General features: G+C 38.2%; 2 protein-coding genes across 2 annotated transcripts; both read left to right on the top strand.

Annotated features, from left to right (window-relative positions):
- The first annotated feature begins 5,740 nt into the window (after nt 1–5,740).
- Nucleotides 5,741–57,250, top strand: CNIH3 (cornichon family AMPA receptor auxiliary protein 3). The gene is made up of 6 exons (XM_074864862.1): nt 5,741–6,188; nt 32,150–32,218; nt 35,125–35,172; nt 51,382–51,494; nt 54,002–54,145; nt 56,172–57,250. Exons 1-6 carry the CDS (start codon nt 6,108–6,110, stop codon nt 56,197–56,199), a joined length of 483 nt encoding a protein of 160 aa, XP_074720963.1. The 5' UTR covers nt 5,741–6,107; the 3' UTR covers nt 56,200–57,250.
- A 26,630-nt stretch (nt 57,251–83,880) lies between these two features.
- DNAH14 (dynein axonemal heavy chain 14) lies at nt 83,881–100,447 on the top strand. The gene is made up of 9 exons (XM_074864863.1): nt 83,881–83,981; nt 84,913–85,080; nt 86,753–86,865; nt 91,029–91,279; nt 92,770–92,910; nt 94,122–94,255; nt 95,474–95,638; nt 97,865–97,977; nt 100,012–100,447. Exons 2-9 carry the CDS (start codon nt 84,934–84,936, stop codon nt 100,082–100,084), a joined length of 1,137 nt encoding a protein of 378 aa, XP_074720964.1. The 5' UTR covers nt 83,881–83,981; nt 84,913–84,933; the 3' UTR covers nt 100,085–100,447.
- Nucleotides 100,448–103,106: the final 2,659 nt, after the last annotated feature.

Genomic DNA, 103,106 nt, shown 5'->3' on the forward strand with positions numbered 1-103,106 from the left:
AAAATGTTCATAGAAAAAAAAGTAGACATGTTGCCAATGCTGAAAATCTTATTACTAATTTATGGAGGGCTCCTGCCTTCTCCATGTATTGGAAGGACTTCACATCTAGAAGGAGGTAACTTTCGGAAGATGGTAATGACTTCTGTTGTTGCCATGAGTAATTATGGGGTTTGGCTAATTCTAATCCTTCTGAAAATTTCACACATAGTTATTAGAAATCTGTTGAAATTAAGCAAATTCTTTCCCCATTCCATTTTACTGGTTGTGCTTTAAAGCAGGACCTCCCCTGCAACTGCTATTTCCACTTGCTTTTGCTACTCTGTCCTAGAACCAAGAGCAGAGATCCTGTCTTTCTGGAGAGCTTAGTATCCTGTCAGATAGCTCATCACTGGCGAGGAAGCAGTCTTAACGAAATCCCAGGAAACAAAAGCTGAATTTGGAGAAGGTGAAGAAGTGTGAGGCAGTGGATGGACCAGGCTGGAACTATGAACTAGCAAGAAGGTAAGGGAAAGAAAGACAGGCTAATGGGAAAGAACTGAGCTGGTAGAGGGGAGAGGAGGCTGGAGAAATAGGGCAGAAAAGAATAGCTTAGGCCTTAAGAGATGCAGTGAGATCCATGCTCACAGAATCACTCTGCTAACCCTGCAGATAATGGAAAAAGTCCCAGATTCCCTGTTGTCAAACACTCTTCTATTTGCTAGAAAATCATCAGTGATATCGAGTCAAAATGTGTATCATACCTCTGTGGTGCTGGTTATCAAAGCATGGGACAGAACAGTTACTGAGATCAGTTAGTTCAGGTGAGTATCTAAGTTGCAAATCTGAAGGCCCAATTTTGCCAGTGGCCATTGTGAGCGTGTTGGAATAGTATACAATTCTGATATTGGCTGGCAAGTGAATAAATAGTGGAAGCAAAGCAGTATAGTGTCATGCTCTGAACAGTCTTATTTTGCTATTTAGGAGCTTTTAAAAATGGGTTTTGGTATTTAAAGATGGAGATCATTGACTGAGAGGAACCTTGTGAAATTCAACAAGGACAAATATAAAGTGTGTACTAGGGAAGGAATGGGCCCTGGCAATGATACAGGCTGGGAACTGACAAGTCTTCTGAAGATGATCTGAGACAGACAGTGGAACAGGTTGCCCAGAAGAGGTTGGGCCATCTTTGTCCTTGGAGGTTGTCAAGACTTGACCAGATGAAGCCCTGAGCAACTAGTCAGACCTTGCATTTGGCCCTGCTTTGAGCAGGAGGCTGGACTAGAGACCTCTGGGGCTCCAATGTAAACTTCCCAATGATCTTATGATAATGTAGTTAAAATTTATCAGCCGGTACCTACAGAAGAAGGTGGGAACAGTATTCTTGCTAACAGCTGGTGGAATAGCATATTTATTCACCTGACAGTAAAATGAGATTGTTGTCAGTGGGTTTGTGAACTACCATATTCCTGGTGTCTGAAAATAAGGCTTCATTAACGAAATGTCACTTGCCTTTATTATTGCAAAGGTAACCTTTTGAAAATGAACTGACCATGAAGTAATACAGTCGTTTCATCTGGAATATGCAGATAATCTGAAATAATAATGCATAAGAGTATGAAATGCTTCTATTAATCTCTATGGGATATTAGCTGTAAAGCCCAATGATGGCAATTTTTATATAAGCATTGTTAATAATTTAGTATTACTTAAGGTTCACAAAAGAGAGAGTCAGATGTATTATTAAAATATACTGTCTAATGAATGACAGTTCTCTACTATAATTAATATAATGGCTTTCACTCTAACAGGCACCCAGTAGTATGTTAAAACTATACATTGTAACAATAATATATGAATCTTAAAACTATGAACAACCTTGGCTGAGGGTATATCACCTTGTTGGTGGATTTATGGTGATTTTAGCCTCTCACTTCAGTGTCTACTGGTCTTATAAAGACTTGTCCTTTAGGTTTATACAGCTGTGGTACTTATTGGGGAGTTGAAAGGACTCGTTAGCAGTCCCTTCTCATCTCTGATGCTGCTCTATAAATTAGCCACTGGAAATTTCTTTCAGTACCTTCAAATTCTTTCATTATCTAGCATGAAGTGTCATTTCATATAAAATCAAGTACTCCAAGACCTGCTAGTGTAAGGACATCCTGAACTCATAAATCTATTAAATCTGTTTTCACAACGTATATAGGAACATTGGATGTCATTTGGTTTTGAGGGTCGTCTGTTGCTCACCAGATGTACTTCTTTGTTATTATTTATCTAGTGACTGAATTTTTATGGTTCCTTCATAGAGGTCCTCACAAAGTAAAAAGCCATCGTTAAGTTAAAAATCCCAAATCCTCTCTGTTTGTGCTTTGACCTACGATAATATTTGCAGAGTGATAGCCTTGAAAATCAGCATCTCAGTACTGGTTGTACAAAAGCAGCACCACCATCTATTGTGATGACTCGGTATGAAATTGGGATCAGTCTGTTCTGCAAAAAAAGGTCTGCTTGATTCTCGAATTCCTTTGGGAACCTGCAATCATATTTTCCAATAAATACACACGGTAAAAAATACTTTCTGTTTACAAACACCAAACACGAACCACAGAACATGCTTCAGTGATAGCCATAGCATTCCAAAATTTAATCTGCTTAAGCAAAGCAAGGACCCTTATTGTCTTTTGTAAGAACCCTTTCTCTGAAGGTTTTACAAACACACAGTCATGACCAGTTTGTGTGTATTGTGGGGATACAGCCTACAAAAGCAGTTCATGTAAAAACCTGTGCTAGGAAGCATTGTTAAGCTTGAAGTACTTGTGTGACCCATCAGCAAATACATTTAAAAGAAACAGCCTCTGGTTAAAGATGAGAGAAGAGAATACAAACCATTTTTTTATCAATCTGAACATGAATATACTTTCCATTTCTTATTGACTTTCTACTTGGTATGAAATTAATCTCCATGCTTCAGCTTTCTGCTGCATGCCCAGGTTACAGGTGTGTGCCGCAGGGTGAGAGCAGCAGTCCTTTCTGGGGACAGCCGGGAGTACATGACCTGGAGCACAACCTGGACACAACCATTTGTGAAATTTTGAAGACAGCAAAATGAAAGATGAGGTGCTAAATCCGAGGCTGTGGCTGCTAAAACCAGCCACTGAACACCAGAGAGCAAGGATTACTGCATTTCCTAATGGACTGCTGCAGAACCTCTGGGCCTTTTATTTCTAATAATGGAAAAGAAACCCAGGTGTGTCTCAACGTATGGATGTCATTTTGTTTATTTTGGGAAAAGAAGTGTTAAAATAGCAGTTTTGAAAGCCACAGGGTTTTTTTCTAGAGGTGGTTATACTCTGTATTTGTCTGGTGTGCCTATTCCAGACCCCTTCAGCATTATCAACTCAGCTCCCATACCCTCCGTTCTGGCCTCCATGATAGGCATTATTTCAAAGGAGCTCAGCTGGGTGCTGGACTGTAATTTCTCATGCAGCTAGGATCAGATCCATCAGTTTATTTGAAGGTTAGGACCAAGACCTTAGAAGTGGATGGGGAGCTAATGGACAGACTGATGTTCCTGCTGTGTTCACAGAGGCTTAAACCAGTAAGAAAGGGGTCAGGCACATCCATATTATTTTCACCTTTTGCCTCAGATGCCGTGGTCTGCAGTAGTCTCATTCAGAAATTACAAAGGCTCCCTGCTGTGAGGTCCTCATGCCACAGAGAGCTGTAACTAGTCTGTAACGAGGTGAGATAAGGAAGACTTTTGAGTGATTACCCAGACAAATCTCAGAGATTACGGAGTGAAGGGTAAATCTTTCCACCACTCTCCATCACTTAAATATCTCAGAGTTCTTAAGGTATCCTCATGGTATAATGTAAGAAGTCAGTAGGACAAAAATGTCCTAAACGCATCTTGGTAGATTTTCCTTTCACTGTATATCAGAAACTTTTGTAATTAGTCAGCCACTAGCAATGATTAACGACTAGAAATATGGCTGATGGGCAATATATGTTTCAAAATCAACATGAGGAAAGACTGTGTGATCTTGGAAGTGTTGAGCTGTGGAACCGTCTCCTTGCAAAATGAGAAACAAATATTTTGCCTGAGTATTCATTGAAAAGTTCCAAATACATAGCTGGAATGTAAATGAAGATGAGAGACAGTGAAAAACAGGAGAATATTTACCTTGGGGTGTAGTCCTAAACTGAGATTTAATGGTTGTTTCCACTTCTGTCTTTATGATACCTAGAGTATATTTATATTTTTATAGATACGCATATATATGTGTGTGTGTGTATACTCATAAGTGCTCCAGAAATAAACGTTTTGGTTTTCTTGGAAGCATCAGTTTTTCTGTGTTGAATCTTAACATAGGTAATATATATCCAGATATGAAAGTAACTGTGGCAAAATAAAAGAAAATAAATCAATCCAAGGATGACTTCTGTACCTCATTTACAGCTCTTTTCAAAATGTGTGGTTATGAATAAATCATTTACTTTCGCAAGCATATGCTCTGCAGGATTTCAGATACAAAAGAATTAAAAGGTCAGAGAATTACAACGCGTTTACTGCATCCCTGTATGACAGAAAAGCTCATTACTATTTGCCGTCTTCTGTCCTTCTTAATTAAAGCATCAAATCACAGGTACAGTCTGGAGCGGCTCAATTATAAAAAGTTACATCCATCAGTTTATTCCTGATTGGTTTATTAATTACTGGCCTTGACTCTTTTTTCAAATCAGCACTCTTTCCTCAGGGTAAAAGTGAATTATATTAAAAATAATACACCATAGCTTTAAACAAAAATATATTGTAAACTTTAAAAAAGAAAGCTTGTACTGAACTTGGCTTTGATGGAATTACTATCTCTTGTACCATGAATTCTGACTTTTCACAGGTGACCACTGGCAAATTTCTAAATAGTTTTGTTACCGAACCCCCTTCCATCCATAAAAGGATAGAAAAAATGCTGCGAACTGGAATTATTTTTAAGTTTTGTAAGGATATTTCAAATATATAACTTTCATCCATCGTTTTTAGAGTATTTCTAAATGGGACTCCCGCTGGTTTTGTGGTATTTCCTCCTGAAAACTTTTTGCTTACCAACCTGCTATATTGTGTCAGCTGACGGGCTCCGAAGAGGTGGAAGAACTTTTGATGGTAAATCTAAAACAGATCTACAGAAATGTCCAAGTCATGTCTGGAGACATGGTTAAAGACAAGGTAAGACGGCACAGGGGCTTCCTCTTCCTTCTTCTAAATATGTGCTTCAGCAATTCGGATATTGCGTATACCTGAAAGTCATCGAGGGCACTCTCCCAATTTCTGGCATTTAAGAGAGGTTTGTCTGTCTTTAACGGTAAATACCTTCATCTAGTAGGAAAGGTCGAGCTGATCCCACTTTGCCGAGCTACTCCGTTCGGGTTCATCAGCTCCTGGGCTCGGTTTCTTGCCCTCTCCCGCCCTCCGCCTGAGGTGGCCCCGCCGCCGCCGGCCTCCCCCCGCCGCCCGGGTGACGCCCGGGCCGCCGCCCCGGCCTCCGCCGGCCGCGCTTCCCTCCTCGGCCGGGCCCAGGCGCCCGGGCACGCCTCACCCCATTCACCTGATCCTAAAGGGAAAAATAATTAAAAAAGAAAAAAAAATCCCAAACAACCCAAACCACTTCAAGTTTAGGCATATAACTATCTTCTCAGGATTCGGCCTAAACTGATGCCAGCCTCCGCTCGTTCGCGGCACCGAGCCCCCGCCGAGGGGGCCCCCGCCGAGCGGACCCGCCCCTTGGGGGCGCCCTGGCGGCGGGGCCGCCCACCGCCGCGCCCCACCGGGGAGGGGAGGGGAGAGCAGAGCGGCGGCGGCGGCGGGGCCGGGCCGGGCCGGGGCGGGCAGCCCAGAGGCTGCCGGCGCTGCGGGGGTCGGGGCGGGCTCGGCTGTGAGGGGCGCGGCGCGGCGGCCGCCCGTCCCCGCTCCCTGCCCGTCCCGGCTCTGCCTGTGACAGTCCCCTTCGCCCTGAGGGCGCCCGCTCACCCCGCCGCTCTCCGCGCTGGGATTTCGGGGGTCGCTGTTCTCCCGGTCGTCCGCCGGGACCCCCCGCGGGCGGCGGCGGGCGGCGCGGAGGGCTCTCCCCGCTATGGCCTTCACCTTCGCCGCCTTCTGCTACATGCTGTCGCTGGTCCTCTGCGCCGCCCTCATCTTCTTCGCCATCTGGCATGTGAGTACCCCGGCCCCTCCGCCGCCCGCGGAGACCATTAAAAACGGCTCCAGCCCCGGGGGGAACACACGGGCCGTTGAGGGGGGTCGTGCCGTGCGGGGAGAGGGTCGGCGGGGCCGGGGCCGGGGCCGGGGCTGGGGCGGGCAGCCCGCCCGGCGCCCGGGGAGGCGAGGCGAAGCCCCCCGCGGCCGAACGGACCGCGCCGTGAAACCTCCGCGTGCGTTATTGTATTTATGAAGTTTTTACCAGCGTAAAGACCAGCGGCAGTGCTTCGGCCAAAGCTTCTAAAACCGTAGCCGGCCGCCCGCGGCTCTGGGAAGCGCTTGCAGCCCGGTGGCTGCCCCGGCGCTGTCCGTGTGGGGCCGGGACCCCCTGCGCGGCTGGTTCGGGCACGAGTTCGTGCTCGCGCCTGTGGCAGGGGCTGTGCGAAAGCGCGAGCTCTGCGAGGCGAGAACAGCCGCCTTCCTTGCCTGAGGAGAGAGCGGTGTGAGGGAGAAACCTCCCCACAGCCGATGAAGCAGTTAGGTTGTTTCCCCTTCAGTAATTACTACGTTAAGAACTTTTAAAAAAGTCGAATTGGAATCTGACGCTTCCCCGTCCTTCCAGCGCATGAACTGGGTGTTGGAGTCCACCGTCACTAATTTCACTCCCAAGTGGTGGTGGCTCGTTCCTCCCTGCACGCTGGGTGACTGGGGTACATGTAAGCATGTAGCTTGGAAGGTGTTCATTTCCGCAGGAGTGAAATTATTCTGATGCATAACTTGCAATCCTTTTAAACGGTTACACATTTTGGAATTATTTACACTACGTGTGTGCTACACAAATAACTTCATGCCATAAACATTCAGGATGGAATAGGTTAAGTTGAAAAATAGAGCAAGTCTCATGAATGCCTCTACAGATAAGATTAAAAAAAACCCTCTTTTGACTAACATACAAGGGAGGTACAGAATTTATTTTTACTGAAATGAGAGTAAAGCTGCTAGCTCAGTTGTATGCAAGCATATTAAAAGTAAGAAACAGATCACTCTGTTGTGAGAATTCTTTGAAAACCAATTATTTTGAACTCTTAATCGTGCAGTTACAAGTTTTTTCTTATTCATGAATCCATGAAAGTGTGATGGTAGTGCCAAGTACTGTAGTGATGTCAAGTACTGCAAGGCTGAAAAACGTCTCTAGCAGTCAACCGCTGCACTCTTGTTTTCTGAAAAAAAGTAGTAAAATTTAGATCATTCCTCATGTTTTCTCCCCTCCTCTTCCCCAAACCTTTAGGTCCCCGAAAGTGAGAATTCTACAGCTTCTTCAAAGGATTTAGAGTTAAAAGTATTCTACTCTGAATCTCTTGCTACAAATTAAAAAGTTATTTTCTTCATTACTATCCCATTTTTAATAATTTTTTTATATCTTTGAAGTCTGTTATTGTGTTGTCTTTTTCCTGGACTGTAGTTGTTGTTGTCTGAAGACATATAGTACTTCTAGCAAATATGGCAAATTATTCATCCATAAATCAGTGTAGTTACTGCAAATTTATTCTTAGTGAAACATTTTTTAACTTTCAGTCTGTAAACTCATGGAGAGCAATCCATTAGTTCTAGAGTTCTGTAAGAGGCAACTAGGAAAGGAAAGCTTTTGTCAATAGGCTTCTGTTTATGGTGCATGTTTCTTACATCTGTTGAAAAATTGTTGAGGGATTGAAATTTAAAATGGCTGGAAATGCTGTTCTGTTGTAATAGAGCAAGAATTGGTACTGTCTTTTCTTATAAATAAATAATAGTTCTATTAAAATACGTGGTTTGTGAAGGCCATAGAATAACAGATTTAACACCCTGCCAGAATAAACTTTTAAGCATATGTTACCCACATGTACAAAACACAAGGATTTTTATTATCCTTTCTATAAGAATGGTTATACTTTGGTTTCTTATTTCTTCTGAAATGTAGTCTAACATGTAGCTTCTGTATTGAGTCATAGGAGTTTCTTTTACCTTAAACATCTTGTGAAAATCTTCACAAGAAACAAAACTCCCACTCCTTCCCTGTGACCTGATTTTTTTTCACTGTAATATACTGTAAGGGACAGTAGGTACATTTTAAATAGGGTCTCATAAGGGCAGTGGAGTATTTTAATAATGATATTTTCCTGTTAAAAGGCATTTTAAAGTGTTTTTTTTTAAAAAAAACCACATTTGGTTACTAAGAATAAATTGTTGATTAATCTGAGAGTCCCATCACTTTGAAAGATTTCTGAGGTTCTAAGACTGAATGAAAATTATATTTTGTAAATTATTTTAAAGGGCAAGAAAAAACTGTAGCATTTGGACTTGATATTGTTCTAACCTGAAGCTGGCTGAGGGCAGTTATCTGGAATGAATTAACAGTGGATCAAATAAATTCTCATTTTCTTCCTGCTGGGAAGTCAGATGAATTATATTTTTCATTAATATTGATGTAATAGGTTCAATAAAAACTGTGAAACCAAAATGAAGAGGGTAATATGAGGATTTTTATTTTTGGAAACTGCTTTTCTGATGCCTTTCCTCTAAGAAGTTAAAGGGTCTCTATACATTCCTGTGCTCTGTACTCTATGGGGCAGACAGAAGCTGGTCAGAATATTTTAAAGGAATTGTGAATAAAATACAGAAACTCCTTCAAACATCTGGAACATGTAATTTTTTTTTTTCCTACCTCTGAGTGAACTTCTTATATAGGTTACCAGTGGTGTCAGTCATGATAAAAAACTCCAAAAATCCATATTAGATACTGTCAGAAACATTTGCTTAAACTATGCACAATATTTACCTTAATGTGTTATTGCTGGAATTTCACTCATATGTATTAAATGAAAGAAAACAGATGAAAAATTGAATTCTCCATGTACTACATAGTACCAATACCACTCTCTGTGGTATGGGAATTTTTTGAGCATTTAGGTTCAATGACCACATTACCTCTACCTGTAATAACACAGTATTAGAAACATCATGTAGAAGTGGACGTTTTCATGCCACTGTTGTGGAAAAGTACTAGAGAATTTAGTAGAGGATGGTGACCTTTATTCTTAGTTTCTTCTAACTAGCCTCTAGAATTTAATAAAACCTATTATAGAATTATATAGACTGTTTTAAACAACTCTTTTGTTGTTCAGAGTAAACTTTATCTAACACTATGAATTAGTCCTTTCAAAATTCAGGAAAACTTTTCCATGTGTGGCCTAAAACTTTTCCTTGAGTTTGAATTCTCGTAAGTATACAGTTTGGTAAAGTTGGCTATATTTGCAGCCATGTTAGCTGAATGTGTATCAGCTAAAAGAGACTGTCTTCAGATGAAGCTAGCGAGCATCAAAATCTGAGCGAACTTTAGTGAGTGAATATCTTGTGGGGGGAAAAAGGAATACACAGAGATACCTCAGTACAGTTGATTTGAGTATATACTGCATGTGACTCTTGTTGCAGAAATGCAGTTACAATAGTGCTCTGCTTGCTTTACTAGCTGAGGTATCATTTAAATGTGTTTTGGCCAAGGTGTCCTCTCATTTGGACTAATGCAGCTGAGCATATTTTGGTGCGCTTGCATGATACAACTAACAGTAGAATTTGGTCTACTAATTTTATATCCTCACCTGATCATGTTGTAAACTCAAGAACAGAGTGCACGGTCTTCTTACTAACGATCACAGACACTTTGTTTTGCTGTCCTCAGCTCTTGTTCTTCTTTATAAACAGCTTTTTACTAATCAATTTTACATTTCTAAATTATCTTAATAATAAAATCATCATTTCTAAACTATCTTAAACTAAGATTCAGCTTCCTGTTAACATTTAACTGAGCTAAGTCTGTCTGAACTCCCAACAAGATTTGGCATGCCACATTCATTTCTAGTGTAGCTCCACTGAGTTGGGTCTGAAGTGAAGTTGACTGAAGTTGACCAAATTGTGGTTTATTTTTCATCACTTAAAATGTGACATGCTTGTGTGAAGTCCCATTCTCTTCAAATACACTGGTTTTGGGTAATCTGGGTCCTTCCCTCTTTTAAGATGAAATGATCTGCTTTGAGATTTGTTATTTTAAGGAAAGCTTTAAGAAAGACCTTTTCAAAGTGTTCCATTTTATAATACAGCAAAACGGTTCATAAATACCATGAACATCACTGTTTAAAAGAAAGCATTTCTGGGGTGGGCCATCTCTTTTTGAACTCGTACCAGCATATCTTTGAATGTGTGCAACTGCTTCATAACCAGTAGTACTTCTGGATTGCCGGAAAGTATTAGGAGTATCATGCCAGTGAAAAAATTGATGGTGCCAGCCTGAGAAGTTGTACCAAACTGAATGCTTTTTGGAGTAGTCTGATATGATTGTGGATGCAAATGAATCTGGGAACAGCTCTCTGGCATGACAAGAATTGTGTGCATGGAAATTGGTGACAGTTACTTGAACCAAGCATAATAAGAATGAAGCAGCAGAACATGGAATTTTTTTGCTTTTTCATTTTGGGCTTTTTTCCCCCTCCTTATTTTTCTTTTGAAGTGTAAGGATAGTATTAATCCTGATAAACTACCTTAGTATGACTTTGGCTTGACTTAACAGTTAGAGGTTTACAGGTATACTTAAAAACAGTGGGAGGCAGGGATTGAACAGAGTAATACAGGCTAAGATTGACTTTCAGTTTTAAATTAAAGCATCCTTTTTTTTTTTTTTTTGCAAACACCAGGGAAAGAAACCCTTAGAATCTGTATTCACTGCTGTTTCTGCTGTTGGTTTTGTGTGTTATGTTTAGCAGACAGCTTGAATTATCTGTGCCTTGTTTTCTCATTTACTAAGTGTGGGTAATAAAACTAAACTCCAAGTACTGCATGTCATTTTATTTAACATCTATTCCTAAAATGCCTTTGCTTTCTGACAGAAGGTGCTATGGACATATAAGATGTTGCCACTTCCATTATTTGTCACTGTACTGTCCTGGTCATGTGGACAGTATTTTATTAGTACTTAAGGTGCAGTAGCTTAGGTAAAAAATTCAAAAGCTCTCCAAGAGTTAGGTATGTGGAATTTGGTGAATATTCAGTATCTGCTCACTTACGCTTCCTCATAAAATTCCTAGCCTAATTTCTGATAAGTTGTACAACCTTAATTTTAAAGATACATAAAAAGTACACAAGAGAATCATTTAAAGCTTGGGCTGATAGCAAATTCTGTTGAGCAAGGCACTTCAGCTGCAAACTAGGTGCTAGTCTATCTATGGTCTCTGTGTATCAGTGTCTTATTGTTTCTGTAACTTTGGTTTGGAGGATAGCTATCTGTCTTACCTGAAACCAGTAAAGAGATCCGTAAGCAAGCTTGAACCTTTGCTTCTCTTTAGCAAAGGCTGCCCGTCGTCTCAATTTAACCACTTTACAATGCTTTAGAGCCTGTCTTGAAAAGAAAGTAATTTCCTTACAGACTTGTGGTCAAGCTTGAATTTTCTTCCAGATATTGAAGTTCAGTGCTGTCCTTTAATGAGTCATTAATTCAGTTCTCTGAGAATATTGGATAATTATGTGATTTAAAAAAAATCAGATTAAGGTTTGAACAGGAGCACAAATGCTGTTGCTGTATGTTATACATATTTCTTGAAAACATTTTTTCTTTTCTAAGCGGCTAAGCGCTTTGTATTTGAAGGTTTCATAATCATGACAGTTTAAGGAATGGGTCTAATATTTCCACTCTTTTTAAAGACAAGAGCACAACCAGACTGGTCTGGCTATAACAGAGCTTTGTCAGTTCCCTTAAAACTTTTCTTTCAGAAGTTTGTCACATTAATGCTGACACACAGTTATTAGGCCAGGCAGCACAGGCTGTGGAGCAAACTATATTTTATATTTTGGAAAATATGTGTATTTCTGTTTAGTTACCTTGTCGTGATTAAATAATTTAAAAAATCATAGAAGTCTTTGGGCTCTGCCACAGACTTAAATGCTGTGGAAAGATTAAATTGGATCTCTGTGTATTCTTGAACTGTCATGATGAGATTTATTTGGAGAAAGGTTTTAAATTGTGAGTGGTTGCCACTGGCTGTTATTCCAGATGCTTCACAAGTCACAGTGACTCCATTATCTGTGTAAAATAAATTATTCTGTGGAGTTTTGTGCCTCCACAAAAATGTGCAGAGAACTATTTAAATGTTATTTGGTTGTCATATATCCAATATTTTTTTCATTTTAAGATTAGTTGGAAAGTCTGTTTCCTGAAGGGATTTTATATCCAAATTGGTAAATAATGTATTTCTAGTGCTTTTTTAAAACTGCTATGCTTGTTAATAAGCGAGGCAATGTAGCTGTCATATTTTATTAGACCATGAGTACAACTCTCGGACTGAGTCTGAGGCATGAGATTATAGCTCTTGCTACATATATTTGTTTATTCAGCCACCACATCCTACATTAAATCACACTTAAAACATTGAATTCAACGCCTGGACCTCTGGCTTAGTAGATTCCCCCACCCCAATATAAATATCCTTTTTATCAAAATATTTTTCAGAAAGAGGAAGAAGCTCAGCAGAGAATAAGAATCTTCTCCTTGCAGATACTAGACCTTTCTTTGACCTGTTTCTCTTCCTCAGTGCCTCGGACATGCAGTTCACTTAGAGAATCACAGAATCATCTAAGTCAGAAAAGACCTTGAAGATCATCCAGTCCAACCATTAACCTAACACTGCCAGTTCCCAACTATACCATATCCCTAAGCGCTATGTGAACTCGACTCTTAAACACCTCCAGGGATGGGGACTCCACCACCTCCCTGGGCAGCCCATTCCAACGCCTAACCACCCGTTCTGTAAAGAAATGCTTCCTAATATCCAGTCTAAACCTTCCCTGGCACAACTTGAGGCCATTCCCTCTTGTTCTATCGCTTGTTACTTCATTAAAGAAACTCATCCCCAGCTCTCTGCAACCTCCTTTCAGGTAGTTGTAGAGGGCGATGAGGTCTCCCCTCAGCCTCCTCTTCTCCAGACTAAACACCCCCAGTTCCCTCAGCCGCTCCTCGTACGACATGTGCTCCAGACCCTGCAGCAGCTTCATTGCCCTTCTCTGGACATGCTCGAGTAATTCAATGTCCTTTTTGTAGTGAGGGGCCCAAAACTGAACACAGTCATCGAGGTGCGGCCTCACCAGTGCCGAGTACAGGGGTAAGATCACTTCCCTGTGCCAAAAATCAGTGTTGCTGCTGACAGTCGGAGATGACTCTACCAGTCAATGAAACTAAGTCTCACTTAAGTCATAAGATGGGGTTACTGAGAGACTTACTCTCTGGAGGTTGGTGGTGTGTTGGGGTTTTTGGTAGTGGGGGAGGGGGCTACAGTGATGGCCCCTGTGAGAAGCTTCTTGGAGCTCCCCCAGCTCCAAGTTGGACCCATCTCTGGCCAAGGCTGAGCCTGTTAGCAGTGGTGGCTGTGCCTCTGTGATAAGATATTTAAGAAGGGGAACCTGGGAGGAAGAGTTGGAGTTGTGTGGTGGCAGTTGTGAGAGAAATACCTATGCGAACACTGAGGTCAGTGGAAGAAAGGAGGAGGAGGCAGGGAGGTGTGCTGGAGCAGAGACCCCACTGCAGCCCATGGTGAGATGGCAGGGCCACCCCCCTGCCACCCATGGAGGTCACTGGAGGAGCAGAGGACCACCTGCAGCCCGTGGAGGACCCCACGCCAGAGCAGGTGACTGCACCTGAAGAAGGTCAGGACTCTGTGGAAAGCCCCCGCTGTTGTAGTTCATCACTGGGAGGACTGCAACACACGGCGGGGACCCACATCAGAGCAACACAGGAAGAGCTGCAGCCTGTGAGAGGGGCCCACACTGGAGCAGTTCAGGAAGAGCTGCAGCCTGTGGGAAGGACTCATGTTGGAGAAAGTTTGTGGAGGACTGTCTCCTGTGAGAGGGACCCCACGCTGGAGCAGGGGAAGAATGCGAGGAGTCCTCCCCTTGAGGCGGAAGGAGCAGTGAGACTGACTGCAACCCCCATCCCCTGCCCCCTGTGCCACTGGTGGGGAGGAGGTAGAGAAATTGGGAGCAAAGCTGAGCCTGGGAAGAAGGGAGGGGTGGGGAGAAGGTGTTTTTAAGATATGGTTATACTTCTCACTGTCCTACTTTAAGTGTTGTTGGTGGTGTTTGAATTAGTGATGTTCTTTTTCTTCCCTAACGAGTCTGTCTTTTGCCGGTGAGTGTAATGAGCGAGTCATCCTTCACTGTCGTTGTCTTGATTCCTGAGCCTTTTGCTTTATTTTATCTTTCCCATTCCTGGGAGGGGGAAGGAGTGAGCAAGCGACTTCTTGGTGCTCAGTTTCCCTCTGGGCTCAAACCATGACCGGTGGTTTGGAAAAGACTTCCACTTTCTGTGGAGACAAAGTATCTCTCCCACATGAAAGATATAAGAATTATTATTAATTCCACTCTGCAAAGAGATAGCCACTTGAAGTGGACAGAGTCAGCTAATGAGGTAAAGGTGAAAGAATGTCAAATACTACTTGGTTTACTGGATCAACTTCCAGTGTTTCACAGTTGGCAACTCCCATGAAAAAGATTCAATATGTGACCATGATGCTGTGCAGAGAGCAAGATGCAATTTTATTGATAGAATAGTTCCTATGTTCCTTAATAATGATTACAACTTCAGAAAGATCCAGTTCTTGTTAAAAGAAATAAAAAAAAATTCATAGAATAATTTTGATTGGAAGGGACTTAGGAAATCATCTAGTCAAATCTCTTCTTCAAGGTGGACCTAATTTCAAAGTTAGACCAGTCTGCCCAGGGCCTGTCCGGATGACTTAAGAACTCTCCATGGGTGGAGAGTTCACAGCCTCTCTGGGAACCTGTTCCAGTACCTCACTCCTCTCACTGTGCACATTCATTTCTTATGCACAGCTGCAATTTCTGTGGGTGCAACTTCCAGCTTTTGTTTCTTGTTCTCTTGGTGCATGCCCCTAAGAAAAGCTTTGTGCTGACTGCTGTCTAACCTGCCCCAGGAAACTGAATGCAGTAATAAGATCCTGCCAGAGCCAAACCCACTTCCCTCAGTCTCTCCTTGTATGTCATGTGCTCTAAACTTCTTTTGTCCACCAGAATGACCAGGTCCTTTTCTGCTGGGTTGCTCCCAGTCTGTGGTGTTGCATGTGGATAGTCTATCCCAGATGCAGGACTTTGCCCTTTGTCTTGGTTGACCATCATGAGGCTCTCAGTGGCCGATTCCTCCAGCTTGTCAAGGCTGCTCTGAATGGCAGCCATGCCCTCCAGTATGTCAGCTGATCTCCCCAATCTGGTGTCATCTGCAAACTTGCCTCATGTGTCTCATCTTCCAAGTCATTGATGAAGATGTCAGACAAGACTTGCTCCAGTGTTGATACCCACGGAACACCACTCCGAACTGGGCATCAGTCAGACTTCAAAACAGTGACTGTTACCTGTACCACCATTCTGATAGTACAGCCAACTTTTCACCTTGTAGTCTGTCCATTCTGTCTCCCCAGTTTGAGTACAAAACTTTTCTGCTGGGACACAGCATCTTCCTCTTGCTTAGTGTTTCGTTGTGTGCCCAGGAAAATTCAGAGGAGTGTCAATGCACTTTGTGAAGGCAGGACAGAAGTCTTTATGTTTTTCTCCAGTTCTCAGTGAAAAAGTATTACTTATATAAAGCAAGGATTTATTTTAGGAATGTCATTGTGAAAAGTTACGTTAGAAGGCACTGAAAAAAATCACAAAACGTTTACAATGGAAGTAGGTTTTCTCAGCACGATACTGCAGGAGTGCTGAACATACAGCTCCAGTTTTGATAGTATGAGCACATGAAGCAGAACATAAGGGAGATGAAAAAATAGTGCCTTCATTGAGTTGTCCCATAGTACACTGCTTGCAACTCCTCACCAATGCAACAGGTCATGAAAAACCTTTGGGTTGGTTTTGGGTCCTTTTGTATTTCTATGCATTTGTGGGTCATGTCATATTCTAGCTATAAGAGATAGATTTTTTTTTTTTTTTAAATGCGGCTGGAAGTCTAAGCTAAGCACATTGCTGGAGGAACCAAAGTTTAAAAAATTGAGATCTACCCTGAAATGGTGAGAATTAGTAAGTTATAGTCCTTACATCCTCTGATAACAGATATTGTGCAAGTGTCAGGCATTGCTGATACAAGCGCCATTTTTTTAATAGAACGACATTTGATTTTTGAATGCATTTAAATGCCAGCCATCTTCATGCTGTGAGTCACTGTTTCAAGTGTTTGATTGTTTAGTCAATCTTCTGTTGCATTATTATTTTATTGCGTTATGAGTTCTGGCTAAATAGTTCACATTGTATCACCATCTAAGTATAAACTGCCTTGTACATTCACAGAATGGGCATTTATAAGCAAGTATAATGAAGGCTCCCCTGAGATCAATTTGATTGAGTGTGCTTCAGACTTGTTCTTCCCTCAGTATTATATAAACACTATTAGCAGATCCTTTAGAAAATTGACTTGCTGATCATTTAAGTGGCAGGCCTGTTTGGAGCTATGCTGAAATGTATCCTTAGCCTTAATCATGCTGCTGTAATTAAACTAATGAGTTTCATAAGAACATAGGGGGACAGATGAGGATACTTTTTGGGCTGCTGTTATTTTATTCTCAACATTTGATCATTTTTACCGGTTGCTGTATCCCTTCCCCTTGCCCTATTTCTGCAACCACAGCTGCATTGCTGCTGTATTGCTTCACCTTGCCTTTTCCCTGCAAACACAGCTGTGTGACTGATGGCTGTTTTGTGTACCTGTGTGTGTCTTGGCCTTGGATTTATTTCCTCCAAGATCTGGCTGGCCTCTTTCTGGGAAAGAAAGAAAACTTGGGAAGATCTTGAACATGGTCATCCCTGCCTGATGCCGCCTGCATTAGAAGAGCCCCTGTTCTCTTGCCCTGTCTCTTGCTGGTCTGGCTGGACTCCTGCTGTGATGCTGGGAGGCAGGAAGCACAGATCTGGCAGCATTTCTGCCTGCTGCCCCACAGCAGGCTCCTTTCTGAGACAGCATTGGTAGGCCCCCATTGATGAGTGAATAATGGGGAATAAAAACTGTGTGGGAAGGGGGGAAATGGGACTGGGGGAGGGAGGAGTTCAGGGAGAAAGATGTGAAGAAAAGACCAAATGAGAGGATATGTATGAGTAAGGGACTAACAAGAGGGAGGGTTGAGAACACAGAATTCTTGTTTGGGAGACAATTATTTGAGAAGAGGCGGCTGCCTGAATCCAGAAGGTATGGTTCAATTCAGGTGGTGGACATTTTTGGACAGCCAGTGTAACGAGTCTTCTGTGTGGGTATGGTGTAATATGTGACATGCCCGAACAGATTTTTTTTAGCAACAGAACCCAGATGCCCTTGTGTGTTTCCTGGATTTTGGTAGTAGAAATGGAGAACACGAGAGAGGGGAAAAGAAGTAACAGCAGCAGTGTGAAACCGGTGAGGAAATGGAAGAGAACTCAACGTAAGGAGCGTGTGGAGGAAAAGAAGGTAATAATTCTCCCAAGCATATATCAGTGTAGCAGAAATTAAGAATGTCAAAATAATAACTTGTGGGAATATGTGGGAATCTTTGAAAGCTCAGGAATAGAATAAATTGTGGTGTGATGATAAGATTGGAAACTTGCTTAGAGACAGCACTAGCCAACTGGTCAATCTCTCATCCATGACTTATCTTACTGATACTAAAAAAAATCTTCTCTTTTGATCTCATTCTCTTACCTCCTTCTTTGGAACAAATATTTTTTCGGTTATATCTATTTTGGTACATTTTCCCATCTGTTTACTACCCTTTCCCTGAATTTATTCTGCAGAAATATCCTATTTATTCCTAGCTTTGGGATTATCAGCTTTGTGCTGTTAACTAATAGAAGTGCTTCAATTCATTTTGAGAATAATTTATGAAGATGGAGCTTTGTGGCTTTAATGTGTCTGTGTCTTTCTCCTCATATCCCCCATACTGTGGGTTTGATGAGAAGAAAAAGACAAGTAGAAACAAGGTGGGATAAATTAGAAATGATTTGTAAGTTTGAGGAAAAATAAGGACAGAAGAATACACCCTCTCACATCTATAGGTAGCCACTTATATTGCCTCCAGCCAGAATTAACCTGCTATTGGTCCAGTGTGACCAGACTATCACCTTCCACATATGGCTAGCCTTTTGTATTAGATGTTATACCAACTCACATCTAGCCTGTCCCCAGTTTGGTGTGGAAAAAGATGGGTTGTGAAGAGTTTCGCCTGTGCCAGCAGAAGATGTACAAATCTGTAGCAATGAATCTGTGATATAGAGGTAGTGAGAAATACATCTTAGCTGTTTCATTTCTTACTGTGCTTTCTTGGTTGGTATGGAGTTTAGTATAAAGAGAAGCAAGGGCAAAGCAGCACTCTCTGCTGAAATCAAAGTTCCTCAGCCTCTCCTGGGCGAAGATAGAATATAATACTGTTTTCTTCTCACCCTGGTTGGTTGAGAGGTCTGCAAACCAGTTCATCTGCACTAGCCATTACCTGAATCAGAGCCACAGATCTGTAGAGCTTGAATCCAAACTCCCATAATTTGCTCTTGGTCCATTGAAGAGATCAAGTCTAGGCGTGAAGCTTTGGTTGAACTTTATACATCTGCTTGTTCAGTTTATCTGCAGATACAGTCTTTCTTTGCATCCTTTCCAGGACAGAAGCAAAAGCTGGTGCAAGGGTCTGTATGACCTTTGCTAGGATGTCCTTTCTTAGCTTGATGATTGTGTGACTGTGGTCTGGGAATCCACACTGTAACAGATTGTTTGTTTGCTTTTCAAGACAGTCCTGACTATCAGATCAAGTTAATACATAACTAACAAGCGACAGCTTTCCTGATACGACATGTCAATTTGTTGGCACTGGTGCTCTGTGGGTAACTGATCTTGGGGTTTTGGTGCTGAACTGAAGAAATCAGAAGCAGTTAGATACTGAAATGTTGAAAAGGTTTTAATCTTGTTATCTAAATGGAAAAAACTGTTTGTTTTAGAAAGAATCCACATAACATACTCCATTGCATGTAGGAGGAGGAGACCATATGCAGGACAGAATATTGGCGGCATGCTTGTGTCAAAAGTACAGGGAGTGTGGGAGATTCCCTATTGCTGCAGAGATTCAACCTGTATTTCCCATAGCCTACAAAGGTGCATAGATTTTGGGCCTTTTGGGCTGGTGGGAAACATTGTCAAATCCTCTACAAGATTTTATTCGTAGAAGAAGAGCATGCATACAACCGTTTGGGAGTGCCAACTTCATATCTGCTGCCTTTGATTCAGACCCTGACATCAGCTTCACCACTGATCTATTGAGTCTCCAGACACAGGTATCCTGCTAAGTGGAATGGTCTCACATTGTATTATATTCTTATACAGAAAAATGAGAGTAGGTCTCTTGTCTCTGTAATCCCTTCAGTGAAATGTATATTTATGCACGGTAGCACGATACCAGCAGTGGAACTGACACTGTTATCCATGTTTCAAAAAAATGAGTAGCCTGATGGCTCTCTTGTGAGAGATAGAAGACATGATTTTTTGAGTCAGCTGAGGCAGAAGAATTGTTTCTGCTACACTGAATGTAATTAAACTTAAGTAATGCATCTCCATGTATATGCAAGCTATTTTCTGTTCAGAACAATGTGATGTCTTCATCAGTTTTGGTAACAACTGTTTGTGTCCCTTTAAAAAAAAGTTGAGGGGTAGCAGAATACTGCTACTTTCTGAACTGTTTCCCTGTACTTAATGCAGTAATGCAAGGGTTGTTTTTTTTAATAAAAAAGAATTATGACAAAAAAATTATGAAATCCTTTGGGGTGGGAAGGAATCATGGCAGTCTGAACTTACCTTAAAAAATCCTCCCCCGCTTGAGGTCTGTTTTGAAATGTGTTCTAGCTGCAGGGAGCAAACTATTAGCCTATTTAGAAGCAGGGTCTGTACAGCTGTATTAGCAGCATCCCTCCTGCACAGCTTGCTTGCTTGTCTTCCTTCTCTTAATGAACTGCAGTTTATATGTGCACAGCTGATTTTCACCTGGCTGGGTTTCAGCTGGTCTAGACTGGAAGACAGTGAGTGGGTATAAAGTTGTGGTACAAGCACAGGTAATCTCTGAACTCTGTGTTTGGGGAACATTTGTCTCTCTCCCAAAGGGGAGGGTTGACATCTCTCAGTTTCAGGATAACTGGAGAACATATTTCATGTCTGTGGTGAGCAAGTGAAATCTGTGTCCAGAATCCTGTTGTTAGCCAGTAAAACTGTTTCTCCTTGCAGTTGAATGAAATTATTTTAAAATGCCTGTTTCATAGCAGTTGTAGAAATCTGTCAATAGATGCTTGTTAAATCATCCTTCTGGGAACATTGTGTTTGCAACAGAATTTTGCAGCTGCTGAGGTTTTTTTTAGTGGTTTTGTCAAAAGTAATAACAAGTGAATTCTTTACATTCAGAAATCAGGTTGCTTTTTCAAATTATTGTCTGCAGTAATAACCAGTAGCTCATGGAGATGGTAACTTTCCATTCAAATCACTCAAAGCTCTGTAAGTATGGTTGTAATCCTGAAGATAAATTTCTGTCTTTTTCACAATGTGGATGGAGTTTTTCATTCTTGTGCTAATACTGTGGACTGTTTCAGGTGACTGCCAAATAATTATTCTTAGTGGTTTCTCTTGCACCTCTCTGCAGACTTGAAAATCTGATTTGGTGTAGCTGAAGCAATAATACTACTTTTGTCTAGCTGTAGAGTTTCTGTTTTTTCTTTTTTTTTTTTCTGTTTGTATAGTTTTTATTTATGCAGGGGAATACAGTGGTGTAACTATACCAATGCAGACTGGTATGTTTGTGCACGTGTGCTCTCAGCAAGAGATTCCTCCTCTATGGATTTTCATCAATATATAATTAGAGTAGTATAATTACACCTCTATATTTCCATAGGTAGATAGGAAATCCTTTTGAATCATGTTTGCAGTATGGAGATTATGCATTCTTAATTTTGCATATTGGTGTTTCTATTGAAAAAGACTTAGGATCTGGCTTAAATACTTCAGAAATTGCAGTAAGATTTTCATGACTGTTAAGTTAGCTCAAGCTTCCAGTTAGAGCCTAAAAAGTTTAAATGATGTTGGCCTAAATGTAACATCCTTGTACAGACAAAAGAACTTCAATAAAAAGATAAAGATGCTCAGGTGTATGTTTGGGCATCCCTGGATGGAGCCACAGGAGCTCGCTTTGCATTAGCAATGTGTTCGGATTTCTGTGAGGAGATTTCTGTGCTGTTTAATAGTGGCAGCATATGAAATTCAAGTTAAGTAGAGCAAGGAAATGCCATACAATTGTTAGTGTGAAATCTGACAAATAGAACAATTTTCTACCCTTGAGTGATTTAAAACCATTTGCAATCTTAATCCAAAGGCACTGCTTAAAGCAATGCTCTGCTCTAGAGATGAACAACAGTACAATAATGAGACAGAAATGCATAGTTTCACTTCTCATATGTTATTAGTCTTCTGACAGTATTCTTTGTTTCCCCTACATTTTACATGGTGCAGCAATCCGGAGGCTTTGGTTCTGCCACTGATTCTGTAAATCATTTAATTTCTCTGAGCTTCATTTTTCCCCTTGTATAAAAAATGGAAATGATATTTTCCTTGAATTTAAGACCTTAATTGCCTTGAAGGGAGATTTATAACTGCAAAGCATTGCTCGTTATTATTGTTTACTTTTATTAATATGTGGTGAATTAATAAGTGCAATATTTAGAGAAGTAAATACATTGGAGAGTGATAAGAGAAGAAAGGAATACCTTTCTTCCCAATTTCTTCTGTGCTTTATTTGGCTGTAGTGTTAAGGTTCTCATCAAAACCAGCATTTCAGATGCACTGGTCTGGGAAGCTACCGAGTTACATGGGCGGGTATGATGAAAACCAAGATTTGAGCCTTTTTTTCTTTTTTAATAGGAGATGTTTAACAAAAAGATACAGACAAGGAATAAAATACTATAAAAAGGCTAACATTTTCTGGCTTTTGGGGCAGGTTGCTCATCCATTCGTGCCATTCTGAATAATCTTTCTAAGCAACTGCTGTCTATCACTCTCTAATAGAGGAGAGAAGACCTCTTCATACTAACAGAAAGTCAGGAGGGGTGATTTCCACTAGAATTATACTTGACAGTGCAAAGATCACTCCAAATTATTTTGCTTTATGTCCCGTCCTTTCTTCATTGATCATGTAACTGCAACTTCCAGAGGGATTTAAGCCTCACTTTAAATATAATCAAGATGCAAATGTGCCCCAATATGGCAACTTGAAATACCAGGCAGGTTTGTAGCTGAGATCATATGGAGAAAGGCATGGAACTAAATATGAGATAACATTGAGACGCTGACTGATACACCCATCTGGCTAATGGGGAAGTGCTGTTACAAATATCAGAGCACTTGCTGGGTTTCAGAGATAAGCAGTTGCAAACAGTCTAATAAAGGGGTGAGGGAAGGAACATTGTCGAGGATAGGCAAGGATTAAAGGTTTATTCTTTGATACTAACATGCAACATGGAGTTGCATATTTCACCTGTTAGTATAGTATATCCATGTAAAATTACATTAGGCTGAATGATGGTTTTTCTTTTTTGACTTTATCTAATGCTTTTTCAGGGCATGTATGTTTAAACTAGCACATGTTTTGCAGTACTCTGCCTGCTACAAAGAAACAGAGGTAATGCGTCGTTTGTGCATGTCATTGGGAGCTAAGACTGTATTCTGAAAGCTTGTGATGTGAACCAGGCAGGCAATATTTATTAATTCTGTTAATAGTTTCCTTATCTGAAGTACAAACCCACACAAATATTGTAGGTGTTTGGCCTGCAGGGCTTTCTAACTCCATTCTCCTGAATCTGAGTCTAAAGAAGCAGATTTTAGGGCATCTTTGGGTTATCTTTTCAAATAAGGTATATTGAAGTCCATAAATAGCAGTGGTGATATTTACCACTATAAAACTCTTAAATTTCTAGATGATGTACTGAATTCCATTACTAATTTGGAAGGTCCTGACTATTGAGACAGTTCCTACACCTGCCATATATAAATTCCTGCAGTGTGGCTTTGATGCAGGGGTGGGGAGTAGAGCTGTGTCAGGCCTCTCTGCTCAAACAGCCCCTAATCAAACTGAAGCTGTTAAGATGCACTCATGTGGGTAGCGTGCAAGCAGCTTATCTTTGGCCACAGCTTGGCTGGATAGATTTCCCTGCCTTCTGAGTTGTCTTCATAGGAAATTCCTGCTGCACTTCCTTGTCAGGGACACCTCGTCCCTTGGGATGCAGGAGCAGGCACAGAGTTCTCTTTGGACTTGGTCCCTGTTTAGGTCGGCAAGGGGAGAGTGTGGTGTCCCCTCAGCCACAGAGAGCTGAGCCTGCTGGATAGCCAAGTAAAGCCCAAAACAGGAACCTTATTTCACCATTTTTTATTTCTCTGCCACTCATTATTGTGCTATCACATTATCTGTGGCCCTTTTCTCATGTTCATAAGGATCTTCCTTCTCCCTGCTGTTAGAAGTGAGGAGTTAATAATGCAGGGATAATTTGATATGTGTAACTTATGTATAAAGGCTTGCAAAGAAATTTGGCAAGAAAAAGGTTTTGATTTTTTTCAAAAAAGGGATTGGTTAGATCTAGTTTCTGTTGGCAGGTGTCAGTATAAAAAAGCTCCAGACACCCAAGAGTTAATCCACTGTTTTAGGAAAAAAAATTAAGTAGAGAATTAGTGCCAGCATCATTTAGCTCTGTTATTAATTCACATCAAGGGCTGTAATGCATAAGATTTGTGTGTGTATATGTGGGTTTGTATGAATGTCAGTTAGTATGAGCTGGGATGGAATTTCTGCTGAATTGAAGACAAATGGATTTGGAGTTGTGCCAATTTTGATGCAAGTTCCCACAAAATAAAACTTTCTCATTTTACTAAGTAGCTGTTGTAATGAAGCAGTCTTGGTAGTGTAATACATGGTTTGTGTTATCTCTGAACAAATTTAAAAGTTAGGAGAAGGCTCCCGAACGAAACTCCCAGGTTTGTGCTGTGTTCCAAATGGAGTAGTGAAAAGGGAAATCATATGCCTCCTCCCTGTTTTAAAAATAAGCTTGGTGTATTTACCACTGATGTGGTGTCTGCAGAAATTGGGGGCAGAAGCTGACAGCCCAGGAAGTCCCCTCCAGTTCTCTTTCCTGGATTCTGTTTTGACAAAAGTGACAATAAATTAATAACATTTACTGGCATTACTGTTTAATTATAGGACAAACGAGATACTTTGATCTAGAAAGTAAGAGGAAATGTTTCAATCTCTACTAAGAAGTCTGTTTTCTTTAAAATAAATACAATGAAATATTGAACTATGTCATATAATCTGATTTGCCTAAAACCAAAATAAATTCCAAAGCAAAATGTAGTGTTGGAACAAAATTTTGCTTTTTGTCTTAAATCTGGAAATTGTTTCGGAATCAGTTATTGGAAATGTTGGAAATACTTGTTCTTCTGACTTAAAGAAAATACATTACTTCGAAAACTCTGATATGTGCACCTAATCCTCCTCTTAACTGCAAATGAGGATCTGATTGCTTGTGGTAGTTACAAAATGCTAGTGTGCAGGGTCATTGGGAGGGAGGCTAAAATAGACTTAAAACGCTTCCTTGAAAGTTTGTATGTTTTCTGACTTCCATGTGGTGTTCAAACTGTACCTTTTTAACTTTCTGCTTCCTTAAATCCTCCAGTACTGCAGTTTCAATATGTATTTCTTCATTTCCCTCTCTGAACTGTTTACATAGTACTGATACTAATGATTACAGAGCAGTTGTACGCCCCCCAGGCCCCCGAGCAAGTAAATGTTAGTGAATCTGTACTATAACACATTTTGGATCCCCAGTAAATTGAAGTAGTTTGTTTTATGAAGAACTATTATTTTATTGGAGATCTTTTTACACCCAAATAGATAGTCATTGGGGCATGAGTGAGAACAGCTTTGTAAACTTGTAATATTGCACAGCTCCAGCATTTTAAAGTCAACACACCTTAGTGTCTAGCTCGTTGAAACACTGAATTTACTATAGTTACAATTGGAACCTTAATGAATAATTTTGTGCTCTTTCAGTGGGTCATAAATTGAATGTGTGAACCTGAACATGAAGCAGCTCTGGGGCTTGCCAGAAAACCTCATGAGCTGTGTTAAGTATAGATCTAAAACTGGGTACAGACTGCTAGTGTTAAGAGCATGAGTGAGTAGCGCCATAAATACTCATTAAGTACAAAGTAAAAATATAAAAATTCCCTCTTTACGAAGTGAAAAGCAGAGAGTTATACTGATCTGGAGATTTTCTGAAGGGTTTGAAAGTTAACCCCAAGACCTAGAGCAGAGATTGTATTTCAGCTTTCTGTCAGCATATACATGATGCATACAGCATGATGCTGTGTAGCATTGGCCTCTGTGTTTAGCTTATTTAATTCCTCCCAAATTGACTCAAGCAGTAACAGTCAACTTTGTCCCCTGTTCTGAAGGCAGAAAGTGACTTGTGAAGGGATTCTGGGAACTATTCTTTTACTGCATGTCTACCCAGTTCCAGGTGTTTTAAGAATCAGCTGATAACTCCTCTGTTACAAAGAAATGCAGGTATAGTCTAAAGGCTTTGTGCATATTCTTAACTGTGAGCCTGTATCCTTTCCCTGAAGTTAATTTTCTATTTAAGTAATAATTATAGAAAGTTTGTAAACATTCTGGATGTTTTCCTATCACTGTACCTTCATGTTTGATGCCCTTTTTTGAGGGGCTGCAGGTAGATGATTGAGTGCAACAGCAGGCTGGGTTTTTTGCAGTAGAAGTTAGGTTCTGTCTTTTCTGCCTTCAGACGCTGTGCAAGTTGTGCTGTGCAGCTCAGTGGCAATCAAGATGTTGTAGGAAGACATTGATTTATTACAACACGATATGAAATGAGAGCTGAACACAGTTTCCTCTGAGCAGGCAGCTCTTGGTTTCAGGGGCTTAAAAACCCCAGCCCATCAGACATTTAGTAACATTTAGTAAAAACAAGTAATGAACAATACACTCAAGCACTGGTAAGTTAAAAAATATATGTATATGTATTTTTTTTTTCCTGTCATAGCACAACCTGCATTCCATCCTTTTCCTGTGCTGATGAACCAAAGTAGGCCAAATTGCTCTTATGTAGTTTAGTATCGTATAACAGGATTTGTTAGTATCACAGGCAGAATTTTTTCCCAGTAATTTGATCTAATTTTCTTCTTCTAGCCTAATGTCAGCACTTTATGGTGTTCTTAAAAGAAGATTGTCGGGTTGATTCACACCTGGTTTCAGTCATCTGTGATGCTGTGAGTGCTGAATTTAACAAAAAGTGGTCCTGGTGAGGGGGAGGAAGACAGTACTTAAAAAGCAGTTTAAATCTCACTGCTACATTACTTGATGTGTCATGTATGGTCTCTGGGCCATATCAGAGACTATAACAGTAATAAAATTATTTTATATTTAACACTTCTTATTAATTATAGGGTATTACAAGAATATTGAAGGTATTATGACCAACAGTCACTTAAGCTGAAATGACTGCTCTCATTGGAGATCGCAGTGGAGGTGTCAACTCAGAGGAAGCGTTACAGAGGGGGAAGGGTTTTCCTTGCTGTGTTTATGTTGTTTGGTAGCATGAACCAGGTCAGGTCAACCAGAAGAGAAAGAGGGAAGAGAAACAACCACCTTGAATAAATGTTCATCCACCACATAGCTAAATTTCTTGTTCAGATTCATTTCATATCATGATAAAAATTGGGTAACAAAATTGTTCTCTCAGTCTGTCAATTTGTCGATGTCACCATTCTCTGCATCTCTCTATGGGCTTCCCTTAGTCCATCGTGTCAAGGCAGTGACTTATCTTCCATTTCAGGTCCTTTTGCGTTCTTACCTGACTGTGTCTCATCCGTTTTGTCAGCTGCTGTTTCTGCTCAACAAAATCCAACAAAGTAACTCATCCAGCTTGCATCAACATGGTTCAAACATAATAACTGTTCAGCACTATTTCCCAAACATAGTAAATATGTCTATACAGCTGTTAATGGCCAGGCATGAAGTTTAGGAGCATACTGTGCTCCTAAACCTGTCCACCTTCTGTCCATGTGCTGACTGGCAGACAGCCTATGAACTACAGGTATGGGTGCTGTGAAAATTGTGTATGAGAGTGGAGGGCCAGAAAAAAATGTTTAAATGAACGGTTAAATAAAGTTTCTTCAAGATGGGATTGTGGTACATTGACAGGGTGGTGGCAAGGAAACATATGTTAAGTGTTACTGTTCTGTGGTTAGTGTGGTTGTCATCAAGTTCTGTTTTATCTTAACTTTCCTGAGATGCCAATAAGCAATAATATCCAACTTCTTTGCTGTCACTGAATTCACACCCACTCCAACTCCACTGCCACCCTGAAACATCACATTCTCAATTAAAATATATTTCTGTAAGAGCTCAGAGATTAAAAAAAAATAGTATCTTCCCTAAAAATGATAAATCATAATTCATTCCTACAATTAATAGGTGAAATTTTCAGTTTGGGTGCATAAGCATAGGAAGAAAACAAAATTCAGGTTTGATCTTCTGTGAATATTTCATTATTCAAAGCTGTTCTTGTCTGGAGAGATGAGCACAGAGAGTGCGGTAATAAAAACAAATTTTATAAATATAATTGCAGTTGTAGCTGTACTGAAACATACGTTGTCATCACAATCTCATCTGTTCAATATGTGTTTAAACTGGGGCAAACTCCTTGCTGACTTACACTTGGAGTTTTGAGATTTGCAGATGGTGTGAATCACCAGAGAATGCAACCAGTATTTTTATAAACCTTTAGTTTTATTAGGTGGATAACACCCACAAGTACATTTCTATCAACAGAAAAAAGCACGGCTAGGGCAGTGGCAGAACAAACTTCCTGCAGTGTTTTGCAATGTGGAATCACAGGGAAAATTCCCCAAGTCAGAACATAGTTCAGTATCCATTTTCCATTCAATCCCTGGCCATTTTCTGCGGTAATGATAAAAATTATTGCTAAACATGATGCTCTTATTTTCCAGATACAGCTTTGCAAATAAACAGATAACTTGGTTTTTTTCTTGAAGTTCCTAAATAAATATCAAATGGTCTTTATTCTCTTTATGTGAAGCTGTATACGACATTAATATTTACTAATAGAAGTAAATTTCTTCTCTGTGTAAGATCAGTCCCTGGCACACATTTCCAAAATACTATCTGCTCAGCTACCTTTCTAGCTTTGTGACTAGAGGCTAGTCATTTTTCTTTGGAACAGTCTGTTTATTGTGTGGCCTTTGGAGAGATGGGGTTGCTGATGTCCACATGCATGTATGTCTTGTCATCTTAACTTCCACCCTGGATCAAATTAGATTGGTTAACTAAAAGATATTGTATGGTTTATAAAATACATTCATTCATAAAGGTGAAATTATGGCAATTCATATGGTGAAGTGCCCTGACCAGGATCTATTACATTGTTTGCCTCCAAACGAACTACTGCCAAGATGCTGGTAAGTGTGGCAATTACGGAGGTGAAACAGACCTTGAGCATACCCAGATGCTGTCCCAGAGCATTCAGCAACTCTGATCTGCTGATGTATGAGAAGCAGGTAGCTGTACTGCATCCAGCTGAAATGTAAATGGGTAGAAGATTGTTTCTCTAGAGTATGGCCAGAACACTGCACCTCCTGTGAAAGCATTGTGAAATCCTTAATGGAGGCAAGTAGTTATTTGGTTTTTGTAGGGAAAGAGGGCAACTCTGGCCACACAATGCCCCAGGTTATTAAACTGCTACAGAAGGCTAATTATAATTGAAAGAGGAAGACATTTCCTAATTAATTATGTAAACCATGCTGCAGCATAACCCAGCCTTATTTTCAATAATACAATATAATTTGTTGCACAGTTACATAGTGTTTTGTGAGCAACTGCCAATCTTCAGAAGCTAGAGCTTTGTTTCCATCATTTCTCAATTGCCGTTTTAGAATTAGGGCACACAATATTGTGAGATTAAAAAAAAAAAACCACAAAAAACCATGCCCCCAAAAGACTTTGGGAGTTTCTTTATATTCCATCTAATTGTGAGCCTGCTTAATGTTATGCTTGCAAGCTTTTCACTGTGACTGAGAAATAGGAATGTTATTTTTCATAAATTAAAATAGGTATCTTCATGTCATCACTGGATTTCTATTCCTGGAGATTTAACAAAATAAACTATTATGGAACTTTTTTGAAATAAAATAATAAGAATTGAGGAGGATTTATTTCTGTCAGCCTCCTTCCAGAGACACACTGAAACTTATAATGAAGAAACTTTCCTCCAATCCTGTGTGCTTGATACAAGACCTCAGTCTTAACATTGTCATAATTTGCATCCCAAAAGGTTTGTCTGTGAGGCTATTGTGTTTACACTCACTGGTTCCATGAAAATGATGTGCTTAATACTGTCAGATTTGTTTCAGTGCACTTAGATATAATGCATAAAACATAACATAAATGATGTGCCAGCAAATAAAGAGTAGGTTCTTGATATGCTGACAACAGAGTTGGGAATGCTGGTAAAAAAAAAAAAAAAAAGGCAAAAAATGAGGAAATCTCAATGTGTAGTATACATTGAGGCTAATCTCTTTTCCAAACTGTCATTTAGGATTTCTTCAAGACTTAGCTCCATTAGTTAAGGCTAGCTCAACAGAGCCCTGCCTTAATGGTTCTGTCTTTCAGATCAACCTGGTTCTTCATCTAAACATGCTGCAGGGTTGTCATCCTATCTCTGTGTTCAGTGAACATTTAGAGGTTTTCCTGGACTTCCTTGAAGGTGCTCCATGTTATGATTCCAGTATTCAGGTTCCCCATGTTGTTGTCTCAGACCAGTCTTTCCTCACAGCATGAGCTGGATCTTGTACTGGCTGTCATTTCATGATGATCTCAAACTCCTGGTTGCTGTTACTGACTACCAAAAGGAAAAGCACAGCACATTCACCTTTTTTTTTTCCCCCCCCAAGGAAATTTCAGCTCATTTACAACAGAAAAAAAGCTGTTACCACTGTACATTATTAAAAATAGTTGTCACTCAAAGCTCATAACAGTTTTCTATCTTAAAGCTATGTCTGTAAGTACCAGTGCAGTGAAGCAAAGGGAGATGCACAGGATCCCAAGGTAAATCAGTGGCGCAGCTATGAACAGAGACAGCTCTCTTACCTGTTACAGGGCTATCCTTCCCCGCTTCTGTCAATGCTGTCAGTGCCGATCTCAATACCCAATTACAAACAGAAATGTGTGCATCTCACTCACATGCTTGTTACCCTCTTATCAGTTGGCCCAGCTTGAGACCTGTTCAAGAAGTATTAAATACAGAGGTGTCATGAGCCTTATTCTTCACAATTGTACTCCGACCCAAATAACAGTTTCTGTTATTTGCTCTTTTACCTTAGTCTAAACATCGTTGCAGATCTAATTTCTAACTTGTAGAGGTAGTGCATCCATGGGGAGAAATGCTTCACTTATAATCATGTTTTATAGTTCCCTTTGTGGTTTATTCTGGCACTTTGACTTGTCATAGTTGAATAAATTGAATTCTGTAGAGTGCTCTTGTAAAATGCCACACTTTTGATTTTAAATGTGCTTCAGTGTGATGAATGCAGCATTAGAGTGGGATGAGGAGTAGTGCTTAGATTTGTGGATTGTAGCTCTAGGTTTTATTCTCAAGCCTCTTCACCAGATTATTATATGAATCACAGATAGACCATTTTCAGGATTTCTGCTCCTGCATTCCATATATGTAAAATGAATGCGTTTTACCTCTACAACAGGTCTGTGCTGACACCCAGTTGGTTATTTTTTGAACAGCTAGGCAACAGGCATGCTGTAACATGTCATAAAATGGTTGTTGCACTCATATACTAATTACCCAACTGCTATCTTGTACTTCCATCCCCTTTTTATTGAGAACAAATACTTTCCTGGGTTGTAAGTTGTCTAAAAAGGAATAATTGTTTTAACATCTATTTATGTGGTGCCTGTCATAGTGAGCTTTCATTCCTTGGGTGAAGCAAGCAGAATTACTAGAATACAAACATAAAATAAAGTTAAGAACATGCTTTGAGATCTTTGAATGAAATATGCTGAGAGTTATTACAGCTATTTTCTTTCCAAGTAAACATTATCAAGCATTATTATTTTTATGGGCACTTCTATCTGCAGTATTTAAAAGCAGGCAGTAATTATCAGTGTGTCTCAATCCATTGGTTAATGGAGGAAACTGAAAGCCATGAGCAAAAGACATCCCTCCATTAATGAGCTCTGAACTAAGGTTCTAAAACCTGCTGGAATTCAGGAAGGGCTCTAGAGTGGTTTACCTTTTGAGGAGTTTGCTTGGTAATGAATAGTGGCTTAATAATAATTAAGCTGATACTAATTCAGAATTAATATCTGAAGTAGGTTTAACAACTACTAAAAAGGGGTGGTTGTGAATGTATTAAACCTGGAATAGCGTACCTGATGCATCTGTGTGTTTTAGGCAGCTAATGACTTTTTCCATCAAGCCTGGAGATGTATTTGTGAAATAGTTTTATGTCATCTGGAAGTTTGAGAAAAGAATTCTAGCTCATATGAGGGTAAAAAATCTGGAAAGCAACAGTGCTGAAAAGGCTGTAGATATGATTTTACAGAGTGACAGATGAATGGCTTCTAGGTATCATATGTAGGAGTATCCCATGTTTTGTTTAAACTAGTTAGTTCTGAAAGGAGCATGTCAGGGAAACTAGTTTCCCATCTTTTTTCTGGAAAGGGAGGAAGGGAGGTGATGCATCTAACTAGTCCCTAAAGGAAAAGTAAGTGTTCGAATGAGTATTCATTACAATATTTGAAAAAAATTGTTTTTCAGATAATCGCCTTTGATGAACTTCGGACAGACTTCAAAAGCCCAATAGATCAGTGCAACCCAGTCCACGCAGTAAGTACGAGTGGCTCACTAAGCGGCAGCTCCTAAAGAAAGGGAGATTCACAGAGCTGTCTGTGAAAATATGGGTGTGGAAATGAATGTAGAGTCTGTTGTGAAGTCAACTGTAGTTTAGAAAATTGATTTATTGGGCCAGTCTTAGGAAGCCAGATGTTGACTATTTATGCTAATAGCTTTCCTTTCTGCTGAAGGAGACAGGAAAATATTTTGGAAGTTCAAAACTGAAGGATATACATAATGTGATGATAATGCTCTCTTTTTATCTTTTCATTCTGTGGCACAAGTTTTCCTTTTTGAAATCATTTGCTTTCTCTGTGTTCAAGTATGGGATGACCACCTTCTCTCTTACTGTCTGTATCAATGAGTCAAAAGCTTGAAGGGATTTGATAAGACGTGCATTCCTAGACCTCTCTGTCCTATGGCAGGGCTCCAATTTCTGTTGTACTTTAAGAGTAAATAACACATTCTGCTGCATCTGCTATGGAAAAGGTTAAATATCGCCCTGGGACTGTAAACTCAGTTTTACCTAATGAACCAAAATGCAACCCAGATTTAAGCATGTGAATATTCCTCTGTTAATTAAAGCTGTAATCTAGGGTGATTTAGCTGACTACAGCTAAACATGCCTCAGATTTATACCACCAGAACTGAGAGCAGAACTTGGCTCCCTGTCATCTCACTGGGAATTACGATTATGATGGGTGCTGAATTTGATCTCTACAGAGTATCAAGTTATTGAATTGCTTACAAATGATAACTCAATTCAGTAGCTAGTACTTTGCCATTTAACCTTGTTTCATAACTCAGCAGAGGATTTGCGGTACTGCTTGGACCACTGACATTTTTAAGCATGATCTTGTTGACTTGTTTACTGTTCACTAACACATAAGCAAAGAATGAGAACAAAAGAAATAAACTATATGATGAAATCCTATAGAGGACTTCAGTGGAAGTAATCGGGTTTTGAATTCACTTTATCTGTTTTTACTTCCCATCTTGAGAACTACGCACAAGAAATGTGTATTTATATGTACCAAATTCCACTAATTTTTTCTCTTCCTAAAACTTGTAAGATGCTCCATGGAGATAATTTCCTCTTACTTTAAAATGGTAATGGAATTGGTCTCCAGGATAAAAATGTTAATAGGTCCCTGTTTCAGTCATATTAGTGGTGGAATCAAAAAGTTAATCGTAGAGTTTCCAGTAAAACACAGCAAAGTATTCTGTGATCAATTGACATATCTGACTCTCTTCTATGAAACTTTCTGTGATAACTCAAGCAATAATCTCAGATTGCTTTTTTCTGCATGGTATACATGTTGATGCCTTTTGTATTGACATAAAAGGAAGATTTTTAGCAGGTATTCCTTATTTCTAGTATCTTTGATCAAGCGTATTTTCCTTTTTCCATATGCATAGTTGTTCATCGTGCTCATCTTCCATTTATTTGCTGGAATAGTTTTCTTTATTGCAGTATAAGAATGTCTGACTTTTACTCGTGTATCTTCCACAACGTTTTCATGATATAGAGCCTTTTTGACAAGAGAAGGCTGAATTAAGGAGGCATCGGAGGCAAAAACAGTGGCAGTACTGAGAATTTAATTCAAATTTCCTGGTTTACACTCTGTTACCTACAGTTCAAAGGTAGACTTCCTACTTCTCCAAGGCCAGCTGTAGGCATCTGTCTTCTAAACAGACTTGAGAGGATTATCTTTCCCTCTCCACTTACCTCCTACTAAAGGCAAGAAAGCTTTCTGCAGCTTCACAGGCACATCCACACACATCCTTTCTCATGTTTTCAACTGTGAGTCTAAAATTTCTGAATCCCTTTTAGGTCATGGATACCAGATAGATGCACAATATTTGTCTGGTGCCTATCAAGCTGCCACTGTCTCATTGTCTTTCCAAAAGGATACTTTTTTAAAAAATGGCTTAAACTTGGGGACAGGAAAGGAAAAGAGACATTACTTTGGAAAATAGAAATAAAACTCAAACTTGGAGCAAATTTAAGACATTTGAAAAGAAAAAAGCTTAGGGAGAGTTAGCTTCTCACATTGGTATATTATATTACCTGTTTAAAAGGTCATTATTCAGAATATTTTTTCCCGTGTCTAAATGAAAATATTACCAGATAAGTCTTCTGAGGACAACAAAACCACTGGGCCTTGTGCAGTGTAGCCAACAGTAGAATCTTTCTCAGTAACTCCAGTGATGGGGTTATACAGAGTGAAATCTAATTTTACTAGTGAATTTCTCATTATGAGCCATTTAAAAGAAGACCTGTCTTTGACTTGTCGTCTTTCTGTGAATTGAACTTAAAGCATCTTTTTAGTCACAGTGCTTAATTACAGAGACTTTCAGTATTTATGAATGCATCTGTTGTTTAAAGTGGCATTTCTAGGACGTTTCAGATATTCTTAACTAATGGGTTAAATTCTAATATGTTGCTCAGACACCCTCTTAATGATCAATGGAGGGCTGCCATACCAACTTTGTAGTTGTTTTTTCCATTCAGAATTATCTTGAAGCCAGAGGTTGGGAACCTGCAAATGCAAGACTGAGTATCTGTGGTATAGATTAGCACCATTGGATAGAGGTCACAAATGCTGATTTAAAAGAAGTTGCAGCCTCTAGCTCAAGGCTAACACAGATTTGAATTCCCAGTTTCTATTGTGGCACCCAGTAACAGGTGAAAAAATAACTTATTGGGACTTTGAAATGGGTAAATAATTTGGCTTGCAAGCATTAGGTAAGAAGTGAATACTCATGTTTCAGATTAATAATGTGTGGCTTCCCTGCTGCCATTAATTATGATCTTGACCCATTGTAATTGTAGTACACTGTCTTTAATTCATAGCACCAGCTAATCTCCTACCTTTTTTATTACTTTTTCTTGACAGAGAGAGCGGCTGAGAAATATTGAGCGTATTTGCTTCCTCCTGCGAAAGGTGAGCATAAACTAGCCTAGGATTTGTGAAGTTTATGAGAATTAAAGCCATCCAGTGGCGATGTGCATTCATTTTCTCTTTGAATGATCCTCGCACTCCATTCGTGCAAGGCTGGTTTCTACTGCAGAAGTGGAAGTCATGATGACCTTGAAAGGACAGAGTAAGACAAATTATAAAAGTTTAACATAATAGAGGACTTATGGATAGGAATTGAAACTTCAGAACATCAGCCATCATTTTAGAACTTGGTTTTCAAAGGTGGTGACTCATTTTGCAGTTGCAGCTTGAGGTGCTTTTATAGCCCTATCAGCAGATGATATTGTTGTAGTACGGGTTTTAGAAATACTCTTTTTTTGAACAGTGGCTTACTATTTGATAAACTAAACATTTTATTAGCTACATATTTAATGTTTAAGTTTTTTAATTGGCTGAATAGAAAAGTTAATACAGTTGTTATAACTTGAAACAAGAGAGATGCTGAATGCCTGAGTTCCTGAGGGATTTGAAGGAACATTTAAGTTGTAGGATTGATACATTCATGGGGTTTACTCATCTGTAGCTTGAAGAGGGTTTTCATAAACACTCATGTTCTCCTGACTCTGTCTCATTGAAGTCAAAATAATCATAGTTCCAAACTATTTCATTATATGTGTGTAAGTCTGTATAAATTGCCTTCCACAGCATAGTAATGGAGCCATCCAAATGGCTCTGCATTTTTGCTTAAAAAGGTCACTACTGAAGTGTGGACTGCTGACTGCATCCTAAGAACTAAATTGAGATATGGTTTTAAGAAACTGGTGGCCTCATCCTTAGAGGTTTTGGGAAAGCCTAGGGGATTATTGGTTTGGGGTGATGCAAAGACGTAACTGTGACTCCGTGCAGAATCTATGAAGTGTCATTCTCTGATCAGTCAGAACCTGAGCCATATCTGTTTGGCACCATTATGAGCATGTGACTCTTTGGAGCCACATTTAAGTACTTACTTAGCCTGTTTGTGACACTAGGGGTATGAAAATAAGAGAAAATACTTGTCACCAGTAGATTTCCATTTTATCAAATAGGCAGCCAGCCAATTTCAAGCTGTGTCCCAGTTTCTTTGACATAAAGCAACTGGTGAGTAGTAATGTATTAATATATGTGAGCCCCATGGGAATGCCTTGCCTGCATCAGTGTTTAATTTTTATTGAGCCTCAGCCTCACTGTGAACAGAAAATGGAGCATTTTAGCTAATTACAGACTCTGTATTCTTAAGGGATTGGCTTGCTTCTGGTTCACTTAAACAGTTTGTTAATTCAGCCTCTTCTTCAAAGTTCTCTGGGGACACATTATTTTTAATTGAGAGATTGTATGCAAGAAGAGGAAGATGCAATAACTACAGAGATTTGTAGTTTTCAAATCTGACAATCACTAAAAATAGCTTTAGTTTATGTAGTGTAAAGGATTCGGGGTTGGGGAAGATTCTGGAAAAACAGTAAAAAATTGAGTGCCAGCTATATAGATACGGGAAAATAGCAGTTAAGATGCTTTCAGCAAGCACTAAATATGTCCCTCATTATAACATTGTGTGGCTTTAGGTCTGTTTCTATGAAACAGCTACATACCTGTTTTCCTATGTCTTGAAGTCAGATAATTACTTTAAAGGGCTTTGAAAACAGTGATATCTTGCTATTTATGACATTAGAACTTAATGCTTAAGATATGCTGGAAATCTGTTTTTTAAAGAGGTTATAGGTGGGCTATGAAAATACGTTCAGTTTCATTGTATCCTGGTTTTAGAAGGGGTTCTTGAGAATTATTAAATGGGCATACAATATGTCATATAAATCTGATCCTAGTGGGCAAAGAGTTTCTTAAGGATGGATTTTTGGTTTTATCTCCGAAATACTTGGAGAAGACTATTAACAAACTGTGACCAGGTACGTGATACGTCACGAGATATTATAGAACTTATTTACATTTTCCAAAACAGAATGGAGGATGTAATTGTTCCACAGCCAGGCATTTTCTGACATTTGGTTTGGGGAAAATGTTTCTATATCATTAAAACAAGTAGGGATCATGTGAAGTACATATATATGGTGTTGACGTGTGTACATGCATGTACACATGGGTCCATGTTTTTATGGTGCTATAGAATGAGAATTAGATCAGCCTAAGTTTTCTGCTTACTGAGAGATGATTGATTGTGTATAAAGAAGCTATGAACTTTATATAGCCGTGGTCAAATCTGTTCTGTCCTGAAGTAAATGAGAGGAAGGACTTATTTTCTGAAGCTGGCACAAAGCGAGGTTCTCTCAGGATACAGGTATCTCATTTCATTCAGTGGTGTGTTTTGGGGCCTTATAGTATATATATGGGTTCATGTGTGTGCTCATTAAACTGTTGAATGTTCACCAGTGTCCATTGTGTGGACATTGGTGTGTCATACAAGTGTTACATGATTCACATAGGACATACACTAGTTTTGGTGAATGCTGTGGAGTCTGTGCTCTTTTGCTAAACTGCCTTTGTTTCTCTAAGGATACGTTTACATGACACACTACAATGCTCTACAGAGAAACACAAGCTAGTTGTGAATGAGCTGCTTTGAGCTAGTGGAAACAGTACAGGATACAGCAGTACAGGCTTCTTGGGCTCATTAGCCCTGCTGAGGAGTGAGATAGGTGAGGTGTGCCATATAAGTCTACCATGATTTTTATGATTAAATATTTTGGTGGGGTTATTAAAATATATTCAGTTAATGGTGACCACAATATTATATAATTGCAGTCGTATTTCAAGAAATCTACCTACCTGATTGATTCCTGTTGGATATACTTATTTTAGTACTAAGGACAATTAGGAATTTCCTAGATTAAAACATGGCCTATTTCATTAATCAACCACTGTAATATTATTACTTTACCTTTGAGGAAATTTAAATTAAGTTGTGATTAGGTTATGCATTGTAATTTCTGAATTAGCCTGATAAATCCTTACTAAGGAGGAGAGTTGATTGAACTTGCTTCCTGCTCAGTGAGCGTATTTAAGACTTCAGTCTGCTCATGCCAAGCACTGCTGAACAATATAAGTGACCTTTCTCAAATTATCAGCAAATATTTGTTTTTAAACCCCGTTAAGCTAAAGTAAGAGTGATTTACAAACAGCAGAACTGGAACTTACCTGGGAGGGAATTGAGTAGACAAAAGATAGACTTTTACTCATTTTCCTACTGTAATGGTGCATTTTAGTTAAGTTAGGCATAAAATTTGTGAAACTGCGAGTGTAAGAAAATATTGTACCAGAGTTCGATCCCTTTTCTTGATTTTATTTGGGGTTTTTTGGGGCTTTTTTTACAAGTCCTGAAGGGATGATTGGAAGAGAGCGAATTCAGCAAGAAATTTAACCACAGGCAAGGTGACATTAATCTCAAAGATATTCCCGATGAACTTGAACTGTCTTGAAAAATACAAACAAATACCAGACAAAAAACCCTACAGGGACAACTTTTGAATAACCAAACTTAGCTGGTTCAGCACTCCAGTACTAGCAGTACCAACAACAACAAAATCAGGAGTGGGGATGTTTTAAAAATGAAAAAAAAACAAGCCACAAAACATCTTCAGATAATCTTTTTTGAAGCAAGTTTTAACATTTTAGTTAGGAGTTTGGGGATTGCCAATGCTTGATCCGTTCTAGTACTTCTGTCACTCTGGTTTCCAGTGGAGCCGAATCTGCAGTAGTAGTGGTGGAAATTTGTTCTGATATTTACCAGATTCAATTCTGGTTTTTACTACTCTGCAAAAATAAAATAAATCTATCATCTTTTAAGTTTATATTCTGTAGTATATACCCTAATACACATCGCAGTTAAGTTTTACTATATTTACAAGTTTTCGTAAATAACCAAAACCAATGTTAGCTTAAAGAGCAGTTATAGAAGACATTTCATTCAAACTGAGATACTGTAATAAAATGTAAAACCTAATGACCATAATATATAATTCCAGTCATCTGAGTGCCTGCATACAGTTTTGTTTTGGTATGTTTCCATATTTAAATACTCTGTAAAAAAAGTCAAAATTACTTACATGTGTGAAAGCAACAGCAATTCAGAGGCATGAGTAATCAGAAGCTTGAAGGGTTGCGGGTTAACACCACAGGTTCAACTGTAGATGGAGCATTCCAAGGAAGAAGATGAGGCTTGATCCTGTGTCTATGTCATGCCTGTTTGTCACTGTTGAATGCTCACTCAAAGCTTGAAAAAATCCCCATGATATGTTCTGAAACATTACTGAGCCTGTTGGATCAGCTAACAGGGAACAAGTTAGCTTTTTAGCTTTTCTTAATAGCAGATGAAAACAGTATTTTCGGAGTATGGAGGTGTTCCTACTTTACATGTGGCTAAATATTATGAGAAATCAGATTTTAAAAAAATAACCCTATCTTTCTTTGTTTATCCTTATTCAGCTGACCTTTTTTATCCTGCATGTTTTGGATGAAGGAGGCTGACCAATGTGCACTAGAGTAATTGCCATATGAAATAATATTTGTACTTGGACCTTGTTAGGTTCCAGACCTTCACCTACCAGTAGCTCCTACCATTGTCTGCATGCAGCACCTACAGTCAGCATACCCCTTTGGAGAGTGTCATGTGTCACAGTAGCTGATTTCTATTGACTGATCATGTTCTTTTCTTCTTGATAAATTTGCTGGTTATTACAATGATCATTCTTTCTGTTGTTCTGCCTCACAGTCACTGACAAGCCTGAAATAATGTGATGGATTTTAAGTGTGTGTTTCTGGATATGTCAGTTGATTGCTTCATCATGGATTTAGGGATTTATAGATGTGTGACATTCTTTTAGCCAGTCTGCAGGCTGATAGTCATTAGCAGAGTACTTCTGTAAGCCTATAGCTTAATGTAAGGTTATATAAACAAGTTTAGCAAATGTGATATATAATCACAAAAAAAATTCAAAGTGGTGTGTATCCATCCATATGTAAAAAGAAATCATACTTCCTTCCTGGGACTGAAAAATCTCATAGGCAGAAACTACAGCAATAAGACAATTAGTTCATTGCAGAACTGGGAATAGCAGCAATAGTTTTACTTTTTGTAGCACTATAAATTTTTTACAACCTCAGTAAAGATGTTTTAATTCCTCATTTAGTTACACTTGACAGAAAAAGAAAATGCTGCAGCATAGCCACATTAGAGGGGTAAGTCTGCAGAGTAAATACATACCAGGTTTGTAGTGTGCATTATATTCAGCACCTCCTAATGGTAGTCAACATTTAGTCTTTGAAGTTTAGATGCTTGTGTTATCTGAGAGTAAACCAGAATTTTTAGTCTAATCATAAGGTATTTTTGGACTGTGGAAATAGCAGTGGAATTCTGCCTCGCAGGACAAAGAGGCTGATGTTTCCAGAGTTCTGATAAGCTGCTGCTATAACAAAGATCACAAAGGGAACAAAAAATGGCACCATGTGACATTTTTTCCTGTTAATAGTGATTGTTACAATGATGGAGCACATGAACTTCGTTCACTCTCATTAGAGACCAAAGAGTTCATCATTGTTACTGATTTCTCAGTACATGTTGTATTTCTTGATGTATCTAATTCTCTCTCTTTTCACACTTCATCAATATGATGAAATGCTGAGTTTTGACTAATCAGCTGGGCAGCAGGAAAACTGTCAGGAGACCCTTCCTACTGAGTGACTGGGAGTGTAAACCCTAATCAAGAGACAGTGAGGATAACTTCTGAAGAATGAATATAGAATTATGTGTATAGAAAACATACTGTGGGTACCCAGGTTATTATTCAGTGTCTCTCTGTGACTCAGTGCAATACAGAAGCTTGTACCCAAGCAGGCATTGCTGTGTATAAAACAATTTAATTAAATACTGTGTATTTTTAAAATAATTTTAATCATCTCAAATGCGCCTTCTTTTTTTTTCCCCAATCTTTGCACTGAAATTCAGTTGTTCAAAATGAAGTTGGTTTATATCAAAAAGCTTTCTGAACGTCCCTGGATTTAGGAAGGGTTTGACATTCAAGCTTATCGTTCATCTCTAAGATTGAACAAGAACAAAAGCGGCTGTGCTAGCCCTCTGTGGGCCCTCTGTCTCTCCTTGATGTCGACAGCTTGGAGCAATCTCTGTTTATTGCTCTGGGATGAGAAACGTGTTGATATTCAAGCATAAACCCATGTGGAATAGGCCTGGACTTAGATTTGGATTTGAAGTTCTTATAATTTAGACACCATTTAGATAAAAACATCATTGTTGGTGGTTATCACCAAATATGTCTGACTTTGTGTAGAAATTCCCAGTGGAACTCAGGAGAAACCACAAAGGTCAAACTCTGAGTAGAATGAGGGGAAGAAGTACAAGTTTTAGATTAGACAATTCAGCACTTGCCTTTGTAGCACTTCATTTGAGCTAGTAATGCTTTACTCCTTGCAAAATCATCGTTTTCTTCACTTTGGGTTTGGCCATTACTGGGAGAGAACTGTGTCATGAGGGAAGGTGGCTGGTACATATTTCCAAGAAGTCGGGGTGCCTTTTGATCAGATGGCATCATATAGTTTTGTCAAGATCTGAACTTTCTATTAACTGGCCTGATAAACAATGTGAATATGAAACAGTTGTTCAGTGATGCTATTTTTAGAGGTTTAAACATATAATCTGTTGTGGGGACTACAGTGATGTTCTGAATTAACATTATCATATGAAAACTTGCATTTTAAAGGTGTCTCAGTAAATTCAAAAGAGTGGTTTCAGGCTGTTCTATTTGTCTTCTTTCTGGAAGAAAATATAATACAGGAGCAAATCTGCTTTTGTTGCCTTTAGGTGGATATTCTGCTGTCTTACGTTTTGCTGCTCTAAATTTTGCATTCTTTTTTTATTTCCTTAGTTGGATACTTTGATCTTTAAAGGCCCTGTTGTGCTTCAGCCAAACATTCCTTTCAGCAAGACTTGGCTCTCCTTTTCTATTATGTTTTCATTACAGCAATGCTTCCAGGCTCAGGTAAAGAATAAGGCCTTATTGTGCCAGGTGCTACAAAAACCACATGGTAATAAATACGAAGAGCATTTGTTTACACTCATAAGACATGTACACAACAGGAAAGGAAAGGTTGCGCAGCTGATCTGATGACAAAAATCTTGTTTTCAGAGAGGTACTTAGTTTTCTTGTTAGCAGGCAGTTTGAATCTTTTATTTTTAATTGAAGCTAAGTTTTGTTCACTGTTTTTGAGGGCTGTGATGGTTCATTGAGTTAATAATTGCATGTAGTCTTTAATCTCTACAGCAGCTGTTCAAATCCAGCCCAGTCTGGAGTCAGACTCAAGCTACTGTAGTCCGATTGATGACTGTTGGGAGTAAAATTATCTTGTGTCATATGCTTGTGTGATGCTTGGTTTACAGAAATACTAATAAACATAGACAATATAATGAGATAGGTCTCTGTCAACATTATAGTGAGTATGAGCTACATCCCCCAGCTTTACATATGCACATGTAATTAGCTCCTAAGCCGCCTCAGAAGAAATTCTAGAGTTGCATGCAGGCACTGGAATAAAGGATATTGCTGTTTCTAAAGCATTAATTAGATCTGCAGATTTTGTAGGATGTAAGCTTGCCAGGCTGTATGCATTCTTTCAGTTAGGACTTGGACTGTAATTACAACATCTTTCATAAAACTAAATTAATTTAAGTTCTCTGTTGTTTGAAGTGACCTAGGATGTTTTTAGGTACATTAGACTGAGCATGTGTGAGAGACATAAAACTGGTGAGTGTGTATTTCAATATTCAGTACTTATGTGAGAGATACTGCTAAACTGCTATTAGATGATAAAACCAACTTTCTTCTGGCCTTCAGAGCAACTCTGACAAGGTATTTTTATATTAGGAAGGGGTAACTTTACACTCTAAGGATAAAATTTGAAGTTAGCTAAAAACGTATTAGTACACAATATTTAGTTTATGGAAATCGTAACTTATGGATGAGTCCCTTTTAGACAATTTTGGTACAGCATCTCTTGTTAGTCAAAAAAGGCATGAGATAAATTTTAAATCTGCTTTTCACATAAACAGTGGGGCTGTCCTTAGGTTGTACAAGTGAAAGAAAGAAGAATGTAGCTTGACAGGGGAAGTGGGGATACAGGAAAAGCAAATAAAATGTTTTTAACTAAGTATTATACACTTTCACTAGCTCTGTGTTGGTTTAATTATTTTCTGCAGCTTGCCTAAAAGAGGACAGAGTTAACATACTGATAGTGATTCAAACTTGGTAGAGATTTTATTTGCATCTGGAAACGTGAGGGACATGATTTTCCCTGAATCTTGCAATACATTTGCAGTATAGACAAAATGTAGGCCTTCAATACCTTTGTTGCTGAGCTGCCATTTCCTCTTTTGCACTCTGATAGGAAATTCACTACAGATCATCTAAAAGCTTCTCTCCTTTCCTCCCTTAAGTCTTTTCTGCCTACTCTTTTGTTACATTTATTATCTATGAAGAATGAAATGGGATAAAATGGAGGTGTGCCCTATACGATTAGTCTCTTGGGTACCAACATAGTTTTAATTTCATCAGAAAGAGTGGAACTTGGCACAGTAGCTATTTTGCAGGAGTGACAGTAGAATTGGGACCAAAGAGCTGGCAGTATTTATGCTGTCTGCATGAATAATTCCATGAATATTCTCGATTAGAGATAGTGCCTCTCTTCTTCACACTTTTTATTTTATTGTAAATATTATGTTCATAGTTACAAGAAAGTTATTACTATTGCAATAAAAATACTGAACATAATCCCTTTCATCCTTTCCTTGTATACAGTACCATATCAGGAAAGAAAGTCCTTAATATAGGACTTGAGAATTTAGAGGAAGTATAGTGGTTTTGGCAGGCAATTCATTCACTACTGACACTCATTTATTATGTGCATTGTGCCAACACTATTTTTAGTCAAATTTACAAGTTCCTGAATTCAGCACTTCTCAAAACTTAGAACATTTTTAGCAATCATTACCTAAGGATGTCTGTGTGCTTACAGATTCCTGCTGTGCCTGCACAGGTGTTCAAAGCAGCGGTAGATCCTAAGGGGAAGAGTTACAAAACTATTGCAAGAGAGAAGAGTTCAAACTTGTGGCAGTCACAGTTTGGTCCTTATCCCCCTTTTACTCCAAGGAGGAAGTAATATTTGCCAGTGCAATGCCTGGTGGAAATGGAAATATCCTTTGAAGGCAGATACATATGGTTATTCATAATATTGTTACTCATTAAAATATTTATGTATAAAACTGTTTCAGGTTAACTGACTGTATTTTGCTGTTAATCTCATCTTTTAAATGTTTATTCAATAATCAAAGTGGCAAGCAAAGTATCACCCTGTAATAGACGACCTCTTGCTTTACAATTCAGCTTCTTCCCGTACTGTTCTGGAGGATATGTAAACATATGTCCTTACAGTATCAGAACATCACAAGTAACAGCAGAATAAGGCTGAAGATGCAGCAAAAATGTGCATGAGTAACTGTTGCCTGTAATGTACCCCTGAGAGCAGTGTACTTCTCAGCTGCTTGGAGTAATGTAATTTATGCATCTGTTCCTCAGAGCTGTGTTGAAGATATTGGCAAAATTTGACTTGCTAATGGACTGTATGTGCTCTAATTTGGTATGCAATAAAGTAAATATTTGCATTTTAATAAAACTAAAGAAATTGGGGTTAAATCAAATGTCACTGTTATGTTTAGCAGAATGTTCCTTGTGGATTTAAGTCAGGATCAGACCCTATAAAGCCACTATGCAATTACAAAAAGCAATATCGTACCTAAAAATAGAGTGCAATGATTTTACATCATACCTGTTATACGGATGAAAATTGTTTCTGCTGGGAGTTAAATGTCCTACCTTGCATTTAGATGCTGATGTTTTCAATAAAGCTGTTAGAATAGCAGGGTGGGGATTGTCTTTACCGTGTCTGCACTGTGCCAGATCTGCTTCCTCAGACTGACAGTCTTTACACTGAAACAGCCCTTTAGTGAACACTTAGTTTTCAGCATTTATGAAACCGTCAATCTTAGGGAGACCCCTGGGAGAAGGCCTGAGGGCCCTTCCTGTGCCATGCAGATGGCTGAACTTCATTTTAATGATTGCTGAGATTTCTGCATTCGTAGACCTGCCTCTGAAATGAGAGGCTGGTTTTTGAGACCCTAGCAAGCAGCTGTCATTTTCACCAGTTTGGGGAGAGCAGGCAAAGATGACATGAGCTCTTGGAATAACCCAGCTGTGGGGCGTCCTGGTTGGTTGTGTCTGAAACGCAATATGAGGTAGGGCAAGAAAGTGTTTGTTACCCTATTTCGTGTCAGCGTTGTGAAAATTAAAGTAGTTCACACTACATGGTTGCTAACCCAGCTTCTGTTCCTGGTTCTGGATTAAGGTTAAAAAAAGAAAGGTTGTGAAGATACCTCCCTGATCCCTGCTGAGTGGAAAAGAACAGTTAGCAGAGGAGAGATACACTTGTAAGATCACAGCACATCTGCCTTAATGATGTGTCTTCCAAGGACGGGGCACTTTTTGAATTGTGCTGGTGCCCTGCAGGCTTTATAGTGAAGAAGTCTTTTTTTAAATCTGTTTTATAACCTCTTTACCTGTTGGCTGTTATGACCTTCCATAGGCTCTGCAGTACAGAAATATTTATAGATATTCTTGGTGAATGTCCCATGAAGGCCTGATCTTCTGCTGTCACTCTTGTTAAAGTTATTATTTGTATTGTGACAAAGCTTAAATATTCGAGTCATAAACTAGCTCCAGTGGAATCTATAGATTTTAAACATAATTATCCCTATGTTGCAGAAGGCAAAAATGAGACAATGAGAAGTGAAATGATAGGCCTAAATATAGGTGTGTTTAGTAGGTGAGATGGAAAGAGCATCCAGAAATCCTTTATTATAATATTAGATCTGGTACTGTGTTACAGATAGATATAGAGTGCTTTGTGAGAATGATAATTAGGTTCTTTGTGTTACTCATTTCATTGGCTGGTATTTGTGCTGTGGAGTAACTTATGCTCACATCCACTTAATACTGTTTAAAAAAATTTCCAGTAGTGCATTAGAATGATGAAATTTCCTTTACAAAACATTGGCTTTTTGCTGATTCACTTCATTGTAATCCAGAAAGGTGGAGGGGTGAAAACACAGGTTATATCCTTTCTTTTATTTCTGCTGTGCATTTGGTAACATTGTGTCTTGCATGTGTGCACCACTGCTTTCCTGCAGATAAAATGTAAACCCGTATATGTGAACTTGGTAGGTTCAGCTGCAGGTTGTTGTTTTGATGATCTGGAATCCGTTTTCCAGACATTTTCTCTTCAGCTAGTTGCATATATCTATGTAACAAACTGTTAAATACTTCTAGAGGTTTGCATAACATGGTTTTGAATTACTTAAAATGCTGTGGTTATAGGTTTGTGCTATAACAATTTTAACTATGCCACTGAATTTCTAAGTGATTGCTATAAGCAACTAGAGAACAGAGCTTGTAGAGACACAAGCAAGTGTGGATTTTAACAGGAGAATGGAAAGAAATTGAATTTGAAAATTTGGACTGAAAACCTTAGTATATTTACTGTGACAGCATGGTATTGGGCTCTAGGGCAGCCTTTCAGAGGAGGTTTTGGAAGTCAAATAACTCAAATAATTTAAAGTAGATTAGAAAGATACACTAGAAAATGTAAGTGGGAAGCCTTCCTGTATTTCGACAGTAAATTTAATGTGTTTCATACAGTGAAGTGCAAGCAGTATGTTTAAAACTGTTGTAAATGTTAAGATGTATGGTCTGTGTATTTAAGTTATACACAGTTGACCCTGCTTCTTTGGTTTGTGGAACAGCAGAAGCAAACAGATATGATTTGTTTGTTTCAACGTGTGTACATTCCACATATGTGCCTGGTCTGGGCTAATGCACATGCTGCTACTATTTTCCTGTGTGTTTCTGCTTCTCCCCCCCGCCATTTGCTTGCACTACATTTCTGACTTTTGGTCTATGTTGTTCAATGAGCAGAATTTCAGTCATGTGAATAATTGTCTCCCTTTGGTCTCACAATGTCTTTAATTCAGCAGCTTATACTCCACAGTAACCCAGGTTAGCTCTGGCAGGCTCTGTTAGGATGGGCTATAGAGTGTAATTAAAATAACTCTTGTGTGCATGTCCATCCCTTCTTTCTCTGCTATCTATGAGGAAGAATTCTACATGTCACCTTTAGCAAGGGATATGGTGGAAAAAAGCAGCAAAGTGAGCACCGCAGAGGCAAGCTGCAGCCATCCTTTAGTGGAAGTAGGTGCAGCAGCATTAGCCACAGCAGTAAAGCAGCATGCACTTAGATCAGGCCTGATTTGGGGCTCTGGAGTGATTCAGTGCATGCATGGTGTTTTCTGTTTCTTGTTGCTTTTAGGTGGATGGAAAAGGGCTTGTGTGTTTGTAAGGTGAACAACTTGTTTTCCACTTGGGTAATCACCAGAGCTCTTACATTAGGTGAAGGAGATTCAACCTGCACTTCTCTTCCATTTTTTTCCTGCCGTCTGTGGGGTGGGAAGGTAGGCATTCAGAAGGGAAGTTGTCTCGGCCTTTAACAGCGTAATGAAGACTCTCAGAAACCCTGGGAAGGGTAGAGTGTCTAATGGCTGGCAATTTCTGGGTATGCTGTAAAATCTGTGATTACAGTATGGGGGCTGGCACGCACAGATGGAGACTGATGTAGACTCAGAGTCTTTTGGGGGAAGAAACAGCAGTTCTGTGAGAATTACTGTTATTGTGTAGCACTTGGAAGTATTGGTCCTAAGCAAAGTGCTGGAAAGAAACATGAGGGCTTGACATTTCAGTGGCTTAACAGTGACTGAGAAAACAGTTTGATTCATTTGTTGCAGTTGATTTGCTAAGCGTCAGAATTTAATAGCACTAATGAAAGGAGATTACTATTCCTTCTATAATATCTTCCCAGTTTTGGTTTCTGCAAGGTATTTTATGTGTCCTGTTCACTGGCAAGACAAACTATAAGAGTCATTCCATGTAAAAATGACACAATGTTCTGTAAAAGCAAAATTTCCTTTGAGAAGGAGGTATCCATATGTAATAAACAGAATAAGGAGGAGAAGTACTGACAGAAAAAGATGAATTTATCTTTTGTATAAGAACAACAGAATATATTTAGGAAATAGGAAACTGAATAAAATTATTTAGGACTGAGCTTCCCACGAGATGCCCTTTTGCAGTTGCTATCTACAGAGATCTTTGTATTCCTATAAACACAAAGAATCTGCTGACAGGTGCTTAGCTTCAGTGCTTGCTTACCCATGCTTTAGCCAACCTAGATGTCTATACATAGCAAAGAATGCCTTATTTTCTTTGGAATTAGAGGGGAAGAATCTATCTACCTGTGCATGTATGTGTGCACTACTTTGAATGTGGATGTATTGAATATTTATGGTGAGATGGTAATGGTATGAGTATGATATCTACTTAAGATTTTACATTTTAAATGCAAATGATGGATTGTGAATAAGGATTTTGAATATTTACTGGTATGCATGTTTACTTAACTATACATATCAGAGCAAAACTTAGAAAGGTATAGTAGTTTCTTTCCCTTGCTTATGTTATAGCAAAAGATGTTTCTGATTAGCAGCATTTTGGTCTAGAAGCTGGCTTCCTTTTCAGTCTTTCCTGTGGTTTTCCACAGGTAAATGTCAGCCAGCAGAATTTCTGGTGATAAATTTGTAATGCCATTAGCTTGGGACTCAAAGTGATCAAGTTGCAGCCCTTAAGAATTGTGCTGCTTTGCCAGTTTCTCTTTCAACTCCGTGTTCCATAACCATCTCAAGATGGTTAGAAAGCAGAGGTTGTTTTCTGAATCAGGGTGTTCCTGGTTCAAAATAGAAGTATACTGTTTATATCCCAAAATGTTTACCATCTGACAGCTTCATATGCTCCCCCAGGAATGAATTAAAAAGCTTAGTTTAATTCCTATTGCACAGCTATCTGTATCACAGTGGTTACTACTGTAGTTGACTGCCTCAGCAGGAACAACAAGGATTGACTGTTGCTTGTTTCTCAGCCAGCTTTCTTCTCTCCAGGAGCCAAATCCCGTGTTTGCTAAAGTTGATTGAAAGTTTCCATTGGTTTCGGAGGACGTCGTGTCACCTGCAGGATGATTCTTACAGCCAAGAACTGAGGCAGTGTTATTTTTCAGTTATTTAGTTACTCAGTTTTACTTTTCCTCACAAGCCTTGCTATTAGTGGCTTTCTACACTTTATGCTTTCAATTCTCTCACCTCCTTTTAGATTTGGACTCTTAGGTAAATCACCTGAATATAAGCTGTAATTGGCCTTGTAGGCTGGGCTTTGTTTTCTTCTTTGCATGAATTGTCTTCAGAAACTGCGATCAGCACTGATCCTTTATTTATGTCCACAGCAAAATATCACTCTAAGAAAAGGGTGAAGAGACATAAATGACCCATTTGTTGTTCTGTCAAAAGCATAGGTAGATTTAATTTACACCAGAAACTGTGGCTGGAAAGTGAGTCTGTTTCTGAGAGTTCACTGCTTCCTTTGTTTCCTTTCTAGCTCTACAGCAGATTTCTTCTTTTGTTTTGCTTTTTAAGCTCTGCATAATTTTCACCATGGGTTTCCTTCCCTGTTACTACCAGCCAGGCATGATCAGGCACCAGGGTTGTGTTCTTGCTAAGTTTATGGTCTGTGTTGAAATCAGAAATCAAATACGTGATAATGAATGTAATATGCTTTTAAGTGTTGTGATGTTTAGTGGGTAGATGTACATCATGAAGACCTTTCTTGTCTGCAATTTGTGATGAAGATGAATCATTCTTTAGGGAAAGGTTATAGTCATGTTGTAAATCACATTCTAAAAATGAAAAAAAAAAATCCAGCAGTGATAAATAACTACCATCTGGACTCCAAACTATGTAATTGTATTATGATTTGTCATCCACATAAGATAAACTTTTGAGAATGTTTAAGTTGAAGGCGTAGACACAGAGATAACCAAATGTGTTAACTACTTCAAGTACTGAAGTTAAATGAAAGCCAAAAAAATATGTTCCATGTGAGGTGGAAATACTCCTAGAACCAAGAAGATGAAATTCATTGCAACACAGCTGTATGGGAGTAGGTAGGCATTGGAGTAGCTGTATAGTAGTAGCTTTTACATTGTTTTAAAAAACAAGTGTCACTTAAATTATTTGACAGATGAAAATGAATTTACATCAGAGGAAGCCCCTCAAATGCTTTTTGTGATTTAACTTTGGTTGATGTAGCTCCAGTATGCAGCAAGAGATGCAGATGAACTGTGTATGGGATTGTCTAGCTTTGAGAAATATGTACTGCTGGAAATTAATCTCTTCTATGACTTGAAGTAAAGAAATAGAGATTTCTGAGAAAAGGCATTGGAAGAAAACAAGAGAAGAAAGCCAGCTAAGAAATAAGAAAGCAGTGAAAAAAGAAAAATGCCTTTAGAAATAACTACTCTGAATCAACATCACAAATTTCTGCTTCTGCCAGCTGCCCACTCACTTTCTCTTTTAATAGAAACAATCATCTTGGGTCTGAAACAAGGAGTGTGAGGAGACATGGATTTACTGAGGAAATGAGTTTCCTGTCTTAGTGGGTTTTAGCTTGCAACACTGACTTAGTAATGGATTTGATCTCTTTAGGGTGTATATAACATATCAAAATGGTAGAAGCAGCCTTTTATTTTTCCAAGGACACTCCTGCAATATAGAAGTGAAGCTTCGGTAATAGCTTTATTATTTCCTTTCTGAATGCATCAATAATGAAACTTGGTTCTTCAAGAACTCTTTTACAGACCCTCATTTAGTCTCACAATGTTTCTGTGAGGGAGGCAGTAATGTAATCTCCATTTTATAGACAGAAATCTGGAGCACCAGCTAAGACAGTAAGTGATTTGTCCCAAGCCTCTCAACAAGCCCCTGGAGTACAGCCATGGTTAGGACCTGAACAAACCTTACACTACGTCTTGTACTCATTGCTCATAGCCAAGCTGCCTGTCAACTGAGGTATGGCTGGGGACAGACACAGGGAAGACTTGCAGAGATGGTTTGTTTTCTGAAAAACTGCTTAAGTGGCTAAAATTGAAGAGGTGTTTTACTGACATCTGTTATTTCCATTCCTTTCTTTTTAGCTGGTGTTGCCGGAGTACTCTATCCATAGTCTTTTCTGCATAATGTTTTTGTGCGCTCAAGAGTGGCTGACACTGGGGTTAAATGTTCCTTTGCTTTTTTATCACTTCTGGAGGTAAGCCCATCTTTTATATGCTGACTGCTTGTTAGCCTTATTTGCCAGCTCGGCACACACGCAGATTGTATGAATTATAAAGTGCAGTGATAGGAGTATGGCTGAATATCTTTGCCTAGAAGCAGCTGAAACTTATGAAAAGTAAAATATTTTTCATGAACATTTGGGATGGGTAAAAAAACCACATAATAATATAAACATGGCTTTCAGTTACTAACTTAGATAAATATTCTGAAGAGTGTCAGGGTGCACTCATCACAACTGAACAAAAACTTGGAAATTAAGTAGGCTGGTATCTGAAAGTGGAACTTGGTGAGGCTCTAAATACTTCATAGATAGGGAGTTGTAAGGCAGTTCATATCTGAAAGGTCTTGGACCTATTCATTCAGCCTTAGCAAGAAAACCTTTCTATTGGAGTTGTGAAATAGAGACTGGACAGGTTGACGGAATTTTGCTTCTCATCTTCGTTGGCAGCTTTATGCTTTCTTTTTGAGTATAAAATAAGTTGTTTCTTGCTGTACAGTAGAGAGTTTCTGTTCTGCAAGAGAAGTCGCTCTTAGAGACTCTTGGAGTAGGGATTGCGGTAGGTGAAGAGCTGTTGTCTTCACCCTGCCCACATGAAAAAGTGGGGAGTGTTTCCACTCTGGATCTCTGCTATGTGTTTATATTCGCCTCTGCTATGTGTTTATATTCACTGAGGAGCTTTCAGACTTGATCACATAAGGCCTGCTGTTGAGCAGCTTTAATGTTTTTTGGAGAGGCAGTGCAGGTGCTGCTGCTGCATCTTCCTCTGCATTCTAGTGGAGGGTCAGCCTTCTGTTGCCTCTGAAGATAACCAAGAAAGAGACATCAGTTTTTGTGGCTGTCAGACTGGAGTTTTGCATTTCCACAATGTTTGTAAAAGCACAGGTTATTTTTGTCTGTCAGGTTCTCTTTGTGTTACAAAGATACATGTGGTAGCATATATCTCCTGTTGTGAAATAGCTTGAAGAATAGTTCTGTAAAGAAGGCAAAACCATTATCTCAACAAGGAAGTAAAAAATAGTAGCTTTTTTGCACTGTTTTCTGCAAAAGTTTGGTAGTAATAGAGAGGCATATGATAAAGTGTATTATTCAGAAGTTAGAGTACCAGTATAGTCCTCAGAAAGCTAAATTATGTGAAGCTATGAGTGCTGTTCTCCCTATTGGTTGGGTGCAATAAAAATAATCATGTTTTATGGTGCTGTTTCACTAAGGGCTAACCTTGTCATGTTGTATGACAATAATACTGGTTTTAAAAGTTTTTATAAACAAATTAAAAAAAAATTATGTCCAAGGTGAAAATTGTCAGACTCTAAATAATGGTATCAACCTTTGGTGAGAACTTTTGCTTGTCTTTGTTTCCATGATTCTCCATATGCTTTGCTATAATTACTCCATAGTCGCTACTGGTTTAACTACAGGCGGGTTTTGGTTCATTGTGTGAAGTCCTGCACAAAACCATGGAAAGATACTGTGTAATATCTTCATTGCAGTGAAGGTCATTAAGCAAGGTCTCACCTGTGGTCTCTGTAAAAGAATTTGTAATGTCATTAGAGATTGTAAGTGGATGTGACTAATATTGGAAGGGAGGAAGGCAAAGTTGTTATGAGAACATTTACTTACCAAGTTTGCTGGTGGTCACTTGTTTGGGGGTTTTATATCTATCTGGCTGTCTGTTTATCTATCTATAAGCAATCCCAGCAATCTTCAGTGTTCACATTAGTATTTCAAAGGAACAGAAATAACAATATTTCATCTGATTCATGCTGATCTTAAAGCAGTTCATTAACTTTGTTGAGGACTTCTTTTTGGTTTGCTTTTGCTTTTTACTGCAAAGAAACTGAGACAAAAGCTCCTTTGCCAAAAAAAAAGTTCTTTCATCAGGATTTTCTCAAACATCCAGTCATTGCTGAGAATAATCAGAAATTTCTCCTATGTAAGAAGAAAAACATTTTCCAATTAAAATTATTTGGATGAAAAATTTTTGAGCAGTGCTATGTGTAGAAAACATTAGTCAGCCAGCTCTTATATTACTCCTTATTGACTTTTTTCCATTTCAGAGTTGGAGGAACTGAGCTATCAGTTGGTTGAGACTGTCGCCTTTCATCATGTCTGAAATCAGTTGTGTAGATGCAGTTAAAGCCCAGTAATCCTTCCTCCATGCTGTGATCACAAGCTGCCACATATTGTCACTCACAATATGTTAGTTGTTAGTGAGTGAGCCAGAAATAACTATATAGGAAGGGGGTATGTTTCAATCTAAAGAATTAATAGAACACAGAAAGTCCACATTCATGAGTTGCTCGGTTTTATAAGAACAGTCTTTTAACAATATCTGGAAATAGAGGTTTGAAAAAGAGAGGAAAATTCCTCCTATAGCATAGAGGATGTTTCCTCTGGGCTGGTGATCAGTAGGGTGTATATCTGCACATATTTAATACAGAATATTACAGAGTCATTCCATATGTCTTCTCCTGCTCTTTCAGGTATTTTCGTTGCCCAGCAGATAGTTCAGAGCTAGCATATGATCCACCTGCAGTCATGAATGCAGATACCTTGAGTTACTGTCAAAAAGAGGCCTGGTGTAAGCTAGCTTTCTATCTCCTTTCCTTCTTCTACTATCTGTACTGGTAAGTCTGGTCATCTCGCTGAGGAAATAGTAGCTGCTTTTCAGTTGGCATGTGAAATTGTATTTAGGAATGACTGGAAGCAAATGGCCCATTTCCTTAGTCTTATAAAACTTGCTTCTGATCTTGATTCAGGGAAGCATGCTTACTTACAGCAGCATGTGCTTACATCTGCTGAAACCTCAGTACAGAATATTAACTGTTTATCTAAGACCTGAGCCAGGCTCCAGGGACAACCCAAGGAAAAAATTTTTGCTCCTCTGCATAGTCTCTTAGGATGGGTGAAATAGCAAATATTATGATAATGACATTACGTCAAATGAAAATGATAATGTTCTTATGAGTCAAGAGAATTATAAGAAAAATACTACATCTGCTGGTGTAGTGATGCTCAACATGGTAAGTAAATGGGTAGGTAGATGGTGGGTAGGAACATGGCGTGCACCATGCCTGTAGTCATTCCCACACACTCCCTTTGATGACAGGGTAAGCCCGTGCGTGGTCCAAACCCCTAATTTAAGTACATTCTTGAAGATAGACACCCCAGTCGTGTGTTGACCCCCCTGCCCCTTTCAGCTGTCAGATGTCCTTAGTGCACAGTCAGAAATGCCCAGTGCAAGAATATGTGAGGATCATGTTTAAGGTAAGGCCTTGGCAGAATCTGTGTGCTTTTAGTCACCCTTGTAATCACACCATAAAACTACTTGACAACAAAGGTTAACCCACTTTAAATGGAGGTGTTGTTTTATGATGCTTTTCTTCTACTGCTTCCATAATGCATTTGCGTAGAGTGCCTCTTCAAGCCAGTCTTGCATGCAGTAATCCCTCTGTAAGGCAGGTTTATACACTGGTGGAAGAAGATAAATGTTATTTCTCCTTTGATTACCAGTTCGTTATCTGTTCTGTTGTTCCCCGTATCCTGAGGAGTCATTGCTGCAGGTTTTTGTTTCTCAATATTACTTTTAAATGCTATTGAGAACAAAGTTTTCTGTCCACGTGTGCATGTGTATGTGCTTGTGTCTGCATACATGAGAGGGAGAAAGAAAGTAGAAGGACCCAGACTTACAGAAGCTGGTAGGTGTCTAACTCACACTAAGATGGATGGGGCATGAGAATCTGAGCAGAAGTTTAGCATCCGGTAGCTTTGTGGGTTTGGGCTGTGCACCTTTGCCTGACAGTCCTCTTCATGGGACCGAGAATGGAAAGCATGGCAGTTATGCTAGACAAGCTCTGTTGGTGGTGCAAGGAGAGATGGCAAGGCATGGCTTGAGAGAGAAGCATTTTTAACCCCACTTTTTTGTGATGGCTAAAAGACCCTGTCAAAGTCGGCTATGCAGTGTGGTCTGGCATTTCTGCTGGGACTCTCCTGTTGTGCAGCTTCCTCTGAGCCCTGCTTTCTTCATTCTATAATGTGGCCATAATCCAAAATCCACTGCTTGGTGCTAAATAAAATAGTATTAATTACATTCAATTTTGCTGTGCTTTCCTGGGTATTGTCAGAATTAGAATTGCAGTAAAATGGAGCCGTGGCAATATACTCTGATTTCTTCACTTTTCAGAGTTGCATTTAATATGTATGGATTCACTCCAGCTGGTGTCTGCATTTTATGTTTCTTCTACTGCAAGGGTTTTTTTCCAAAGGAAACAAAATAATGCAGTTTCATGGGAAACCTTGCCTGCCCTGCTGAGAGTTGCTGGTTGAAGTTTTAAAGATCAAACATGCTAAAGCAAAATGATTTTGTTTCTTCACTGTTCAAATTCAGACATCAGACTGCACTTTAATAAGCTCAAACACAGCTTGTGGTGCAGTAGGATGTCGATAATGAATTTGTTATTTCTTGAGTGCTTTTTGATACCCATCTTGAATACACCATAATTAAGATGCTTTAGAGAGATAGAAAGAATGCAAAGGAAAGCACAGGCCATTACAGTCAGACCTGAGGAACAGACAGTAAAGGGTTATAAAAATCAAAGTGCTCTGTATGCTTCAAAAGGATACTTTCATATTGTGTCTTTCTTTTACATTCAGCATGATCTACACTTTGGTGAGCTCTTAACTGAAAGATCATCATTAAAGACTGAAAACAACAAAGGCTGGAGGTGCAAGAATGAGTGAGCCAAGGGATGCATGATTTAAAAAAAAAAAACAAAAAAAAAAACAAAGAGAGGAAGACTTTGAACCCAAGAAGTAAATAGAATGCATGAAACAGACACCCAGCAAGAAGAAGCAGAATAACATGGGAGAATGGCTGAGTTAACTGTGTTTGTCTCCTGTTTCTCAATGTGTTGCAGTAGATGACTTTCAAAACCCAAACAAAAAAAAAAGCAGCAAGGTGGGCTAAGTTACACAACTATTTACCTTTCCAGGGTTAATGCTGCTTGTTTTAGTGGATTCATTATAAACTATAGTCCCTACTATATTCCAGGGAGGAAAGTTTCTTTTCTTAATGACTGTTCTGGACTGAGGAAGCGGAGGGCAAGATCATCTTACACAGAATGAACAGCTATACAACATGTTCTGAAAATGAGCACCGACTGGAGTTCAGATAAGATGTGTGACTGTTCTGCAGGGATGTTCACATGACACTAATCAAACAGGGATGTCGGATCTTGTGGAATGGCTTCAGTGTTATTTTTTTAACACCCATAACAACAATAACAAAAGAATTGACAGTTGCAGTATTCTGTTTTCTAATGATATGCTATTCCTGTAGGTGAACATCCAATGTATTTCTGTACTTCATTTGTGATGCACCAGTAACATACAGTGATACGTATAAATACATGGGATTTGACCTAATCATGCCAAGCACTTATCAGAATAGTGTTCCTCTGACTGCAAAAAAAAAAAAAAAAGGTAAAAAATATTAAGGAGGATTGTAACATAGGTATTGTATTCATCAAAATACTGGATAACAAAATACTGGACCAGCTAATCGTGGTCTGTAATTCTGTTTTGCAGCTTTATTTCTGCTGTCAAATTTAAGCTGAAACAAATGTACAAAATGTTTTTGTCTCGTATGAGGTTTGTATTGAAAGATGTTCAGTTTTTTTATAATTTAAAAGTTTTTAAATTTTATCATATAATTCTCATTTAAATTCAAATATATGGGCTGTATATGTTTATATATATATATGTATATACAAATACACATCTACATAAATACTCACAATCTATTTATATTTTAGGTTAATCTGTTTGATTGACAGGTCAGAGGCATCAAGTGTCCAGAACTGCTGCTAAATATATTTCAGCGCTGAACCTAGTGGACCAGGGCTGGTTCCCTCAAAGTCACTAAGGTATTTCAATGCAGCCACTGGTGCTCCGAGTAGTAGGCAAGCTTGTAAGATCAAGACTAACACCAGTGCATGCACAGAGACCACTTGGATCTTGCATTGTGAATGAGCTAATAATGCTGCAGAGAACAGTGCAGAGAGACCCATCTGTACCTCAGCTTGGTTACAGCTGGTCTTGTTAGCACTAGCTCATTGTTGACCCTGCTGAATGTGGTCTGGCTATTGAAAGCCAGTAGATTGTTCCTGGACCAAATTCTGAGGACTTTTTAGTCTGGGCACAGGATTTCATCAGGAGAGATGCAGTCTCCTATTCAGGGCTGGCTCTGTGCTAGCATACTGTGTTTCAGAGCATGGTGCAGAAGCAATGCCTGAATGGAGTCTTCTCATGTCTGGCAAGATCCAAACTGAGCTGGAGTTACTGCATGTGTACTGTGCCAAGACTCTTTCTGCTTTCATCTGGCTACGCTAACAAAATTAAATCCTGTTAGCCTGCAAAGCATGGTTGCTGCATGCAAACTGCTCCTGGACCATGCCAACTCCCAGATCGTGCCTGGGTGTTGCTTGGAAGAGTAGTAGCTGGCCTGCACAAAAATTATGCTGGGGTCATTCAAACAATATTTAGATGATCAAGTTGTCCCAAGTGCTGACATTAATTTACAAGTACAGACATAACTAGTAGGTCTTATTAGATGTAGTTAAATTTCTTACAACATAGCATTCCCAGTTCTGGAAGCACACAACAAGACTGCCAAATCAGGTTACTTGGGAAGCTAATTGGGGTTCTGGTGGTTCATTAGTTTGGACTGCACACACTACAGAAGTGGCTAAACTGCCTTCGAAATCACCTGAAATACAGATGTATTCGCTTGGAGTGTGCTTGAGCTAAGAAACTTTGTTGGGTCATTACAGAGCTAACTGATATAGCTCTGCAGCCATTAGTTAGGTTGTACATTAATGCACAACCCATAAAAAGCTGATGATTGTCTGTAAGTGAATTCCTCCTCTACATCCTAACTAAAGCATCTAGTTCTACAGAAGTATAGGAACTAGATTCACAAGAACAAATCACAGTGAGTAACTTCTAGGTATCTTGCTACCTCATAAAACTCTCAACTCTGAGCAGGTAACTGAATCTTTTCATGCATCTCCCAGGATATGTAGGAGGTGGAAAGAAATTAATTCAGGTTTCCTGTATTCCAGATATGTGCTTTAAAGTCAGTTTCATCAAAAGGCCTGGAATTTTTTCGTGAGGTTGGATGGGTGAAAGTATGATCATGTCTTGCTTGAGAACACACCATTTTCAGATCCTGAGATTTAGGCATGAGCTAGACTGCTAGCAGGTCAGTTGCCTGCCTACAGGGCTGGGTAGAAGCTCTGTGAGTTTTTGTAACTGTGATTGGCATCTAATTCTTGACTTTGCACAAGAGGCACTTAAATACGTAGGTCTTCTGAATGTAGCTTCAGGTGACTTCAAGGAAATAATACTTGAATGGATATGCTAGGTCACTTGAAAGAAGTTCTCAGTTTCAGGCAACTTCATCAATATACTTCTGAAACTCCACTTGAAAGCAGAACAGTTTGTTTGATCCCACTACTGCTATAAGCAAGCGTTTCCAGGATCTCACTGCTCTGGTACTAGAAAGTATTTCCACATTTCCAGAGTTAATTTATTCTTGGATAATTTAGTCCACTTGCTTTTTAGCCAACATTAGCCTAAATACACCTTATCTCATGCTGCTTAAGACCCTGATATATATATAAGAGCAGTCCTTTCCAGCCTCCATTCTGTTCAAAGTGAAATGTCTTTTTTTCGATCCTCCCATAGTAAAGCTCTTCATTCTCCATGTTTTTAAAGGATTTCTCTGTTGTCTTTCTGGTCAAATTAATATTAAGAGTGGATGATCACAGAAGTTCAGAGTATTCTGGAGAGTATCTTACCCTAACTAGTCCTTATGGACTAGTCCTAATGGACAATGAAAGCTAACATTCTCAACTCATTCCAATAAATCTTATTCAAAAAAGTAATCCCACAGCTCTCAGTAGCATTTTGTTTCTCTTCAAGCAAAATCTTAATTTAAAGTCAATGGAAAAAATGTTTAATATGGGGATATTTTCCCTTTCACTGAAGTTAGTGGAGCTTCTCCTGAGCAGAAATAATTTATGAAACTCACCAAAGCATTAGTTGGAAGAAGTTTAATGTAAGACAGAACCAACCAACAACACCCAACTCCAAGCCAGAACACAAGAGGAACGAGATCTTCTACGGTATCAGTATAAAGGAGCTGGTAGTGCTGTGGACCTCACAGACAGCAGAGTAAGATACAGCCCTCAGCACGTTCCTTTCTCTGTGTTGTTACCCAGGTGGGTTGCAGTATCTTGCTGGGTTGCTCCAACAGACTACGACTGCTTGGCTGCAGTCCAGTGCTAAACCCTTACATGGTGGTGCTGCTGTGGTGGCAGGTAGACTTCAATATCATATTCATACTGTTATTCAAATGAGTGATTTTCTTACACTGACAGGCTTGTCTCCCTGGATTTGTCAAAGGGTACAAAGTAAATTTTTTTTCTAAAGTCAAATAGCTCTGTTATATAACACAAAGTTTATGATTATTGTAAAAAGTCCAGAAATTTACCCTGGATTCTTCTGTGTTGTGGCTGTGTGGTCTGGCCTCTGAACAGTTGTACTCGTGTATAGTGGATGTTCTCAAGACCAGATTTGTCATTTTCTCTGTTAGACTTACCAGCCCTATTATAAAAGAAGCAGCACAAACAGAGGAAAGAAGAATGAAGGATACAAGATATCTGTTGCCCTCTTAACCCCATGCCATGTATCTGGCTAAACACAAGCTAAGCATACTTTGACCAAAGCAAGGGAAGTAAAGAACTGCATAGCTGTTGATGAAGAGCATCAAAAATGCTGTGATCTTTGGTTACAAGGCACTCTTCCCCATGTCACACTTTTAAGGGGGAAATATTCTATGCTATCCCTTTTGTCTCTGGTTCCTCCTTGCTGGTTGGTGGAGGCTAGAGATTCCTCCCCAAGCCTGCTCCCTTTCTGCCTTTTCCTGGAAGGGTGAATGTCATTACTTAGGAGCAGCAGTTTTCTTCTCTCACATGCTCTGGTGACACAGATAAATCCCACAAAAGTCATAAGAAAACATGTCATCTCCTTCTGCTCCTTCAAGCAGGTGTGCAATAAGCACACACTTAAATGAGTATTCATTTTCCTCATTTGCACCATCTGTAAAGCGAGAATGGTAATACCTAGATTGTGAAATCTTTCCATACTTATAATACTCTTTTTTTGTTGTTGTTTATCTGTTTTGGATTTTTTTGTAACTGTTGAATCTGCTTAAAGGAAAAATGTAGGAGATGGAAAAAAATGTGAGTGGATGAGACCTGAACAAGCTGCTTACCAAAGGGGTAGCTACACAGTGTGCTGTCCTGTAGCTGCCTGTTTCTGGAAGTGATGAAAAGGCAGCCCTGTTGGCAAGGTGTTGCTCTGTGGTTCTGCCTGTACTATATATAGTCAGGTAATTGAAGCAATGCTGAATAAAATTTTTGGTGCTATGACTGTTTCAGTTTCAAATACAGCAAATCAATGCTGATAGCAGAATGCTTCGCCTACAAATAATTAACTGCACTTAAGCTGTCAGAAATGTTTTTCCATCTGTTTCTTTGGGCCATACTCTTCCTTTTGCAGAAGCCACTGAAAGTGGAAGAAAAAGTTCTTCAACCTACACCTTCTTATAGGAACTACACTGAGGTTATTATGATCTGGCACTGCTGTTGGGGTCATGATTACTCATACATTAGTACGGGTATTAGCAATCTATTGCTTTTTCTTTCTCCATTCTGTCTCCACACAGATATTTTTGTAAAAAAAATTTTTTACAGGGAATGATACAAAATCTTTGAGTTTACTGAAGATTTTCTGTTGTTACCAATAGACTTCAGATAATGTTCATTACTCTAGAGCTGTGTGGGAAATAAGTTCACACTGGAAAGTCCCTAAAGTTTTGCTGGTAGGGATCCTGTGCTTTAGATCCTGATATCAACATCCATTTCACTGACTTGTATTAATGGAAGAGGAACATGCACTTCAGAGGGATTAAGTGTAACATTTCAGTGCTCATGTCAGACTGTCACAGAAAGTTATACCAACTTGGTAAAATCTGCCTTCGTGGAAATTAATGGAAATCTTGCCTCTCATTTCACGTGAGCCCCACTTAGCATTGTACAATTTCCACCAAGAGGTCAATGGAAATTAAAAATAGACAAAAACCCTAAAGCAATGTTTAATTAATCAAAAACGTTAATGGATGTTACATAAAGCTTGGGTCGCTACAAATAAAACAGGAGAGCAAAAGGTTGAAAGCAAGATTTTTTTATTTGGGAAGCAACAAATATTAGACTGCCATCCGTGCTGCACTGAACTTTGCATTGGTGGTCTCAATCCATATTCCTGCTTTGGTGAGTTTTTTGATCATTCATTTCTCATGAACACATTGTTCTGATTTATTTTTGTTCTGCACAGTAATGCAGTTGTAGGTGGGAAGGAGGGAAAATTCTGCTCTAAAATATAGAATTCCCCCTTTTTTCTCTGAGATAACCTATGAACATGCTGTAACATAATTCTGATGATGTATTTCAGTGGTACATCTCAACCTAAGAATGAAGCTGTTTGCTGCAGATAATATTCTGCTGCAGTTTAATAAATCACAGTTCTAAAAATATTTTTAAGTGCTTACACAATTAAATGAGTTATTTTCTTACCTTTAAATTGCTGACCAACTTCTCATGCAAGAGAAAATGTACTTCCATGGCCCAATTCCATGACTTTCTGGGTAGTCAAACTCTCAGTAAAGCTCTGAGGAATGTAAAGCACTTCTAAACTTTTTTTTTCTAATAATAAGACCCCACGTTTAAGTCATATATTATGGAAATGGAAATAAAGAATTAAAAAGCAAAAATCTCTTATTTAGTCAAAGCTTGAATAGATATTGCTCCTTTTTTCCCCATGAAGTATCCCTAATATCACCAGTCTGTTGACAGATCTGAAGAAATTTGACTGTCCTGCTGTTCTGACAGGTTCAGTCTTTGTTTGCAAGTCAGATTTGCAACCACTGATCATTAGCATGAAACACTGACTGGAAAGCATAACTCCTCTAAACCACGCCAAGATTTATGAGAATGTGTTAAGTAACACAGCAGAGATCCAGTCTTGTGGAATAGCTCTCACCTGTGCATAGTAATATAGAGTACCAAGCAAATAATAGTACAAGTAATATATAATACAACTCATATGGTACAAGCAAACCAGAATTTCTGTTCCATCTGTAATACATTTTTTGTAATACAGTATTTTGCTTGGTGTAAAAAGCAATATCAATTGCAAGACAGAAGATAATCAGGCTGCAGTTAACAGGAATGAAAAGTTTCACCAAGTTATTTCTAAACATTTCAAGTAATTACTGTTTCTGACAGTTATGGACAGCTTGGAGTTAGCAAATTTTGATGTTAATAGTGGCTTTAGCAATACTTAATGTTTGCTTCTCTGGGAATAAGAATCCATGTTTCTATCTAAAACATATTTAACACATTTTCAGACCCTTCCTGGCTCTCAATATATAGCAAATTTAAATGTATACAAGTGAAATGCAAATACAAAATATAGCAATCATGGTAGGGTCTTTAGCAAATTTCTAGAGAGCCTTGTTATTCAAAGGTAATGTCTAGGTTTAGTGTCATTTATTGCCAGTCTTTGGACTGTTGAAGCCCACTTGAATGCTGCCGTTGTCAACAAAAGTTCTGCAAGAATATGAGCAAATACAAGCTTGGTTATGCCTTCCGAGCTGCCCAGAAACATCTTGTCATGTAGCCACATTTACAACAGAGCAGATGACATCCACTTTGTCACTTTGAATCACTTGCCCTTTCAGAAGGTAAGAACATCACAGTCCAAAACTCTTTTTAGCCATTTGCAGCCAGTGATGTTGACCTGCCTTGTCTTTACAAGAACACACTGGTCTCCAGGTTGAAAAATACCATCAGACAAGAGCAGTTTTCACTGACCTATTCTTGAGCTTCAGCTCTTCCTGTTTTGGGGTGCATTTTTTTTTGTCTGAAAGGACGATTCATTTCCTATGCCTAATGACCAGCATCGCTACATTGGTTTTGGAAGCCTTCTTCCCACCTACCCTTTTGTTGGGTGCATTTTAGTACATATCAAAGTGTACTAAATCCATGTCTTTGAAATGTGTTTCCCCTCAGGTCTGATTTTCCGCATTCCTGCTCTTTCAGTGCTGAGTAGTTGTCCAGCCATAAAGAGGTATATAAATTAATTATAAAGTTGTATAAAATAACAGGTGGAAGAGGGCTCTTATCTATTATTTCTTATAAAAAAAATTGAGACACAAAGATGTGAAACATAAAAAAGAAATATATGCATTTTAATCAATGAACACATTGTCACAAAAGATACAAGTATCAGGACACCAAATATTCACTATTGTTCTATGTGAACCTATATCCTCATATCGATAACAAACACTTCCACAGTGACATTTGAAATAATAAAACTATAGAAGAGTTAGAAACCCACAGCTTTCAGGAGCCATCCAATTGCCAATGCTTTGAGTTCAGCAGACTATTTAATTATTATAATTTATTATTATATTATTATCTATTACAAAGTATTTTCCACTTTGTTCTGAAATGCCTAGAGGTGGCTGCTGTCAGAGATAGCAGCTGAAGCCAGACGGGCCATTGCTGTGTTCATTCAAGGACTCAGATTCTGTTCTCAAATGACCATAAATCCAGAACATCTAGTGAATTAGAAACTGTGTTTCAAATTATTAACTTCTCTACACCGAGGATAAAAATTTTAAAAGTTCCTAAATGACTTTGAAGTGTAAGTCTAATTTTCACAAATATTTGGATATTTACTTAATAGAGTTAAGGATCCTAAGAACCTCTTGAAAGTGAGATGAAACACTTGTTCACATACCAAGACTGCAGTACACAGGAGAAAGCAGTAAGAATTTGCCACACAGTAGCTATTCCTCACCAGGTCTTTGTATTTGCACTCTACATACTACAGCCTTGTAAAGCAAAGTCTGCAATTTCACAGGTAGTTTGCACTGGAAGTGCCCACAGAGGAAGTTAATGCCTAATAGCTAATGTACTCTTCAGTCCTTCCTTGCTCTTTAGATTTACTTTCCCTACAGGTGGACTCTTAAACTCCTAAATACTTTAGGCACTTCAGAATGTTATTTGAGTGTGGTCTACTTACTCCTGTTAACTGCAGGATACATCCACTAATCAGCTAACCAGAAAGGATATAAAATTAAGGCGAAGTCAGATAATCCCTTTTTAAAAAATGAAGTTCTCATGGTTGAGTTATCTGAACTGAGAAAATGAGAGCTCAGTTCTTGCCCATTACACAGCCTACCTTTGTCACTTTGGGCAGGCACTTAATCTCTCAGCTCACCATCTCCTAACTCAAGGTGATAGCGCTTCCTTTCTCCCTCATTTTGTTTGTCTTGTCAGTTTAGATTATGAACTCTTGTGAGATGGAGCTGTTTCTTTGAGTAATGTCTGGCACTGCATAGTTGAAATTGGGAATTACATGTCTAGATGATATTATAACCATAAATAATTAATACTTTTTCTCATGGGAAGAAACAACTGAATTCAGTAGAATTAGTCAAAATGTATTTGTTCCACTGTCACCAAGATCGGTACCTGAGCTGGTATGTTGCTGTGCCATAGGGCCTACTGACAAGTGTGCTTTAGCTTCTGAATGCATGTAAAGCTGTAATTTGATGCTGCCAAAAAGCACTAAAATGTAAAGAATAAAAAAAGTCCAAACAGCTCCCTATTTCAGTATTTTACACCGTTCCAATTTCTCTTTGCTCTACACTTTTATCCTCTTCCTTTATCACACAATGGCATCCTGTTTTACTCATCTTTCAGCATTGCATTGAAAGCAAACCCAGTGCAAACTCAGACTAAAACAGTGGCACTGGATCTAATCCCAATCATTTGTCTGCTTGTGGACATTTATTTGAGAATAAAATTATCATATTTTTGTTTTAACTAGGTATAAATGGAAACCAGCTATTCTGATAGAAATCCTTTTTATTCTGGAATAGGAATAAAGCCACATGTGTACAGGACTATGATTTTTAAATTTATTTATCTGCATTTGCACAAATTTGTTATTAGACTGGATCAGAAGCATAGATGTTGTCTCCATTTGACAAAGGATGATATATTTTGATAGATATATCCTAGCTGCAAAACAGCAGAGCTGTGTTCACAGGCAAGAATGTGCCCCAGTTGCAAGCACTGGTGTAAGCCCTCTCCAACCTTTCATGGTGTGGAGTCATGGAGGTTACTGGTGGGCAACTGGCCTCCGAGCCAATGCACTTGATTTTGCACTGCAGTGGCTGCGGAGTGGTCACAGCTTAGCTCCACTATGGGACCAGTGTTTATAATCAGAAGGGAAGTAAAACCACCCAGGAAGTTATTGTATTAAACAGTGCCAAACTTCTGCAAAGTGGATACATGTTTAACCCTTGTTTCTTCCACCACAGTTTATATCACCCTTGAATTTGGCCACTTAATATTTCAGTTCTAGATCCTTGAGTTCAACACTCAAGTAGACTGTTTTTTTTGTACATGTGTATATATTTTCAAGAGATTGCATCAGATGAACTATAAAGGAATCTAAGGGGTTTCCATCCCTTTTATCATCCATTTATAAGCCTTTAAATACTTTGGTATTTAACTTCATGTTCCTTGATATGCACATACACACACAAGCTAACTAGAAGCTAAATAAATTCTTGTCTGTTAATACAATGAACAAAGGCAGTGCTCTTCTGTTATCTCTGTGTATCTACCACTTAGAGCAGGTCCAAACAGTAATATTACTTATGGGATTATACTGAGCAAGAAGAGGAAGCCGTATTTCTGGACTGCAGTGGCGTTTCTAACAAGTTCATTTAAAATTCATTTTTGACAAGCGCCGCTGGCGGGTTCAGAGGAGCTGCTGTGTGTAAACCACACCACCTCAGGTTGTTTGAGAGTCTTTTTTCAAGGGGTGTTGAAGACACTCCCTGAATGTGCTCATTCTTTGACTCTTTGGCCTTGAAAACCTAAATGCAGTTAGCAAGGTCTGCAGCAGGAAAATTAAAGCTGATCAGTCCTGCCTGTCATCCAGAGCACTGTCATTCTTATGGCAGCAGACAGCGCTTTGGCTTTGAATATCTGTGAAGGAATTAGTTGTATTTTCTATCATAGATTTGCCTTACGAGAGCAGGAAATGTCCATTTAAGTTAATTGTTAAATAAGATTGTTAAATTGTATTGGAAAATGTGAATCATTCTTTCAAAACCTGTTGCCTTTAAGTAGAAGCAGTATTTATACTCCAAAAGCTTCCTGGAGTGGTAGCGGCAGCAGCAGAATTTTAATGTACCTTCTCTCATTCATCATTTGAAGTCTACAACAACAAGTGATGAATCTTTGATGAACCTTGTCAAGCTTCCTTCAGATCCTAATAGCAGTTTTATAAGCTTCAGAGAAGTCAGAAACATTTTGTTATGACTGTATCTACTTTTTTTCTCTATGAGCACTCAGCCCAGTGCTGAACATTAATACATCACCGAATTAGAAGGTCCTTGTCCCTGTGTTTTTAGTGTAAATGAAAACCTATGTAGCAAGTACCAGAAGGGTATGTTCCAGAGAAATCCCAATAAAAACTGCCAGACTGCAGGGATCTTTTTAAATAATTTTTTTTATATTGTTATTATAAGTGTAATGAATCCATTGACCATATCTAGAGGCAATCTCTTTTCCCAGAGCACTGAATTGGAGATGCTTTTTTCATGCAGTTCTAGGGCTCCATTTTCTCTCTGCAACATATTTTAACATCCGTGAAACACACTTCTGTCTCCAGCAGATACCTTGTTCCCAGAGCTCAGTACAAATTTTATCAGAGACAAATAGTGTGTTCTCAAATGAGGACATTACTTTTGTCATTTCTTGTTTTGTCATCTTGTTTTCATGCCTCACCCTGCTAGAGGCTAGAGTCTGAACTACTGAATGCAAGCACGGAGAACTCAAAGACCTGGAAATTTGTTTATTGTTAACACAACCTTTGCAGTCACCAGTATTGTTGGCTACGAAAATAACCTGCTCTTTTAAAAGTTTGCCCTGGAACTTTATGACTTGCAGAAACTCTGGATATAGTTTCACGCCTGGATTAAGACGTATCTGCATGGCTGTCTGGTTTCAAGGCTCTCATAAAGACAGAGCAACTGATTGACAGAAGATTCTTGACACCTTGCAAAGCCCAAATGGAGCAAAGCTGCCTTGCCATGTCCTTACAATGATCAGGAGCAATGGGCTCTTACTGGGATTCCATCCTGCCTTGCTGATTCTGACTGCTGGAGTGGCTCCTTGGGAACTGCTATTAGCTGGCCCATGCTGAGATCAGCTTTCTTATGATGTTAAATGATGGGCTACTCTGCCAGTTCTCGCTTGTTTCACCAGTGTTTCAGTTCAGCAATACATTAAAGAGGTATAGTAACTCCAGAGAAGTGAAGCAAAAATACACAAGTTGTTTCATGGTCTTCTGCAAATTAGTAGTGAGACTACAGGCTCCTTATATCCTCTCAGGGTAGACAGGTATTTATCAATTCCAGTCAACTATGAAAATTTTAGTTTCAGTCACTGATGGCTTAACCTGCAGGCTATATGTGCAGAGGTGAATTTTTCAGGAAATCTTCATCAATAGTGAGTGAAAGAGGCTATCAAGTAACACTGGAAGTGATGTGTTCTCTTTTAAGCCTGACTTTTGAGTCTATGGTTTCTCCAATATGTTCAGAAAATTCTCATAGTATTGGTCCATGTAATTCATTTGACTGTGACTAGTGACCCCTCTTCACATGAGGATCCAATTCACTGGTTGGATTCTTGATCCACCAACAGTCAGTCACAGTGGCTGAACTTTTAGCTGTCTCTCTTTGTTCCTTCTTGGAAAGCTTCCTCCATTTCCTGACTTCTCAGTTTCTGCCAGGTGATGTCTGGAGACACAACTTTTCACAAAAATGGGAAGTTTGTGTATTTACATGAGGTGTCCATATGTAGTTTGGACAGCACAATCCTAAGAAACCAGAGTATGGATGAGGTGACTTTTGTGTCTTCAGCGCTGGCAAAGTAGACTGACTTTATCCTGTGATAGATGCCAATCTTTGGTAACCCTAAGCCCTGTGAAGTGCCTGGGATGATCAGATCAGTGGATGTTCATACCTAACTGTTCATACTGACTGTCTAGCTCAGTAACCTGTTTCCTACAGTGGCCAGAGTCTTAGAGGAACACTTAACAGGCCGTTAACAGATGTGGTACAATCTGTCCATCATGTTAAGTCTCATCCTGACCTCTTATAGCTGGAGATTGGTACAAGTTCCTGAAGCCTGAACAACCCTGAAATGTTAATTGTAACTCATTTTTTTTACTATATGCAAATATCCAAACTTTTTTATTCCAGCTAAATTTTTGGGTTTATGTTGCTATGGGCTCTAGAATTTTATTAGATGTTGTTTGGGGACAAAAAATTCTTTTACTGCTTTAGAATGTAATCCTAGTTTCATTGAAAGTCCCCGTTCCCTTTGGTTATGAGATTGGTAAGACAGAAGTTCCTGATGTATCACCATTACAATATTCATTATCCAATTCTATCATGAACCACTTTGTCTTCTTTTTTTTTTTAGTGATAAATATCAGAATTCTGAGTGTTTCTGCACCTATTTTTCTATGCCTCATCTCAGCCTTTCTCCCTTTTTGTGACACCATAACTGCATATATTTTTAGTTTGGATAATCTGAACAACATTTTTGTATTCTCTGTTATTCATTGTTCTGCTTCACATGCAACTGTGCATGTTTATTTTTTTGTGTTTAAATTACAGCTGCTGTGAAGCAGAAGTCTTCCCTGAGCTCTCCAACTGTGATAGCCAGCTGGGCAGATATCCAGCTGGGCAGATTGGACTGAAATATCCAGTTGGACCAATTCCTTATTTGTATTTGGAACCCAAAGCAGCTACTTTTAAAACTGAAATAAAGCTGTGTTCTAGCCTTTGCAACATACAGTCCATTGACCAAAGAGAGGTAGGACAACCTCTTTGCTCTGGCCTGTGATTCTGCAGCAGAAACATTATTTCTGACAAGCCACCTGAAAGGCACATACACCCCCAAACAGAAGTATTGCTCATCCTGATTTCTCAAGCTGAGAGGTGCAACGTTGTAAGAGGGAGAGGAGAGAGGGAACACAGAAGTAGATGAAGAAAATTAACTTTGGAGGGAAGCAGGACAGTATGGAAAGTGTGTAAGTTCTGAACCCATCTGACACTCATAGCAGATAAACTGGAATATTTAGTGGCCCATCCATTTATCCAAGCAAAAGTATCTGCCCACCACTGGAGCTGCTATTCCAGGTCTCATTGCAGCATTTTATTAGTACTTACCCAAGCAGCTTACCTAGCTGCTTATCACCATTTCTCTTCTTGAAGCTACTGCCCCTGCACCTCTGCTGACAAGATGGTTTTTTAATGACTGTTCCCTAATCAGTGAAAAGCATCAGCTCACATTTACCAGCCCTTTGAACTCATATGACGATACTGAAGACCGTATTGTCGGGGGAGCCTGCACACATCTTGTGCCTCTGCTGCTTCTGGCATGGTGCATGGTGGGTGGTCACAAACAGAAACATCTGAAACTGTGACAGGTGAAGCTGCCATTAAAGACTCTACATGGAAAATAACAACTCATTTTTCTGGCATTTGGGGCGTTATGTACTAGGTGGGAATGAGAAAATACTCAGACAAAATTGAAACTGCCCTGGGCTTAAAATCTGGACTGAATCTTTTGGAGAATTTGGATCATCTCTTTATTCTCTTGTTGCTGGGACTGGAAGAGAAAACTTAGAAAAAAGGAAAAATCTGTTCTTCCCAAACAGCCAGTACTCTTCTGCCAGCCTGAGGAGGCTGGTTTGTTTTAATAATCAATAGTATGGGTAGGTGGTTGTCTGACCAGGCCCACCAGAACTTTTGAGGTAGATTTTCTGTGTCATTGCTGCAGACTTGAGAAGCAGATGAACTATTGTACTCTGACACAGGTTCAGTGTGTGATCATGGTCAAATGACCTAACATTTCTACACTTCTGTTATTTCATCCTTACAATGGAGATTTAGATACTGTCTTGGCACTGCATTGTGAGGTTTATCTATAGCTTGTAAAGGAGTTTGCATGCATCGAGTGTGACACGTTTTACTAACAAAAGAAAACCTTTTCTAATGAAGAGAGGCAGCATCTTTTAATATTTTAAATACTTGACAGGGAAGCCTAGGTTCATTTCTGATTATCCTAATGACTTATTGTCAATGAGGCATCACTTCATTTTCAAGAACATTGATTTTCCCCTCTCTCTAAAATTGGGTGAGTGCTGAATTGAAAAAGGAAAGTTCCAGATCGAAAATATCAGAGAGGAAAGAACATTATTGATATCACAGCTCACTATTGCTGTGTACCTTGAAATAAGGGATTTTGAATGGTTAACAAATTGCATGTCCTATTATGAAAGCTGCCTTGGTAGCAGAAGCCTTTAAAATGGTATTGTTGAACGACTTTGTTTTTAAGAAATTGTAAGTCCTTATTTGCATAGTAGTCCAACAAGTTCATCAACTCAGCTCCTGTTTGTAAGAAATCTAATGCATTTTATTAGCACTCTGAGCAATTCATAGGCCTGTGGGTTGCAACCTATAGCACAGAAGTCTTTCAGGTCTGACTGCATGATAACTCTCAGGAATATACTAGTTGACTGACAGTTATCAGCATTACCTAGTTTTATTCACATTCAGCAAGTGAAGGGGGAGACAATGGTTAAGGCAGCCTGTAAAACAGAGCTCCCGTAATCCTCTGATTCAGGTCAGTGAAGTTAATTCACTTGAGAATCTGTTTGAGAATGAAAACTAACATAACTAATGCTGGTGCCTGACAAGTGATCACTCATTTCAATTACCAAAGAGCAATTTTTGCTCTCAGCAGCACAGCAGGTTGAGTTCTGGCTTATAGAAACACTTTGTAATAGTGGATCAAAAATGCATTCATTTTCATCTGGAATATTTAATTTATTAGGCAAGTTGGGGTTGCACGGTGGTATAGCAATTCCATTACATTTCCAGCTCATAAAAATGGCATTTAAAAGCAAAAAAAGACATGCTAGCTATTTGTTATGCTAACAGAAAGTTTGGCTGAAATCTTGGCAAGTCCTTAAGGAGACGTTGTGGTTCTGTTCTCCAAGTTCTGAACTGTAGCTCCCAAGGTGGGACTGGGTCATTCACACCAGTGATGTGCAAAAGCCAGAATTTCTAGGGCTCTTTAAAATCCTGGGGTGAAGAACATAATTGATTTAGAGTTGGCTTGGTTTGGGTTTGGTTGTTGTAAAAGCATTTAATTTATTGGAGGAATTGCAAGTCCCTTCCTATCTCCGTACCAGAAAACACACTAAAAACAACAGCTACACACTTTTAATATAACCTATGTTGTGCTCTGGCGCTATAGTAACAGTAGAATTGCTGTTAATTTTTTATATTAGATTTACTGTCTGAGGCCAAGCTGTGATAGATATCAAACAACTCAATTCTATATTTATGTTCTCAGAAAACAATTTTGGTTTCACAATGAGACCAAACTCCTTACTGGGTTATTTGTAATTTGAGAATATTCTGCCTAAACCCTAATTTGGCTTTCTGGTTTCCAAATTCCTTGCAGTCATTTGAAGAGGGAAAGGTTTATTAATACTCACTAGAGACAAGAGGTGAAAAATAAGAAAAATGTTAATTTCTGGTTATAACTTTTAAAAATATGCTGTTCTTGAAAATGTTTTCTCTACTTTGTTGCTCTGGTAGTATCTTGGGGAAAATCTGGTGGTTCGTCTTCAGAAATGAGTTAATTGATGATTAGGCTGATGTATCCAGGGGACAGACTCACTTTCCTGCTTGTTTTATTGCTGCTAAGAAGTACCCTGTGGCTTGGAAAAGGCAAAAGGAATATGCTCTACTGCTAAAACCGCTAAAAACTTTAAAAATTTGCAAAAAAGCACAAAAACTGCAAAAAAGCTATAGATGCTCTGATAAACCTGATAAAACATGCTAAACCACACTAAAACATACAAAAATTGCTTAAAACACTACAACACAGTAAGCCTGCTAAAGCACGCAAAGCACACAAAACCCACAAACCCACAAAAAACTACATGCACACACAAAAGCAAAAAACGCAGAAAACAGTGTAAGATGCTACAACATGCTAAATCACATAAAACGTGAAAATCTCACAAACCCCACCAAACCGGCAAAAACTGTAAGAAACACGAATGCTAAAACTGGAAAAAAAATATTCAGAAAATGATAAAATTGCAAAATTGATAACAACTAAAAAATGCTAAAAATGCTAAAAAGCTGAAGATGCAAGAATTCAGTCTGAAGGGACAATTCAGTCCCTTCTCTGAAGCATCTGGAGTATCCGTCAGTCTGGAAGTAATACCCATTTCTCTATACTGCAGCCACTTTATTATTCTTATAGCATAGAACAATTATTTCTGTAACATAGATAACTTTTACTAATAACATTTTGCTCATACACTATGCACTACTACTAAGAATCTAGGGGGCTTTCAACTTCTATTAGTGTTATAATAAAGATGTGACACGCAGGAATGGTGCTGGCCTCTGCCACACTGGATGAATTGGCCAAGCAAACAGGTGTATCCCTGTAGCTTACTCCAGCAGCTACATTACATCAGTTCTTATCCCTGTTTCACAGCTGGAGATTCAAGAAGACAGAGAGGTGAAGGTCAAACAGTCTGAACTTTGAAACAGGTCTCTAAAACTACCTTAAAAATTCTGTCTTACTGGTTAGATATCTGCTGTCTGCTTGAGGACTGTGGGTACTTGTGATCCAGGTCATTCATCCCACGAAGTGATGACATTTGACATTCCATGGATTAAACAGCAGGTAACGGAGGAACTAAACAAAGTCATCAGCTATCTCCTAAGCTATTGCTATCACTATCAGCTATCCACTAAACAACAAACATTCTCTGAGACTTAAAGAATAATGATGCCTTATCACTTTTTGCATAATTAACTACTTGGTTTTAAGTTTTTAATGTAGATGTGTGGTCACATAGGATGTGATATTTTTTTAATCTTTTTTATTTCATCACTTATTGCCCTGCCACTATCACATGCTATGTTCCCGTGGAGTGTAATCCTTGCGTCTCTAAAATATTAAAACCACTTGAGACACAAGGTCAGTGTTGCCACGCACACAGTGAATACTAATGCAGATGCTGTGCTTCACATTCCAGACTGAGTGATGAGTCTTCCAGGAGGAGGAAGGATCAGAAAACCTTTTAAATGCTGCACAAACATTGATACCTTTATTATAGCGTAAATCAAATCAAAGGAAACATGTTCAACAAAACTTAAGAGTTCATTAGGGGTTTTTTTATTAATTAGGAAATACCACATAGGAAATGTAATTTTATTTTAAGATCTATATTAACTGCATGTCTAAATGCAACTGTACGGTTTCTGTAAATGTGATGTATACAGAGTGAGTAAACTGTTGCATAAAAAAGGGGCTATATAGAACACTTGTGTGAATGGCAAAATCCATACACGAGTTAACATGTGCAACAGACTGTGATTTATTTCTTGGCATGTAAAATTGCATATGTGGAGTTTAGAGTTGCCTGGCAAGCGTCAGGAGTTACTGGTTCCAAGAGCTGCTGTTGTACTTGTGTATTACCACAATATCTGGGCATAATTCATAAATATTTCATGGGTTTTCATGGTGTCTCACTGAACTAGAAGGACCTGGTGATAAAAGTATAAATTCAGAGTCTGTGCTCTGCAACCAGGAGGAAAGAATAAAGATGACAAGAGAAGCAGACAGGTAATCAGACTAAATTAATTGATGGAGTAGAGGCAAAAGCCCACTTAACAAGGGAGAAGAACAGATGGGCAAGAAGGGGAATTTAAAATGATAAATAAATTTGTTCTGTCTTTCCATATATGTTTCTTACTGGTCATCTGAGTTCCAAGAAAACACAATTCCAAGTGTGGAGACTGGGAAGCCTGCAATTACTCAGAGCACAGGAGCAAAATAATTGTGGCAAGTAAAATCCTGAACTGGAGCTTGCTGATTTCAACTTCTAATCAGACCTGTCTCACAGCACAGAATAAATGATAATTATAAGCACTGCAGGAGCTTGTTGCTGTCACGACTGAATTCTGATCATTCTGTATCTGTTATTTAATTAAATTTGCTTATAAATTCCACATTACATGACATTAAAGATAAGGTTCGAAGTTGTTCTTCATTTGGTTTCTTTTCACCTTTTAATCCATCAAAGTTTCTAAGCCCAAACTGCTCCATTATGCTTTCTTCCCTGAAAAGCAGTTAAATCTGTTATTATAACAGCCTGCTCCTTCAAACTCATTCATGCATTGAAACAAAGGGCTGAGTATTCCACAGTGACTTAAACTTTGACTTGTTTTTATTAAGTGTAATGGATCTGATTAGCTATTTACGGAGGTAATCATATGGCCACTGTTGCACAGCATCTGAATACCTGCAATAGTACTAAAATTATCATACAGGATTTCCAGCCTTTGGGGACTGTGTTTCTGGTTTCAGATTTAACAGCTCAGAGACTATACAGAAAACGTGTGTGTACAAGCATCTCACATGTTCTTTCCCTACTAGGGAGAAATCTGTAGGTAGAAACTTTGGGCAAAAGAACAGTTCAGAGAACTGAATGAGGCTCAGCTCTGCCACTAATCTGCACGGGGCTTCTTTTTTTTTTTTTTTCCCCTTTATTTTGCAATTAACTTCAACATAGCCTGAATTTTACTTAGAGAATGGAAGGGACTGAGCAGTGGAAGTGACCACTTCTGTGGGAGTTCTGTGCTTCTGTGCAGCTGTGGTTATTTGATGCTACCATTTCTTAGCTTCTTGAGTAGAAGCTTTAACATCCCAGATTTCCCTTTGTTAAAAATCTTGAATTATGCCCTCAGTGGTAGTGTTGAGCCAATATTTTTTCTTCAAAAGAATTCATGTACCTTTTCCTATTATCCTTTTTCGCTGGAATGACTTGGAATTGTTTTATACATCTTACAGTTTTGGTGTCTTTATCCCTAACACAAATTGCAAATGATCAGTTTATGGTGTTTATATGGCTTAATAAAACTCTTTTTTTTTTTTTTTAAACAGAAAAACATATCCTGACACATCAACTAATTGAAAATTGGTTTCACATATAGGTCATCTGTTGTAAAAACTATTTCCTAATATTAAATCCAAGTCTGCATTCCTTATTCTATATTTGGTGCTATTTGCTATTAAAGGCAGTTTAACAAGAAGAGAGCTGATAAGAATTTATGATGGTCTGTGAGAAATATAGTGAGTTCACAGTGATTTAGCATATTTTATGGATTTCATACAGTACATTCTGCTCTTAACTACAAAGGCTCCTTTAAGCAAAAATGATCTTTAGTCTTAGCTTTCATCAATATATGACAATGCAGTGGCTCTGAAGAGCTTTACACACTTCTGCTACTGCTCTGCGTGTTCATGTTCATATTTTAATTGGCACTGGTCTGCACTGAGATACCAATTGCAGTTGACTAAAACCAATTTATATATGAGATGTTAATACAAAAGCCTGCATTATTTTAATTAATGTGGTATTTGCATACCTAGTCTTCCTAAAACAAATCCTTTGTTGTATCTTGCGTTTGGTTTTAGAGAAGTACAATATTGCATCATTTTAAGCTTCTTTGTTGAAGATAGCTGCATAATTGTAGTAATATATTGTCCTTTTTATGAGCAAAAAGGTCCTTCTTTAAAAAGGTGAATAAAACAATTAAATAGAGGGATTTAAATATATTTATTAAATAACTGAATTCAAAAAGGATGAACACAACAGCTCAAAAAGTTGTTAACAGCTCAAAAAGGATGAGCGCAACTTAACTTCAGTTCTGTCTCTATTTAACTTCACTTTCAACTTGGTCATGTCTTCTGTATCCTTACTGAATTAGCACTGTGGCTTCCTTAAAATCTGTCCTGTTCAAGTCTGGAAAAATTACTCTTCTATTTCTAATGCCAGTAAGACACTCATCCTTTTCTGCTTAACTTAGCATAGAGACAGTTTTTTCAGACCCAATTTTTTTTTTTTTTTCAGCATTACAATTCATCACCTTTCATGTAAATTTTGTTCTTTCTAATTTACATTATTGGAGGCTGAAGTGATAGTCCTTAGCCACCGGAGAAATTTTTATTGCAGGGTGCATATAACATAGCCAGAGCAAAGAATTCATGTGTTCACATGATTGTAGGGAAACGAATGTTGTTATTCTGCTGAAGTGTCACTTGTTAATAATTCAAGATAGCAACAGCTGAAAAATAACTGTATAGCAGTAATAAATCAAAGTGGAAGGAATTTCACTACTGAGACAAAATGAGGGCTAATTTTGCATGAAACTAGCCCCATAGTAGCTCTAAGCTAACTAGAGCATTTCCTTTTTACTGTCGAGATATACAGTCTGAATAAAGTGTGTGGGACCAGACCATTGGTATGGCACTTCCAGGCAAACAACCGCTGCACAGGAACAGGTAATTTGGTAGCACATCAACAATGATTTCCCTGCATCCTGAGACACAGAGCACTGTACGTCATGGCTGGTTCCCAAAGTGTGAGAATAACTTACAGCATGGCAGAGCAAGCTGTATAAGAGGTAAAGGGCAGGTGCAGCACTTCCCACTGTGCTTGACATCATGTGTGTGTGAAGCCAAGCAGTGGAGACAGGCAGTGGGTGAGGAACAAAGCAATTCCACCTAATGAAGCTGCTCTCCCACTGATTATTGGGAAAGTGATGCTGCAGAGCACTTGGATGTATTTTTTTTGTCTGGGAATACTTGACAGGAAACCAATGACTTTTGCACTTCTGAGGTAGTAGTTGGTATTCTGAATAGCCTAAGAAGCACAACTACAAGGAAAAATTTTCTAGCTGTTTTATTTTGAACAAGCATATACACACGTGCTGCCTAGATACTTCATGATTAATTAACATCTTGTGAGTCTGAGACTCCTTAATTAGACTAACAATTTGAAATTGCATTCAACAATGCAGGATACAGTTTATATCAGAAATGCCCATAGTAATTATTAAGAATGTAAAAGAGATGACCTAGACGTGATTTAACTAAAAATTTTTCAGCAAAAATAAACACTCAATGTTCTTGTGAGATGAGAAAAGTGAGTCCCTCATCACTCTCTCAGTGTGTGATTTTATGCAAAACTGGTCTGTCATGCTAATTCAAGGATTAGTTCTTGCTGTTCAGCCTCCCTTTGCTTGTCCTCCACATGGTTTCGAATAATGAAATCGTCTAACAATATACCTGTAATATTAGTGAGAACATATCTCAGATTTCTACATAGAAATAACTGCATCTCAGGCAGTGACCCATGTATACACTTACTGAACCTTCTAGAGGAAGCACCTCTAGCACATTAACTAACAACAATTTACTCAATACATTAATCATAATTATTTTTTTAGAACAGGTTATGTTAGGTTATGTGATTAAGGGTTCATCTCCATGACACAAAGAAGCATAGAAGCTCCATGGTAGATGGGGGAAGCCCCAGTAACCTTACCTGGGGGTATGGGATATGTTATGGGATGCAGGGAAAAGCTTTTGGTGATTGTACAAGACCTATGATAGGATATTTAGGAGAGGAACCAAAGGTTTGAGAAGGGACAAGTATGAGAAAATAGAAATATAAGGAGACAGCCACGTGTACGCTCATCTGACTGACCCCTGCACCTCATCAACGTAGTCTACACCATTTTCTCACTAAACTCTGTTTCTGAATACTGTCCTGAGTGAAGGGACTCTCTGCTCTTCATGTATGTGTGTGTGTGTAGGTTTAAATGCCAGCAACTGGGGTGGGGACCATGGGTCACAGCAGGGGCCCGTGTGTCTCTGTGTCCACAATGGGAGACATGGGAGAGATGAGGGTCCGTGCCCATTGTCTGGGTGCGTATGTCAGGGTGTGATCAGTAGTGACTATCAAGCAGGACCAGTGACAAGCAGGATAAGAGGCTTGGGAGCCGGGTTTCAAGGTGGATGTAAGTCTGGGTTGGATACTGGAGACGTCAATGTCACAAGGTGGCTACTGGAGGGACCAGGAGGTCCAAGCCAGCTACTGGTGAGACCATGGGGTCTGGGGCTGACTGAGACCAGTTTGTATGTCTATGTCTGTGTATGAGGCAACTGGAGCTGAGAGGATCCAAGGGCCAGCTACTGGGGCCATGCTGTCCATGTATTACATATTTTCCATCAATGGACCTTCATCCTGATCAGCCAGAGAGGGAGCAGGATGAGGACATTGGTGTCATCTGTGTGTGCGTGAGTGTTTCTGTCTGGGGTAACGTGTGTGTGTTTACCCTCTACTAGCAAGAGAAAAAAGCAGTTTCTGGTATCTCCTGGTTACCATAAGGTGAGCTTTCCTATACATCAGGTACACTGAGTACTGGCAGTGAGAGGGAGGAGCTCTGAGGCAAATATGTAGATAAATAAAAGTAAGATACCTTGTTTGTTCTGGGCCACAATTAGACCATTTCAGGGTTCCTGTAAAAAAATATTTCTTTTTTGTATCTTTCCTCCTGTTTATCTGTAAATATTGTTATATATGTTCAGCTGTTATTTGAATAGCATTCTGTTGTTTGATGTTTTGATCCTGTCCAAAGATGGACTGTAGTTAGTGTCAAGAGAGGGATTTCTTACCGGCACTCCACATGAGCTCAGCTGCAGTTTCAAACACACAAAGGATGCAGCTCCTCAGCTTCAGCAGAAAGGTAGGCAACACGCACAACTCGTGGTGGCTAAGCTGCTGCAATGCAGTCCTTGATATATCTCTGCTTCCCTCCTTCAGACAAAGTGGGAGTTGTGCTCAGAAGAACGTGTGATCTAATGGTCTTCTGCTGACTGAATACAGATGATACCCTGGTATGATTACAGTTAATGGAAATACAACACAGTGCTTAGGCTTTGTTTTTCTTTTTTAAGAACAAGCTACCCTGATTACAAAGTGGATTTATATAATATTCAGTGAGGAGTTTCACTTCAGGAATCCTGGATTAGTTTCGATGACTAGCTTGTAGAAACCAATGTGACATTTTCAGAGAAAAGTGGAAGTTTCAGAAGTTTGTTTTGATATAGAGTTAAAATCACTACTGGAACTGTGTGTGCAGCTTCATCAGTTTTATTTCTACTGGATGAACAATAGAAAAGATACTTCTTTAAACAATTTATTGCAGTTACCATCCTGCATTATCATCATCATTATTAATACCAAACAACTTCATGTTCCCTTAGATCCTTTCCTTTTCCTATGGATGATCAATGCCAACAGCAGTGGTGTTTTTACTGTACTGTGAATACGGTTTACAAATATAAAAATTTTTCATGATACCACTTTCAGCTTGAATCTTCCAGCCCAGAGAAATGAGAACATTGATGGGCATGAATAATCTTATCAGTGGTATATATCTTTGTCAGCTCAATATTTTTTCAGTGATCTTGAAATGGAAATGAGAAAAAATTCTGTATGCATGTTTGTATTTATGCATTAACGGGTGACAGTGTAAATTATTATTTAATATTTCTGTTTAAGACACCAGACATTTAATCATCTGATTGCCCAGACTCTTCCTCAGTATTCCATCAAGTTTATGAATAACCTGTAATGACAGATGGCAAAGGGCATTTTGCGACAGTCAGTGACTGACTGGAGTTGCTGAGGGATAGAGGCAAATAGCTACATAACCATCTGTAGGAAATGGACAATACTGACTTCTCAAAATAAAATCTTTGGCTAACAACTTATTAAATTTTCCTTTTTTCCCCAATTATATTTTTTCCTAGGTTTGGTCTTTCAGAACCTTTTGGAGTGTTATGGAATGAAAGTGGTATACTTCCAGGCCAGTTAGCCAAATATGCCACTTTTAGCATTTTTCACCAATAGAGAGTGATGGAAGCCATTATAATCTGTGGATTAACAACATTTTACCAACGTGTTGGCAAAATACTTTTCTGTGAAGAATTTCAGAGTTATATGGAACACATTCATTGTCTTAAAACAAAATAGCAAGAGCTAGGTCAGGTACCTGACTGCATATTTGTTGACTGCATATGTGCTTCTCCCTTCTGGCTTTTTGAAAGATTAGAACATATAACATTTAAGTGGAGTCTAACATCAGTAGCTTGACTAGCAGATTATTGTAAAAGCCATGCTTTTGGAGAAAATTAATCTTTCTTCTTTATTAATACTGTTTGAAGGGTCTTCTTTGACTTCCCTTATTAGGTTCTGGACTAGTCTTGCAGAATGCTAGAAATTCAGTCTCAGTTAAGTCTGCAGAGCTGCCACACATCAGCATTTGTCATTACATCTTAAATGAAACTCAAAAGACAAAATAAATCCTGCAGAAAGCAAAGGCATTGACAGCCTTGTCAGTTTACTCTCTCCATGATGCAGTGCCACACTACAGAAATTGTTGAAGAAGTTGATGAACTCATTTACTATTGGTTTTACTCAGCATATCATGGAACAGTTTTCACCAAAAATTGAATGGTTTTCATGAAAAATTAAATGGTTTTCACCAAAAATTAACCTTACTTCACCTCTCAATTGCGGGATTTTATTGCTGCAATGGCTGCCCTCTGGTCAGAGGTCAGTATGTATGAACCAAGGCTGGCGCTACAGAAGCCGTGTGGCACGGCCCATCCGGGGAGAGCCATTAGCCCTCAGCACCTGGCAACGGCCCCCCAACACAACCCCCCAACGGTCACTGCTAGTGGCCAGGGGCCCTGTGCCATCCAGCCCAATGGCTCCCGGTTGGAGGTAATGGCCAGGTCAGCAGATGGTGAGTGGAGCTGGGGGGGTCTGTCTGCTTTTTGGGTGTGGAAAGAAAGCTTGCACGATGGATCCCGAAATGTAGAAACATTAAAGTTGATGTCTGCTTCATGATTACTGCTAGTATAGCTGCTTCTGTATCAAAAAATGTTTTGCCTATATAGCATTATTAGTATATGTGCCACCTTGAGGCACAATTGCAGTCTTTTTGGATCTAGCTGTTATGGGTAAAGAGTTTATTACTACTCAGTTGGAGCTTACACTTCCACAGTTGAGCTAACTGTGCCTGCGAACTGCCCTGATCAATTCTGTGCAGAGTTAGCTGTTGCATTGGTTTGAACCATCTGTTCTGCACTGAATAGATTGAGGAACCTGCAGGTGATGTCTGAAAGCGCATTGATTGTGGGAATATTAGCTACTACTTCAATGGTAAAAAGTGGTGAGGAAAGAGCAGCACTTTGTATTCTTGGGATGTGAGTGGATGTACTGGATCTAGTAGGAGTGGTTTGAAGGGGTACTGTCACCATGTGCTTGCAGCTGCCTCAGCAACCGATTCTCACAGCACTTCCCTGCTGAAACTGTTTTAGACTGTTCGAAACATAGTTTGTAAAGTAGTACTACAAGGGGGAAAGTGCCACTTCTCAACATAGGATGCTTTTATGTTGCCAAAAAAGTAATGTTACCTGATGTTCAAAAATAGGCTAAACATCGACCTTAATATTAGATCATAATTCATCAAACCTCTTCAAGACATCATGAAATTTAAGGTATGTTCATGCTTTACCATCTTTCACTTAATCTTTAATCTAATGAGCACAGTGACCTCCTGCCACTGTGGATACAGATAGATCTAAAAAAATACTGTGTAGTTTCAGAAGAGATCTCAGCCATTGGGATAAGACAAGTCCTCCTTCCTTCCATTTCCTAATTTTAAGATCAACTGAGTGACCTGAGCCCTGATGCACAGGGCTACTTATGGATCCTAGAGAAACAGGAGAAAAAAACTGAGCTCAAGGGATCAGCTATGCTTGCAGCCTCATAAAACTATGTTCTGCTGCTGAGTTGCCTTAACTCCACTGGAATAATCAAGTCTGCCTCACTGACTTGTTACACTGAGTTTCAAAATCCCAAAAGATACTATAGCCAATGACTAAGCCTCCTGCAATTCAAATGTGAAGCAAGGCAAGATCTTTACCTCTTTATATTTTACCTATGATGTCATACATTTTCTCTTATGGAATATACAATAGAAACTAACACTTCAAGTGGCATTTGGAATTTGTCTGGAGATCTGGATAAATAATATTATTGAAGAATGTATGGTGTCTATACTTCATTAACACTGTTTATAAACTCCAGTTCCAGGGTTTAAATATCGTTGAACTGTGATTCAGACTTTGATCCATTTTTAATCTACAGTTCTGGAATTCTTTGCAGATCCCTGGAGGTATTTAAAAGACATGTAGATGTGACACTTAGGGACATGGTTTAGTGGTGGACTTGGCAGTGTTAGGTTAACAGTTGGACTTGATGATCTTAAGGGTCTTTTCCAACCTAAATGGCTCTATGATTTATTCTTCTATGTACTCTGTTTGTTTAAATCACTGAAAATGCAATATGCAACATCATTTCAGTGATGTTTCTTGAATTTAAGTATTTGACCTTAATAGTTCATAAGATTTATAATAGGATGCAAATAAAGCATCTTTTTCTAGACTGCGGCCATTAGGACATCAGTCACTTTTTGGGTGGGAAATAAGAGTGTTTAATTCTGGGAGATACAGGCTGTAAGCTAATAACATATGAAATGAAGATGATGAAGGAACTGTGTGTCCTGTGAGACTACTTTCTCCTATTACATATCTGTCTTGTGTCCACCAATGGCCACATCAATGGAAAGATGAAATTGCTTTTCCTTGACCCTTTTAAGCAGATGTTGGCACAGAACAACATTCACAAGTGGTGAATACAGAGCAGGCTGGTTTTATGCAGTGAGCTAGCATGTGTTGAGCCAGACCCTACTAGTTTTGCAGATGTTGATCTGCAGTAATCTGTTTCAGTCTAAATTTGATTTTATACATATCTTTGCAGTTCATAATTAACTGTTTGTCCTTGTTTTGGCTGGGATAGAGTTAATTTTTCTTCTTAGTAGCTAGACTAGTGCTGTGTTTTGGATTCAGTATGGAATTTGGTATGAGAAGAATGCAGATAATACACTGATGTTTTCAGCTGTTGCTATGAGATCTAGGACGCTCCCTGTCTCCTGCCCATGCGCAGGTGTACAAGAAGCTGGGAGGGAGCACAGCCAGAGCACCGGACCCAAGCTAGCCACTGAAATATTCCATATCCCGTAACATCGTGCTCAGTATATAAAGGAGGGGCAGCCAGGAAGGAAGGGGCGCTCTCTCACTTCTGGGATTGCGATTGCAGGATCTTGATATTTTGGGATTGCTATCTGGGAATGAGCTGGGTATCAGTCAGCAGGTGGTGAGTAATTGCACTGTACATTACCCATTTGTACTTTCTATTACTGCTATTGTTTTATTTTATTACAATTATTAAGCCATTTTTATGTCAACCTGTGAGTTTCCCTTTACCCCTTCAGTTTATTCCCCCATCCCCCAGGCAGGGGGAGGGTGAGTGAGAGGCTGTGTTTGGCTGCCAGTTGGGTTCAAACCATGACGCTGTTGTGTATCAGCTTCTGGAGACTGAGACAACAGTCGAAGTATATAATACTTAACTTTTTTAACATGTTACATATTATCACATCAGGGCTTTGATGATGCTGTAATTCTGAAACATGTGAGGGAATGGAGAAGGGGGACCTAACTGGGAAAATAAGCTACAGTGATATCTGAGTGAGATTTGCAAGTCAGGAATGAAGACACCTGCTCTGTCATGGTTTTGAATGCTTTTTTAAAAAAATTTGTATTAATATCTTCCTGGTCAGAAAGTACAATGGTCTTTTTGAACTAGATTTTCAAGATTACTATTTTTGGCTGGATTTAGCATTTAAAAAAATCCTCAGAATATGTTTTCAGACTCTTTTAAACTTTCCATATATACTGTATATAGTATATAACTCTTAAAAAATTCAGAGATTCTTTTTTTTCTCGTAGACGTCCTTGTAAAAATGTACATTTTAATCTAAATTATGACTATTGCCTTTATAGTTCTACATTATTCATTTTTCAGAGCAAATGTATGTTTCATTTGCCACTTGGTGTACAATTAACTGGTTTTAATTTGTCGACTGTGTGAGCTTTCAGTTCCAACACTGCAGAAGCAAATATCCGAACACCACCTGATTTCTAATAAGTCATGCAGATATTCTCAAGTATGAAATTCACTCTGAGAGTATAGTGGGAGGACAGTCATTGTTGCAGATTTAATTCAATAGTTATTTTCTTGCTGTTAGGCTGAAGAATACCTACCCCAGATGAATGAGCAAAACAAAATGCTGAAAGAAAAATTAGTATCTCATCTCCGGTTTGAACCAGAGAGGGCAGAGGTACTGCTTATGGTAAAAGGAAAATACATTGTGTGTGAACCAACTGACAGCAGTGAAAAAGACAACAGTGAACTGGTGAGAATGTGCATGATTTTAAACTAGACAATGTGTTAATATTTTAATTGCAGTTAATATCCTTCTAGCTATAGTTTCATTATACTAAAGTCTGACTTAGAGTTTACGGATACAATTATATATTGTCTTAAGCTAAAGTTAAATATAAAAGCATGTATGTTCCTGAGTCCTTTCTAAATCTGGGTGACCAAAATCCCAAATTTAGATCTTTAAAAATGCTGGTCAGTTGCTGCTAATCCTGGAGTCAGGGTTAGCTCATGCACTCATAAATTAAAACTGGTGCTGTTGTATGTGTGCTTCTGGACTGAGCATGCTGTGCAACTGTGGCGGTTGAAAACATAGCGTTGCTGAGCTGTTAGAGTGTCTTAGGAGTGGTCCAAAACCAAAATATAAACAGACTTGCAGTAGAATATAGGGACTTGTAGAGACTCTCTGGGAGTTTGCAACAGTGTTAAAGTAATTTTTACACAACTGATTTTGTTTGCCAGCACAGCTTTGGGGATATTGGGAAGTTTTGTAAAACTGAAAAAAGTGATGTTAACCTAATGTGTAGGCAGGCATCCTTTGTTTGGATAACCTTGGTATACATAGGCTAATCCTAGATTTACAATATATTTATGTACAGTATTTTTTGTTATTTTAAATCTGGCTTCTGCCTGGGAAAATGTTATATGAATACATGTTGATTACATATTTCGTGCCTGTGCAGTCATGGGAGTGAAAGTCTTCCTCCTAGGAACCTTGTAAGGAAAATTTCAGAGGCTGCCATTTATTGTGAGGCATTTTCCTGGAGGAAATATTTGATACTGAGTAACAATGAAATACGGGAATTTGGAAGAAAAGTGGTTTTGCTTGAAACCAAATTACAATCCTGCCATTGTTGGAGGAATCCTCTTAATTTGTTATAACCCTTTGTCTCTCCAAAGCAGAGTACAGTGGAGATCCTCACATAACTTAAGTGCTCTTACCAAATGTGCTACAGTATGTTAGCCTTCATCATTTAAACTATCTTCTCATACAGTAAACTGTATCTTTCAAATATGAGGCAGAGACATTATATTCAGTTTTACATTATCTTATTTTTTCTTATCCAGTATAAACTATTTCTTTTCATCATATCAGATAGCAAAATTCTATTTTATGATGCTAGTTTGAATAACCAAAATCAGACCTCTACATTTTATATATGTGAATCCCTTACTTCCTGTATAAATTCATGTAAATTAATCTAATTTACATGATTAATGGAAGTATTTTCATTTAGTTAGTGTTTGTCTCAACTGTCCTGAAAAACAATGATTTGTTGTTCTAAACTTAGAATTTCCTTTTCTGAAGGTTTGTAACTATTAGGCTTAGGTTGATGGAAACAGGAGAAAGCAAGTTTATACTCCATATGAAAATAATAGACATTAATTTTAGTGTTCTGAGCACCATTATTTTTAAGTCATTTATCAAGATTCTTTTTATAAGTAAATTTTTATGCATGTGAAATGCTGTATATCTTAACTCAGAAAAATTCTATAATGAAAGCCGAGTTAAGCTATCAGTTGGTTTGAAAATGTTTTCCATGCCTGTTGAATAAATGTCTTCTTTGATTTTTTTAGATTATAATATATGATCATTCACTCAATAGTTATTAAAATTTATGTATTTCTCTGCCCTTTGTTCCCAGTCATCCTCACTAGAGAAGAAATACCCTATTCTTCACACAGCAGTTTACAGACCAAATACAGAAAGGAAAAACAAAGCAACAATAAAAGTGGAAGGCGTATATTTTGGAAATGTGTATGTGAAATTATATTTTTTTATGATAACTTTTTCTTTACTGCTACTTAAAATTTGAAGCAGCAATGGATGTATTCTACTGAATTATTTGACTACTTCCCTGCAAATTCTGTAAAGTTTAGACTGATGCTCCAGCATAAACTCTATAATTTTCACCCCTTGCAATAGAGTCTGATCCAGTTTATGTCACTGAAAATCTGAAGTGCTAGCGAAGTCATTGCAACCAGAATACAGTCTAGTCAATGGGGAATAATATACATGTGCAAATGTATTCCTATGTACTGTCTGGCTTTCGCCTGTATAAAAGAAGACAAGCATTAGTGTTTCTCAAATTTAATGATAGAATACGATGACTGAGTTGATTTAAGTGTTTAATGTTTGTTGTCCTGAAGTGAAACTAAAGGACTGTTCATATTGCTCACAAATACTGTATCAAAAAACCTTTGAAGTGGCATGACAAGGTGAAGGGATGATGTATACTTGCCAAGAACTGAAGGTTCAGAAAAATTGCTGTAGTGGGATCAGTGAAGTCCAGTATTCTGTCTCTAACATTAGCAGTAGAGCCTATTTAGGGTGACCATGCGAGCCTCACTGACTGCCTTCTGCAGTCCATTTCCCCTGTAGTCCCTTAGCATCCATAACATATGGAAATTTTGCATTATGAATGTTTGGGACTGTAGCATTTCTAAGGATCTGTTTATGAACCTGTTGACCATGAACTTGTCTTCTCCCCTTTTAAACATCCTCAAACTGTCATCCTCCATGGATACCTGTGGCAGGAAGCTTTAGGAGATCATAATCCCCAGTCTTCTGGCACAGTCCATCTTTTGGTTTGCTTTCTCTTTCATACAGGTGATGAGGAAGGAAAGCATTTTTTGGAGACTGAGGAGACAAGAATAGCTTCCTCCAGGCAAACCTCTATTCCTGAGTTTTGTAGATTGGATTAAAACCACTCCTGGAGTATTTTAGCCTAAATTCCTTTTTTTTTGGGGGGGGAAAAAAAAAAAAAAAAAAAAAGGAAGTTTGTCTAGGATTTTCTTCTCAATGGATTTTGAACTAATTGATCTCTTGCATCTAAACTCATATGAGAGATGTAGACATCTGGAGGATGTGAACTTCTCAGTTTGTGAAAAATGAGGGTTTGTGTAATGGAACCTCAATTTTCATCATTCCTGAGCCAGTCAGAATGGTCTCCATCCTAAATATTGGAAAGTATCTGAACAGTAAGGATCTGCATTCTGGCTTGTATCACCAGCCACAATACGTGCTGCTAATTGTCTAGTTTAATTAGTAAGTGATGTGAGAGAAAGCTGAGGAGAGGAATTCAAGCATGGAAATTGAAGATGGAAGTATTTCTGGGGAGTGATTAGGCAGTATTAAAGCACAGATTAGGAAACTGCCAGTCTTCATTAGTTTCAGTGCTCACAGTACAACTTATTTTGTGTTTGTCTATTTTGAACAGATAAAACTTTTGGCTTTGTAAATTTGTCTTCAGGAAAGCACGTAGGTGCTGCTACTAGTATATCAGGGACTGCTAACAGATTTCTGTCTCATCCTTCACATACTGGGTTTGACTTTGCCAGCACTTTATCACTCTTCAGTCAACAGAGGAACCTTATTTGGGGTTTCCTTTTGCTACCCGAGGTTTCACTTTTTTGCTCTCACACCTCTTTTCACAAGGCAAAACTCCTCTTAGCACAGAACTGTCTGCACTGGCTGTACCATCCAGTTCAGTGCAGTCTAGTTCTCCACTCCTTTTTTAGATTTTTCTCACAAGTTTGTTTAAGAAATCTTCTCTGCTGTAACTGTGAGACTGTGAAGAAAGGATTCTATAACAGTTAGCTCCTAGTCCCCCAAATAAAGGATGTTCCTGTATCTTTGAATTAAGGAAGAGCCAGTCTCCATTCATAGAGTCAAGTATTAAGATAATTGCTAACCACCATAATCCTCCTTTGCAGCCAGGGATCTAGTTTGCACCTCTTACATTTTGGAATAAATTCTCATATTTGCTTGCATCTTATCACATGGCAAATGTAATTCATAGTGAATGAGGGCTATTACTGAAAATTATTCTACTGATCTACTCGTCTAGGTAAGAGGAGAGCAGACCAGCACAGTGTAGCACTATGTCCTAGCTAGAGAAGAGATCAGTTTAAAAAAAGAAGTGTTTCTTCCTAACAGTTAGCAGAGGACAGCTGCATAATCTTGACCCAGGGAAGGGTAAAGATGCGAAAATCAAACTTTATTCTAGTACAAATAATGGAATTTATAGGGCCATGTCAGAGTTTGGCCAAATTACACTTCCTCCAAGAATTCCAGATCTGAGTGGACATTGGTGTCTCTCAATGTGACAGTCTGATGAGGGAGATAAGAACTTACCTGCCTATTCTGAGCCATGTTGTCTCCTGCATCTGTGTATCGTTGCATGACAGATGTGCCTCAGATATGTGCAAGGGAGTGACTGTGGTCTCTGCCAGATAAGCAGTAAAATATTGATACCTAGATAATCACTGTATATGATTATCTAGTTAGATATTCACTGTTCTGTTACCAGGTCCCCTCTCACTTTCTCCCATCTTTCCAGAAAGTGGCTACTGTTCCTGTTCTTTCTGATTAGTCCCTGAACTACCACATGCACATTCATGCACTGCTTTGAGGTTCAAGATCTCTAGAAGAGCCACACTGAGAATGCTAAGGTTATATCTAGTCAAGATTGCTGTTATATCAGGCAAAGCTGCTCTTTCTCTCAAAGACCTGAAATCAGTCTTCAAAGGAACAGGCTGCTGTCGAAGTGCTGCCCACAGCTAAGTGTGCACGTACCAGAAGAAAGAAGTTACAGTGAACAAGTACCAGGTGAAGAAAGAAGTTATGGAATAGAGTAACGTCTTTGAGATGTATTTTTGGTGACTCTGTCCTTCCTTTCAATAGTTTGCATTATGGAATTCTGTTCTGGAAGAGAAGCTTCAAGACTTGTGTATTGATCTTTCATGCTCTTGTGGGAAGTGTGTATATAGTGTGTGGCTGCTGCTAAAGCAAAAATTTCTGGCACATGAGTTTTAGAGAATTTCAGCTGCTCTGAGTGATTCTTTGATGCCATTGCCACTTTGAAATAATCTAGATTATGAATTAGCCTTTTCAGTCTGAATTTTTTACAATGTATCCATAACAGAGTAGGACCAACAGTTAGTTGAAGCGTAGTTATCTTAATTCATTTCCCCACCACTGTTCCTGTAGTTTATTTTTGATTGTTACTGAAGATGTAATTGACTAAATGAGAGCAAGCTGTGAATGAAATCATTACTTCCTTCATGGTTTTTATTTATTTTTTGTCTTGTCCTGACAAGTGAATGTAGTTGAAACTTCAGAGATTAAAAATATATCTAAACTGTGCATGCTTTAGTGCGTGCAGAGGCTAAGTCATCCAGAAGAAGCTGGTGTAGCTGACTCTCCTGTGTCCTTTTTTTTTGTATTTTAACTGCTGATAGTTATTTTTCTTATGTTTTCATAAAGGCAGGCTAATGTAGGGCATATACTTTCCAGAACTCTCTAGCTTAACCTTGAATTACTTTTTCATGTGTATTAAACTTATTTAAGAGACTTTCAGATTGATTTATAAATCTAAGAATGAACTTGAAAAAAAACCCCACTATAATGCAAAACCTGTATTACAGGATTCTTATTTTTATGCTTTCTCTAGGAAATAATTTAATTTACAAAATACAACTTATTATCTTCTTTCTGCTTTTATAGTAGATACCATGCTGTTGGAATTACTAAGAATGAGAACAAATTATAGCATTGATTTTCTGAAGTATTATTTTCTCGGTTGTATTTCCCAGAGCTTAAGCTTAGTTTAACCTTGAAGCTCTTTTAACTTTGAGACAAATCAAAATAATGGGCAGATTTTATGTAATATTGCTTCTAATACCTATAGTGTAAGAGAACAAGAGGTAGGGATGTAATTTTATTTAGATTTCTTTCCCCGCCCTCACTGTATGTTTTATTCATCATGAGTAAAGCTCTAATTCTGTGCTGTAGGACAGCTGTATCTTAATCATAAATTCAAACCATTATACAAGTCGCATTTTAGTTGATTGTTCTATTTTGCCTGTATGACTGCATCTTCAGGTTTTTTCCTAAAAGAGTATATTGTTCAATTTTAGACTCTCAAGGATGCATAAAGAGGGAAGAGAAGAATCTGTTTGTCAGCCTACTAACATGTCAGAGCATGAGACAATGAAGTTAAAAAGGAGCATAATAAAACCGGCATCCCTAATGTCAAAGAATGAGATTTTGAAAAAGACCCTTCCTGCAACTTCTGCTTGCAAAGATGTTCAGCCTGGTTTTGGCACACCAGCTTCATCTTCTGTACATGCTAAAGTACCTAAAATGGCAGAAAGTGGGGTAATAGAAGGTATTACTTTCTTCCCTCATCGTTGTAACAATTCTTTTTGAAATAGTTGTACATATACGGTGTCCTCCAGTGCATTTCTAACAAAGAGTACTGTAAGTCACAAGCATTCCAGTTTTTACTTCAAGCATGGTCTGATAGCTCATTTTTTGTTTTTCGGCCAAAAATAACAGACTTACTGGGCTTCTAATATTTGCTGAGATACAATATTGCAGCCGTACATGAACATACACCCTGTCCTTCTCTCTGAAGCCCTTAGGAGGGAATGCTCTTCTTTCTCTGGGCATTACAGGGGATGCAACCAGCACTTTCTTTGTAGGTGGTGAATACATAAAAAGACTCCTGCAAAGCTTCACATCTTTTAAGAAACAAAAAGGAAAAATGGAATAGTGTAGATGTAACACTGACTTTAACTCAGTATACCAACTGCAAAGTGCATAATAGTGTGCATTTATTCTGGTTTTCAAAAAGTTACAGTTACCCCTACTTCTTTTCTGTGTAGATTTACCTATTCAAAGTTTCTTTCAGTGCGAAGGCTGTGTAATGGGTCTTGAATATGCTTTTTCCAGCAGATGTTAATGAAAACTAAATATATGATTGTCTTTCGTATTGTTCTCCAATCAACTTGGGGTTTTTTTGAAGTGTGAAGTGAGATCATCTCTCTGAAATGCAGAATCATAATTCATGGAAGTGTATGTATGGGGAAATACATACAACTTCCCACATCGCAAAGACTTGACGGCCTTGTGATCACAATTCTTGCTCTTTGAAAGTCATTGCAAGTTTCAAACTGACATCAACAGGTCAAAATTCAAGCAAGTCTGCAAGCTGGAGTTCATTTACATCAGTAATTTTTAGACTAGACTTTGAATGAAACTTGCAGAAAACATTTTTGAATCATTTGTGTCCTAGAAGTCTTCAGCACATTAAAAATGAAAATTAAGAAACTGTGCCTTGTTAAACAAGGCATTGAAGTGTAGGGTTGTACTGACTCTGCCTGGGATGGAGTTAACTTTCTTTGAAGTAGTCCATATGCAGCTGTGCTTTATATCTGTGGCTAGAACAGTGCTGATAAGGCATCAATGTTTTGGCTATTGCTGAGCAGGCTGCTTTCCTGGGATCCAGGCTTTCTCTCTTTCAGAATCGATGATAAGGTTTTCCAGTAATAAACAGAACCAACCAAACAACAAAAGTCAGTGTTATCCTCTTTACCTCATGGGATAGACAGGAAACAAATACTACGTTTCTTATCCAAACATACTGAAGTAACTGATGCCAACTGATGATCTGAATACAAGTTTTAATGTATTGCCAACAAAAAGAAACATCATCTCTGTGTGTGTACGTCTCTCTATATACAAATATTAAAACCATCAGAATGCATTTGTGGAAGTAGATATTGCAGAAATGTAAACTTGTAGGAATATTAAATTAGAAAATAATTGTGCATAATGATCTGCTTTAAATTACTACTTTCCTTTTTAATGTGTCAGTTGCAGATTATATTCAAAAGACTGAAATGCAAACAGCTGTTTTGGAACCAAGTTGCCATGAGAAGACTTGTGAGCCACTAAAAGTTGAAAGATCTTCCAAAAAGCTTTTGAGAACCAAAGTTCATTCTTATGATAGAACAGGTACGTAAATTGTAGCATTGGAGGGGAAGAATATGCTGTTAGTTATGCCTGTACAGCCAGAGTATTTACTTCAGATTACATTGATATAATGGAGAATATACTCAACTGCTACTGTCTTTCCTCATCCCTCTCCTGCCTTTAGAGTAAGAGTATATGTGTAGGGCAGAGCTGATACAGTTGTAAATGAGAGAGTGCTGTCATTTTAAACCTTATTTCAAAGAGTAACAACTTTACCCTCTGTATTCACCTTCTAATTTTTTTTTTATACCCGATCTCAGAGCAGAATTTCAGACAGCATTTGAAATTTTCTTTTAATGTTGTTTATATTTTAGAGTTAGCTACAGTAAGTTTTCTTTTAATCAGAAGATTTCTAAAGAGTAGTCATGTTTTCCCACTTACCTTCCAGGATTAGTGTTGGGAAAAATAGATTTTGGTCATTATTTCTCCATTAAAAATACCTATCACTGAGTCTGAAAATGGGGAAGGAATGATACCACAACTGGATTTCAATTTTCTTTTTGCTTTTTTTGCAAACTTTTTGTCTATGTACATTTTAATAGGGATGAAAAAACTTAAGAAAAAATATTTTTAATGCTTTTCAGGACATTGCAAATAGTTTTCCATAATGTTGCAGGGTCTTTTGTTCAGCTAGAGTGTTCTTCTCCTATGCAGGATTAGATTGGTCTGATTAGTGGAGTACTATGTTTCCATGTAAAAAGGAATTTCTTTTTAATAATAGAAAGAAATGTATTATTGTTATTCTTTTATTTTCACCATTCTTCTTGCTGAGATTTTGCTCTTCAGGAGCCCTTTCTTATTCTTTCAGGCTTTTTAGCATTCGAGAAGGTCTTTGGGAAGTAAGTCATGATTTTTCTACTGAGTACTTTGAATTTTGCTGTGTAAATTACACCAAATCACTGTAAAATCACTGGAAATTGAAATTACTCTGAACTCAATTGAACCACTGTCCTTCAACTGCAGTAAAACTGGAATATCTGATGGCTTGGGGTTTTTTTTGAGGAAGACTTTCTGAGACATGTTTTTAATGTCTTCCAACTCAGTCTAATTAACATTAGACTAATCCTCCACACTTGTTAAGGCTTATGCAATGAAACTAAAGGATGAATGTCTGGCTGGCTTGTGTAATAAATTTAAAGATTTTATGTTTAAGGGAAAAAAACCCCACTTTTTTTCTTTTCTTGATGTACCAGAACCAATTGATGATGATGTTATAATACATATTTTGAGGCTTCGAGGCAAACTTGGATGGCAAACAGAGCTACCATCATGTGAACGGTTAGCTAGAGAGGCTGATGTGGCCAGATTTCAGAAGTTCACACTTACGGTGAATTTTACTTTCCCTTCTCCACATCCTGTGCAATTACACATTCTAGAAATGATGTTGGTTATAAATCTAAAATACTTATTTCGTGAAAGTTTTTGCCTCTAAAAAAGGGTAGATCTGTTCTTAGAATCAAGAAATTGTTTAACGTTTAAAGAGAATAAACTCTTAGAATTCTAATTAGCAGGCTTGAATTACACTGCAATGGTCAGAGCCATAGTAGAGTTCTGCGAGGAGATGGTACCTAGAATTATTCTGGGAGGAGAGTAGTGGCACCTAGAATTATTTTTTCCATCTCTTTGTGCATAGCAATCACTTAAACTCAGTACTTAGCCAGTGCTCCCCATAGTTGAGCTATTCTAGCACTAAGTTGAATTGTGATCATGTCTGTCCTGATCAGACATGCCAACTATGAGGCCAGTATTTGTTGTGAGTGGTACTGGGCAGTCTGCTCTTAATGTAGCCAGATGGGACACTGCCTGTATTCTCTTACTAGTTTGGTGCATTCAATGACAGACAGACACATGTCTGGTTTAATTATAAGTTTGCATACACACTTTTTCACGAAGAAAAAAAAAAAAGGTCAATACAGCAAAAATAATCAGGTTTTTTTCAATGTGCAATGTGAAACATTTTGAATGCACAATAAAAATGAAATCTATCTTATATTTTGTCCCTTGGGAGTTTTGATTTCAGATATGGCTGCAAAATTTTTAAGAAGCATTACAATTGTCCACAAAACTAAAAATTCTTCCAGCTGTAATGACATATTTTCAAAACAACGAGGTATCACTGATGTTTACAATCTTTAACTGTATAGGTGTTTGCTACTAAAGAGCTTTATGGTGTTTTTTTAATCTTAGCAGTGTTTACCACTTTTTATAGATGGAGAAACTTAACTACTAAAATGTTTGTTCAGATTTGGATAAAAACGTTATAACATTAATAGGGTTATATGAAACTGTTTTCTCAACAAGAAATAGTAATATTTAACTAGCTGTTGGTGGAACTGAAAAATAATTATCTAGAGCAGAAATAATAGAAAAATGTGATGATAGTAGAATAACTTTCTAGTCCATTCAGTGTTGCCACTAAGTACCTTATCAAAACTTTTGGGTACTTTTTTACTTTTCTTCTCATAGTAAAATATGTAGATATATAATTTCTAATGATGAAAAATAAATTACATATATACATGTAAATAATTTCCTCTTTTGACAGAAGCCTTTACTGCTAAAAGATAGTGGAGAATATATATATTGTCTTGAACGAAACAGGAAGAACTTTAAAGTTCCCTACAACCCATATGATTTAGAGGTTGTCTCCACAAATACAGCTCTGCAGAGCAAAGAATATTGGACCATTACAGCTTCATTTGTGTCTAAGGTAGTATGTTGTACAACGCACAGAATAACATGAACCCAGAGATTTCCACAGAAAGAACATTTTGCTTTTCATTTATTGTCATGTATTCCCATTGCAATTATGTTACCTTCTTTGCTTAGGAGCTTACTGATCCCTCCTAAAGACAAGTCCTCTGTTGGCTTTGAGCTGAACATAGTTCATCCTTTTGCTCAGGCACGTGTTTAGATCTTGAACTATGGTATAGCTCAAGACTAGGTGTATCAGAAGACGGGTAACTTAAAACTTAGCATCCAGTAATCCACCAACCATCTGCATTCCTAGGTATAGTAATGCAGACCATCCTGTGTGTTCTTATCTCAGACAAGGGCATACCCTCTGCTGATAGTTGTGTGTGACAATTGGTAATGTTCATGCCTTATCTTTGCTTTTTCTGTTCTTTTACTCTTTTCATTGTAAATGGGTAAGCCCTTAGTGACTTATTAATTAGTCTTTGTTTAGTCTTGACAGCATTTTCTTTTTAAAAAATAAAAGACCAAAGTTTATTCTCTATCTCAGAATGACATCTCACAACTGGTTTAAGCCCATGTAAGGCTGCTGAGAATCCGGCTTTAAGCCACCCTCTCCATTGCATTGGCACTGGTGATTTCATGGCCAGTATGTTGGATCATCTCACTAATTTAGCATAAAATGAATGAAAATACTTTATATGTGTATTTATCTTGTTAGGTGAATTTTCAGTCACATTAGAGAGCTAATCCATCTCACCAGGAGCACAGAGTACTTATATTCCTAAAAGAAGCACTAAAAATAATACCTTTTAAGAATATGAGCACCACATTTCATGATGTTTCATCAGTTCCTAAATGTCTTTGAACACAACTCAACTTTGAAACCCTTTTTCTCTTTAGCATCAGTAAATTTTAGAACTAGTATGACACTAAACTTGCATGGAAGAAGTGATAATTGCATAATTTACATAATTGGATTGTTGCTGGATGCTAAAGTTAAACTTTTTTTGTTGTATGTATGAGATACATGATTTGAATGTCAGAAAATTACAGACATAGCTTAGAAACTGATGCAATTACTGTTGTTAAAATGAGGAAAATGTCTTTTCTATCAGTGGAGTTACTAAGCTTTTATAAAACCAAATTGGAAGAAAAGAATAAATGTTGGGAACCTGACAGAGGAAAAGGCTGTGACCTTGTTCCTTTGACTTCAGAATGCTTGGTGTAGTACAGAAATTTGAAGTACAGCCTTGATTTAAATACAAAGTGATTTGTTCCAAAACATCTCTAATAAAAGGTCTACTACTACTGTGGTCTGAACCACAGAATGATTCATTCAAAACAGTTAATTAATGCCTAGTACCTGATCTTTTATCTCTTATACTCCTATGAAAGATAATGAAGATTTCTACAAAAGTACATATGCCCATTACCACTTTACTGTATCCTTGCCAGTCAGATTCCAGCCCATGATTTGAAAAGGAATTTTGCTAATTTATAATTTGTACTTTTTATATCATTTCACACAGGTGTGAACATTCTCTTTGGAGAATGAAAGTCTATTTGCTTGCCCTGCTGTTGATTTGGTTCTAAGATGCTGTTTGTCTACCTGAAAGATATGACAGAGGTTCAGGAAAAGGTTTTTTTGGAGTTTGCTGCCAGAATGTGTTATGATGACCACCCTTTGAGTGGGTGTATCTGCCCACATTGTATTGAAAACCTTTCCACAGGTCTAATTCTCATTTCCTCTTATTCAGTGTTGTATCACATAGTGATGGGAAGAAATTGATATTCCATAGTTTTACTTGCTAACAATAAATAAGTACATTCAAATTTCTCCCTCTTACATACTTTCTGTGATAGAAAGCATTTTTGTACAAGAAAGGTATTCAATAAGCCTAAATAAGTGGATTTTTAAATGTACTGAGGGGCTTTCCTAATGAGGGACAGACTCAGACATCTGCCTGAATACTTTCCTGAATAGTGTGTATGTGCCATAATGACATATTTTGAATGACAGAAGCATCTTAATATTTAAAATGATAAAAACATGTAGCTGTAAGCTTGTTCAAAATTAAACAAAACTACATAGGTAGACAAGATAAAACATGATTAATGTTGCCACTGCTGAGGTCATCAGCATTCATGCTTTTTTGTCTTTGATAATGAAGAATCAGTATCGATTGTCAAATTCTTTTTCAAAAGGAGTTGTATATTTTTTCTTATTTTTTTTCCCTAGTTTTCTGCAGACCATAAATTAGGAGAAATGGAAATAACACCAGTGCCACAATGGCTGCGTGAAAGACACCTGTATTCTAAGTTACTTAATCTGAATTTCTTTTCCAATTTCCGGTAAGGAAATGAAAAAAAATTAATTGACATTAACCAATTACAGTAATAATTTTCAATATGTTTGCATGATAAAATGCCAACTTAATACTGTGTTAATTCCTGCATAGGCATTTTTAAGAGTGACAATATCTAAAGACTACTCAAGATCTTTTTGGTTCTTATGTCTCAATCATTAATGGAACCAAACATCCTCTTTTCTCTTTGATTATTTTTTGTTTCATCTTGTTTATTTATTTGACCTTAGAAGAAATAAAAATAACTCTAATAATATCTTCCTATGCACTAATTTTTAGGAGGCAAGTTAATTCTTCCATTTGTTCTCTTCCACATTATATAGAATGTACAAAGCAGCTAATAACATTCATCTTATATAGAATGCATTCAAGCAAATTATGTGTAAAATAGAAGAAAATATTTAGTGGCTGGCTGTTTTGGAAACATCAGTAAAAACATTATAGCTGAATTTTAACCTCTTGCTTAGACTAATATTAAACATCCACCTCCTACACATTTGTCTCTATATTTTACTTTTATTACTTTTTAGGGGGAGATACTTGTTTCTGGTTTATTTTTTTACTTTCATGTAGAGAATATTGCTGGAAGTGATTCAGTTTTGGTGCTTGACCCTGTGTCTCATGTTGGATTTGTGCATGCAAGTTTTTTTGTGTGTGCACCAGTCCTCACAAAGATGGCATCACAAATTTCACACATTTTCAAAAATGCATTTTATGTTTGCCAGTGCCACATTCCACATATAAAAATTAACCAAAGTAATCATGATTTGATTTTATTATATTGCTCCACAAAATTCTGATAATGCTTGTTGTTACTGAATATGTGTGTATATATGTCAATCAGAGAATTGAAGATTGCTGTGATGGGAATGTTTAGAAGCCAATTTTAAACTTTTAAATAAAATTTTACTCAACCGACATTCTTTAACTATGCACTTTATGCTAATGCTTAGTTCATAGCCATTATCAGTCATTATGACTCCGTAGTCAGTTAATCCCTCACAATCTCTACCTGTGAGCATGCAGTACCACAGTGCTGATGTGGTGTGTTTAGCACAGTTCTTGATTGCCTTAGTCACCGAGGTTGAGGTGGCAAGGCTCAAAACCTGTCTGCCAAGGGAAGCTGAAAGGATAATGAACTTGTTTCATCTCTTCTCCCAGCCCAACCGCATTGGGCGTCCTACACATTTATAAATGTATTGTGTCTATATTGTTTCTAGACAATTGGCCTCTGCCTCTGGGCTAGGTGTTGCAAAAGCTTAATTAATGAACACTTTCCCAGTCTGAAGCAGGTTCATTATCCTTTAGCTTTGCTGTTTGGTTGTTTTGGGTTTTGTTTATTTGTTTGTTTCTTTGTTGATTTTCCTTAGTTGGCTGCTGTTTCTTTTCTTAAAGTAAACGTAGTATTTGCCCAGCTTTGGAAGTTCTGTTTTATCACTGCCCAGTAACTGTGAGTTCTGGGACTCTGTTTTCAATTTGTGGTCATATTTTCAAGGCCTTTACTGTTATTCTGTGCTTAACCTACATCTCAACAAGAAATGTCTGGTACCAAGGTCCGGTTTACACAGGAAATTTGGAGAACAAGTTGGTAACAAGCCTAACCAATCAGGACTGGGACTTGGTATGATTAACATAAGGCACAGTTAGCTTAAAGCTTCTGGTTTATTATTGGCAGTGGCAATACTATTTTTACTGGACACAAAAATACTTATGCAATTATGATACATCAAGGATGCTCATGTTTGGGTTTAAAACAAGCTAATATTAATGTTTGCTTAGTGTACTTCTTCTTTTGTGGGTACAACAGGCCTCTGCTTTAGCTATCCTTTTCATACATCTGTCAAGACAGATGAAGAGGTGTGGAGGCAATGTTTGGGAGCAGATTTAGAAAGTGGGAATTGGCTAAATAGATCTGCATCTGTCTCCCAGTAGCATAAGTGCTGTTAATGAGCTGTTGCAACAGCAGGTATGACAGTCAGTAAAATTTACATGCATAAATAATTATTTCTATTGCTTCTAGAATGAAGAAATGCTTTCTAGTCTGGAAAATCAATGCTAGAAGAAGCAAGGAGAACAAGACCAAGTCAATTTGAATATAGGTTTTTCATGGGAAAAGAATTAAAGAATACTTCATCCCCTTCTGTAAAGATTACCAATTTGTATCTTATTTTCCTTAAATACTTTATAAATCAACAAAGAACATTATTCAAATGCCAGATAACTTGTTGATAATAGCATGAAAGATGTACTCTGATAAAACTTTTATGGTGCCTTTATATTGCTCGTAAGGAGCCTGGAATTTTAATCTGAAGAAAGCTGAGCTTTAATTTGATGTTTGTCTAGTGCCAAGCACAGTGGGATTCTGCTTTACGACTAGGGATTTTTGCTATAAATGGGATGAAAATAATAATATAGTTTTATATTGTAAAATGAGAGCAGTTGCACCAAAAGATGGAATTCAGTCTGTATGTTGAGGCAAGTAAATAAAATCCCATCACACTTCATCTATTCTCCTTAAGGCCATCCTTTATTGGCGTGTAAATAATATTTGTATTGTGTAGGTTTGATTATGAAAAAGACATTGTTAACTCTTCACAAGAAATTTTTTTCCCCTTTTATGGAAATGTATCCTGCTGTTCAGATTATCCTTACAAGTTTTTAATAAGCCATTATGTGAGGAAGAGACTTCTTTCTGGGGGTTATATCAAATGATTAACTTTGCGCTGAGAGCATATGGATTAGATCTTTCACTTGTACCTAGGGGTAAGGAGCTGGGAAAGGTTGGTGGCCTTTTTGTTCTATTAGAACAGTCAAGTGAAAAAGGCATAAACTGTCAGGTAGTCCTTTGTCTTCTAAATTTAAAGTTACTGAAATAGGAAAGGTATTTGAATAAACAGGGTTTTTTAATGGCATAAAATCTGAAAACTGTCATTTATGGAATGTATAATTAAAAATAATATATGATGAGTCAGCTTCTGAAAAAAAAAATCATGTTTTCTCTTTGCTTGGCATTAGTCAGAGACGCGTTCATTAATTCATACATTAATGTTTAACAGCTACATATCGCTTTCCCTAAAAGCAGATTTTTTGTAGGTGGCAAGTTCATAAAAATTCAGTTGGGGCACTTTAAATGACCTGACTATAGAATATTTTTAGTATGTTTTGTCAAAATCAGATTTGTCTTTTGAAAGGTTTCTATGCCGTGAAATCATATGACCTTAAACTGTAACCCTTTTATAAACTATAAAGTAGTTCTGATGCTCTCCACACTTCAGCATTTGAATAAATTTTCAAATTTCCTCTAAACAGAGATGGTGAAAGAGAGCATAGTCCCTATAGAGTCCATATATTTGTTCTGGTTAGTTTTTGGGTTTGGTTTTATTCCTTAGTATTTTGCTGCTCACACAAAGTTTTTGGACCTTCATATAGGTAGGTTAGGGCAGGATACTTTCTCAAAAGGAAATCACAGAAGGACGTCTAATGCTATGTGGACTACACAGCCTGTTTATGCAACTGATTTTTCGTAAAATGATTTAGATCTCTACGTGTTAAGAAAAGCAATTTGTTGGATTTGTTGAAATCTTTATATTTCTTATATGTCACGTCGAAGCAAAGCTCTTCAAAGTTTATTCATGCAATAAATAGATTGGATTATGCTATTCCGTGTTTTAAAATCATTAAAAAGAGTACTCTAAACATGGATAGTGAAATGCAAATACGTTTGAACTGCACATTGACTGTTTGCTGTATTTCTGTATTCTACACAAAGGTGTGCACATTGTTTCATACAAATCACAAAAACAAAAGGAACCTGTTTTGATTTGGAGACCACATAACAGCTTTGTTATCAGAAATAAGAGGTTGTGAGCTTAGCCTACTTATATATTTATTCTACCCATTACAGTCCTTCTTTTTGGTCTGTATTCCCCCACAGAACTTGAGCCTAAGATTTTGTTATCAGGAACATCTGCTGAAGAGAGACCCACCCTTTGAATATCCCAGCGCTATCAGTCAAAGGCATAAAACCCAGTGCTGCTTATCGTCACCTTACAAGTCCTTCCTGGTACTTAGGGTCACATATTTTAATGGTGTTATTATAAAGGAGTTGTGTCTTAAATAAAGTAATAGCTGATATCATTTTAGTTGTCCTAAATTCTCACATTTTGGATTACTCATGGTTTCAGTCATTTACGCCATTGAACAATTGGTTATGTTAATGAGGACAAAACTGTCTAAGATTTATATAAATTATTTTCAAAGACTGGAGAGAGTTTAAAGGAATCTTATGTAAAATAAAAAGAAAACAAATATTCTAGAAAAGATCAAGCACTTAGCAGCCCTCTGGACTTGCTAGGGTAGAACATAAGATTATGCCTTATGGAAAAAATGCTGTATCTAGTTGTTCAAGGATTTGCACAAGTATTAGAAACTGGCCCTTCACCTTCTTTAAAAAAATAAAATCTTTAGACAGCAAAGGAAATTAGGAATGTCAAAAACAAAGCAACACTCGTCTCCTAGCCATCTCCTTCATGGTCTTTAGATTCAAGGTCCATAAATCTTTTATAGCCTCACTGATCTGAAGGGCAGCCCAGCAAGGACCTCTTCAGCAGCTGATGATAAAAGCCACCAGGGCATCATGTGGCATCTCAGTGCTCACTTGCTACTGACTGCCGTTCTTGCAAATGTGGTGAGAGTGGTTTAAGTCTTGCTACTTCCTCTATTGATTAGTGGAGTGCCATTATTCATAGTAACTGCTCCAGCACTTTCCTATGACAGTCCACAATTTGTCACTGTTCCCCTATAGTACCACAATCAACCACATTCTGCTCACTCTGAGGATTTACTAGTGAACATCAGCTTTTTTTCTTTTTTATGCTATCAGTGCTAAGCTCTATTTTGCACATATCTAAAATTATTTGTAGCTTGGTACCCAGTGTTGGTGTTAATCCTTTTAGGGCACGAGAGAAACTCCCCAGCTTGCAAGGACTATGTCAGTAACAAAAACTAGATCCTGACCATGTTTTCCTTCCTTGCCAACCAAGAGGGACTGATTCAGAAGGAGTATAATTCAGATAAATAAACACAAGAAAGCTGTCTTCACAGTGTTTGATAGCA

Source organism: Strix uralensis, chromosome 3 (assembly GCF_047716275.1).
Source record: "Strix uralensis isolate ZFMK-TIS-50842 chromosome 3, bStrUra1, whole genome shotgun sequence".
Classification (NCBI taxonomy): domain Eukaryota; kingdom Metazoa; phylum Chordata; class Aves; order Strigiformes; family Strigidae; genus Strix; species Strix uralensis.

Coding starts and splice junctions, on each gene's coding strand:
- CNIH3 (XM_074864862.1), top strand. CDS start 6,108: ATGGCCTTCACCTTCGCCGCCTTCTGCTACATGCTGTCGCTGGTCCTC. Junction 35,173..51,381: donor TTTGCTTCCTCCTGCGAAAG/GTGAGCATAAAC, acceptor CTTTCTTTTTAG/CTGGTGTTGCCGGAGTACTC. Junction 54,146..56,171: donor TTCTTCTACTATCTGTACTG/GTAAGTCTGGTC, acceptor TTTTACATTCAG/CATGATCTACACTTTGGTGA.
- DNAH14 (XM_074864863.1), top strand. CDS start 84,934: ATGAATGAGCAAAACAAAATGCTGAAAGAAAAATTAGTATCTCATCTC. Junction 92,911..94,121: donor TCATTCTTATGATAGAACAG/GTACGTAAATTG, acceptor TTGATGTACCAG/AACCAATTGATGATGATGTT. Junction 94,256..95,473: donor TTCAGAAGTTCACACTTACG/GTGAATTTTACT, acceptor CTCTTTTGACAG/AAGCCTTTACTGCTAAAAGA.